The following is a 144,179-nucleotide window of genomic DNA, read 5'->3' as shown; positions in this document are numbered from 1 at the left end:
TTACAGTCTCCTTTAGAGCAAACTAGATGATCAAAAACAACAGAGCTGGAGTCTAACGTTAAAGAAATGTTTTTCCCTCTTCAAGTCTGAACACCAGCACGACAAGTTCCTCTATAGTTACTGTACTTGTTGAGTTTGGTTTTGAATACTCAATAACAGTCTGCCTGTAGATTCAGTGACAATAAAATCAGACCTGCATGTCCTGGTGGCCAAGTGATCTAAGACTTTTGCCGTGAAACAGCAATGTACCTGGCTCAGCTGGGCGTCTAATGTATATCACACGTCATTCCTCTCTACTGATGTGTCCTGCCACTCCAAAGGGTCAAACATCAGGTAAAGGCAAAATACCATAAAAAACAAAAATCTAACAAGACAACATTGTTTGCATCCTCCAAACCCATTGTGTCCCGTTTTAGAGGATAATGAATTGTTTGAAGAAAATTTGATATTTGATGAAGTAACTATACAAACAGCTATCATGGAGACGAGATTTAAGTTTGCTGCTTTCTGGAGTCAGAAATTGTCAGCTGTTATAATGACATAAATTCAGCCTGAAGGATTTTCTCCGCCTGACATAATACACTGTCAATATCAATGTTCGGCATTGTTAGCAAGCACAACTGCACAACTGTGTTGCACAAAATGCCGCTCAGATATCCTTTCACATTGTCTGTTAGTGACAGCAGGAACAATAACATCTTGAGGCTGCTGGGACAAGAAGCATCAAACATGTGCCACTCTAATTACAGCGTTACTTCAAATCCTCAATGGCTTTAAACTTGCAGAAGACGTAAATGGTTTGATTGTTCTGAAAGCCGCAGCACAAAGTTTCTCCAACTTATGGTGTTTGATTTTATTAGAAGTATTGCTGGAAATCACACTGAGTGGATTTGGAGGATGATAAACATATTGATCCGATATGTAATTCGGGCTCAAAGGGTCATTCCACTGCACTTTTCTTTAGCAAGAAGTTTGAATTTCTGACTTTGCAACATTTCTGGAAAGCAGCGTAAGACCAAACCGACGGGGAAATGAAACGACTCACAGAGGAGCTGCCACTGACGCAAACAATTCCACACATCATTCAACCAAACCCTACAACACAGACCTCTTATATTTGATACTATCCTCATAGAACTTCATTCCTTTTAAAATTCATTTCCAGAAATGCATACCTGTAGATATTATATATATTGCACAACATTTATATGTACATTTGAAATAAATATAATTAAATAAAATGTGTCTCTTATTTTTATTTTATTTTTTTGCTATTTTTCCCTATCTCTATCTTGTTCATATTTTCCCCACCCACTGTTTGATGCATGAAAAGAATAAATGGGGCACAAGAATACAAAAATGAAATGTAAAAACATAACAAGGCCAAATGAAAAGGCTCTGATGAATAATGAACAGCGAAACACTTGCAAATACCTGCAATATCCAACAAACGAAACAAAGGTTTGTAGGTTTGATTGTGTGTGTGTCAGAAATGTAACACATCAGTATGGAGCAGATTTCAGCTGGATCACTCCCCCTCATTAACTCCACTGTGGCATTCCTGGTCACCGTATCCGACGCTGACATCTTTTCAAGACATTTGACTGACACGAAACAAAGTACTGTAAACATCGGAAGGATTTAAATGGCACTCTGCGGACGGACGCCGTCAAATCCTTCTTGTAAAACCACACTGAGGAAAAGGGAGACAACAGAAGATGGGTAGGGAGCCTTCAAGAAACTGGGTTGCAGAGAGTCTGAAACACCGGTTTGATTGAACTTGCTTTGGCATCAGACCAACATGCGCACTGATCATAAAATCCTGACACTTTTTAGCTCCTTTAAGAGGAGGAACCAGTAGCAAACACACCTCCAGCACTGTTCCACAGACGGCTCAAAGCGTTTCAGACACTCTTCAACCTGGTTCTTGTGCCCCTCAGCCAATGATCCTTACTAGGTTACAGAGAGAAGCAGGAGAGTGAGTGAGAAGGGTGATGGATTTTGGACCCGAGGCCCCAGGGTCCAACTGAAGGAGGACGAGGAGGAAAAGGGAGGAATTGGGTTTGGGGGAGTTGTAAGCTTTAACATGCACAGTCCTGGTGAGGAGGAGCAGGCTGCTCTGTCAGCTGGGGCCCCTGTTTGGCCCCTGTGACGGCGGGATCTCCGGCGTCCAGGCTCTCAGACATCTTTTCACAGATGATGTCGACCAGGCGCTCAAAGGTCTGCTTCACATTGATGTTGTCCTTGGCGCTGGCCTCAAAGAACTCAAAACCTGGACCGCAAATAGGGTGAGGGAGAGGGTCAGAGAGGTTTTATGAGGACGTGGCGACTGTGTAGTTCAATGGTGAAGGCAAGGCAAATTTATTTATATAGCACCATTCAGACACAAGGCAATTCAAAGTGCTTTACAGGGACATAAAACACTATAAAACAAGACAGAGAAACATTAAAATTGCATGTAAAAGATAACAAAAGCACAAGAAGATAAATAGTTAAAGCACACCTGGTGAAATTACATTTTACATTTTTTCTGTCAGTCCATTGATTTACTTCAGATCAGTGTAGCTAACAATGAGTCATAGATATGAAGTGAGTGTGTGTGTGTGTGTGTGGGCACCACAAACTCACCGAGGTGATCAGACAGCTGCCGGCCTCTATCGCCGCTCACCACTCGCTCATCATCCATGTCGCACTTGTTTCCTACTAGCAGCACCTGGGCGTTGTCCCACGAGTACGTCTTAATCTGAGTCGACCTGGGAACCAGCACAGCCCGCCAGTCAGAGAGGGAGTGGTGGAGGGACAGTGCACAATGAAACGCTACATGGAGTTTTAAAACCAGGGACTGAACATTACAAAATGTGATCCTGAGAAACAAAACCTGTATGTGACTTTTATTTCACATCTAAAATCAGAATAGAACAGCAAGTATTTCCTCATGGTCATTATCTTGGCAGGATTTTGGCATAGTGTTGAGAGCCTCAGACTTAATATGAAATGTGTTTTAACAAACATGATATAACATAAATGATCTGTAAGCGTCAGGGTAATGATTTTTGTTATAATATTGTACAATAAACCTCATTAGGAACTCCCTGATCCTCGCCTCTTCTCCTTCATTGACAAGAGTCCTGCTCAGCCGTAGCAGAAGATCTCAATTGTGAAAATTAACCTTTTCTTAATTGAATCTTGTAAAGACAACTTTTTCTATGACCCATATACCCCACAAGCGTCATTAAAGGATCCCTTTCTGCAGCAAACAAAATTTGGAATTGGACTGGAGATGGAAAGCAAGAGGTGCATCCAGTATGAGGAAAAGAAAAAGGAAAAACCTAAGAAACTTTGAACATTTTTAAGGACAATCAGAGTAACAGAGAAATAACACACCGAGCCAAAGTGCTGGCAGGGGGCAAAAAGGATAAAAGATAATGATCCCTGCAGCATCCGGCTCCTCTTCAGACACAGAGGAGGCGGATGCCGTTAAAACAATACATACAGAAACCTGAGCTGTATCACCTGCTCTGCTCATCCATCTACAGTATCTGTACATCTATTTCCAGAGCGGTGCGGAATATCTAGAGACCAGGTCAAGCTCTGTGGTGACACCCGATCCAATCACGTACCAGTCCTGGACGGCGTTGAAGGACTCCTCATTGGTGATGTCGTACATGAGGATGAAGCCCATGGCTCCTCGGTAGTAGGCTGTGGTGATGGTGCGGTAACGCTCCTGACCCGCCGTGTCCTGGAGAAAAAAACAGCAGCAGTTAGAGCGACCTTTTTATTCATTTCATTTCATTCATTTTTATTCCATTCTAGAGAGAGCTCTGATAGACTTAGTGGAGGATAAACTTTTAGTTCTTTAGACAGTCTAATTGGTCACACTTTTCCCTTATGTATACTTTCCATATATACATTCTGTAGATTTAAAGAGATTCAATTCTTTTCAATCATTTTCTTGTCATATGGATCAAAACTAGGTTCACCGCACAATGAAATTCTTTCAGTGTCCCTTCAGGATAAAAAAAATACATAGACAAATAGATAAATAGAAAAAGAAAGGAGATAAATAAACAGTAGCTATACAGCAGTATAGTAGTTATACAGTATGCACAAGACTAGTACACAAGATTAAAAAATATGTTGAAGAAGAAAAATTATATACAAATTGACAGCTAAAAAGCTAAGTAGGCACTAAAAACAAACAATCATATTCCTCCCATAGAGTAACACCTAGAAACCACAAGTGAGTCTGCTTCAGGTAATGAAAAGAACTATAAGTAGAATCATACATCAGGGTTATATTGTTATAGTAAAGCATTTACCTGTATATGGGGGGTGGTTTTAGCCCAGGAATCTGATTAAAGATGCTCTAACCCCACTGGCAAATAACCAAAAGCCAGATTGTGTTTCACTCAACTATTTATGTCTAATACTTTACTGAAAGTTTTCACTGTATTTGGGTTAACACTTTTAACAGCCACAACATTTTCTACAAGACAGAGAGGCTGAAAACAGCTGGCAGCTAAATGCTATTTCAGTATAATTGGTAAGTTTATCTGTGCCATGAAAAAACACACAGCGCTGCTGGAGAGCTGCTGACCACTGCAGAGGAAATCTATGAGAAAAGTTTGCTCTGCACTCGAAGCTCTGGTGCATCAGCAAATTCATTTAAGCCAACAAACCTAAATGTATCTTGAGCAAAATTACGAATTCCTCTAAGCTGTGAGCGTGGAGTCTTTTCCTCTGAAGAAAGCTTTATGGATTTTACCAGCCGCTTTGGCAGGTAACACACCAGTGACTCAGTGTTTTCACTTAATGAATTTGGCTGGTGAAATGAGAAAATATTATCTACAGGGTGCAGAAATTCAAGCCAAATTCAAGAGTTGTCGAATCTTTTACAATGCTACCAGGAATTGTAGTTAAAGACACAAGAGGAGTGTACACAAATCTTTTATTCTGTGTTAAGGATTTACTATTCTGATGAGACTTTAAGTTCACAAACAAACAAACACAAAATAATGGGTGTAATCTCAAAGTATTTTTATTAGAGCATATAGTTTGCAGATTTTAGTAATAACCAGTTTGTTTTTAGATTTGTGTACCTAAGTAGACAAACTTTTAGAAATCCTTTAAATGGTTAAGACCTGCAGATTCCCCAAAAATGACTTTAGGTTCCCATGTGCTCCAGTAAAGCCAGAACAATAAAAGGCCTCTTGAGGTTTTTTTTAATCTGCCAGCAGGTGACACTTCGGCAACTTGCTGTCCCTTCCTCCTTCGTCATCTCTCCTTGGCCACAAACCCATCTTAGATTGAATTTCAGTTCTAAGCCCTAATGAATGCTCAGGGTATTAAAGCCCAGTGTTTCTGATACCCAGCATCCTCTCTGAGCAGACCAGCTTCTGGTCCAAAAGCATCACTCTGCTGTCAAAGTCTGGTGGAAGTGACCAGTTCACTGCGACTACTGTAAGTAAGAAGTGTACAGTATTTACATACTGTTCACATACTGCTGACAACTACATTATAGTGTGTTATAAAACATTTGTCAAATGTCCATTGCACTGAATATTAAATAGGAGGATGTGAAGTAAGTCTGTTATGATCAGAGACATCATTCTGCATATACAGCCAATACATGCAGTGTTTACCTGTTTATCTGGGGACTTACGTTTACGTTGAAGCATCTAAACAACAGACTCATATCATGAAATGAATTGTAGGTTCTATATACATAAAAACAACTAACTGCACACAGATGCACTTCTGAGCTTTTCTTGGACTCATCAGTGTGTCCGCTCACTCACTCACACAGGATAATTCTCAGGTCACAAGAATACTTCATCACATGTATTTTCAGAGAGCTGGAGTGCCGTTCTCTTCATATTGTTGGTTATAATGTTCTGAAACTGCTGTTTATGCACTGTTCATCCACTCACTGCGCTGCAGGCCGCTCAGGATGAGAGCATCAGCTCTATACCTAAAATGTCAGTGTAGGTAGCACTGAGTGGAGTTACATAATGAACACACTGGAGTACTCATCTTCGTGTTCACTCAAAGCCGTGAAAATTTCAGATGAGCGAGCAGCTTTGATGCAAAATTTAAATGTTCTGTTATAATACTTTAACCACTGACTGACTAAGGATGAGAATCGCCTGCCGTGACCGTTGTGTGATCTTACATCTTCAAATGAACCCTTTAACGTTCACCCTGCCTCCTGGACGTGTGTGCATAGTTTATTTTAATTTAATACAGTTAAACATGAGTCAAAACAAAGACGCAGCAGCCACTATATGGGCAGAGGAGGGACCAAAAAAGAAAGCAAATAAGAAATCAAAGGGCTTCAGAAATAAGAGCTGAAAAATGTGTATGTACATAACAACAATACAAAGCTATATGAATGGGACACACTGTGAAATGAACAAACATACTGTATGTTGACTTCTGTGTTCATGACTCAAAACCATTTTCATTTTCACTCTACTGGAGTATGAACTGCTGAAAGATGGGGGATGGGAAATTTATATGTGCATGTGTGTGTGTGTGTGTGTGTGTTCAGCGGAGGGAGGGGATATCTACTCTGGGGGATGTGTAGTAATGGGGGAGGGGAGAGCAGCACCCAGTCATCCGTTTCTCGTGCTCTGATTGGCCGATCGTGTCTTCCTCACCAGAGGCAAGACCTGGCAAAGGCTGACAACAGACAGACCTTCACACACACACACACACACACACACTCACTCACTCACACTCGCAATATCACTTCACCATGACAACTCTGTGCTGTATAACATCTAGTAAAGCTGTAGATGAACATGATATTGAAACATCAGCTCCTCTGGGAGCCTGTTCTCTCTTTCGCTTTATGTTTCCTTTTTTTTTTTTGCTTTATGATTGTGTTTACTGTTGAGCCTTCAGGAGCAAACATATGTCTGATGCAACAAAACACCATCCTGTTTGCTCCTGGAGGCACATCAGCGGTACTTGCTGTGTTTTCATCTCTTGACGTTACTTCAGTTGTATTTTGTTGTATTCTACTCATTCAAAAGGGTCAGCTGGATGAGCTGGCTGCAGATAAGACGGCACTGTGTGTACATACTGCGTTTACAAGCGTATCATGACTTATCTTATGAAATATAGTCATCAAAAACATGACAACAATTCAGGAGATTCAAGTGAGTATCCTGAGGAAATACCAGCATCTTTCTCTCACTTTCTAACCTGCTTTTTGAAAGAGTCCTGCTGACGTGGGTACACTAGAAACACACTAATTACTTAAATATCTTGTCCGACCACCAAATCCAAAGGTGGTTATTGGTGCTCTGAACTGTCTCAACTGATGGGGTCAGAAGGACAAAATGCAAAACTTGTTCAAACACTGTATGGGAATAATGATGCACGCTTCAGGAAAATCCTTTGTGGAAGGAATTCAAAGCATGGCATTCGGTTTTTCAAGCCAGGCTCTCCAATTGCTATGTGAGTGTTCAGATTCGCAGAGTTACATAAATTGCTGGATGCATTTTAAACATTTTAAAACATCTATCAAACTGTCAAATAAACTCACTTATTTAACTTCAGCCTCAAATTCACAAGATACGTGCATGTAAATGGTACATCGTAGTTTAATTTTCTTCCTTCCAGGAAATTCAACACATCTCCACATGTCTTACCCAGATCTGTAGTTTGATCCTCTTGTCATTCCTATAGATGGTCTTCACTTTGAAGTCGATGCCCACAGTACTGACAAAGGCCGGTGTGAAGGAGTCGTCGGCGTAGCGGAACAAGAAGGAGGTTTTGCCCACACTGCTGTTTCCAATGATGAGGATCTTGAACATATAGTCAAAGTTTTGGTCCGAAGACTCCTTCTGCCCGTAGGTTGCTGTTGCTGAGGCCATCTGTGGACAAAGACGAAGGAGAAAAACAAAACTTTAATCACATGATTGCTGTGTCCTTCACGTGTGGCAGTTATAGCGCAAATGGTGTGCAAGTGGTGCAACTTCACAGAGCTCCAAGTCTCTTATGGGCCTCACAATGCAGAGGGTTTTTTTTTTTTTTATTCAATATACTTCAAAGTAAATTTCCTGTCTGTTTAGAGGAAGTAAAAGTAACATGAAAACAAATTACAATACCAAATCCCAGATGAATGTGCCCAAAATCCAGAGAAAGCCTGCATAATAACTATTTTAACATCACAGTTGATCAGGCTCTCACTGCTCTCTGCACCGATTTTATGCAAATGCAGGAGTTTGACAGCATTTAGCAGTTGCATGAAATAAACATTTTGCGCACCTCAGAGTCTCAGGGCAGACTGTGTGGGCTGTGTGTTGCATCCAGGATGAATTACACAGATGTAACTGCTGAGTTTGCTGACAAGAAAGCGAGAAAATGTGTGATTTGTTAATTTAACCTTTGGTGGATCAATCTCCTTACATTACACAATGTGGCAATGTTTCCCACAGTGCTGCCATAATAAAATGTACGAAGGTGATGGAAAGTGATGAGAGTTGCTATTAGTTTTGTATAATGCTGTTTAAGAGCCACACATTGTGCACAAGTGTGAACAGGTTTAAAAAAAACACTCACACATGCACACAAACACACTTATCATATAGGATTACTGCAATGTTTAATCAACATGTTAAGTACTTATATGAAACACAAATTAAATGCATTTCTATGTCAAATTGTGCTGCACAATTTCACTTCAACTCGAAAGGCTTAATTTGTGCACCGTGCTGTGGTTTGTGTGTGTGCAGGTAACTGATGGTCAGGGCCTTCATGCCACGTTCAAACAGTGTTTCCCATCCCGACCAAAACAGCTCTGGTGGCAGTGCTTTAAAAATAGATGACAGTGACCTTTCCCGAAAGTTCAAATTTGAATTTTCTGTTTGATTCACACTCTTTCAACATGCTTTCAACACTCTTTCAAGCACAGATACAAATCTGTGGTATTTAAAGGCAATTTGAAGGAAAAATACACCACAGTATGGTTTTTTATGAATAAACATAACCATCAATCCCAAAAAGGGATGTAAAGATACAGAAGATATAGAGATATAGATATAAATATAGATATAGATATAACTCAAAAAAAGAAAACAAAAAAAAAACATATCAGCAACTGGAAGTCAGTTAAAAACATGCACAAGTTATCTGTAAATAGAAAGCTGAGAAAGATCAAATTTAAGAAAAAACAATATCTATGATGTGGGTAATGAAAAAAGAGTAGAACAAAGTAAAGCTACAACGACTGATTATTCTTAGTTTGATAGCTGATCGATTATTCTAATAATTATTAAGCCACTGATTGTTTCAGCTTTTCAATTTATTAAGATTTTCTGCTATTCTGTGTCAAATATTTTAGTAAACTGAATATATTTGATTCAACATTTTTCAAAACAGTGACCCTGAGAGGCAGTTTAGGGGATGAAATCAGTTACTGGCATCTCCACATCCTGATGCAGACACAGATAAAACATTAGGGTTTCCTAGTTGTTATCAAAGGCCGCCTGCTCTCTCTGAATTAATGACTGTCCCCTTTAAAGTCATGAGCAAACATCACACTTTAATGAAAATAAAACAGCAGAGATGCTTTTTCATACAGAAAAAATGTAATGAGAGTTTAGAAAAAAGATGAGATTCTGTCAACATCTGTTAGACTCAGAATAACAGATGATGGTGATTAACCAGTCAGGCTTAAACACTGCACATTTGCTGCCTGGTAATTAATCAAAGCAGCATATTGCAATGTCAGGGGAAAACAGAAAACCCATCTGAGTTCCCTAAATTTGGCGAAATGTTGGACACAAATGGTTCAATCAGTCACAATCAGCAGGGGATGTGTGAGGAATAATTCACTGAACAACAGCTGCAGGTCAAGCACCAAATATAAGTTAGCTTGGAGCTTAATATTCACCAGCTGGGGATGTATTTTAACATCAGTCGCTCTCTGTAGAAACCGTCAGTTACCGTCAGTGGAGGGTTATTTCAGCCATCTATGTTTTGCTAAAGAAAGTCACATAATCTGAGATGTTTCTTGGCAAATTAGGGGATGAATAAAAATGGTGGTGCTACCAACTGATGGCGGCGGACCGGTCAGTCTAGCTGCTAGTGCTTGTGAGGGCCACTTGTTCTGTACAGGTCTGACAGATGTTGTTGACGGCTCCCTCAGCTGAAGTTACAGTAGAGGAAAGCTGTAGCCTGACACCAAACAATGACACCCCTAAAAGGTAAGTATATGACAGCGGTAACTTTAGATTTAGCAGCCGACGCACTTACAATCCACTGATGAGGGTTGTTACATCAGCTGGAAAGCTAGATTGGCCAAGACGTGAATCTGCTATTCAAAGCAGTTTCCTAACAGCAGCTACACGAGTTTCCAGGGGACTACTGTCTGTGTTTCCTGTAGATTGGATTCAAAGATTTATTTTTTTGTAGGGCTGTATGTGCCTCATGCTATGTGCCCACATTGGCTTTGTCTTTACTAAAGTTCCTAAATATCTACGACAATTGTGGTGATTAACATGTTATAATGACCAAAAGAAAAATATGCGAGAGCCAGGTTGATAAGAAACCAAATTTAAACTCTCTCAATGTGACATTTCTAGCTTCTCCAGGCTGCACGTAGGCGAACACGAGGCAGTTTGGAGACGTTTGAGTGACAATTTCTTTTATACTTGTATTCACAATTTTTCTCTCTCTCTCTGTTTCAAAACTGCCTCCTGACAGGAATTCAATCAACCAGTCAGCTTGCTTGACGTGCAGCTCTGTCTGACGCATTGTTGAGAGTTGGGAGGCCTGTGTGTTGGTTTCTCTGGAAATCTTTTAACTTTAACTTTTTCTTTTATCTTTCGGTTACCCATAACACCCCTTACTGCACAGAGGTTCGCAGAGACGTTTCTGAGTATCCCCTCTAATGCGTAAGGGTTGGGTTATACTATAGACTGTATAAAAGAAGTAGACGTAGCAATCGCAATGTTGCCATTTTGATTTAGGAGCCAGAAGTGACGGCTGAGTATTTTTTTTTTCCTGCCTCAGATTTGTTAGGCTTAGGCATGACCCACTTCTGATTGGTTAGTCACAAGGTAGTCCCATCCTAAAGCATTCCCTGCGTTATGGTCCTCTAAATGGGACCATCATTTACAAAACGAACATCATTCTGCATTTTAGATGGCTTGAAACTGGTGACTGAGAACATAAACTCATTAGGAAAGTGTTTACTGAGCTAATAAATCAAGTGAGAAGTAGGCTCTTTTTCTCATTGACTTCCATACAATTGGCACGTCTTTTTGGCTGTCATAGACAGCAGGGCGAATGGGGATAACAGTGCACTGTTTCAGACACAGTCCCTCCCGGGAGACATTCACTTGATTATTCACATGAAAAAATACAAATAGTTGTGTAAAGAATGAAACAGAGAGTTTGAGCGAGAGGTTTAATCCCTGACTCTGCATGGCTGGCCAATCACAGCGTCAAGTGGGTATGAAGGTTGGAGCATCGGTAAGTTACAGAAAATGACCACAGCCGTCCTCCCCTTAATATGACATCAGCAGGGTGTGTCTGATAAGCAGTTTACTTTGAGCTTCAGTAGGAAAACCATCAGCCACATGACTGAAACGTACAACATATGCATTTGCACACACTGTAGTCACTGGGCTGCAAGAATTCAGGGCTACAATGATTCAGGGAACCTTGTCGACTCTCAAGAGCACAATGACTTGAGCCCACAGGCCTCAAAGTCCCTGCACCCTGCTCTATATTTAGCCTGTTATCTTGACTCGGCTGCAGCGGAACACGAGAACTCTCAGGGAATAAAGCACAAACAAAACAACTGCACCCTCGTCAGAGCTCCGGCCTATCGGTTTACATGAAGGAACACATAGGCGCTTGCTAAATAATGAAAAAGCAACGACCCTTACTCAACACACTGATGGCTTATTTTCTTCTTCTATTTACCTTTTTTATTGTTTTTTGCAAGGAGGCCGAGCAGGTGATGATAAGATGTGAGTTCATCAACTTAACTGTAAGTGGAGGTCAAACAGGAAGTGAAAAGGGAAACCAAAAAATCACACATTGCTTTTATAATTTCTGGTCTCATTTTTGTGAAAATAAGATTTCTTTTTCAGTTCGTCTGAAAACACAGCAGCATCGTTGTCAATTTCTATTTAGTTGATGATAAATTCTGCCTGTCTGTGATGTCAATTGTTCCTCACTAATAACTGCAGCCTGGAGCTCCGCTGTATAGTTCAAAAGACTGCATGAGTTATAATAAACATTAAGACATTATCTATTAAGAATCAGAATTTTAACCTCATTGTCATCGTCCTAAAATTATGCTACTGAACTTGACTGGCATCCGATCATGTCATGACTGAACATGTGAGTCTGAACTGCAGTGAACTGCAGTGTGACTCACTGCATAATCCACACCAACTACAGGAAATGAGAGCAAACACAGGGGTCGAAGGAGACGTACAGTATGTTGACAACCAAAGAGTGGACTGAGAATTTAAAAAAGTAGGCTCAGTGCTTTCTCATCACCCTTAACAAACACAGGGATCAATTCATTGATCCAAGAGTACACAAAGGACAACACACCTACGAACTAATGTCATGTGATAAGAAAGTTACGTTTTGATTTTGATTCTCTTCTCTGAAAAAGAAGATTTTTTGAGACATAATGCTCATTTTCAGTGATGTATTAATATGTGTTGTCTGATCTAAGCCTTTAAAAAGGAAAAATTTGAGACTGAGCTGATTTATGATTTGTAGTCATGAATACATATGATGCGTTTGCATGTGCATGTGTGTGCTTGATAGTATTCAAGTCAGTAAAATTAAGTTACTAATTGTCCACGTGGGCGCCATTAAACCATTGCAGATGAAGATGATGCAAAGAGATGACAAAAAAAAAAAAAAAAAAAACACCAATGAAACCTCAAACGAACAAAGCATATGCAAAAAACATGATGGAAGGTTGAGGCAAGTTACAGTCACCTCATCTGACTCTGGATCAAATATAACAATGATGACAAGTAGGAAGATTTTAAGTAACATTTCACAAAAATGAATGAATGAATGAAAATATTAACATTAGTTGGATGTGAACCAAAACAAGCCGAATCCAAACACGTGTCAGAGGCCGTTCTTCTGGCTCGGACTGAAACAAACCTCCTGGAAGTGAGCTCACACTTGATCACAGACTGGGTTTGGTGTCCGATTGCGTCTTTGGCCAGCCTTATTAAAAATGTATCTACTCGAGTTACTGTTGCACCAGAGTGTCTACTCAGCTCAGCAGATATTTCAGCCCATGTGCTTTTTATCAACGAGTTTCTGCCAGCTGAGTCAGCAGTGTGGCCGTGCTAGCATATTTAGCAATAAGACAAAAACTTGGAAATAGACATTCAAGCCAAGTTCTTAAAGTCTGTTTAGATTGTCCTCTTCCTCTAACTTTTGTGGATTTATTGAGCTCTGCATCAAAGTGCTGCTTTGCTACCTGAAAATGAAACGTAAGCATGTGACAGTTATTAATAGCAGCGATCAGAGGAGGTTAAAAATTAGCAGCCACTGATGGAAGTCTGGATCTTGTCAAACACGACCACAGACATTTGTTGGCTTTCAGAAGAGGCCGTTGAGAAGGTGCCGTACGTGACGGTGTAGTGAGATTACTGCAGCCTTTCCTCTGCATCTCAGAGATTAGCTGCGGAGAAGAGAGTTGGCTTAACCTTCACTAAACACCAATTTGATACAGAAGCTTACAGACTGAGGCCTGTGTGCTTAATCTCAAAATAATTAACAAATTCTCATCATGCAAATGTCTTTCAGCCTGCAGGACGTTGCTGCTGCTTTCATTTGGCCTCCATAGTAATAAACTGCCTTTGAACAAAATACAAGTCACGTCTGCCAAACTGTGAGAACACATGGGTTTGTTACAAGTTATGATTAAATTGTCAACTGGAGAACGGACTACACATAACAAATTTACACACACTTTTTCATATTAACTGTGCAGACACAATTTAGGTGTCAGTGTATTGCTGGAGAGCACTTAGATATCATGTAAGATTTGAAGTAGCGACCACTGGTTTGCCACAGCAGAGATCAGGACCAGCACTGTAATCCCTGAACTCTTCTTTTGCTTGAAAATAGTGAAAAATGCACATCACCATTTCCTACAGCACAAGGAGATGCTTTCAGATGTCTTGTTTCGTTTCCAAAACCCAAAGATATTCGGTTCACAACTGTATAAAACGCTCACTCTTATTGGAGATGCTTAAAAAGTGACTCAAACAGAAAAATCATTGCCGAGTCAGTTAACTTACTGATTCAGCTCTGCTTGTTACATGAAAAGAAAATGAGCTCATCACAAATGAAAGTACCCGCGGTAACAATTTGATCGACATATGTTGCTGCCACCACGACACATTTATTGTTTAGTGTCATTATTTTCCGCTATGTTATTTCTCATCTCATATTGAATTTGTGAGCTCCACTTGTCCTTTTTGCTGCTCACTGTGCTGAGTCATGACCCTGCTTCCCCACAGAGGTCAATAAAGTCTCATCATCAAAACCATCATCATTATTATCAATTTAACATTTAACAAAAATCCCTCAATAAACCTTTAAAATATAATTTCAACAAGCAAAGTAATTCTAATTTATGCCATTTGCCTCTCAGTGTGAAAACAATTGAGTCTAAATGACAGATTAAGGCCCTGAGTTAACCATAACACCAGTGTTGTGGTGTAATATTGATTAATATTGACTATTTTTTGTCTTGAGATTTCCTGTATTATGTGTTTCCCTCGTGTCAAATTGATTCTGATGGTTTAAAGCTGCAAGAAGAAATTTAAAACTTATTTTTTTGAAAGTGAAAGATAAGACCACATGCACACATTTCACAGAGACACTATTTCAGCCACATTTAAAGGTTGCATCAAATTAGTTTTGAGATTAATATCCTCTCCTGCGGTTTGATGACCAGTAACAGGACACTGAGGCGAGACTGAATGTCAGGAGGGACGTGACGAAGACTGCAAATGGACACCGACACTAGCCGCTGAGGATAACTCAGCTCCTCTGTCATGGAGGAGGAGGGGGGGGGGTGTTTTTGACAGGCCTTGAACATTTGGGCCTTTGTAGACAGAGAGAGAGCTGATAAATCCACATCTCTGTCGCACGTTACCGCCATTACTTTTAGCTGTACATGATGAGATGGGTTGCCTGAATACCTGCGGTCAGTACATTGGATTTTTACATATGCTTTTGGGCCCAGGGTGATTGATAAAGAACAACAATACCACTGAAGAGAAAATAGTGAGGTTTTTATATAACATGAGGCATTAACGATTGCATTCTTAGAAATATTTGGTATATAATGACAGGAAGACCTGAAATTATGGAAAAAAACAAGGGAGTTCAGTTAGCTAACAATGCTCTTGAACTTCAACGAGCAGCTACACAAGCATCCATATTATCTCCACTAATACAACACACCTTCAGTTCGCTCCTCTCTAACTAGAGGAAGTGTTGTTGTTGTTTTTTTAACCAGATTTAATCGTTGTAGAGTTGTGAGTTTCTGTGCTGGACAATGACATCATCAAGCGCTCCTCTAAACCTGTCACCTAAAGAAGATTGACGTCCTACAGGAGCTGGATTGATCCGCATCTTAAGTGCTGCTGCACCCAGCAAATCAGGCTCATTTAATCAGTGGTGGCCGGCTTCATGCAGACTGACGGCTAATCCCCAGCTGATCCCAGATCAGCCAAACACCTTCCTGCTTAAACACAGTTACTGAGAAACCTGCCAAGACGACGACTGACAGATGCGACTTCAGCTCCACGGGGCAACATAAACACTCAGAGAACATAAAGCATATTGGAACTTTCTCTGAGGTGGGGATTATCTCATTAGTTTAAATCAAAAATTAGCTAAATGGAAAGTCTTAAATTGATTGCAGTGATGGGAAGTAATTAAGTTAATTTACTCAAGTCCTGCACGTAGCCATTCTCTGCTACTTCATATTTCAACTAATTTCAGAGGGTAGTTTACTACTTTTTACTCAACTACATTTATCTGACAACTTCAGCTACTATTTACTTTCCAGATTCATCTTAAAAATAAAATATATAATCAACAGATTATGATTTATTATTATATGATAAGACTATTGAAACTCACAAGCTACCCAGCTGTATATAAAGTAACTGAACCATCACCAGCTGCAGCTTACTAATGTTAATGTTAATGTTTATTTATTGGTTATTATTAGCATTATTAGCATCTCCACTATTATTATTATTAGTTGTAGTAGTGGCTTTAACTCGCACACATTATTAACGTGTCTGTTTTAATTGTGTTTACGTCTGTCTGATGTTTTATCCTTTCAGTATCCACATATGTTTGTGGCTGCAGCTTCTGTGGTACCTCACGTGTTGCAGCACATTGTGCTTCCACCTGGAATAAAATGCGATCTATGAATATAAATTAAGTTTTGTTTTAGTGTTGCTACTTTTGCTTGAGTAAAAGATCTGAGTATTTCTACCACCACTGGCTGCTTGAACGAAGAGGATCAGCTCGCCTAACTGGGCGAGTTAAATATCTTGCTGTAAGGGATGATCTATCTCATGTACCAGAAGATCAACAGCAACAAAATCAGAGACGTGTTTACAGCATCCATTGTAGTGGTATTTACACCCAAAAGCATTCAAAAGCACCGTTTATGCCACTTTCCATCAACCAGACTCACGCAACTGACACTACAGGAGCACTCGAATGCAACACAACAAAAAGGAGTCTCAGAGAAAGTCTGCAAACATACAAGCTCACATGAGGGACTAGCTAACAGCAGCGTTAGCGACAGCTAATCTGCTGTATGTCAACAAACAGGTATCCCGAACAAACATCATCAACACTCCAAATCGAGGGATTAATCCCACCATCTCTCTTAGATCGAATGGACATCAGTGAGTGTTGCTACTTCACATCAAAGGTCAACCAGACTGAACTTTGCACAAATTAAATGAGGTGAGATCTGCGTATTTGCAACAGTAAGCAAATTGCCTCATTCTTCTCTTTATTTGAACAAATAGGCACTGGTGGAAAGTAACGACTACTATACAACAGTACTGAGGGACTTTGAGTATTTCCATTTATTCTACTTTACACTTCTACTCCATTTAAGATTAAGATTTTACACACAAAACTCGATCTTTTTATAAACTATAACACATTGTTTTAGATTAAACTACCAATCAGTAGATGATGTAGTTCAAATTAGCTCCACCTCGACCACCTACAATATTAAAGTACATATTATTACATCACAGTAGTAATCCAATAATATAATCATATAACACTGAAAGGAACCATTCAGCATGAACATGACTTCTACTTTTGCTATTTTTTTTTTTTTTCAATTCTACCACCAAATGATTGAAATATTTATTCCACTGCTGCAAATGGGCTGCAAACTCGTGTGTAAATTCACTATTAGAAAGATTAACAATTTGTGAACAGACTGACGGGGGAGAAAAGAGTTTCACAGATATGAAATGTTCTACCAAACATGAAAATTATGTTTTCACACCCAGAATCACAACCAGGACCAGAGCCAGGAAGATAAATCTAAACCAAAATCACAGTTTTATCTACAAAGAGATTCAGACTCTGACGAACTATGTGAGGATGTGGTAGTAAAACGTTTTCCATCATAAACCGCTCGAGCCTGTTCCAGTCCACACTGGCTAAAAAACGTGTAAAACTCAGATCAATTTATATTAATGGGAATGTTGATGTTGTTTCAAAGAGAGGTCAGCAGCAACTTTGACCTCTCACCTCTCTAGTAAACAGCTGTTGTTTGCGTCTGACGGCACTGTTGGCTGTGCTGTTCTCTTCCTTTGCCAAACACGTGTTAATATTCAGTATTTCTGATGCCAAAATGTTAAAAATATTCAGTTATTCATCGAGGTGGAAAAGTGGGACACTCAAACTGCACTGAACACAAACTGGACAAATTCATATACAAACTCATCATTAAAATGAATCTGACGTCCTGTCTTACCCACAGTTCACCTGGCCTGACAGCTAACGCCACAGCAGAGAAGATGTCTCCCAATAACGCAGCAGTGGTTTTATGCAGCTGCTGTCCTGCTCCCAGGTTGCCTGAGACGGCATTTTTCCCTTTTTCCTCCAATCACGTGCCTCCTTTTCTAGGAAGCGTGGGGATGCAGATGAGAGGAGGGGAGGCTAAAAATAGCATTTCTTCTTTCTTTCTGTTTTTTTTTTTTTTCCTCCACAGCAAACAGAGAGCAGAGAGCAGAGCAGCCAGGATGTGGGAGATGTTTGTTGGTACTCGAGTGTGCAGGTGAATCCTTCTGGATTAAAAACAGCCATTACAAATATTTGCCTTTTATTTGACTCATTTCTTCCCTGCTTGCACACACCTAGATGACTATTGATTCTGTTTTCAAAAACATTTTGATATAAGCCTTGTTTGTTGAAGTTTAAACCTTTTTTCTCTCTACATTTTGTCTGTGCATTAAGGCTTTATTTGGTGACCTTCCAATGGTAATGACACTTATCAGTATTCTGTATATGGTGATAACAGGCTTTAATGAGCCTTTTGGGATTCAATGGAGCTTTTTAAGGGCCAATTTGCATAATTAATACGCCGTTGGTTTAAATAATCCTAATAGCTAATGTGTTGTGCTTATATTTGAGCATTTATGCGCTCTAGAACACTCAAGGTTTCCCTTTCAGAGATTTTCCATGTGTGTGTAAAATCAGTTTTAGACAATCACGAGACAGTAAAAGTCTCCACTGAAACCAATTCTTTCAGTGACAGCAGTTCTTTCAGGTAAGAAACGTCTTAATTTAGAAAATAATCTGTTTTTTTTTGCAGCAGCTGTGGTCAGACATGAGTCCCTCAGAGACTCATAACTCTGACCGACTGACTAATATCTGAAATGTAATGAAAGATATCGACCCAGCGAGTGTGTGTGATCCCGGTTGGTGCTGTGGCGGTGTTTGTCACAGGCTACATGGATGTGTGGTTTTCCTGGAGAGACAGCAGATGCGTCATTCCCGCCTTTAGGTCTGACTGCCGGTAACTTCACTCTCAGCAGAGGACATGCAGATGTGGCTAACATTCAAACTCTTACAAACACACAAAATTCTACAGATAAAACGAAAAAAGGGGTTTAAATCCTTCAGTATACAGAGTTTTTTGTACTGTAAAACCAAACTGCTGACTGACGAGGCTGAGTCAACAACTATTATCCCTGTTTTCTGTACTTAATAATACTGTAAAAGCTTTGAAAAGGTGAAGGCAGAAGAAAGCCAGTAGACCCTCTGTCTGTCTCTGTCTTTAACACACACACACATTGGACATCAACATTTGGTTAAAGGCCCACAAATTGTTCCAAATAGCTCACAATTACTGGCTTTTTTTGCGTATTAAGCTGAGATGGTGTGTTGCAGTATGTGATCACACACACACACACACACACACACACACAACACACACACACACCGATTCATAGCTGTGGCCGCTCTGATTGGTTTAGGACTAAATGCTTCACCCTACCACAGTAACACAACAGCCCTCCATATGGATCAATGGTTAATGTATTTAATTCCAATAAAATTCCTGTAATTATCCAAATATTCAGTTGGTGAGTCTGCGGCACTCAGTGGTGACCTCAGGATATTTCACAATAATAATCATTTAAATATCAATCGAGGAGCAGACTGAATGTAAGCGCATCAAAAATAATATCTGATCAATCTGTGGTGTGGGTTGCTCTGTGAAAGGCCATCAGGGGTTGAATTTTATTCTATTGTTCTCCGTCTCAGGCACATTTGGACCAATTTTCCTGATTTAAAGCATCGGACGGTGTGAAACGCCTTTCCCTGCAGGACAGGCCCGAGATCCACTGGACCAGCAGCAGCCCTCACACCCATCCACACACACCACATGAATAAATACAGATTTTATCCAGCCAGCACTGTCTTGTGGTTTTCACGGTGAAAACAGCTGTTCTGAATCCAGCATCTATGTGTCAAAGGTTTAATCTGAAATCCTTTCCTGGATATTCAAACATAAACAATAAATACAGGATGCAGTGCATTCAAATATCATATGTGTGTATGTGTGTGTGCGTGCCAGAGATTAATAAAGACAGAAATCCCACCTTTATATATTTCTATCCGACTGATATCCACCGCGTCCAGCACCCTCAGGAACACCACCACTGTCAAGACACAAAGGCTGAGCCGCACAATATCCGGCTAGGAATTACAAAATAAAAGCCATTTAAAGTGACCTGTGCCTTTTTAAACAGCTCAAAATAGGCTGAAATAAATACGACAGTTGTGATGAAATGATGCTGATCTCCAAAATGTTCTGAAAATGTTTTCCCTATATATTTATGCCCATATACTGGGAGCTGATATGAACCTGATACTTCCCACCAGATCAATGATGATTGCAAATCATAATTGTATTCAGATTCAATGTAAATTCAAATAAAGGAATACAATACAGTTCCCAATTATTACAATTTAAAGAGATGTAACTATCGGATTATATTATTTATATATGTGTATACATTTATATAGTGTATTTTTTAAATGATTTTACCATAGCTATCGTTTTATTTATTTATTTGAACTATCTTATTATGAGCTTGTCGGTCACCTTTAAAACACCGCTACACAAAAAAGTTTGATTGATAGCCTGTATAGACAGTATAGCTCACTGTATAGACCTTAATTGATAAACAAAATATAACTATGTCAACAGTGAACGAAAATAATAAGAAATCGATGTCTTCACCATCTTAACAGGGTGCTATAGAGGTCAAGCATTGCAGTCATATAACTATGTATTTTTTCTTTTTTAAGTAGCAGCAGAAGCAGATATTGAGGGTTAAGTCTCCAGTGATGAGCTCGTGTTCACCACCGGAGCGAGATTTTATTTTGAAAGTATGATCATATTCCGGTCTTTCTGTATTTCCGCCATCTTTACTTAGAAAAAAAAAGTCGGTATTAACTGAATGGCAGGTGGGCGGGACTTTGAGGCGGTGTAGAAGATTGACAGCCTGTTCGGCGAATCATGGGTCGCTACGTAAGAGCTTGTCCTGAAACGCCCCGCCTCAAATACTCAACCTGTCATCTATTATTGATTATCGCTACCGGAGAGACTGAATTATTGATCAGGGGGTCAGCAGTAACCAGTGCTGCCTTTTACACCCAAGAACTGGTCTTATGATGGTTACAGTGAAATCTCACTACAAAAACATTTATGGTACATTAATACAACACAGGGTTAAAAATAAATCACAGTCACCGTAAACTACAGATGACTACATTACTATTTTGTTCACCAGATTGAAAAGATTTTTCTAAAAATACTATTAATACTACTCTAAATGATACTCTAAATCATAAAACATTGGAGGAAAGGCACAATTAATGATAAGATCTGAAATAACATAGAGACAATTAGAATTGAATAATAATCATACAATAGAAATATAAATGTCGATATAGTTTTAGATTTTATTCATAATTGTCAGCAGTTACAGAGAGGGAACATACTGTAGGGAGAAACACCTCCTTCACAAACACACACCTGTACACTGATGCAGGTAAACACACATTTATCGATCAAAGACAATCAATCGATTGACAATCTGTCAGCAGAAACAGGACAAAAGTCAACAGAAGTTGTATTTATTGTTCTGAGGAGTCTGACGCTATGTGACGCTTCTGAGGAACAAATGAAGTAAAAGCAAACTAGTGCTGCGTTCACGGACCCTCCACAGCTTATTCTGACCATTGTGCCTCCGCACCAGCAGGGGGCGCTCACACCGCACATCACATATACTTATTACATCTAAAGCTCCCATCAGGTGGCGTTTCCAAGCAGTAATAACAGTGTTTCTGGGCCGTGGACGTGTTTAAGGGCTCAGGTAAGGTCGTGTTTAGTCTTACCACAGATTACTGGCCCTGGTTCAGGTCCAGGTCCAGGTCCAGGTCCTGGTCCTGGTCCTGGTCCTGGTCCTGGTCCTGGTCCAGTTCCAGTTATCGACCGGCTTACATCTGCCTCTCATCGGTTTGTTGCATGTGGCGTTAAACAGGAAGCAGAGAGATAATTCAAAGTAAAACAGAATATCTAATTTAACAAGTTGATACGTGTGTCGTGCTAAAAAAGAAACAGCACAGTGGCCGGTTGTCTCATACTCACAGAGCAGCCGAGCGGTTTATCCCGGTTTAAATTAACCAGGTAGCCTGACCTCCGGCTAACGGCTAACTGCTAGCTACTGTAGCAAAGTGACTACATGACCTTTGAACTCTAAAACTAAAAGAGAAAAAAAACTCTGTGTCACCTGGTGACGTTAAAACAAACCATAATCTGCGTCAGAAACACAAAAGGCTTTATTCATCAGGCCACAGGCGAGATTAAGAGAATAATGTAGCTGATGAATATGATGAAAGACGCTGCCCATAGAAACAAACCACATAATCACTCATTTATTGATGCTTTTTTTCTTTTACTGCTCTTTATCAGGTCAGTGTGGGACCCAGCAGGTGTGATAGTAAAGTAAACAAAAAAATGTTCTCTGGATTTGCATCCAAAGGGAGTTTTGTATTTATGAACGGTTTTATTCTTATTTTTGTGGAGGTGTTTTATGACTGAGAGATGTTATGTTGTTTGTTTTTAGCTCTGTGTTGGAGGTGTGGCTGTCTGTGTATCTGTCTCCTCTTGGATACCTAATGAATTATAATAATTAATAATAATAATGATAATAATAATAATAATGGCTTGAATTTATATTGCACCTTTCAAGAAACCCAAAGACACTCAAAGATTCAGCCTGTGTGTTTTACACATTTGGTAGATCATCCTGATGGAGCTGTGCAAAAACCTGCTGGTGAAACAAAGAAGAGTTTAGTTTTTTCATATTGGGGTTTTTCCTGCCACAGATGACAGCACTCTCTCTGCGGTCCAAACATCATGCTTCCCCGGGCGGGTAAAGAGTTTCTGGTCCGGATACAGTTCTCCTGGCGGCCGTTATTCCAGGGCCGGTACCTTCTGGTCACAAACATCGTGAGCGGAGGAAGCATGCTGGCGCTGGGAGATATCCTGCAGCAGACCAGGGAGAACCACAGGGAGCCAGGCCGAGTCCGAGACTGGAGGAGGACAGGTGAGACAGACGGGGAGAGGAAGGTGGCGCTCTGGGGACGTTATTACTGCAGTGTGGTGCCCTGCTCCACTTGTGACTGAATGACTGACCTCAGGCTTAATGAAATGAAATATAGAGGCATCATTGTATGTCACTTTGGAGAAAAATGAATGTAGAGGACTGTGTGCTGGATACAGAGGAGAACATGGGCTGTTTCTGCTCCTTGGCAACAGGGAACCACAGCTGTGAAACAGTGAGGTTCTGTTAAAATCACCAATTTCTGCAGAAAAAAATCAAACTTCACTCCTCAGACAATTTGCACAACTCAAGAGTCCTCAATGAAAGCTGACTCTTTTATCTGAATACGGTCTGTTTGCAAGAGCTGTGTCAGGTTGCTTCTCTCCTCTGCAAACATTTTGTTTGTTGTGAATAGATTCAACCTGGTTAACAAAATAATGTAGTGTGATTCAACATTTGCTCAGACCCTTATATATTGGTAAGAAGCTGTGTTTTCTCTTTATATCTATTTGAGCGCTGTTGGAGGGAGCCTGAGTACGGAGAATTTAACGGCTTCACTGCAGTTGATGATAAAGAACTTGAACTTGAAAGTGACTTCTCAGCCTGGTGTTAAGTCACTCTTTGAATCTCATCTGCATAATCCTTTTTACATTGACTTATTGTGCTGTGATCATTTTTCCTGAACACAGTGTACTTGAATCTCCATCTGTTAATAAAGAATAAAACCTGGTGTTTTGAATGACACTGCCATTCATTCTTTATTTTGCTCTTATTTCTGTTCCCCTAAAGGACGCATGTTTGTGGTGGGTTGCTCCTTGGGTCTACCGCTGCACTACTGGTACAAGTGGCTGGACAGAGTGTACGTGGGCACAGCTCTGAACACGGTGGGCAAGAAGGTCCTGGTGGACCAGCTGATCGCCTCTACGGGTTGTGGGTTGTGGTATTTTGTAGGTGAGAAGGATTTCAGAGTTCCTTACGCTACGCAGCCTTTCTCCCTCCTCCCTTAGTACACAAGCAGTTTCTCTTTGACACACACACACGTGCACACACACACACACATACAGGTGTGCCAGAGTCAAAGGTTGTACTTCAAGATGTGGATGAGAGAAGAGAAAATACGTCGTATGTTACTATCAGAGGTGGAATAAGTTCGAAGGTCGACTGTGATAAACTGTTTTGATTTGACCGACGCTTTGTTCGTCATGTTTTACACAAGGTCGACACTCCTCCTTATCTGACGTTGGCTTTGTTGCAGCTGACGCACACCTGACAGACATCTTTGTTTTTATTGCAGGTATGGGTCTCATGGAGGGACAGACTTTATCCAATGCTTTGGGGGAGTTTAGAGACAAGTTCTGGGAATTTTACAAGGTTAGTACTCCTGCCAGGGTCTGAGCTGCAGATCTGAAGCAGCAGATCACGTCATGTTCTTCTTTGTTCTTAACCAGAGATGAGACATTTAGCACGATTGTCTCATCAAGGAGAAAAAGCTGAATGTGAGCATCAGTCCAGACTTCATTTTGTTCTTCTTAGCTCTCCAAGTGTAAAGAACCAAATTTTGTACATTCTACATATTTTGGGTCACATCTGTGCAGTTATCTGCTGAGCTCAAAGGAGAACAAAAAAACCTGCCAATGGACAGTTTGATATGTGTAATTCTACACAACTTAAAAATGCCAAAAGAATCATCTAAAGACGATAGATGTCTGCATCAACCACTAACCCTCCAAGCAGGTTTCACATGCTTATTCATCATGGTAACATTAATATAACTTTGAATGTGTCCTCCAAGCCATTAGATTAATGGAAATACATGGGAATTTAGGAAATGAGAATCAGAAATCACCAGGTTGCTATAACAACTCTCTAAAACATAATCCAGGTCCTTTGTCAGCAGTCTATTCTAAAATGCTGTATGTCTCTGCAGTTAACATTTTTATTATAAAATAGAGTTTAGACTCTTTGGTTATGATGTAAATATATACAAATACAAACCATTTACAATTCATTCCTAGAGACACGTCGGCCTAAAACTGTCTGTGGAAAAGTGCCAAGCATGAAACACTTTGAAATCCTGAGTATTTGTGCCTGCTAGAAGAGCGACTCTAGGGATGCCAGCGTGGGTTCGTCCACCTCTTTAGTCCAGATTTAAATATCTGAACAATCAGGTGTTGCGTGTGTCTCAGTCAGATTTGTAAAAACAGAAATCTTGGCTGGTCGGCAGCTCAAAGTGACTGACACAACCATCCCAGTCAGAGCCAGCGTTCTCAATGTTTGCGCTGGGTAATCTGTCTGGTTTGTTCATGCTAATCTGTGTTGTTCTTGCCCGCAGGCGGACTGGTGTGTTTGGCCTGCCGCTCAGGTGATCAACTTCTACTTCCTCCCGCCTAAATTCCGCGTTGTGTACGTCAACTTTATCACCTTAGGGTGGGACACCTACCTGTCCTACCTCAAACACAGAGTAAGTGTGTGTGTGTCACTGTTTTAACAATATTTCTTTTCATAGTTTTGGATGAATTTGGAGCAAACACACACTTACACTCTCACTCACTGATGTCCACTTCACACTTCATTGTGTGTATCAGAGTTTTCTACTTGCTCAGTAGTTATTAAAGTGAACTGATGTTGATTCTGTTGACGTATTTGTTTCTGCTGTGCTGACAGGATGACCGACAGCTCGCTGAGGTGGTGTCAGACAGCAGTGCTGTGGATGTACAGCAGGAAGCGCTCCCACCGGCCAAACCTCTGGAGGAGAAAGCGTAGAGACGGAGTTCATGCTCAACTGTGAAGTAGTTCGGCAGAGGCAAAAGAACATTTTTCTGTTTTTATCTGTTCAAACTTCTTCTCAGCCTGTGGAAGTTATTGTGAGACTATTGATGGTCTTTTCCCTCCTCTTCGGGGTTTAAAAGGACCCCGTGTCTCAGAGATGCTGGAACACGTTTCCCTTCATGTCTGTGGAGTTTTAATGTGTCCAGTTTGTCTATTTATGTCTGAACGATGTTGCACTCCTATAGGAGCCTTCAGGGATGAAGAGCTGTTTAACTGCCTGTCCTGCGAATACCTGTGATGGTTTTTGTTTAATCACAACCCAAATATGAGTGTAACTGCTGCCGTTAACAGCAACTCAAAGAAATTTAAGCTCCAGTTGCTGAAAGTGTTTGCTTGTAGAAGTAAATTCTACTCTGATGCTCTTGTTGCACGCAGAGATTTAAACTTTGCAATGTGTAATTGCTTTTATTTCTGCGCCGTTTTTCTGCGCCGCTTTGTTTCCGGTTTGACATGAAAGAATCATTATTCATGTGAAACACCTTCATTAATTAGCTGCTGTGTTTTTGTCTCTGTCAAATTAACCTGCATAAACTTTGCCTTAATATCTAGATCATTGCTGCACTCATGACAGATAATCCTGTCTGCAATTCATCCCTTTGAGGTACTTATAGCAATAATTGCACGATTGTGATTAAATATAAGATCTTTTATATTTTTATAATTTCAAACTGAATCCCGAACTGTACGTGTAAACTTGATTCGTGATGGACCGAAGATGTGAAGTTTATTTATTTTCAAACTGCTGTAGTTTTACAGTAGTGACTGTAAATTTGACTCGATGTATCGTACAGCTACTGTATATCTACAGCAGTTTATTTATGAATGAATTACTGATTTTATGTTTGTTATGTTTATGTGCTCATATCAGATTTTATATGTCTCCATTTCAAATGTCTCCACATGAAATGTACCATTAACATGTAAAAAGCATCATAGAAGTCTTTAATGAATTTGCAAAGCTGATGAACCGTTTTTGTTTTATTGCTGAATTTTAGTATCGGTGTTCATTTAAAAAAAAAAAGACTTGGTAATAAAAAAAAAAAAAATGAAATTAGATTAAAAATATAAAGTGAATAGAAATTCTGTATGTGATGTGACTTTCTTCAAGCTCATTTTATCCTAATTATACATTCTGTTTGACGAAAAACTTAGTTATCTCTTTCCGCAAAATAATAAAGTTTGAACAAGCAGAGAATATACGTTTATATTCTAAATTCTAAATACAATTATGAAGCAATAAAGATTTCATCAGGAAAGACGGACACCTTTCAGGATTATAAATCACAATCTGTGATTTATGATCTTAAATAAGAAGGTTCAGTTCTTTGCACTTCATTGCACTCAGCTTGATATTCTAATGTAGAATTGCAGCGGTATCATTTATTGCCCTTGGCTATTCTTTACATCAAACAGGAAAAAGTTGAGACTGTAGCTAAGAATTTGTGTGCTTTCACAGCATAGCTTTGCAAAGTATGTCTGTCCTCCAGTCCTTTAGGGAGTGTTCCCTGAAAGTTGCCTGCTCACAGGGAGAACTCTGTTCTTATTCTTGGGGGTGTTTTGTGACTGGGAGTTGTGTTTCTTTGTTTTTACCTCTGTTTTGGAGGAGTGGCTGTCTATATGTTTCTGTCTCACATTTGGTAGATCATCCAGATGGACCTGTTCCAAAGTCTTATTCCAAACTTGTTTGTTCATGTTGAGTCTTTTCCACAGAGATAGACAGAGAGGTGTTTTCCTGCCACAGATGACAGCACTCTCTCTGCGGTCCAAACATCATGCTTCCCCGGGCGGGTAAAGAGTTTCTGGTCCGGATACAGTTCTCCTGGCGGCCGTTATTCCAGGGCCGGTACCTTCTGGTCACAAACATCGTGAGCGGAGGAAGCATGCTGATGCTGGGAGATATCCTGCAGCAGACCAGGGAGAACCACAGGGAGCCAGGCCGAGTCCGAGACTGGAGGAGGACAGGTGAGACAGACGGGGAGAGGAAGGTGGAGCTCGGGGGACGTTATTACTGCAATGTGTGAAAAGTGTTGGTGCCCTGCTCCACTTGTGACTGAATGACTGACCTCAGGCTTAATGAAATGAAATATAGAGGCATCATTGTATGTCACTTTGGAGAAAAATGAATGTAGAGGACTGTGTGCTGGATACAGAGGAGAACATGGGCTGTTTCTGCTCCTTGGCAACAGGGAACCACAGCTGTGAAACAGTGAGGTTCTGTTAAAATCACCAATTTCTGCAGTAAAACACTTTGTTTCCTCTTAAAGCACCTCAGATAATTTGCACACCTCAACGGTGTTTACCATCTCTGCAAAATGATTTCCTCTGGGAAATTTCCTCGATTAGTTTTCAGCAGGATTTAAACAATGCCTGTGGCTTGTTCTAGGTTTGTCAGGTTTGTCATTTTACATTACAGGATTGCATGATGAAATGCAGATGTAGCTCCCTGCATGCTGCACACGCACAAAATGTATGAAAAGACATTCAAATATTTGAATTAGAATAGAATCTAAACAATAAAATAGGCAATAGGCAGTTTATTTCTTCTTTTGGTGAGATGTTTTTACAATCCCATGTGTTTTTTTAAAAGAGTGACTTAATACCCTGTGAAGATGTTCGACTTTTTTTTGTTTTTCTGACCTCCGGAGGTTTAACATCTCACCTTGGAGCAGTGATGTACAGGTGTGTTCCAGGACGCTGTGACATCACTGAGGTCACAGGTGCATCGGTCCACCTCCAGCCGGTCAGCGGTGACACAGGCCTGAAACTGTCAACCAGAGAGGGCAGCAAAACAAAAGTTCTGTAACTTAAATCTCATTTTTTCAATACAAAATAATACAAATACTTATTTCTCAACTTTCTAAACACAGAATACTTAAATCTCCATGTTCTAGTGAAGAATAAACCCTGGTGTTTTGGAGAAGATCTGTGCAGTGTGTTTGATTTTGAACGATGAACTCTTTATTCCTTTCTTCTGTCCAGTAAAGGTCACAGTGGTCGTGGCGGGCTGCTCTTTGGGCCTACCGCTGCACTAATGATACGATGAGGTCCTGGTTGACCGGCTGCTCACCTCTACGGGGTGTGGATTGTGGGTTTTTTTTAGGTGAGAAGGATTTCAGAGTTTATTTGCGCTAAGCAGCCTGTCTCCCTCCTCCCTTAGTCCACAAGCAGTTTCTCGGTGATACACACATATACGTGTACTTCTATCTTTGTGGGGACACTAATTGACACAAGGCATTCCCCAGCTCCTTACCCTAATTCTACCCTTAACCTTAAAACCAAGTCTTAACCCTCAAACGGCCCTTTGAAGTTGTGAGGACTGGCTAAAATGTCCTCTCTTCCCAAAAACGTCCTCACTCTGCTGGTGGTGTATGTGCTGGTCCTCACTATGTAGCAAGTACAAGAACGCACAAGTGAGCCAGAGTGTCAAAGGTTGTACTTAAAGAGGTGAGAGAAGACAAAAGACGTCATATGTTACTATCAGAGGTGGGTGAAGTTCAAAGGTCAACTGTGATAAACAGTTTTGATTTGACTGAAGTTTTGTTCGTGAGCGTCAGTCATGTTTTACACAAGGTCGACGCTCCTCCTCATCTGACGTTGGCTTTGTTGAGGCTGACGCACACCTGACAGACATCTTTGTTTTTATTGCAGGAGGGACAGACTTTATCCAATGCTTGGGGGGAGTTTAGAGACAAGTTCTGGGAATTTTACGAGGTTAGTTCTCCTGCCAGGGTCTGAGCTGCAGATCAGATCAGATCTTTTTAATGTTTTAAACTCATTTTCTATTGTATCATGTTCAAGCCATTTGATTATCTTCAAACAAAACATCCATATACGTGGGGACGATAGAAACCTTTGTAAATAGGGGTATCATGCACATTAAAGAGATCTAGTGTCTAATTTCTATTTTGAAGTGCTGTATGTGTTGGATTCTTTAAGTCCATTTGCATTTGTGAATGTTCTAAAATAAAGAAGTTCAGAATATTGATGCTGTCAATCAATATCATTCTTATGAAACTATGCCTCTTTTTTTCTAAATGATTAATAGAATCAGTCAAATATTGCATATTTCACTAAAATAATTTAATATAGAGGCATAAGTGGCAGATAGTTACAGTTTCATCATTGCAGAACACACTTTCCATCAATGTCGTCTCTGAATCTTGGAAACACCTGGTTTACAGGACAAATCAAATATACAACTTTAAATACACCTTATCTGGTTTTATATTTATTTAGTATTTCTTATTCAAATTCCAGCCTGATTTCTACTTAATATTTTAAAGTCTAGAGTTCCAAAATAGCACGATGAGAGATGTTGTGACCCCTGACAAAGATGAAATCAGTACTTTTTTACCCTATACCATCTAATATGATGAGGCTACATTTAAACTGCAGATTCACACCCAACAAGCCATGCATTCAATTCAAAAGTCCAGAAAGTGGTGCATCAAACATCTATCCAGATTTATCCAGATCAAATTCTACTTTGTTGGTAACCACAGATGTTCTGCTCATTTTCACGTACACACTTGTCTTTGGGGTCCTACCAGAACATGTTTTCATGGTTTAATGTTCATAAAACACATAATTGTTGTCGTACCAGATGTTGCTGCTGCAGCTGTTTTCAGACTCTGATTCAGGAGAACACGATGGTTTGCTGCTTACTGAAAGATGGAGGAGAGGACAAAGACAGAGGATGGTTTTGTCTTATAGTTTGGGGACATACATTTATACTGAAAAGACGTTAAAAAAATTGCCTCTTGCATAATATGGGATCAGCTTTTGCAGTTATTTTATAACTCGAACTTAAATTGAACATGATTTCATGTCTTCTCTGTGTTCTTTGCTGTTCATATAAAACACAAGGAGAAAATGCCGAATGTGCGCATCAGTCCAGACTTTATTTTGTTCTGCTCAGCCCTCCAGTGTAAAGGACAAAATCTGCCATGTTCTACATATAATCCTTTATATTTTAGGGTCACATCAATGCAGTTATTTCCTCCTAGAGAGTTCAGAGAAGAACTAAATAAAACCAGTAAAAGACAGTATAACTGTTGATTCATTCTTAAAGACCCGACTCATGTTTCCCCCCCAGCTGTTTTTCCTTGTGCTACTACTCACCCTTTGAAATGTGATCAGTATAGTTGGTGTATCGATCACCACAAGCTAACTATGTAATATAATGACTTCTGAGACGGCGTGTTTTCTTAGCTCTTAATCAGCTCATTATCAGCTCACTTCAGTTTGCTCTAAATCACCTGTTTCTCCTCTCAGTCGGATTTGTAAAAACAGAAATCTTGGCTGCTCGCCAGCTGAAGGTGACTCATAAAACTCTCCCAGTCAGAGTCGGTGTTTGGCGTTTGGCCTGTGCCCTGTGTTGATTTCCCAGCCTACTCAGCAGACGGAGCACGCTTCACTCCTCTCTCACAGTTTTAATGATGTTTGCATTTGTTAATCTATCCGCTTGTTAATCTGTCCGAGGTGTTTATGTTTGTCTGTCTGATCTGTGTTGTTCTTGTCAGCAGGCGAACCGTCTGTGTTTGGCCTGCCGCTCAGATGATCAGCTTCTACTTCCTCTCGCCTAATTTCCTCGTGTCAACTTTATACCTTATGGTGGGACACATAGCTGTCCTACCTCAAACACAGATCCCACTCATCTCTTTTGCATTGTATTCAACTACTCCTTTCATTAATCATATCATGTATTGATACTTTTTATTTTGTTATTTTTGTTTTCAATTCACTTTAGTTTCAGTTACTTTCCAGAGTGTTTTTGCTCATTTCAGTTTAGTTTTTATTGTTTAGAAATGTTTAGTTTTTGTATTAGTTGTTTTTTATTACAAGAAGGGGTATTTGTCAGGGGCAGATTAAGAAATTCTGACTTACAGTCATGCGGACATCCCAGTCTCAATAAACATTCACCAGTGTCTCCTCATGCTGGCTGTGTTGGAAAATTTGTCACAAAAGTAACTAAACTAAAGTCTTTTTTGGTTATTTTTATTTTATCTCAGTAAGTTTTTTTAAGTACACAATATTATTTTGGTATTTGTGTTTTTCTAAAGTCTAGTTTTTCTTTTTAAAATGTAATTTCACACCCATTTTTAATTTAATTAACTACAATAACCTTTCTGCCTCCCAGCTGAGGTGGTATCAGACAGCACTCCCATCGGCCAAACCTCTGGGGACAAAGCTCATAAACGTTCATGCTCCACTGTGAAGTCATTCATCTGAGGCAAAAGAATATTTTACTGTCTATAACAGTTTGTATTATTCTGGTGGTCTTTTTTCATTAACAAACCTGCTTCTCTCTCAAGTTTACACACCAAGTGTCAGAGCTCAGAGCGGTTGTGTCACAATGTGCTCCTCGGTCCCTCCCTTCAGCCATGCTCTCTCATCCTCAGCCCTCTGCACTGCTCTCTGTTGCCTTTCTTCTACTCCCCAGACCTGCCTTGGTCGAGCTGTCCAACCGCACACTGTGTAAAACACAACAGAGGCCCTCTGACTTTCCCTCCAGATCACCAGCTCTGGCCTCCGCCGTCTGCATTTGGATCTTATCTACTGTATCCCTGTGTCACTGCTCCCACAGCACCAGTTGTGACAGAGCAAACTGGCTAAAAATGGACTCAGTAGACAGTCACCAGCCCTGCTCGAGTTTTTTCTGGCATGACTTTGGACTGACACAGGATGTTTTTGTAAATGAAGAGCCAGGCTCTTGCTGTTTTCTGGAAGTGGCACCCTAAATCTATCCAGTTCATGGCATTTTACCAGTTGAAGCTTTGTGCAAACACTCCTCCTCATCCTGTTTACCCTCAGCCTGTCACACCTGCCTCCTCTACATCTCAGCTTGCTAGCCTAAACCCAGCTAGCATCCAGCCTGCATGCTAGTATGTTAGCGTCCAACCTGCTAACCTCCATCCTGCACCTCAACCTGCTCACCTCACAAATATGAGACGTGAAACAGAAAAAGGGACCCTTAGATGTTGAGGTTTCACTTGATTCCTAATGAAAAGTTAATTTTTTTTCATACTTCTGTAGTTTTACATTAGTGACTGTAAATTTAATGTATAGTACGTATAAATGTAATGTATAGCTGCTGTAGTTCATTTTTGAATTAAGTACTTTAAGTTACTGAAGGTCAGATGATTATCAATTTACACACATTATTTGGCTTTATTGCTGAATTTTAGTTGCTCCTTTTATCATAATTATCCTTAACCTTAATGCCATCGTACTTGAGTACAACACCACAGTCTTGTCATTACAGCATGCTCCTAAAAATAACAGAGGAATTTACAGAAATAAGTGAAAAAGTAAATGTCCATAACAAATAAAATACATCAAGAGGAGAAGAAAATAAAACAAAGACAAACAAAAAGACAAAAATAGGTAATTGAGAAATATACAAATACATTTAACATATAAAACGCAACAGGAGAATAGCAATTACAATGTAGTACAACATATGAATAATACATGGATGAAGTGAGGATATTTGTGTTGCAAGGTAACATCGTATTATGTGCAGCAGCTACAGTGCTAGTTAGTGAGTATTCACATCTGTCAAAGTGAAAGTTGACATGATGCATTTGATCATTATAGGTTCGAGCACTCAGCAGTAGAAAGCAAGGGAACTGACATTAATGTCACTTTAATGTGTTGGAAGTCAGTTCAGAAATAAACCTGTGAGCTGCAGCTGGGATGGAGCTATAAGCAAACAACGAGCCGTGCGCAAACACTGACTAACCAGCCTGAAGGATTTAATATGCACCAACCCTCCGCTTAGAGCACTCCTCCTCGGGCATTCAGCACATCCTGCTGTCAAGGATGTAGTCTATGTGTGTGTTTGAATGTTGACGATATGACCTCCAGTCATTTCCTCTCTCAACATGCCTGCAGCGATGCACCTCACTGTACTGGTGTCCCTCTTTGCAGTGACAGTCTGTACAGGTAACATTTCATATTTTTACCTTTTGTAGACTGATGTGTTTCATTTGTTTGATAATTTGCCTGAACGTTATGCTGAAGTCTTAAAAAGATGCAAAGTTATGCAAACTGGAAACTTCCTGCAGCGGGAGAGGTTCAGCTGTATTGTGGTGCAGGTGTTTGTGCCGGAAACGTTGTATTTGGTACAGTTTTTATGCCAACAACAGCAGTTTCTGGGCTCAGGATTGCATTAGAAGTTGGACAACATGCATCCTAGTAGAAACACAGAAACATTTATAGTCAAGCAATACAGTATATTCATGTGTTTTGTTGTAAAACACAAGTCAAAGATTGTTTTTCTGCATTTTGTACAATATTATTAGAGTGAGGTATGAACTGCTATTAGTAAATCATAGAGGAAGTTAAAGTAAATGGGAAGGTCACGTCTGGGTGGAAACTGAAGCAAATATTTAATCAGTGAAAGTGATCCTGAGCTAAACCTACTGGCGTCCACTACTTCTGCAAACACTTCTGTGCACACAGACACGAACACAATGCTGGCTGACTGTTTGTCTGCATCACCAGAGGAGATAAATCATTACCTGTCAGACTGTTAATTCTGCTTTATTCAACACGCTGCAGAGTCAACGGGCTCCTCTGAACCTCAAACTGAACTGTGCCTTTATGACCTAAATTTTGAACTCTTGAATCGTTCTCTCTCTTAATTATGAAAAGTGAGATAACATTTGTAGTATATCCAATTCTATTGATATGATTTAATGCTCCAGAGTAGCTGCTAAGGTGCAATCAGGAAGGAGCTGTGTTAAATTACAGCGTATTGCAGGGCTGCAACAGTGCCCATTAAGAAAGACAATATGAAATAGACAAATTTATGAGGTTAATTTTATACAGTATAGCTTCATTTTAAGTAATATCAGATTCTTCAGCATTAAAACCTAACCTGATCGTTGTAAATATCTAATCTTAATTTATTGAGCTTCTTCTAAATTAAGCATTGTGGCTGGTGGAGCACCCACTATTAACTGGCCACCACTGCCTATAGATTTTTCGAAGGTTGCCTGTGTCCTGGATATATTTTTACAAAAATAGGATGGATAGTTTTGTGACAAATGTGATACACGAGAGCAGAAAACTGTGTATGTATATGCATAGGCCACATAATTCCCAGCTATGCCTTAAATATCAGCTAATTATCATTCTTTAAAAAGGCCACCAAACAATCTGGCCTTATCTTGATCAGGTGTGAGTGCAATTTTTCATGCTGTTTCTTTCTTTTTAGATAACACAGCTTCGACTGCACCTACACAGGTAACAAAGATATCCACACATACTGCACACCTCACCAGTTCTTCTGTGACGATCAGTAATACCAGTATATCAACTGTGACAACCACAAAGAACACACAACCGCCTCCAACAACACACCAGGTTACCAGTAAAGTCACTTCAGAAATAGTGTCATCGTCACCACCGCCCTCTACTTCCCCACAAGCCACCAACAGCACAGAGGAAACACACCTCACCACTCCTCTTCAGGCTACAACCAACCAGACGTCCAACAAGACGGTTTCCCATGCGTCGTCGACACTCCCAGCAGTATCAGAATCACCCAAAGTCACTGCAGCCACCACTGTGAACACAACCAGCCCAGGTTAGACTGCTGTCAGAGCCGAGGGCTGAAGGCTTCATCCCGAATCAGAAAACAGTGATTAAATCCGAAGAATCTACACCTCTAAAAACATGAAAAACAGCAGCATTATCACACCAATATGACCCCTTTGCAGTTGTTTTTTTTGTAGTAAACTAGGTCAGTGCGTGTAGTCTCATTCAACACTGAAAAAAACATTACTTTTTATTTACTTTAAAGATGCATTCATCAATGCTTGGCCACTAGGGAGAGAAAATCATTAAAAGAAGCCAACAGACTCCAGAATAAGCAGTTTTTTTCAAAGTACAATCAATGTGTGTTGGTGCACAGCAATGCAGCCATCTAAACATACAGACAGCAGTTGGCCTATGAGGTTTTAGCTGGTAGCAGTTGTGACTGAAACTGAGAATTAAGATTAAGATTAAGATTAAGATTAAGATGCACCTTTATTCAGATCTGGTTGATTAACAAAGCTCACAACAATAAAAGTAAAACAAGTAAAATACACAACAGTAGCCTAACAGTAATTTAACAGTTAGCTAATTAGTATATTGTGTATTATAGCCCGGCGCACTTCCTGGGTGCTTGGTGGGTTAAACAGCCATGAGACATTGCCAGAGCTGGTTGCCATAGCGACAGAATGCTCAGAATTCTACTCATATTGGTTTCAGTAAATTTCACATTGATTTTGATCAATTTCTCTGTTGGCAGTTTGGCAAGTGGTTTGGGTGATAAGATTTGTGTTTTTCACAACCATAGGTCTTTCACATGAACAGGGAAACGGTGACTTGGCAGCGAATCCCGGCCTCATAGCCATCATTTGCATCTTCTGTATCATCGCCGTCCTTGTATTGGTGGTTGCCACCATTAAATGCATCCGATTACCAAGGTCCAACTTCGAGAGGCTAGAAGATGTGCCATTGGTGAGTTAGAGAAAAGGAACCTGTTTCAACTCATTTCAAACTGATTTTCAATTTTTTCATAGACTTTAATTTAGTTGAGTTAAGTTGAGTTCGTAACTCATTTGGAGGAGACTGAAAAAGATTATTCAGTTGTTTTTAGCCATTCTAGTAGCGTAACAAACACCTGGTTGATCCCTTAACTTTTCATTTAAAACCATCATCAGATCAAAACTTTTAAAACAATTTATCCAACAATTTGCTTACAACCAAACACCTATAAAACTAATGACATTCACATCAGCCTCAGCCGTATTATGCTCAGTTAGTTAGTGTTAATGTAAGCAAGCTAACAAACTGTATAAGATGGTGAGAACATGTCAGCATTTAGGTCAAAGAGCTGCTATGTCTGATTACACCCTCTCATAGTTGCTAGCATGTATGTAGACTTGTTTTACATTCAGTGCCATTTTCCTAAAACTTCTGAATTCTTATAGACATGATATTTTGACATGACATTCTGTAACTCTTGAACATTTTGTGCAACACATTTAGATGAAGATCTAAGAAAGATGGACGCTAATAAATAAATTGAAGCGGGACTAAGAACAAAGAATGATACACTGTAAATTCAGATGGTTTGACAACCATCTGTAACCAGCAACTTACTGCTGATTATGTAGCATATTATTAGAATGTGAACAAGGTGTGACTCTAGCAGCAGTTCAGCGTCTTGCACTACAGGGAATTAATGGCTGGCATTTAAAACATTTTTAACTGCCTGTCATTTTCTTCCTTTTCCCCTCAGCAGTGAGCGCAGCACTTTGCTGCTCTCTCATTTACACAAACAGGAAGCCTGACTGGATTATCAGTGTGTGAAAAAGTCTCACAGTGTATGGTGAGCATGTAATGACTAAGCATTTTCCTCTGAAAATCAAGCTTATCATTACACTCCATCGGTGCGTCAGCAGGTATTCAGACACTCTCTGCATCCTGGTGTCTTCAGATGTCGAGAAAAAGTAACGAGACATGAGGTCTCAATTGAATTGAAAAACAGAGATTTCTCTCCAAAAACAAACACTCTATAGATTATAACTACTTTTACCAGCTATCTATAAATCTTTATTGCCATAAAATCGTAGCCACTGTAAAAACCCTCCAGGACGTTGTTGGAGTAGGACAGAGTGTACTCCAGCATATACAGAACATATGGGTGCAAACACAAAACGGCTGATTCTGCAAACAGAGCAGATGATGATGAGCAGATGACTTGCTGGTTTAATAAGTGACAGGACCATGTACTATATTTTAAAAGGCAACTGCCCAAGAGCTAATGAACGTTTTAAGGTCGGGACAACAATTTGTGTTTGTTACCCAGGTCAAGTCCTTGGATTCTGTTCCTGGAAAACAATTAAACTATTACTAAAAAAACTACTACTAAACACCCACTGATGCATTGGGCCAATTATTTATGTTTCAGTGTTGACACTCTTTCTGCTTTGCATCTCCTTGGCAACCTTGATTTTGTCCATTAATCCAGCTCCTTTTAAGTGTTTTCAGCATACTTCGGAGCATTTTTATACTGTGATATGTGGAAAGCATAAAGTGAATAACGTGTGTCCTTCATTAAAATACCTCCTTACAATTTCAAGCTCATCATCTATCCTTTCGAGCTTAGCTTAGAATTTGTGCAACAACACTGCAGAGAGGCAACAAAGCAGAAAATAAACCAGGGAACAGGATGTTGACCTATAAAGGAAAAAACAATCAAATACATCTCTAATGTAAAGCAGCACACAGTTATGAAGCCTTATTGCTGTTTAGGTTTGCAACATCCAATGCACTTTAACACCACACTGGTTGCAGGTTATTATGAATATGTTTTGCTCCCTTTAACCCCTTTACCGTCTCCCTTCATCTCTCTAGGGCAAAATGAGCGAGGAGTCGCCGTTCGCCCAATACTCAAAATAATGGAGGAGACTCCATCGGACACTGAAGTCCAGGAAGTGTCCGGTCTGCTGTGTGACTGATGTTTGTGGACAAAACAAACACAGAACTGTCGTTCACGGCAGCAGTGACAAGAAAAAGACAGACTTTGTGTTTTTCTCTCAGGCTGCTTATTTGGCTGCTTTTAATTCTGCTGATTTTGCCTCTGAAGCTTAAGCAACTGTTGCACTAACTCTTTCTCTTTAGTTTCTTTTGAAACGAGAATCAGCCTAAAATGTACAAAAGTCTAAGTCATGTTTCTCAAATTGATGATGTGTGTTTTCGTAAGCACTTAGAATTCATAACTGCACTTTTAAGTGTAACAGAAGAGACATTATAAGAATACAGCACATTTAATGTTTCTATAATGATTTGGGGATATATTACATACATGTATATGTAGATTTGTGTTGTCACCAGAGCACAGATAGATGTATTTCCAGTATTGAAACTGTGCATAAATGTTAAATGCATGTAAATGCATTTTTGGATAATTGGAGTGTACCAGTGCATATGAAATATATTTGTATAATGTTATTTATTATCACATATTTATCTTTATCTTTATTAGAATCATAACTACAATAACACCATGATGTCAGCTTGTCTCCTTTGGGTCTGACACAGAGATCATACATTTTAATCAACAATTATATGCATTATGTGCATTCGGACAAACATTAGGTGCATTCAGACAACAGATAATATAAATAATGTCCTCCCGGCCTCAGACCTCCAGTGTAGATTGTATTTGAAGCCCCAGAGACAGTTTCCAGATGCAGAAATTCATTGATTGAAATAGTTTATAGCACAAACAGGAAAAAACATTATTTTACAAGCATTAAAGATTGCCAACTACACAAGGGAAGAGATATAAAAAGGGAATGTAACATATGAAGTTGTAGCTAGAAATAATACCAACATTGGCTCCTCTGTTAAACTGTAGTCCTGGCCAGTTAAATTATTAGTACCTTTAATAAACGATAAATCCCAAACTACAAGTCAAAAGTTTTCACTCTGCACACAATGTTGGCACATGTAATACTTAACTGAATGGTTTCTGTGGGGCAAAGCAATATTTCTAATTTTCTTAGCGTGCAGCTCTATCAAGTGATGACTAAAACACACACACACATTAGACTACTTTCTTACTATTTCAACAAAGTCATTTTGCTGCAGTGCAACATGTTTACACTCAGGGATTGCTGTTAATCCATGTTTTCAAATCTGTGTGTTCATCCCAGCTTCTTCTGCTTACTGTCAGACAAATGTAAAGTACAAAGTTGTGTTTTCTCTAAAATAAAATAAGTATTCCCAATACACATTGTTTTTAGATTTGTTTAAACCATTGTTTGGGTGCTGTGATCCCTGACACAGATTGATCAGGAGCCACACAGCCCCCCCCCCCACACACAAACCTTCTGTCTTTTGTCTTGTCACCCACACTTTAACATGTCAAGTTTCCCCTGAGAGATGACTCAGACTGCAGAGATAAAGACGTGCTGTCTGCAGGGTTTGATGATGAGGATTACCCAAGAAGGTCAGGATGAATGCAAGTCTGGATAAGAGTGTGCTCTTGCCGTCTTTGCATTTGAGTGCAACATCACTGCTCAGACCCTTTGATAAATAGAAGCAAAAGTCTGGCACATCGACCCAACGTATTTGTCTAATATCTGTAAATTTGATGACCAGACATCTGAATAACATCTGTGAGTGTGAATGAACCCTTACTTCAGAGTAAGTCCATCAGTTTTAGTGAGACACGAAAGCAGAAGTTAGATGATGGCATCCTGGACAGCTGCACAGTACGTTTTCACATTAGACACGTTTATTTTACTTGTAGACTCACTTGGAAATGCAATAGGAGGTGCAATTATCTGTGACATAAACATGGAAAATATGCATATAATTATACGTGTATATGTCTTGGATAGTTGCAGGATTAAACAGGATTATCACATCACACTTGAAGGCCGACACTTACTCATACATCTAGTTCTCTCTTCTCGACACTTTCAACACCTTCAACTTTATTTATGTTAACTGAGATAAGCCCGTTTGACCTCAATAAATGATAAACAAGTGTGAGTGTGTGTGTGTGTGTGTGTGTGTGTGTGTTTTCATATGTCTGAAAGCCAATTCAGCAGAACTCGTGGTTTGGTAAGTAAAGCTGTTTACGTCCCTCTTCACTTCCTGTCATGTGATCCTGTCGTCGACGTCACAGTGACGGCCGGGCGTGCAGCGGTGCATGTTGCAGAGTTTGAAGTCTAACTTAAGTTACTAACCCGCAGCAATAAATATGGAAAACAGCGATAACTGCGGCAGCATTACTTGACTCACACCGCAAACAGTTTCAGCGGCATTTTCCTGCAAGAAACAACCCGCGAGAGAGGACGGCCGGTCACTTTGGTGAGTGAAAACGATTATTTGAATTTACCTCCAGACTTTAAATCTGGGATATTAGTTCAGATGCTCTCAAAGAGGGAGCCGATGTCTTTAATGTGTCCGTGTTTCCTATTCTAAAAGGAAATACGATAAACTGTATGACAGTTTGCTCCTGTAAAAAGAAAATTCAGAAAAATCACTGATTTTACTATAGGAGACTTGTACTATCCTTTTAGCCCTATATATAGGGGCATAAATCTGTCAGTCACACTTAACACTAGTTTTAGCTAGATATTTTCTTAATTTATGTAACATCTCATCCCAATAATCAACTTTGGACAACTTTTTAATTTGGATTTGATAATGTATTTGTGTTGCTTTAAGTCATGATTTCGTTAATACCTCAGTGGTATTCCTGGAAAAACGTGAAATATGTCTATGGAAGTTTGTTGTAGTATCCATGTATCATTGTAGTACACCCACATGGGCTTGTCTTGCAGTGATCTTTGTATAATATCCTCATACTTTTATATATTTATGTTTTTTACTTTTGTGTTTGAAGTTTATTCTTATTCTTTTGGAGCTGTGTGTAACAAAAAGCAATTTCCCCCTGGGGGTTATTAAAGGAATTCTGATTCTGATTCTGGTAATGTTTATCATAGGATCAGTGCTGCACATGTTAAGCAGTATCAGTCGCGGTAATTTCCAGTCACAGTTGTGTTGCATTGTAATGTAATGTAAGCAGCACTGTGACAGTTGAACTGTTGGAGTAATTCAGCTTCATGAGCGAACCAAAATGGAATGTATTTCCCCAAAATATTTATGCATTCCCTCCTCCTGTCTTTATCTCCTTCCTGCCTTCATATCTGCTTCCTTCATTCTGTCTCTATAACACACACGCACATACACACACACATACACACACACACTCACGCAGACACTGACTGTATGACATAGTTGCATCCTTTTCTTTCTTTCATTGTATCTCTCTCCCCTTTCCCTTACTCAGTGGAAGAGTGAAAGACTAAGCTCTTTTACACAGATACACTCAGAACGGGAAGGGAAAGTGTGAGAAGAAAAACAGGATTGTTTTTTCCCCATTCATCCTCTTTTTTTTTTTAACTGCCATTTAAGTTACATATGTCATTATTTTAATGAAAACATTTCACAATCTTGGTTTTCTTTTAACTGCCATCTTGGATCTATAGGGTCCATTGCTCTTTTTTTTTTTTAGCTCTTTGTTGATCCAAACCAGCAACATGAGGAAAAATAATAATAAAGAAGTTTTTAGAAAATACAGTTGGTCGATAAATCATTGTCATTGTTAATTTTTTGTCACATTATTGTGCGGTTACAATTTTGTTGTGGTTTGTGTCGTTGTTTCTCTGAGGTGGGAAACTTTGTCACAGAAAACCAGGCACGGCCGTCCTGTCTGTGTCCATTAGATGGCGTTCTGCTCTCGCGTTGAGCCAGTGTCTCCTCCTCCTCCTGCTCTTATCATCCATCACCATCTGAAACTGTTTGATCTGCAAACACTTGCAGAGCCAGTATCTAAATCTGCTTTTGTCTTTCTGCGTGACTCACTAGCAATTTGACAGGAAAATGTCATTTGTCTTGTCACTTCCTCAGAAATCACTCGTGAGAAGAAACGGAAGCGGTTTTGAAAAAACACAAACCCTGGGCTTTAATTGACAGGTCAGGTGACTGAAATTCAGACTTTATTTGTCATGGCAGCAGTCATTTTTTCTGTTTAGTGTATTTACTGTTTTTAAGAGCTGGCTGAGGCTCTATGCGTTGGAATGATGTTATTTGTCATAGCTGTTGTGTTTAACAAAATGCAGAGATGAAACTGTACTGAGTCTGCAGCAGCCAGCAAAACGGAAGAGAAAATATAGAAATAGAGGAGAAACACACCTGTACGTAGAGTGACTGACTCGCTCCTGCCCCTCAGTGACTAATATCAGTGAGACTGTTTTAGTTTTGCAGCTCAGTGAGTAACTGAGTGCAGTAACGAGGGCAGAAAATGCAAAGATATTTGGCCACAGTGGAGGTCAGACATTCCTCTCTGTAGTCTAACAACTATTTGAACTTGAAGTTAGCATACGGTGCTACTTTTTCATGGAGTATTTTTGGTACACAGCGACACCATGAGATGAGCATGAAAGAGGTGATGGTGGACATAAAACTGAATTCAGATTAAGTTTGTAGTTAGAAGGGGGTCAGTGCACATCCCAGTTAGTGCATATAAAGAGATGAAATTGTTAAAGCAGTAGTTTGACATTTTGGGAAATCATGGTGCCAACAAGTCTTTTTAGTTAACTTTAGGTAAGAAAAAATATTCTTCAATATCCCAGTGAAAACATACTGTGTAGACGTAAAACATATCTATGATTATGATATAGTAATAATTTCTGGAGGTGTGTGTGTGTGTGTGTTTCGCAGTGAAGGACTTGAACGTTGCACAGAGTCTTTATTAGCTTAACATTTAACAACCCTACCTGCTGTGCGTCATCACAACGACGGCATCATAAGACACCTTGGGTACTCACTTTATGATGGCTGATTGTATAATTTAAGATGAGGACACGGCTGCTCAGACTGTTAATCATTACACACTCTGCTGAGCCGGGGCGGGGGGGGTGGGGTTCAACTCACCATCTAATATATCATGCCGCCAGTCAATGATGGTAAAATGGTTAAATTACTTTTTACTTTTAAATTCACTGCCACTGTTCTAAAATGTGAAATATTTGCACTGAATATTTTTTAGTGAACTCTTTTCAAATTTTGAGGAACTGCTGTTTGAACCTGGAGTTTGCATGTTCTCCCACAGTCTAAAGACATGCAGGTTAATAGGTGACTCTAAATCGCCCATAGGTGTGAGCGTGAATGGTCGTCTGTCTCTATGTGTCAGTCCTGTGATTGACTGACGACCAGTCCAGGGTGTACCCCGCCTCTCGCCCAAAGTCAGCTGGAATTGTCTCCAGCCCCCCCGTGACTCTTAAGGATAAGCAGTATAGATAATGGATGGATTGATGGATGAAAATAATCCAGATACTTATGACTGAACAGCTACAGCATACTGTATATTTGTCTTTCAGCTGAGCACTGTTTGCATGTTTTGTCGTGAAGACTTCGGTGCTTGACCTTCCTAATGCACCTGTCTATTCTGAAGCACTAATTAGGACACTCATTAGTCTCTGAGAGCTTGCAAATTAGGCCCTTGAATAGACTTGTCTCCCAGCCGATGTTGTCACAAGGCTGCACAAATATGACATCTAAATATGACGTTTCTCGAACGGGCCTTTTTCACTGCAGATATTCTGACTTGTCGTTGAGTTGCAAAGTGGGAGGCACTATTTCTCTGATCCCAGGAAGTAAATGACCCATTCGTTTCCCCCACAGACTCTGGCTGTGTTCGAAATCGTATACTAACGTACTGCCCATTAAATAGGGGAGACCGGGGTTTGTGGTCACACTTTTTACTGGCATGTGAACGGCTCATCACCACTCTTCCACTCCTCCAGCTGATTTTAACAGCAAATTAACCATCGAAGACACTTACACATTGTGACAACCAACCCCATCACAGGGTGTGTTGTCCCCATAGTTCTCAATGGGGCTTCATTAAAAATGATTTTAAAAAAACATTTGTAGCTTGTAGGTTTTTGAAACTAGAGACACCTAATCAGTTTTAAAATGAAAAGATCAGCGTCTCTCTAATACTCGTTGTCTTTGCCTAATTGCTTAAACCAGGAATGTGAATCATGATTATTTCTCTGAATTATCCTCTGTAATGAGAAAATGAAGATATTTTCAAAACATTTCTACCTTTTGTTAAAGCGATCGTTCAAGAACAACTCATTACATATTGTTGCATCTAATGGATGCCGTAGGTGTGACCTCTGACCGCTGCTCCATCTGACCTCCTGACAAAAGTTTTATGTCTTCAGCTGGCAACTGAAAAGTAGACCAGAATTAACACAATTACCTTCCTCCTCTTAATAAATGTTGAATGATTATGAAATGCCTGATCCCAGTCCAGTAATTTTTTTTTGTACTAAATGTGGTACTGTGGCATACAAATGGGAGCCATTATTGCAGTCGATTACAAAAATGGGGTAGAACACAGTTGGCACAGGACAAAATGTATAAATGTAGAAACAGGAATTTTAAAAACAGTAAATAGGGCTCTGAGAGGGATCAGACATGGGCCATAATAAATCAGAGATCACACCATATCTGTATAAACCACAGATATCAGGGAGCCAACACAGAACAGAGAGCTAAGGGGGAAACATGACGCAGAGGCCATCATGCACCACGAGCTCCAAATTCCACATAAAGAAATTTTTTTTTTTAAATGAACAGACAGAAGAATTTTGGATTACAGCATCACACTCATATTAAAATCCTCATTTAGACCTATAGGCTGAAGTGCATCTAAAGTGGAAATCTAAAACAGCTCCCTTTGGCAGATCTTTCTGTCCATATCTCCTTGTTCAGTACCCAGAAATCGAAGAGAGACTATAAAGTGTGAAATTTCATTAAAATGGCGACAGGATCATTCACACCATTGCGTGTGATGAGGCTCTAATGCTCGCTAATCCTTTGTTTCAGCATACATGCAGTTTTACCTACATAGATCTTATCACATGAGCGTTCTAGTAAATAAATAACATTTTCTGTGCTGCATGTAATAACAGTTATGATTAAAAGGCTGTTTTGACCTGGATGCAGTTTAGTTTTCTGTACTTTCCCACCATTTTACTTTGTAAGTTTGTGCACACGAGCACTGCATCCTTGTCACATTTCATGGGTAATTTCACATTTCAAATGTGAATAAATGTTGAATGTGCAGGCTTGTATCTGCTTCCATCATGTGAACAGCAGGTCCTGTTTACGGTTTGGTTTGGTGAGCTGCACTGGCTGCTTTTCCATGGAGACACGCATGTTTGGATAAAGCAGCAGCAGGAAAGTGATTAGCAGCAAAGACAAAAAGCTATGTACTACAGGACTGTTTAAGGAACCAACAAACACACCGTCACACAAAACTGATAGATCTGACTGTATAACTGAGACTGAAGGGCACAGTGTGTCTCCTGGAAGACATTCATAGTATTGCACTTGGTTGATTGTGTAAAAAGTGTCAGAAATAGTTACATATGAAAGGAAAAAAGAGATTAAAAGAGAATCTCAAACCCTGATTCCTCTCAGGTGTGTGTGTGTGTGTGTGTGTGCGTGTGTGTGGGGGGTGTTTCTGAAGCTATTTGACTATGTGACAAGCAGATCTGATGAGGCATGACTGGCAGCTTAAAAGACGGCAGGGAGTAGAAAATAGCAGGAGATCTAGGTAAACAGCTCATCTGAGGATATCACAAGTCTGAGAGCAGAGGTCAGAAACATCTGGAGGTTCAAGACAAATATGTGTATGAACTCTTTATACCAGATTCTTAAACTTGCACTAATATTTGGATCTGTTTTATAAATTAGATAAAGTGCACAGGAACACAGGCCTCCGTTCTGTTCCCACAGTTTGCTCTAAAATACTGTCTCCTGACTTTGTTTATTGCTCCTGACATAATCCCGATGGTGAATGTAAACTGTCTGTTTGAACAGTCTCAGGTTTGTGTGATCTGTACGTCCTTTATACACTTTGTTTGAGATTTTGTGTCATTATCAGGAACAACAGTGAGTTGTATTTTTGGAGACCATACAGTAGCAGAGAAAGAGGCAGATATTATGATTGATATTATAAGTTAGCAACAGATGTCTGGTAGACATGAATCAATGATTCGATGATTTAGAACATTGTCTTGTTTTCGTCATTTTTTTAATGTTAAACATTTGCTGGTTTCACCATGTGAAGATGTTATGCTTTTCTTTGTCGTACATGATCGTCAGCTAAATATCTTTAGGCGCTGCAATGTGGTCTAATTGATACAATAATCAGCAGATTGATCGATAAAGAAAGTAATAGTTGCTGCCCTAATGCTGAGGGATGAGAGTGGAAAGTAAAGGTGTGAAAATCCTAACCTTTGAAAACATGAAGACAATTGAAGGCAGCACAGAGAGCAGAGGTGTAAATCTGAAGATGTCTTATAGCTTAATGTAGTTGACAGTTAGGGGTGCTAAGCATGAATAAAACATTCGCTGTCAAGGTTTCCACGTTGTGTTTTATTATATTTGTGCCAAAACAAATTTAATGGAATATTATTGCCAAAGGGAAGTTTAATAATCCATGACCTTCACTGACTCTTTTTGACAACCAGCAGGATTTAGAGCTGATAAAACCAACTCCTCGCACACAAATCTGTGGTTCAGCTCTTTATACCATGTCCCCTTGAGCTACTAATGGCTGTAATTGACAGACATAAAGTCAGATTTGGACTGCAGAGTGGAGTAACCACATGAGAGCTGTAACACAACACAAATATCCAGTGTTAAGTGTTAATATATCAACACAACAAATACTGGAGCAGAAGATGTTGTTGGCTGTGTGCATTAAAGGAGCAGTCCGTCTTACACACTGGAGTACCTCTGTAACCTCAGTTCAAACCGCAGCTCCTCCTGCGTGTTCAATTTTCCTTAAGCACAACGCTGAACCCTCAAACCCTTTTGAGAGTGTTTGAACATCGTCAAGGTCCGTCCTCCACACAAAAAGCTGACCAACAACACCAACAATTATGTCCCACTTAAGTTATATTGTCTGTATACTACATTTTACAACCTTAGGGTCTCTGTGCTGTACAAAAAAAATGTATTTCCAAAGTGTCTGAAACCCCAGTCCTGCTTTCAGCCTATTTCATTGGATTTTTTGACGGTTTGTTTGATGGTCCGTTTATCTGAAAAATTCACCACTTTGAAGATACACAGTTTTAACTCGCCTCTGCAGACTGCCTGGAATAAAATCATGGTGATGAAATAGGGAATTGTTTATTTATTTATTGTCCTAAAATTACCCAAAATTTAACACATTGAGTTCTGTTATCAGCCTAAAATATTCACCAATGTCGAATGTAAACTCCCGCCAGGTTCCTCGGTGTCCTCAATGGCAGCTAAGATCCTGAATGTAAGATATTGTGAATCAGATTAAAAGCTCTGCATTTACCATTTTATTTACAGTTGTTCTCCCCAATTCTTCAGGTTTTCTATGTCCTCCAATTGAATTTGAAGACGAGACAACACATTTTGTCCCTGCTGTCGAGTTTCTGTAATAATTTCAGTTTTATTGTATCGAATTTTGTTTCTACTGCTGCCTCCCGTGTTTGGTGAGCATTCCGTGTGCGTGACTAGAAAATAAACAAGTCACGCACACAGTTCATCAAAGTAATAGAAGTGCTTCATCATGTAGTTTTCTGGCTAAAAGAACAAACTTTTTAGCCTCTGTGGTGCCTCTGGCATGCTGATAGATCACTGAGTACATGGTAATGCCAGGTGGTGTCGATGATTCATATGAATACTTTTTAGCCCTCATTAATGTTCAGTTTTTATTTGTCACCCTATCGGACTTTTTCCTCTTCTTACTCTCTATTCTACTTATTTTGTATTTTCTCTTATGTTCAACGTGATTGTTTTTTTTTAGCACAAACTATAAAGTAAAGGTTTAATGTGATTCTGGTTTGGGCAGGAAAATGCCAGAAATCTCTGCAGATAGTGAAGTGATGGATGATTCATTTGTCAGTGAGCAATAACAGAAAGTTTCTATTCAGACTCTGTTCATCTTGTCATATGAGACGGTACCAGTCCTTCTCATTTTCCCTTAATGCGGAACATTTTCTGTCAGTGCACCTCATAATAACTGACTCGTAGTAATGTCTTCTGATGGAAGTGTGATGGATGTCATTTTAAAACCACCTCTTTTGTGTCTTTTTTTCAGCTGCTGCGGCAAATAATCAGCATCGATGTCTTGGCTTGAGGTAAATAAGGTTCATGACTCCCCTCTTACACACACACACACACGCATGCAAGTGCACATACCCACACACACACAACCCTTCTTATCAAGTCTGTCGTCTACTGTCATGTCTCTCAGTCCGACAATGATTGCATTTAGACTTGGATTACCTTATGGCCATCTTACTTCTTATCTTTATTTACTTACTTACTTATCTTTACTTCAGGGCTTTGTTCTCAGCTAATGACGACACAAGGGGCACACACAGACGCACACACACACATGCATACACACAGTAACAATGAGTGACTGATCTCGAACAAGTCAGAGTCACGTCAGGTGAAGCATTTTAAAAAGTCTCAATCACTGTTTTGGTAAAGACAGACAACGCATTTTGAAGGGCATATTGGTGACTGAAAGTTATTAGGTAATTTCATCATTAAATGATGGCTGTCATAAAAATGTATAACTTTACAAAATGAAAGCTGACTGAAGTGACAATTCTTTTTACTCACTCAAGAAAATGAGGAGATTCAGATCCAGTCACTAACATGATGATAATATTTGTAAACCCCTCACACTGCAGGATCATTTAGGCAGGCAATCTGTTTGGACCAGCCTCGAATGTGGAGAAGTGAATCAGACTCAATTATCCTCTGGTGTGTGGCCAGCATAAGGAACACCATAGGTTACTTTAGAAAGTAGGTGTAAAATTAGGTGCTTCAATCACATTACTGCCAGTAATGATTAAACTATAAAGGTTAAGCAGAACTTTATTACTTAGTATAAAAAAGTCCCTCTATTCCCCACAGTTTTACCCCTGGCTGCTCTACAAGTAAACTTTTTGAGTGCACTTTGGAAAATTCAGCTTTCATGGAAACCTTCTGTTTCCGTCTGCATGCAGAGTTAATCATGGCGCACACACACCTGCAGAGAGACGGAGAGCGGGAGCGAGGGGGGGGGCTGTGGGAGTGCAATTGGAGACTGACTCTATTTATGGAACAGTGCTAATCATGCTCTTCGCACCCCCGGGTGTCATTATACATACAGGTGAATGTTTTCAGCTTTACATCAGAAGAGCAGCTTTCTCCCGTCTGTCTGCTGTGAAACACTCACACAAATCACACACCGCTGGCACAGTGTGAAGGTTTATCCATCGCCACTCCTCTCACCATTATGATGAATTGATATTCATTTTTCCAATTAGGAAAACAGCGGTGGCTTTGATTGCTCTCATGAGTCCATTTAGGATCTTCGTGTCCTAATGCAATACTCTTATCATCTCTGATTACATCATCACACTGTTGGAGCCTGTGTGTGTGTATTAGAGCAATACTGTGCTGTGCGTGTTCAATGTCTTTATGTATAGGCCTATGCATACCTGTGTTTTATTCATGGGAGTAGACTGCATAGTGCATACATGCTGTGCAGGGCAGATTGGAGCCCAGTGGATTGTGGGATACCTGTGGGGTTAAACATAGGATGCATGTTGGGCTGTGTACGGAGCAACAAGATTTCTGAGCTGCACTGAACACACACACACTGATATACTCTGTAGTGATGTTAGTCTCTTTAATGACACAAGAGCGTTGATTAACAACTGCCACATGTACACACAGGCTAAACAGACAGACAGACAGACAGACAGAGACAGAGAGGGAGGGTAGAGAGAGACAGACAGACAGACGAAGAGAGAGAGAGAGAAACGGACAGAGAGACACAGAGACACAGAGAGAGATCATAAATCCAAAAAGTAAACAAGTTGCTGTAATGGAAATAAAATTAAGATTGAGATTTGCTGATCTGAAAGTGTATTGGCTGCAACAGATTGTAGAGCTTCTGTTGAATCTGTTGAATTGATTTGCCAACCACATGGAGCACAGACAAAAAAATGTTACTTAGAGGGTCTTGGTATCTTCATTTCAAATGTATATTACGTTGGGATAAGTGGCATCACTGTTGGATGTGGTTACAGGAATAAAGATTCATCAAGATTCGCACATTGGAGGTTTGAAGTTTGTCCATAACAACTTGTCTCTCGTCTAGTTGTATAACCAGTTTGCTTTTGGCTGAATCTCCTTGTCTTTCCTTGCAATTTAAAAGTCCCTCTAGCTATTTGAAACACATGTGCCAACTGCAACATACTGAAAATGTCAAAATCTAAATGTTTGAAAATATGTTGGGTAAAGAATTAGCAGGTGGTTGCAAAACTTGCTGACTAAATTGACACTTTTTGGAGCTACTTTAGTAAAATCCTTACAGTGTTTTTTTTGTTCAAAAACTTAACAACTTGATGTTACATTCACACCAGGAATTTCCAGATGGATTTTATTTATTAGTTCTTTTGTACAGACAGTTTATTAATACAAGTTTATAGCCATGCTTACACAGTAGTTCATTGAGTTAAATGCTTAAGTCAGCATGCTAACACGCTGGTGCTAAGCAGGTTTTTACCTTTTTTACCATCTTAGCATGTTAACACTTGCTAATTAGCATTAGACAGAAAGTGCAGCTAAGGTTGATGGGAATCTCATTAGTTTTGCAAGCACGTCAGAAAACTTGATTGAAATTTTGAGGTCTACAAAAAGATGTCAGATTGTATGATTGGATGAGAACCCTTTTTCTCACTTGATTTATTATATAAGTAAACACTTTCCGAATGGGTTTATGGTCTCAATTGTTGGTTTCAAGCCTTCAAGCCAGCATAATGTTCATTTGGTAAATTATGGTCCAATTTTCAGTAAAATAGAGGAGAAAGCAGGATATATTTTAGGGTGGGACGACCTTCTGACTGACCAGTCATTGTTGGGTTGGGTCTTGCCTAAACCTAACCCATCAGAGGTATTCGTCTCCAAAACCAAGATGCCGATTGCCAAACTGCAAGACGAGAGGCTTCAAAACGGCTGTCCACAAACCATTTGGTTAACTGACTACATTTACCTCTTTTTTGCAGTCTAGTTGTGAAATGCACTGGTCACGCTCAGATTTGCGTATTATAAACGTCTGAACTAATGAATTAAGTCGATATAGTCATAGCTGCTGTGCGCTTGAGTATCTGTTGTAATATTATTACATTGCTCAGCTCATCACTCTGGAAGATTCGTGAACTTACGTGAACATAGATCTGTTTGAAGTGTGATAGTTGAAAATGATTTGTCAATCTAAAATGTCAGTGGTAAATATCAGCTTTTGGTGCTTCAGTATTAAAAATAAAAGGGCTTATTTATAGGACTGACATTTTACACCAGAGCCCAATAATCACTGAGGGAGAAATCAATCACAGAAGAGGCACAGAGGCTATCTTTACTCACCTAGTGCCAGAAAAATACACCAGAATCAAAAGCTGCTTTGAGTTTGACTCCCACTGTGCCCTGTCACGCTGTGCTGAACATATGACAAGCACTTTGGGAGAGAGTGTGAGTCATAAGCATTGATACAGTGCTGTACTCTTGATTAATGGAGAAGCGTGGCGAGGACGAGTCCCATCAGCTCATTGGTTTATGGTGGCCAAGCCCCCGTCGTCCCAACAGATCACACGCCATCCTTACTGCCTCCATCTCATTCTCACCCTGTGTGTGGCATGGTGGGAGATAAGCCAGGTGATAACACAGACAGCAGCTTCCTCTCTAATGCTGATTGGCTGGAGGAAAATGTGTCATTCAGCTTAAATCAGATAAATAGATAAAAACCATGTTGAGTCAAACCAGTGCAGTGCTGCTATAAATGAAATTATTAGGCTGTTGTCAGGTGTAGATGTCAACTTTGAAGGAAAAATATATAAACAGCAGTGTGTGGAAATGCAGAGAAAAGTGACTAATTATCAAGTAGTGGTATTACTGGGTTTGTTTTGACACAAATATTCAGTCTATGAGGTGGCAATAAAAACAGAAATGAGAGATCTTTTTTTGTCCAGTTTAGTATGAAATAGTAAATAAATTACTTCATCCAGGTTGTTTATATGTGTTAACCCAAATCCAGTAGTGTATTTACATACACAAAAATAACCAGGCCACTACAGAAACCTGATTTTGTAGAATGTCACTTAAACAAAAAGCCTGGTTTCTGTTATTTTGGGTTAGAGAATTAGAGATTTCTTGTACACTGTGTATAAATAGCCGACTGTATATGTTTCTAATGGTCATGCTCATGGGAAAAAAGATCATAACATATAGCAAAACATCCTAGTATTCAAACTAAACAGGTTATAATAATCACTCGCTTATCGTAATCCATTTGATCCAGACAGACGTAATCACTATAAAAAGTTTCCCCTGTAATTAAATTTCCACTGCTGACCATTTGGCTGCTTGTTAATTTCAGCCCCATTCAGGGTGTGGGTGTGTGTGTGTGTGTGTGTGTGTGTGAACGTACTGCAACGTAGGAAGTGAACTATGTGGACACTCACAAGACTCATCAGAACATTTCACATACAAATAACATTATAGTCATTATAGCAGCAGAAAGATAGTTAAGCAAGGAACAAGCCTCTCTTCAACTTGATTGAAGATGCTTGCTTGATTCTTAGCCACAACTCAAGGTCCATTTGTTGTGGATCTTTTGTCGTTATCACATGGACCATTTTCCTGAGTATGTTCTTGTCCGTGTGCTCTTAAAAGATAAGCTTCACTTTTGAAACTGCGGCTGACAAAACAAACTCAGCTCAAGGTCCATTCACAGAGTTGTTCAACAAGCACAGGAATAAATCCTGCTGAACCGAGGTCAGATACATAGTATATTTGTACACTCAGCTCTTGGAGAGCACAATTTTGAATCTGCGCTAGGTCCAGAGGCAGGAATGTTTAACCTGGCAATGTGTTTAATCAGAGGTGCTTGTGACCTCCCCCAACGCCGCACACACACCTTTTCTGATGTCGTATTGGAGGTTAGGTGGCTGTGTGCAATATGTGTGACATTACCCACTTCACATCCTGATTGTTCAGCTGTGTGGGGGTGAGAAAGTAAGCAGGATTTGAACTTCTCTCTCTACCTGTCTTTTTACATTCAATCATTCAATCAACCTTTACTTAAAGCTCCAGTAATCACTGAGGACATAAAAGAGAATGAACAACAGCAACAGAACAAAGCTAAAGAGCCGAGTAGTCATGACAATATCGCAGCCTCTACCTGCACTTTATCACCACTCATTTCTGTTTTTGTTTTCTTACTACAGTACGACACTCGCAATATCCTGTGCAATACACACGTATATATTTTATATATATTTATATTTTTTCTCTCATACTTTTATATTTTGCTATATACCTTGTTTTTGCACTAATTCTGTTACTGACACTTTATTTCTGCACCTTTTCTGTCTCCTCTGTTGTTTAGTCTGTAATCATGTTTGACCTAAAGGCACAATTGGATAAAGCAGTTTTCCCAAATGTTGTGTTTGCTTGCAGGACTTTGAGCATAAGACAATCACTTGAACGAGTGGAGTTGTAAATATAGGACCAGTTTGATAAGGAGGTGATACACGATGATAACTTGCCATTAAAGGCTTCATAAATAAATAGAAACATTCGTACACAACTATTTCTGTCTCTCATTTAAACACCAAAGGGCCACTCTATGAATGTCTTACCATGTCTCCAGGAGAGATTGTTTAAGTGTCTTCCATCTCTCTATGATGGCAGATTTTCACCCCACTGGCAGTTGTGGCCGTTTAGATCAAGCAGGAACATTTTTGATCTCCTGCTCCGTGTTTTCTAGCATAATCGAACCCTCAGATGCAACAATTCCAAGTCAACAAGGCAAAAGTTTCCGGAGCTTTTTTATCCATTACACAGGTCTAGTCCTTTGTTTTCACAGACTTGTTGAAAAGTGGAGAAAGACTCAGATCTTTCAAAATCTCTAGATCCACAGGAAAAATGTCAATATCCAATAGCTTCAGATGACAGGTGTGAATTGTTGCCTGAGGAGGACGACGGGCCTGTCAGTCGCGTTTGGTTTTTTATGTTTGACAGCTCCAAGCAGGGAAATGGGATTTGCTGTTGCAGCGTCTAGGATGGCCGATCAATATCCATCATATTCATCTCTCCCTCACCACCAGGTGACAACGACCAAAATGGGCATGGATTTTCAGGTTTACGTGTTTTCTTGGCTACCTAAATCTCATCTGACACTTTTTACTGGGGAGAAGTCAGGGTTTTAAACTTTTTACACACACACACACACACACATCACTCATTGGTGTAATGCGTTCCCCAGCCCTTTACCCTCACCTTAACCTTAACCTTATCGTAACTGTAACCTTAACCTTAAAACTAAGTGTTAACGTTCAATTGTTCTGATTTGTGAGGACCAGGCAAATTGCCGTCACAAAGGAGGAATGTCCTCACAACGATGGTTTAAAATCAAACTATGTTCTCATAACCATACAAAGACATGTGCACACTCATACACACATACACACAAACAGAGCTGCTGTCTCTCCGTCTTCCACTGCTGCAATCTATTACAATGTATGAGAGGATATTAACTGGATTAACAGGGAGAACATGCGAGACAATTTGATGGTCGGGGAAGAAGACAAACAAACTACTTACTTCTAGTGTCACATGAGAAAAGTGTTTGTGTTTCGCCTGCAGTACCCACAGGGCAGGTTGGACAGATGTCCGTGGACTGACGCGTGCAGATTCATCACTGATTCACTAATTGATTTGTTGTACAATTTCTAACTGAGACAGCAAAATGATTGCAGGTTTTAGTTTGTTATGGCAGCACTCTTAGGATTCTCATTTGGGAGATTAAATTATATATTTATATATTCAATAATATATTCATGCACTGACGGTGATGTTTTGCAAACATATGGTAAGTTTAACTGAGTAGGTGATATTTCATAATTTCTGTGGGACATTAGAGTCTCATCTCTAATGTTTTATTCATGGAGTTTTGAGCTATTTGTGTTATTGTTCACTTAATTGAATTCATAGAGTGCAAAATATACTTGGTGGGGACATTGTGCATCCACAGTGCATGAAATATATCTAGAATGTTATGCAGTATGTAGTGAAATGTACTTTTATATACATTGTACATCTTTTAATACCTTAAATGGTATTTTCAAACTGCCCTGAAGGAAACATGTTGCTGTTTTAAATACCTTCAACCTGAGATGAACTGTGTTATGGATACTGACGTTATGGTCTGTATGCTTCTCTGGTTTTACTTTCCTTTGTCTCTATGTGTGAAATTGTTTTTTTGTTTTATGTGAAAACTCCTCTTTTTCCTTTGTGTAGCTTTTCTGTATTTTATATTAAACATTATAAAGAACTCAATGGGACCTTCCTGGCTAAATAAATGATAAACAAAAAAAATTATAATAAAAAGAGCATTGCTTATGTGGAAATTTTGAGCTCATGGTGGCACTAGAGTAAAAGTCAGGGGATTACCACAGTCATAAGGACTGACTGGAAAAAAACAATTAAATTGAATATTGTGCCAATTCAGTGACGGAGAGACTTGGAGCCATTCTGCTGCAGTTTTTGTAGTGCTGTTGAATTGCATTTCATTATAGTGAGAGGTGTTTCTAATATTTAGTGCACCACAGTGATATAAGGGTGGCATTAGAAACGCCTCTCTCCCTCTTGTGTTGCCACAATTCAACTGCAGCCTCCAAAATGATCATAATGTTGAATCAGTACCTCTCTAAAACAGTTTCATCAAAAGCTGAACATTATAAAGTTCATGGAGGGAGTCAACTGAATGTATATTCTGTATCCACTGACCTCCACTGTTTTATTACAGCTATATCGTGTCCACACTCTTACTCACACACTGGAGACACTCTTGGACGCTCATGATCTTCCTCCCCCTCTCTCGGGCTGCAGGGTCGTCGGGAGTCTGCTGTCCACCAGGTGGTGCGGCGACGTTTCTCCGGGCCACTGCTTCTGCCTCCTCTGTGGAGGAGACACTCCAGCCAGGAGCACTCAAGTGACACCCGGTTGGGGTCTGCAGCAGCTGGTGTGCCACTGGACCGACTGGAAGTGCTGTATCGCCGAGCAGTGGCCGATCACAATGATCACCGGTCAGTGACACACATCCACACTCTTTCTTTCTTTCTTTCTTTCTTCTCATTCACCTTCTCACTCAATGATTTTTCTTTATCTTTTATTATTTTCTACATCATAGTTTAATATTGAAAACATCAAAACTATGAAGGAACACATATGGAATTGTGTCATAAACAAAAAAGTGTTAAACAAACCAGAATATGTTTTATAATTTGGATTCTTCAAAGTAGCTTTTGCTTTGATGACATCGTCACCTGGATGGTTTTCCTACAGTCTTGAAGGAGTTCCCAGAGGTGCTGAGCACTTGTTGGCTGCTTTTCCTTCACTGTGTGGAGGCCACTCTCCCTCTTGGTCAGATACCCTGGAGGTGTGTTTGGGCTCATTGTCCTTTTGGGAAACAAATGATGGTCCCACTAAGCTCAAACCAGATGGGATGGCATGTCGCTGCAGATTGCTCTGGTGGTCATGACTGTCGTTTCTCTTTACTTAGTTAAGCGGTTCTTGCCATAATATGGATTAGAACAGCAGTCGAATAGGGCCGATCACTGTATAGAACTGTGCCACATAAAGACGGCAAGAAATTCCACAAATTACCTTTTGACAAAGCAGACGTGTCAGTTGAAAACTATTCCAGGTGACAACCTCATGAAGCTGAGTGAGAGAACAACAAGAGTGTGCAAAACAAAACTGGTTTGTTTAACACTCTTTTGTTTACTACATCATTCCGTATGTGTTCCTTCATAGTTTTGATGTCGTCAATATTAATCTACAATGTAGAAAATGATACAAAAAAAAACAACAATGAATGAGCAGGTGAGTCCAAACTTATGACTGGTACTGGACATATTGTGCATGATAAGGAGTTTTCTGTTGGTTCTTGTGCTTTTTTAAATGCTGGTGACAGTCGTGACAGTGCTGGTGACAGACATGCTGCATGACAATTCATGCAGCATGTTTCCTCTGAAAAAGGATGAACGTTTTTGTTGTTGATGTAATTCATCTTGGGAGTTGTTGTTTTGATGTATTTTGGTTTTGATTCGGAGCATCTGTTGCCTTTTGTGGCACAATGATGCGTATCCAGCTCAAGCTGACACATTGTCCAGGATGTTTGGCTGATTAATCAGTGTGATGGAAAATAGGTGGAAAATTTGGTTGAAAATCTGTGATAATCCAATAATTACACTTTGTTCGTGAGCACAGAAGCCCTCTTTGTGTCTCGGTTTTCTTGTTTGTTTGGCTCTCCCTTCCTCTCTCTGAGGTCAGCGGGCAGCTCATTAGCTCTGAGTCGCTTTCTTGTATCTGAGCGGTTTGTTGGGTCCAGGTGGACAGAGAGGAAACAGCAGGGTGTCCGTCTGAACAACTGAAGCCCACTGAGTGACAGCGAGGTTAACACACACAGGCGCACACACACACACACAGGCGCACACACACACACACACACACACACACACACACACACACACACACACACAGGAAGAACGGAGAAAGGTGTTTTGTGGTTTGAGGTAATAATGAAAGCCCTCTTAGCTCTATAATATGTCTAGTAATTGCAGCAACAGGAAGAGGCCTGTCACTGAAAGGTCATAGGTGTGTGTGTGTGTGTGTGTGTGTGTCTTTATCTCTGTGGCACCTACATTACTGCAGCTTTTCTTTCTCGGTTTACAGTCTTCATTCTTCAACATTTAGCAACACAGTGCATGTGTGTGGATATTAATGATGGAGGGTGGAAACACTGTTTGGGTAAACATCTTGTTAGCTAATGATAGAGCCCATATTTTTCGTCCTGGCTGAAGAGCACAATTGGATTTAGTGACATCCATTAATTTGAAGTAGCATATGTTGCTTTCCTGTCGTGCCGATAACTCTGAATTTATTTGTATTTATGGCTAGGCTGCCAATTAAATAAAACTTACTGTAGCCTATTAAAGCAGTACTGGACCTTAAACTGCGCCTAATGATGATTAAATGTTAGTATAATCACCTAAATGAATAATTGCTAAACATAACTTAATTTTTTCCCCTTAAGTTAGATGCCAATTTGACATTTTTTAGAGAAGCTGTCAAAATAAAAAGCAGAGCCTAATCAAATTTACACAGTTTGTGCGCATTTGTTACAGTTGCGGCTGTGACTAACAATTATTTTCATTTTTGAGTAATTTTCTGATTAATGAAATGGTCATTGACAAGGCTGCCTTTCAATGCGTGATAGAAATATCAATTATTATGCAGCCAGAAGTGCCTCCAGCATCATATAATGACTTTATCTGAGACAGCCGGACAGTCACTACTGTTTGATATAGTTTAATAATATGTTTTTAGTGTATTTACTCTTGACTCACTGGAAATCCCTTGATAATATGTGGATTATATATAAGATTATATATAAGATTTACCCTAAAAACTGACTGGAGAGATCAGAAGATTGTCAAGATCGTCCATTATCTGTGTGTCAATTGACCGATTGATTAATGAAGAGAGAGAGAGAGAGAGAGAGAGACAGAGAGACAGGGAGAGAGGGAGAGACAGAGAGAGAGAGAGAGAGAGACAGAGAAAGGGAGACAGAGAGGGAGGGTAGAGAGAGAGAGACAGACAGACGAAGAGAGAGAGAGAAACGGACAGAGAGAGACAGACAGACAGAGAGAGGGAGAGAGACAGAGAGAGAGAGGGGGGAGAGAGAGAGAGAGAGATAAGGGGGGGGGGGGTGTTATTAACTGAGAGGCTGTGACCGGTTTCAGCACTCCGGCTCGCGGACAGCAGCGCCCCGCGCGCAGCTCTCTGTCAGTTAACGGTCTGAAGCTCAGCGCTTTGTTTATCTCTGGTTTCCAACCTGGTAAAATCTCTAAAGTAGACATAAAAAAAACCCAAAACAAAACAAGAAAAGCCGCCCAAGTAGAAAATGGAGTGTGCCACGCTGAGCAGAGAAGGAGCAGGACTCGCCAAACCGCCCAAACATCTGTGGCGGCAGCCCAGGACTCACATACGGATCAAACAGCGCTTCAACTCGGACACCGAGCGCTACCTGTGCCGCAACCGGACCCTGGAGAAGCTGCGGCCCGGCCTGAAGAAACCCCGCATGTCCTGGCCCACCCCGCTGAAACGGTAACCTCCTTCCCCTCTCAAGTGTCTAAACTCACCGCTGGTTAAATCGGCTTACTTGTCCACTTAGGAGAAGCTAGCTTTTTAAAGATAAATGGAGAAAAAGTCCCAAACTAAATAGCGGACCGACTGGAGCTGTATTTGATGGTTTAGCTAGTACCTCACATTGGCCGTTTATCTCTCCTTATTGACACGTTGGGCATGAAGGAAGAGTGACTTAATTTGATAATTTAAAAGACTGGTAACTTCAACCAAAGCTATGGCAAAGTCTGATAACACTGACAAGATGTATTCTGTTAAGTCTGCTTCATTACAAGAGATAAACCACAGAAGCTTGTTAAAAAATGTTTTGTTTATAGCTTTGACAATTGTTTGTACCTAGTTTCCACCAACCCCCACACAGAAACTGTATAAATTAAATTTCCAATCTACCTCCATACACCATGTTATGCTGTCATGACTCCCAGGAGACACCATCAAGTGACAAATGACTGTCTAGATGTTGTTATTTTTATAGTTACAAGATGCAGCTTGAGTCATCAGTCTTTGCTGGCTGTTAGGGTAATGACGAGGCGAAAAAGTCTGCTTCCTCTGTGGCCATCAAAACCTCTGACTCTGCCGACATAAATAAATAGATGATGAATGTCTGGAGGATAGTGAAGCACCGACTATTAAGATAGGCTCTATCAACTGAGTCGTATAATTATCTCCTAAATCTCATAATGTGTGGATACCGAATCACTAAAACATCAGTCAAGTTCATTAATCTTTCATCAATACCTGCTAGACAATTTTAAAGCTTTCCGGGTTCCTCTGCTTTTCCTCTATCTGGATAGAGCACAAGATGAAGAATAAAGATGATTCAGATGCTTAGGAATCTGTTTTCTTATGCTCACCTGTAACAATGGAGTGAATTTACCAACCAGTGTCTTATCATGTCAACCCTCATGTTTCCAGTATTCCCATTTAAGTGTTAGTTTAAGTAGTCACAGCAAACTTGTCGACATCATTAAAGCCTATATATGCAGTATCCTCCTCTGCTACTGCATGTCACAGTTATGGTGAATGCATTGTTCATTATTTTTTTGTGCGTATCCCTGTTTGGAGTCTGGAAACATTAGGATATTTACAAGATTTCTGACAAGTTCTTCAATATATATGAAGAGCTCTTGTCTGCTCAATAGAGTTTCCATTAATGGACCTTCAAAAGTGTCAAGTGTTGAAAAGCCATTTATTTTAATTGACATCTTGGAGCCCGTCACCTCAGTCAGTATGCCCACACCCCAATTAAATCAGCCCTTAGCGGACATTGAAAAGCATTGAGATCTTTTTTTTTTTTTTTTCAAATTGCATAAATTGCAGCCAGTAACCTGTATCCTTGGGAGCATCCCATCACTATGTGCTATGTCAACAGGGCAGAAGGCTGTATGAGTGGTCAGGTTCACATGACTTTTAATTAAGTAGATTATGTAATTTCGTGCAGGCACCTGTTATTGCCAGCTCAGAAAACATGCAATAACAGAATAATTTGTTCTCTTAGGTGTTTTGTATTAAAAGCCCATAAAATAACACATTTTGATTGAGTGGGTGTCTCCTACTGTACCGAGGCTGCCTACCTGTTCCCCAGGCAGGGCTTTGTGTTGTGCTCCACGCGGTCTGAGGGATGATGAAGTTGTGAGTGATGGTTTAGCTAACATTAAACTGCTCTGTAAATCTCTTCAGTTGGGCTGATGAAGGGCTCTGTCTTACTCTGCTTCAGTGTCTCATTCCTCACTTGTTTGTATTGGAGCACTTCCAGGGAGGAGACTGATGGTCGGTGTTTGTGCTTCATCTCTTTTTATCTTATTTTGCACTATTTACTTTGACAGAAACAGCCTTGCTGTTGTGATTGATTATTTTGAAAATATGGAAAAGAGAAAGTAATAGAGAAAAGGAGATAGCAGTAAAATTGTGTTTTATTACTGTGACCTAAGTCTTGGTTAAAAATGTAACATTATTCAACATGGGTTTTCTGAAAACTAATTTTGTGGGACATAATTATCTCGGTTTCTGCGTAGAGATTTAGTGCCATGGTAGTTTTAACTCTGATTCAGTCTCTTTAAATCTTTACAACATTGTAGGGAAACACTGCCCAGTGTATGCGTGTTTCCTATAAGCAAGAAAGAAAAATCCTTGAATATAAAAGACATTTAAACAATCTCGGTGACCAGCTCCAACTGAGTTGAACAGGCATGAAAAACAGTGTCATTTCATCTCGGCTCCCCAGACACTGCTTGCTGTCAACAAGCAAGCTCGTCTCACCTCAGAGGTTTTTCGCACACAAGCTGAAGTGCTGTTTTTGTCCCCTGACAATGCACTGAGAAGATAATCACCAAAAAACTATTTCACGTAAAGTTTTCTTTCACACTGCAGAAGGGAAAAGAGTTTATTGAGTCTTGACACTAGTGAAGGGCTCTGTAATGTGGTGCGGATCAGTATTAAGACCCTGGCAGTGATATGAGTTTTGTACATTCTCTGGTTTGTGTAATCAGGATGGACACAGATTATGTTTACACCAGACAGTTCATGTTATACACCGTGAATTTTCTCCTCCTCTCGTAATTTATACATGCTTAGGGATGCAATGATCAGTCCATTAATGGATTAGTTGTCAACTAGTGAATTAATCCTCAATTTTTATTTATATTTATTTATATATATATTATATTTATTTTTATAATTTTATAATCTTAAGAAAAAAATATCCAAAATTATCTGATTTCAGCCTCTCAAATGTTAATATTTTATGTTTTCATTAGTGCTCTATGACAATAAACATATTATTTTTGAGCTGTGGACAAAACAAGACATTTTAAGACGTCATCCTGGACTGATCAACATCTTTCACCACTTTATGGCACTTTACAGACCAAGCAACTAATCAACTAACTGATAATGTAAAATCATCGTTAGTTGCAGCTTTATTTAAAAAGACACTGTAAGCATCCCTGAAATATCCTGATAGTCTTGATATGTTCTGTCAATCTTATCTGAGCTTCCAGCTTCAATCCTCTAGTGGAAGTTCATTTCCATTTAAATGGTTTCTACAAGTGGATTTTGTTGTCCAATGTGTGCTTACCTTCCCCCTCTTGTGACTGGTTTGGCTTGTTATGGTTCACACGTTCTATAAAGAGCTTTTTTTCTTTTTTTTGGCAGTTTTACCTTTTATTTTAGACACTTATAAGTGTGTACATTTGACATTTGTGTGACGTTCTTAGTTTTGTGAAAGGTTAAAAGAGAATGGCTCTTGATATAACCCTGCTCTACCATGTGTCTGTTCTTGGCATTTAACCTCCTGTGAGAGGGACAAATGTTTGATGCATTTCCGTTTCATGCAACTGCAGTCAGAATCTTTTTTTCTTGTCTCATAACATGGATTTGGCTCTTCTGCACATGTTACATTTCTGCACTGAAGTGTCAGGATACGTCACTTGCTTTTGCCCCCTTGTCACCTCTCACCCTCCACGGCTGCACAATTGTCATCAGCTCCAGTGAATAATTAGCAGTGAATGATCATTAGCGCTTGCACTGCTATTTCATTAATTTCTGTGACTGAATCTGTTCCAATAAAGAGTTTAGTTTTCTGTGGCTGAATGTCTGCACGCATAAATTTAGCATTTTCTGTTGCTTTAAAGATCAATTCAGGGTTAAGGCTGTTTCACACATTACATGTGGGTCACTCCGCAACGTGAAGGTAAACAGCCGAGATAAAAACATGAAATCAAAGCAATTTCTGTAAATGGGGCTTTAAAGTCTGAAGTTTAAAGTCTTCTCAAAAATGAGAAGGTAGACATAGAATTTGTTATTTAGTCTGAAATTACCGCTATAGATGCAATCTGCATGGATTAGACAAAGATATTTCTCATGCTGTGTTCACACTAGGAGCGGTAAAGCCACGTCGTACAAGTCAGTTTCAAAGAAGGCCGGCAACATAAAGCTACAAACTACACCAAACTGATCCTTTTCACTGTAGGACGGGCTCCAAATAAAGCTGAGCTGGACTCCGCTCCCTAACTCTCTCCCCACAAGTGTGTTATTTAGCCAGCTGATGCCATGCAAGCTAGCGTTAGCTTCTAGCACACAGGGATGCAAAATGGTGGCGAAATGTGTTGTTCATAAATAAAAGATATATAATACTATCGCACGACGACCCAACCACGTCAATGAGTGACTCTTGCATTAATGTAGCTGGCTTGGTCGTTTTTTAGCTTTGACGCTTGTAGTGTGAACACATCATTAGGGTCTTACCTGCTCCATAAAAATTCAATAGAAAGACCATTATAAATTCTACAAACTGTTCTCAATGCAGCCACATCAATTTGATGTGTATGAAACCTCAGATTTCATGAATAAAATGCGTGAAATCAATAATAAGAGTAAAGAATATACGCACACTGACCGGGAAGGTGAAATTGTGGCCTTATGATGATGCAGTATGTGCGTGTGGAGGCGTGTGTGTGTGTGTATGTCTCTGTGTTTGTGAAACCAAATTATAAATAGGAGTACTAAACATCAGTGCCTGTAGAGTGGAAACTTTGGCTGTCAAGCGAGGGCTTTCCTTCACCCTCACTGTCAGCGTGCTGCCATGACTATATCACATCAGTTATTTCCCGACACTGTGTAGAGTTAGTCCTGCCAGTGTGAACGGCGTCTGCACAGACTGCTCAAAAGTGAAAGATGATGGTGTAAATGCATACAGGTTTAACTGTAGGTAGGAGTAAGAGCAATGAGTCAGCTAGCTTCATAGCCACCAACACTGGCACTGCTTTTATTCTTCACTGAATACATCTTTCCTTTTTTTTTTGTCCCAGAATATCTCTGATTGTGTATCACTCCAGATGACTCAAATATGAGGCACCATCAGTACAGGTGGAATGAAAATTTATGTAAGACATGATTTAAAAAAATGAATGGTTATGAAGCCATTTCTGTTTCATATGAGCACATTTTTATTAAGATCCTGTATGACTTGATTTGTTACAAATGGTTTCCTTATTCAATGTGGAGTAAGTAAGTTATTTTCTCAAACTTACTAGTGATTACTGCTGAAAATTAGCAAAAATGTTGACATTTACTTCTAAATTGTGATGATTCGGGAAGCAAAAGGTTTGAACTATAATTACATTTTTAAAAGATATTTTGTGAAATTAATCTGTTGACTACAGTGTGTTTAATTCAGTTTTTAAGGATTAATGGTGCAAATGATTTAGAGCATCATGATATTTGTGGCTAAAACATTACAAATATAAACAACTATTTTGAACTTAAACCCTAATTCTAATGTCCTCATTGCTCTACTGTGCTCGACTACTTGCTCTATGCCGATATAAATTCTCCTGTTGCTGATTTCCTCTTTGCTTTATCTGCATCCATATCTGCATGTTAATATGTGTAAACAGGCGCCTGCTGACAGGCTCGTAAATGTCACCGAATACGCTGGTGAAGCCAACAGGGCAGATGAACACTAGAAAATAAATTGCCTTGTGGGCATGGGTAAAGGCTGAAGGCTGCTCCCCAGGCTAAATTATAAAGAATTATCAAGTCAAAATCACTGTCTTGCTCAATGACACTACAACACATGTCACAGTTATGGGAAGCATGTCGGCTCTTAAGGGAATGTCCTGGTGGCCTTTCGGCTGCAGGATGCTCTCATGCTGTTCGGTCTGCAGAGTGCTCATGCATTCCAAGTGGCTGCACTCCCAGGCCACAAGTAGTGTGAGAGGAAGCTGTGATCTGGACCAACGGTCAACTAGAAGCAGGCCTGCACTTCTTACGCTGAGGTGGTGGAAAATTGCATTGGTTGCTATGGAGCCCATCTGTTTTCCAGGGATAAAATGGCATAAAGGGTTCCCTACCAGGTTTTCAGAGGGGGGGAGGGCAGCCATCGTGACAGAAAAATGTAATGTTATCTAATGAATCTCATGTTAACAAAAGACACAAAAGCATGTCTGGACTGTCAGTTTGCTGAGGGAGGATTAGTGAAAGCTAATGTAGCAATGTTTAATGCTTAAACCTGCACGAGTTCTTAATGGATGATTCGTATCTCAAGATAAAAGTTTCTATATAAAGAGGGGAAGTCAGTTATTGTAGGTCTTTATGGATTTAGTTTTATTAACACAGAGCCTCAGGAGATGATTATTCTCCCACTTTTTATATCTCTTATCAAAACCCTGGTTAAAAAGTCAGTACAGTGAGATTTATAGAAGCTATAAGTATATGGCTTTCCCCACCTACAGTTTCCTGTCTGCCTTTCTAGATTAGATGTTCATTTTCCTTCAGTTCCTAAGAAGACTTCATCCTGCCCTTATGACCGATTGTATAGTCAGTTTGCTGAGAGTTCAAGTCATCCTCCCTTTGAGAGGTCTGAATAAGAGCTGTGTTTCTGAAAGGTGAAAATGAGCTTCCAGTGGCAGGGACATTGATTTATTATCACTTTGGTTTATTGAAAAGTTGACAGAAGAAACACAAAGCAGTCTGCACCTTTCCTCCACACTGTCAGCCAAAGACAGTCTCAGTGGTCCAGGCTGTAAGCCAGTAACAATTAGTCAGAATGCTACTCTGACAAATGACAGGTTGAAGAAAACCTAAAAAAAACAACTCTTTACGCATTAATACTTTTTGAAAATGGCTCATACTGTTGTAGCAAGTAGCTTCGATAATCAGTTGTTAGTTAAAGTTTTGCGTGGTAGGTCAGAACATGTGGGTTCATAAGCACTCATCCACAGGTTCATACTTGTATTTTGGGGTCCTACTATAATATCTTTGTTCTATCTATCTATCTTTGTAATATCGTTAAAATTTCCATAAAACACATAATTTTTCTCATAATGCGCATACTGCATACGGTTCTTCAAGTCTCTTTTTGAACGTTCCTGTCTCTTTAATGCCCCTCCACCTCAAAAAGCCCTGCCTGCACTGATTGGTCTGCTCCCACCAGCCTGAGCAGGAACCGCCCAACAAGTTCTACATCAGGTCTGCCACCACGCAGCATGCTACCTCTAAGTTCACCAGACTAACCTGCCAAATAAACAGCAAAACCACGAAATACACGGCAAACTTTCAGCTTCCTCTTTAAGAAAGCAGCACCAAGTAAAACAATGTTTTACACACACACACACACACACACACACACACACACACACACAAACAACAACACCTGTGTGTGTGTGTGTGTGTGCCTTCGCTGTGAGGACATATCTCTCACAAGTTCACCCACCGTTAAGTAAATCCTCTGCTTTTCACTCCCTCAGATTGTGGGAGGACATGAAGTCCTATTAACATCCTATTAACAGAGCTAGCGTTAGCGAGATAACAACAACGGAGGACAGCGAGCTGGATTCAGGTTTTCAGTCGGTCACACAGTCAGTCTGCTGAAGGGTTGAAAGAGGTCACATGTTCAGCAGATCCCTGTGTGTGATGTCATAAACGGGGCAAAATCTAAACAGAGCGTTTTCACACACATTTACAGAAAGATGGAGCAGGATTAAAAGAGAAAGGACGGTCTTTTCTCATAGTTTGTGGACACTGTGGACACACATTTATTTTGAAAAGACATTAAAAGGTGCATTTTGCATAATATATTCCCTTTAAAGTTGACTATTACTATTAAATTATTTTTTCCTTTGTGGCATAAGTGTTTACATATTCATAATATTTCATTGTGTTTAATTGCACTAAGCTGTTATCCAGTTATACATACAGTTGATATGTGTACGGTTCTGTCAAGAATACCAGCAGTACTCTGAATCACCAGGTCCAGATTTCAGATTTCTCTGCATATGGCAATGACGATTTACTTAAAATTGTGCTGTTCCATTACAATGTCTGAAAAGGTCAAAATGCAGCTCTTGTTGTTGCAATAAAATTAATAATATTAATTATTGAAATATAATTAATATAGACCATTAAGTTCCCTCAAACACACTCATCATGTGTAACTTATCCTCACTGCACGACAGAGACTTTCTCCTCCCCACGATTGGTCTCTGCTGACGACAGAGCAACACAATCAAAATGTAAATCAGATGAGGTTTCATTTTCTTCCTAGAAAACATCCAGGTAAAACAACTCATTGAAAACCACTGGGTTGTTTGTTTGCTGACATCTAAGAGCAGAATTATATGACAGATACAGATGAAATCCTTGAAAAGTTTGTTTGTTGTTTGTCTCAACACTATTATTCTTTCAGCTTGCTCCACTAATCAGAGGCGACATTTTAACAGAAGAGTCTCTGCTCAGCTGGCTTTGGCCAAGATGGCGACTTAACTATAGAGGCCCATTTTAAATCAATAGATTCATTGGTCAGGAAAAAAAAATCAAAATTAATTAATTCTCTTGTTTTCAAAATTAAAATGAATATTTCTGGCTATTATGCTTTTAGCAGTATTACATTTATGTTCCTCTGCTGCTGTCTGCATGCCAATCATTAGCTACCTATTTTGATAAACCAGGCTTCCTTTTTACTCTGGACATTCACTCTTTTGAGTCATAATTGTGCACCTACTTTCAGACCAGACACAAAAACAGCAACTTTACTACTTTATAAGGATGTTTTTTTAAGGAATAGTTAAATGTTTTAGGGAATATGCTTGATTTGATTTGATTTGATTCATTAGACAATTTCACTTAAAGGAAAACACCACTTCTGCCGCAGCTAAGAGTGTTAACACTTTCTTTCCCAGAGTTAGATGACAGGTGGCAATTAGCCTAGCTTAACATAAAGATTAGAAGCAACAAACATGCAAATGTTACAAACAATTTAGGGAGTTTTTAGGCAGAGCTTTGTGCTGTAACTATATATTGAAGCCAAGAGCAGCAAGTCTTGTCATCACAGTGAGGCTGCCAGGTAAACTACAGAAGAATACCGGTACCAACCTCCTCATTTGACTTTTGTAAACAAAAGTGAATAAGTGCATTTCCCAAAAAGTTGAACTTTTGAAACGCGTTTTGAATTTCCTCCATTCACGTTCACACATTATTCTAAACTGAACCCAGGATCAACGCATTTCTTGTTCAGGCCAGCGGTCACTGCAGAGTGGAGTAAACACAAATGCTTTGGTTTAAAAAAAACAAACTTTTTGGTTTTTCAACTTTTACTCAACTCACCAGGATTTCACTGCAAATGTAATGTGACAAATTATTACAAACGCTGTGGACGTCTCTCACTGAGCCTTCTGCGATTTTATTTGATGTTGAACAAACTATCTGCCTGACATGCATAATAAAATTGTTTGTTTGAAACTAGACTAAAGGCACATCCATTTAAAAAATCTTTGCCGCCTTCTTGCTCTCAGTACATTTGCCTCTGGCTGGTAGTAAGACTCACGCAGAGTTGACAGTGTTTACTCATTTCCCAGACAGACCAGTCGCCCGTAGCAGAAACAGGTCAGGCGTTCCTTGGAAACTGCTGTTGCTGCCTGCTTGATTAACTTGTTTGTGGATTTCACCCAGGATGTGATGGTTAATGGTGCTCTCGTGCCCTGTGAAGAAGAAATTTGTCACTGCCTTCTTTCCTGCATAAGAACAATAAATGATGCTGTCAAACGTCAACATTGGCGTGGTATAGCTTTGGTATAAATCATCAAAAAGATTTGAAAATTAAAACACTGAAAATGTAATTACCTTAAAGTTATATGTTGTATAAGTGTGAAGAAACATGACTCGCTGTGCCCTTACTTTCTAATCTAAAGAGAGGCATTTAATTAGGGAAATTGATTTGAAAAAAAAACTTCGAATTATAGCACACAACCAAACTTGGCCTAATTTCTATTTGTTTCATTTTTTCCCCTTTGATGGGACTATTTTCCGAAATTACTATGGAACATGTAGAATTCCTTAAACAAGACGACTGAAGGAAACTAAATTCTGAAATTGTAGTCATCATAGCTCTTGGGAATAAACATGAGCGTTGGGCTTTACATTTGCTCATTTTGTTCCTTGTATTTTGTCAGAATTTAAACTCGCCTAGTTTAGCAAATTCTACTAGATTTTTCTATACTTTTATCCATGTGTAAATCTGTGTTAGGGATCAAACTTTGACTTTGTTAGTTCAGTCTATGCATTGTCAGTCTGGCTTAAACATCATGGTGCAGCTTTCAAAATTGAAATGCATAATGTAAACAAAGGAAAATTGGTACTTACAGGCCCACACTGGAATGGCTCCAATTCAGCCGGCAACAATTAATTATAAATGCAAGATAAACAGGAAATGAAAAATATTAATGCGCTAACAGACACTATCTGTGATGAAAATCAGCCAAAAAGCATCAAGGTTTATCGTTTATTCACTTATTGTGCAGAGACTTGTACTGAACTGTGTTTGACCTCAGTATGTATGTCTTCAAAAACTCAGTTTGTCACGTTGTTGCTGTATGTATTAGATATTTTTGATGGAAAAACGTTGTCTTGTGATCAGCTCTTGAACTGATCACAAGACAAGCAACCATAAGGCGCTTTTTATCATAAGGGGTCCTTTGTTTGATGGAGATTGAAAAGATAAAAGATGATTAATGTATGTCTTCAGTGAGAGAGAGGATTCTCCTCTGACTTCAGGCTCCTTCTGTCCTATTATTGTAAAATGATATCTTTAATTTTCAACCTATTTGTATTTTGTGCATTATGTCACGTGTTGAGTCCTTTGCAGACAGTTTTACATCACCTGTCAACAGTTTCTTTTATTACCCCTCAAGTGGCACCCTACTCACAAGAGTGAAGGTAAATTACATCCAAATGCCACAAATAGGCGGCTCAATCTTAGCAGCCAGCTCTGTCGCTTCGCAGCAAAGTTACTGTGGAGTTTACACACTCGCCCTGCCCCATTTCATACCAAAAGGCGCACATGTTTGGTCAAGGCCAAAGACAGGAATATTCCTAAAACCCAAGTCTTCTAAGAGGAGCTGGTCCTTGGGCGCTGCTCTGTGGCATTCACTGCTTCTGAATCAAAAGGATTCAGAAGGAGGAGGTCTAATGATTATAAGGGATTAAGGAATATAATTAGACCAATTAAAATTAGTTTTACAGTTGAGAAACTAGTGAGTCCTTAAGCAGCTTCTGGTAGAAATATAAATGTTTGTGTAATGGACACCAGATGATTTAAAGAAGGGAAAGCCTCTAATCTTAACTGAGCTCATAGTTATTATTTAGAAAAAAGTCTATTTTTCCCTTTGCCTGCAGTAGCGTGGGTTGTGGGCTGATGTGCCACGCATTTCTGATTAGTAAGTAATCACAATAGCAAATAGAAATTGAAATTGAAATAGAAAACACACTCTGATCCATTTGGCAGTAACACAGCTATAGCTTGGTGAGCACTACAGGAAATGAGTAAAGCACTTCTTGTCCATGTGTAAACAATGCCCACTGATTCAGTCAAGGGACTACAGATGAGAAAAAAATGAATGTAGTTGCTCTTGATAAACCGTGATGAATTACCAAACAGTACTCTGAATAGGATAGAGATCTGTATCTCTGTAACCTCACTCCTGTCAGAGACTGAAGCACGAGTCCTATTTCATTTGTTATACGGCTTTTTGTGTGTGGTAGGATAGGAAGAACATTACACTTTGCCTGGTTAATATTTTTATTTTGTTATATATAGAGAGTTATCAGACGGTGCACACATTTACCAAAACCCAGCAGCTCCCAAACTCATCATTATCAATGACATTTCAGGGTGAAATAGATATTGTAATGCAATAAACAAATCACTTGAATTTTATATCAGGTCTATGTATCTCATTTTGTAGCTGTGGCTACATACTGAGTATCCCTAAAACTATGTACAATACATACAGAAATTTTCAATAGAGACAACAGTGTTGTAAATTCAAAAGATAATTTATCCAATGTTACGTTTTTATCTGTGACACTTCTGGCTGGGTGGTTCCAGTCATGGGTTAGCTATAAAAGCACCGTGTCTGGCTGTCACACCAAAGCGCCGTAAATAAAGGAATGTATATACAAGTTTCTCTTGTACGTAAAATGACAGTAATGTAATGTTTATTTAATTAATCCCAAAGCTAACTATGGTTAGTGTTAGCATAGCCTTAGACACCGTAGCCAGAAAATAGTGCTTGTATTATTGTTTTTCATAAGTCAGAAAAGAACCTTGAAATCAACCAGAAGCAGTCAATGTGACGTCCGTGTATATACATGTCTGTGGTGTACACTGACTGCAGCATGTGGTGCTGTGAGCCACATCAATAAGTGCAACTTTTTTTTGGAGATACTTGCCATTTGACAATTGCTTGTTGGGGACTGCTTTTTACTGACAATTGCTTGTTGGGGACTGCTTACTCACTTTCACCCCTCCCTGTGCCCTCGTCCCTGCCAACGTGCACAGAAACAATAAATCTGTGAAATCTGTAATTGCTTTAGGTTGACCGGTAATATGAGAAGCAAGGACAACAGATCCATTCTAGGAGCAAACAGGAGGCGGTAGGCATAATGACTCTGATTCATCACATTGGTGCAGATCTGCTGGTGTGTTGAGTCAAGGGGTATCTCTGTGCCGATTACTCACAAACAAGCAGAGAATGGGATTCATCTTCCAGGAAGGACTGGCGATCTCACAGAGATAAATTTGCAAACAAATGTCTCCCTGTTGCTGTAATAAACCCGATACTGTTACAGCATGTTAATCATCATCATCATCATAGTGTTATTTCCAAATAAATTTTGATACATCAGATTATTTGTCAGAGACAAAAGAGATCATGGTGAAGACAAAAAATAGGTTACAACTCATCTCTTTGTTGTCGTGAAAACAAAATATTTTGATGTAAAATGGGTAAATTAACCAAAACGTTGAAAACTCATGTTTAATTTTGTCTAATAATGAAAGTGGTCAAGGGGCCATGAATAAGTCCTTGTGCAATACTATTAGTAACTTGAGACTTTGTATTATAAGGTGTTATGGCTATACTATAGACTTTATACAGTATAAACTGACAAAACCAGGTAATGCGTTGTTACACTTGTACTTGTTAGTCCATTGTGAATATGTTACTGCTGCAAACTACTGCTACTGCTGCACCTTATGCAAACCATAAGACAAAAACTAAATGGATGTTGCTCCTCGATCTTTTCTTCAGGTTTAATTCTGCCCATAAAAGAAAAAATGTGGTTTGGAACAATTTATCAAGTTGCAATAATATAACATGTTGAAACACAAAGACTCAAAGCAATAATGGATTGGTTTTAAAATACTTAACGTAGCACAACTAAAGGCCATGCTACATATTACACACTGTACAGCCAAAATCTGTGTTGTATTCACAAGTTCACCTCACAGTAGACCTGTGATGTTTGCTTTGCACTAACAGCAATCAAATTGGCACCCTGTGCCTCAAGAGATTGTTATAATTTGATTAAAGTAATAATTTGTATTTTCATTTATTCCTAACAGAATTAAAGATGCATTAGGTAAGATTTGTATGTTAACATACACCCACATAAACAGCCTAAATCACAAACTGGTGCTGTAAGACGGCAGGGCGATGTCGCCTGGTTAAGATGCTGTTTATCAGATCTAATTAGCTTCTGCTATGACACATCGGAGACCAGTGGGAAATCTCCAAGTACACACAGAAAGATACTTTGAAACTTAAGAGCAAAGTAGCGACAGCAACATACCCAGCATGAATGAAATGCCAAATAAATTATGCAACCTGTTCCCCTAATCAGCTAATCAGGGAAAGCTGGAGTCACCAAAGATGGCTGGGCTTGTTGCACAGTCTCCAACCTTGTTTGCCACTCTAAGGAAGAGACGTAGGACTCAGATAATGGTTTTCAAGCTTACAGAATTACAGAGTGCAATACCACAGACAAACATGGTAGTGTGAGCAGTTTTAGAGGAAATTTTTGTTTTTGTGTATTAACTACAAATGCATTTCTATTTATTACTTTCAATAATTTCTCAAATGATATAGAATCCTAACATTTGATAGCATATGATTCTCATTTTTTGCTTCTTATCTATCTTCTGGGTATGATTTCTCAGCAGCATAGCTCTTGAATGCAAAGCTTAGTTCTAGGAGGCGATCAGTAGACATCCTCGGTTCAACATATCACTTTCTCCTCCAACTGCATGCTCTGCCATCATTGATATACTCCCCCCACTGTAATGAGAATGGTAGTAATGATAATAATGTTTTTCCGTGCCAATATCAGATGGTACATTTTACAACGATTACAAGTATTTGCAATGGCAAGTATACTTTGCTGACCTTACAGATGACACATTTCCCTCTCTGCTCTGTCCCTAATCCCAGAGACAGCTGAACTTGAGAGTCGGAGTCACCGGCTTTGAAACAAACAGCCTGAACATTTCAAGTGAGCTCAGGCTCAAGCTAACGGGATTTCTAACCCTTTAGGTAATGGCTGTGTCTCATGGCATTTCTCAGTCAGAGGCCTCTTGAGGGAAGTCTGTCACTTTTCTTTCTCTTATTTACACATTTAGGTTTTCAGGTGTCACACACACACACACACACACACACACACACACACACACATTTGACTGAAATCCCCATGGCAGACCATCACTCTCAGACATTATGTGGATCTGGTCTCTGAGCCGTAAAGTAGGAAGATCTTAATTCCTGAATCCTCCTTTTTTGTGAAATCTGACAATCGGTTAAATCACAAATCCTGAAAATCTGAAATTTGAATGTGTTCCATTTGTCCATGCCAGCATGCAACATGTTCACTCGTGGCAAAGGCGTGGAAAACTGCTTAACATGAGTGCCAACAGCTGGTATGTTTAATCCGTGGATGAATATCTTTCACATGATGAGCAAACAGTGGCAGGTGGTGTGGTGGAAGCTGTAGTTATGCTCCTTGTTAAGGATGAGTTGTTCCAAAGAGTGCTTGGAAATAGTAAATATTAGGTAGCACATCAGCAGCCGTGAAGTCAAAAATTATGGAGTTCTTACTGAATATTTGTTAATTGCATTGGTGGGCTCGTCTCCAGCTCCTAAAAACACCACCAAAACCTGTAAAATGTTTCCTTGTTCTGTTTTTTTATTCCTTTTTTCCTTTTCTTTTTTCCTTTTCTTAGGAAACTAATTGTGACTTGGCAGTGATATCACAGCCGTTACCTGCACACACTTTACTGTTAAACAGTTCGCTGATATTGTTTGTTGTTGGGTTGAATGTGGCAAGTCGCCTCTGCTGTTTTCACTCAAACATTTAGTGGCCACAGGACTCCTCTATTTACTATATAGTGCACCACATTTTCTGTCTGAAGTGTCCAGATTCTGTGTGTGAAAATGTATTCACTCAATGCCCTTCAAATATTCCACAATCATACGAAGAATCTATAAAATTATAGTCTTAGAATGTCGACAATACAGTCTTTTATGAGTTTTCGATTCTCTAATATTGTTTATACAAATGGCATTTTGTTTTCTCGAGTGAGGCCAGCATTTGTGTTTTGGAAGTACAGCATGAACAGATACGTCACTGGGTGGGTTCACGGTGAGGTTGCAAGAAAGTTCATTTGAGTTTGAGCATTCAATACAGATAAAGATCTGTATTATGGCTGTGATTACCTTGCTATATACCCGCAGAATCATTTATGTTCCCTATTAAGTGAAGTTTATTGATTTAATAACAATTCAAATCATTTGGACTGTGTGCTGTTTTGTTTGTGTGCAGATTTTGTGATGACAATGCGTTACCTGAACTGAACAAAGTGGACCTCATGAACAGCATATTTTGGCATTTAAAACAACTTTGGTTAGTTAACTAGTATGGTTTACTTAAATATATGTTAATTAAGTTTTGGTAATTTTTTACTTAGAAGTAAAACTTTCCACCTCTCTCAGAAGAAACCTTTAATCAGTTGGGAACTGTGATGAAAAACAGTCCCTTGGCTGCAACGCTTCCAATGCCTTTGCAAAGGTTTGAATATGGAATACAATTAGCACTAATAAACTAGTTTTGTCAAGTGAAGAAAAATGGCACAACCCTGTAAATGTCATGGTATTTCTTTACTTCCAAGGGAGAGAAAAATGCCAATGGAGTAAAAATTGTCCTCCCAAAAGGCTGAGAACCCCCTAATGTTTTGACCTTTTAGTGACAGTGAGCCTCACAGTCTCACCCAGGGTCTTCATTCAGAATGGGAAACAAAAGTGTGACCTTCTGGGTGAAACATTATCAATGAACCACCACCCTTGGGACTGTCAAAAGGTTTACCCATCCATGAGTTTTCCCCTTTGTTTGCGATTAGCTCATCCTCCTGCAGTGTCTTGTAAAAGGATGCTTAACCTTTACTGCAGTTTTATTTGCTGGGAATATTACAGATATTACTGTTCACTAAAGACAGGGTTGGCACTGAAAATAATGAAATAGATAATGAAATAATAAATGTTGAAATTTGATAGATGGGGAAACCTCACACATGACTGAGTTTGATATACAAGATACCAGCACAGCTCACTCAAGTCAGAAATGTTTTGATGCACCTGTTGTTGGATACAGACAGCTCAGATGACACAGTTTTGGGTTACATGTTTTCTTATTCACTTTCTCTACATGCAGTTTTTTCCATGTTCCCCTGGATTTAGGCCAATCCTAACTTCTGTTTTGAAGGATGATTGGAGAAGCTCAGATAAACTGTAATTTTGAGAAAGAGGTATTTTTTATGACATTTTATTCTGCCATTTTTTTAAGATATATGCCCCAATGAAATCCTTTGAAAAACTTTAATTTGAAAGTTGACCACCTGTCAGTGCCTGTGATTAGCTAACATGTAGTGTAAATGAAGCAGTAACAGAAGCAGATTGGACATGTGTAAACACTGCTCAGTTTTAGTAACACATTCTGCTGCTACTTTCCTCGCTATGCGGTGTTGAAATCTTCCACCCCACAGCATGAACATATGCAGATTCTAAATAAAGCTAACAAAGCTAACACGTCTCAAATCTACAATAAATATATGTTTCTGAGAGTTTTACCCCTTTACAAGGAATTTTTATCCCCATTTAAAAACAGTTTAACCCTCTAAATTATGCAAACAACCTAGGGCTACAAAAAATCTGCTATTGTTACAGAGAACAGTCATTGTTTCTCTATTATTTTCTCTGACAACTTTAGGCAGTGCAGTACATGATAGGTGGATAGACAACACAAACGAGATGGGTGGAATCAGTCATACTGTAAAATAACATTTATATGACATATAAATATAAAATAACATATATTTTATCACCCCATCCTCTACAATAGGATGGGGTGATATGTTGGTATATAGGTGCCAGACAAAGGTACTACACAAATAAAGATCATTATCTTTATTATGCTATGCATTATTATATGCATTATTGCTTTTGAAGCAAAGATACTATTTGATAGTCACTGTGAAGATTCTTCAAATATCGCACATCTCCTTTGCCGGATTCAGCAGCCGTAGCTTTTTCAAACTTTGCTTACTTGTGGCAGAATTAAGTGTTCATATCAAAGCAGACCTTGAGTCAATCACTGCCATTGACATCTTCCCTCTACCTGGAACAAGTGCCGCAGCAGGTGGATGAAATGGGACTAAAGTTACCCAAACAACGAAAAATCAGACTGTTTGTGCCCACATCTACAGAGACCACCCCCGATCAATCTATGTAACACCTATTTGAATATTTGAAAGTTATGTCCCATCCTTAAATATTTCCACCGTAAAAGTGATTCTCACATGATCTGACGAATTCAGCTGCTTGGCAAAGTAACGTTATTTTGGCAGACATGGAGGAGGAGAGTGAAACTGTAAACACAGAAACACAGGAAGAGGCATCCCTCTGACTGATGTCAGGCTGGTATTTATTTGCACATATTAACCTTAAGACCTGTAACATTTGAAATCATTGTTCTTATTTGGGACCTCATAGCTTCCATTTTGAAAGATTATTTTGAAACATTTCTTCAGTGAATTTACAGAACAAATACTGTATTGTTATATATACTGTTACTGTGATATAAAATGACGTATACCATGACAGAAGTTTTTAGCTATATCAGCCAGAAATGGCCCCAAAATGATCAAAATCCACCTGCTGTTCCTCTGAATCTGTTTCTCTGCCAAGCTGAGGGTTGAGGTAATCAAAACCTTGTGAACATTATCGACGTTTTTCGGTGCAGGCCGTCCTTGTTCTTTTGGAGCCCTGCCTGTCTTTTTTTTTCTCACCAGGTGATGTGTTTTTGTGGAGCCGCCTGTTGCTCGTCAGCTGAGTAGAGCTGTGAAGCTGCCCGAGGGCTTTTAAGATTCTGGTAGCGGGAAGTCAATTTCCTGTCAGTAATTCACAGATGGATATCTTGACTGCCATGAAAAACGGGGGAGCAGCATTGAGAATTTGTGGTTTAAAATGAGACCGGTTGGGAAACTGATAGATAAGAGGAAAGACACCAACCGATCCGCTTCCTAAGGTGACAGAACATCACATTTATAAGTCGTAAAGCTTTGCAGAAAAAACATTTATTTCATCTTCACTCTAGAACATGTATTGCAATGCTAAATATGGTGTAACAGACTGGAATCCCTCCCATGCTAACTCGTGTTAGTATATTCTGAACATTTTCTCCTTCCTTTATGTTTCAGTACAACTTTTTTTTCCACCCGTTTTCAGATCTGCAGTGTTTAACTACACAAGCTCTGTGACTGCAGCCCCAGTTGCATTTGAGGTCACCAAGCGGAGGAAGAGCCTAAGTGGACGTCCTGCTTGAATAACAACATACTGTTTGTCATTGAGGAGCTCCCAGTTGCCTAGGAGATGCAGCAGACCCTGACAGACAGTTAGATCTGATGCTGTGTGATGAAAGATGTGATGGCTGAGTCTTTTTCTAGCTGACAGTCTGGCCTGGCCATTCATCGTCAGAGTCACCTTATTTTACCCAACAGTTCAGATACACAGGTCAGCTGTAGAAGAGCAAGACACATTTACCCAGGAGTGAACTGAGACTATAAGTTAGGCTGGGAATTTGGCTCCATCCCAGGCCATCCTGGTCACACAAACCACCAGACTGCTAATTTTTCTAAGCTAATTTGTTGATGTAATTTCTACCACACTAGTTATAAATTTGGTCACTATGTTCACGTGGAAACACTGTATTTTTATATTGTGCTGTGGTTATAGGTGCACCCTGAAAAACTCACAGTGAATACACCACTCATAGCACATACAAAAGTACAAGTCTAGCCACACAAAACATTAGCATACACTATTTAAAAAGAGAATGAGTTACAGAGTTAGCTCAAATGTTCAAATGATTATATTTAAGCATCAAGCATATCAAAAGTATCAAGAAACCTTGAACATAAGCTACAACAATGAAAGCAAGTATAATACAAAAGTTCACAAAGAGCTCCACTAGAAGCAAGTTTTTAGATTGCAATTTTCACTCACTGTTCACTCAATTCGATTCATTGTTCACCCTAATATAAGGGATGGACTTGTAAAATGACCCATCAGGATTGTTTTGTTTGACTTTTTTTGTTCAATATAGTCATGATTTTCATGAACTAATTGCATTTGTCGAACCTTGTTCGAGTATATAAGATAAGTGCTCGACCTGAACAGCACTGAGACTGAGACCAACGCTGAGCTGCTGCCAGCAGCGTTGGCATTTCATAAGACATATGGGCAGCAGCTCATTATGACATTCTGTGAGTGAAAATGAGTTATTTTCTTTGATTAACCAAATAATTGTTTCGTATAAAATATATTAAAGAGTAGCAGAAAAATCACAACTTTCCAATGCTTTTTTTGGGAAATATATTCAATTTACAGTTATATAGAAAGCAAACCCCTGTACTGTATTTAAAAATATTTCACTAAAGAATTTTTTTCCTGAGATATTACTTAAACAATCAATTGCTCAGAAAAATTGTTGTTGAATCATTTTCTGTTGATTGCATGGTCTATATGTGCAGGCGTGTAAAACTTTACTTTATTTGACAAGTTTCATACTTGGACCACGTTTCCTACGTGTTTTGCATGATATTGTCATGAGCTGTTCTCTTTAACATAGAGTATATATTATAGTTATAGTTTTTTTTTCTTTGCATTTTCAGTTTGGACACACCGGGATTGTCCTATTTGGATTTCGGTCTCATGTTGCTTTGAAAACTCACGTAATAATGCTGCCAGAGACTTATTGTAGTAGCATTGTAGTGTAATATTATGTCAACTTGTTTTTTTATATTACCTCATAGATCATAGAGTGCATTCAATGTTCATTAGGAAATATTGCAAGGCAGTAGCAGGTTTTCATTTAGATCATTACTGTACTGACAATAGATATTCAGTGTTGTGTTTTTTTGTTGGTATTTCATTATCTTTAGCATCATAATTGCCTGTCAGCACTGAACGCAGACTGCAAAACATGACAACTGAGTCATTTTGAATAAACAGCAACCTTAAGCAGCAAGTGTCCTACATTAATGAATGACTAATCCTTGATTTACATGTATTTAGCACGGTCTGTATGCTCAACAAACAACATTAATCTAAAAATAATAGTGCTCAGATTGAAGATATGAAAGACTAAAAAACATAGGTCTGCAGTAAGGATAGATTTTTTTTATTTATAATTTTGAGATAATTCAATGTTTTATGTTAGATTGGTGGTGTGGTGTCACACATGCTGTCAATTAGAGACCAAGACTTAGTTGTTGCTCTGCAGCCAGCCATTAAAGCAAATATGTGACATTTGAACGTAGACACTGTCACATCTAAATGGGAGGATGTGATCTGTGGTCATCTGATCAGCAGGAGTGTGTTGAAAGCCTGGTGAGAGTCTCTACAACATAGGCTGCTGGCTTTGATCCCAGCCCTCAGCCTTTTCTAGAGGAAGTTGTCCAGAATGAGCCTCTTCATGTTTCTGGCTCTTCTTCCTCAGGAACCGGCCGGGACTCGATGAATCCATCTGGACAAGCTTAGCACCGTTCACTCTGTGCGTCTCTCTTCCCTCTGCACCCTCGCCGTATCTGTTTTTTCCGCTTTTACATTTTCACTACATTGTATGCATGTAACAGGCATATTTAAGAGTATCTTAATAGCAGTTTATCACCAGATTAATCTTAAATCCTTTGAACACAAACAGTGCAATAATTACACACTGTAGATGGAACAAATTATGTTTTCTCTGTATTGAACAAACAAATGACAAAAAAATGAAAAAGAAAAGTATTTTCTGTGCAGCCAAAGCCTGACAGCAATTATTCCTTTGTGCTATAGAGCACCATTGTTGTCCAAACTACAACAAATCAATGAGCCACTGCGGTCGGTGTGTTGGCACTGCTTTACTGCTCATAATGACGTTATATTGGTAATATTTAGTTTAATATAACATATTATAATCTAATTTGTAAATTTTATGTTTGTTTTTATCACACATTAGTACTGCAAGTGGAAATTACCGTTCTATGTGGTTATGGAAGGCATGTTTGTTTTTTAGAAATTTTTGCAAATGTATTAAAAATAAAAAACTGAAATATCACATGTACATAAGTATTCACACCCTTTATTCAGTACTTTGTTGAGGCACCTTTGGCAGCGATTACAGCCTCAAGTCTTCTTGGGTATGATGCTACAAGCTTGGCACACCTGCATTTGGGGTATTCTTCCCATTCTTCTCTGCAGATCCTCTCAAGCTCTGTCAGGTTAGATGGGGAGCGTCGCTGCACAGCTATTTTCAGGTCTTTCCAGAGATGTTCAATGGGGTTCAAGTCTGGGCTCTGGCTGGGCCACTCAAGGACATTCACAGACTTGTCCCGAAGCCACTCCTTCGTTATCTTGGCTGTGTGCTTCGGGTCGTTGTCCTGTTGGAAGGTGAACCGTCGCCCCAGTCTGAGATCCTGAGCGCTCTGGAGCAGGTTTTCATCCAGGATGTCTCTGTACTTTGCTGCATTCATCTTTCCCTCTATCCTGACTAGTCTCCCAGTTCCTGCCGCTGAAAAACATCCCCACAGCATGATGCTGCCACCACCATGCTTCACCGTAGGGATGGTATTTGCCAGGTGATTAGCGGTGCCTGGTTTCCTCCAGACGTGACGCTTGGCATTCAGGCCAAATAGTTCTATCTTGGTTTCATCAGACCAGAGAATCTTGTTTCTCATGGTCTGAGAGTCGTTTAGGTGCCTTTTGGCAAACTCCAAGCGGGCTGTCATGTGCCTTTTACTGAGGAGAGGCTTCCGTCTGGCCACTCTACCATAAAGGCCTGATTGGTGGGGTGCTGCAGAGATGGTTGTCTTTCTGGAAGGTTCTCCCATTTCCTCAGAGTAACGCTGGAGCTCTGTCAGAGTGACCATCGGGTTCTTGGTCACCTCCCCGACCAAGGCCCTTCTCCCCCGATTGCTCAGTTTGGACAAGCGGCCAGCTCTAGGAAGAGTCCTGGTGGTTCTGAACTTCTTCCATTTACGAAAGATGGAGGCCACTGTGCTCTTTGGGACCTTCAATGCTGCAGAAATTTTTCTGTACCCTTCCCCAGATCTGTGCCTCGATACAATCCTGTCTCGGAGGTCTACAGACAATTCCTTTGACTTCATGGCTTGGTTTCTGCTCTGACATGCACTGTCAGCTGTGGGACCTTATATAGACAGGTGTGTGCCTTTCCAAATCAAGTCCAATCAATTGAATTTACCACAGGTGGACTCCAGTCAAGTTGTAGAAACATCTCAAGGACGATCAGTGGAAACAGGATGCACCTGAGCTCAGTTTTGAGTGTCATAGCAAAGGGTGTGAATACTTATGTACATGTGATATTTCAGTTTTTTATTTTTAATACATTTGCAAAACTTTCTAAAAAAATGTTTTCACTTTGTCATTATGGGGTATTGTGTATAGATTGATGAGGAAAAAAAAGAATTTAATCCATTTTGGAATAAAGCTGTAACATAACAAAATGTGGAAAAAGTGTATGTGTGTGTTCAAATGGATGTAGTGTTCCAACTTTTAGGGGTGCCCTTCTCTTAAATTGAGCCACAGGCTCTCAAAATGTTTGCATGTGTCCTTGCCTTTCAGAAACACGCTCACTAATGAAAGTTCAGATGTTGAGATTTTTTAAATGCCACCAGTAATGAAATTCTGCCCAGGAGGAAACATTAATAAGTCATCCTGGAAATAAATCCTCACAGTGAAAAGGCTGGATTTGATGGTGTGGCTGAAAAATCACTTTGTCTCAGCGACTGCAGGAAGCTGAAATAAAGTTGTTCTTCTGCACAAGTTACAATATGCAATTTTTTCTCCTTGATGGAGTGAAAGTATTGGTTGTTGGGCCCTCCTTCCCTTTCAATTTGTCAGGTTCCCACTCCAACACTTGTCAGTCACCTTGATGAACTATCATCAGTCATAAGACTGCCTACTCACAAAGTACTGTATTTAGTCGGAGCTGCACGTCTCCTCTGTTGAGCACAGAATCAATGCAAATCGTTCAGCTCAATGGTGATACTGTATGTTATGATATGTATTTTATGCAAGAGCTGCTTTAAAGATGTGATAGTCTCTATAATCTTACAGTAAAAATTCATGATCTATGTTTGCACTTCTATGCACTTTGAAAGGCAGTAAGCATGGTTAATGTATAAATAGTTTAATTTCTGTTTAAATTTAAACCCTGAACATAGTAAAGACGTGTAAAAACCATGGTGGCGCTGCCATAACAACATTGCCCTTTTCTTTGGAAAATCTCCCTGGTGATTCGCCTAAAGCGGCTGAAACGATAACGAACACCAGCTGACGCAACGCTGCATCAGTTGCTGTCTGCCATGTTGATGCCTGTATCACACTGACCTTATAGACAGAAGCAACAGTCGTCTTGATAACCACACCCTCACTGCAGACCACTCCCATAAGCTTCCCACATTCAAAATGATCTGCATCTCACTGAACAGCTCAAAGAAAAATTTGATTTTACATACTGCAAGTCTGGTCCTCCATCTTTTTTTGTTATGTCATGTCTGCGTCAGATAAAGTTTTGTCTTTTGGCTGTGTCTATGTTGAACCATTGCCTACTTTAAGATCCTTTTACATCGAAATATCTCCTGGCACCTACTGTGAAAGCGTGGGTCTCAGTCATCTCCTTCACCGCACCACCACAGAGCACCTGAAGGATCATTCATAATGAAAGTTTAACTGCTGAAAATGCACATAGTTTAGAGGGAAATCTCCTTTTTATTAAAGTCCTGAGAGAGAAGCTTCAATAGGAGCTATTGCTGTCTCAGTAAGAGACAAGTGTGTTGATGAAATGAATAAATTTTAAAATGAATTGTATTTATGTAATTAGATTTCCATCTCTTTATATTAAAAGTTCTTGGTTGAGTATGTGAGTTGTAGTATGATGCAGTTACTCCTACATAAACTGGAGCTTAATGGATAAATCAGTGTGCGCACTGTTAGCTTCGAAGGCTTTCAAGTATCCAATGCAAGTATTTAAGTGTTTTTAAATGAATTAGTGTGTGTGTCAGTTCACCCAGCCTTGGTTGTGTGCTTGTGTGTGTCTGAGCTGTTGTTGATGGTGGGAGGAGGGTGGGTATGTGACTCAGTCGAATGAAGACTTCCACATATCCCGGCATTAGTCACTTTAAGAAAGAAACATGGGATTCAGCTCCTCGTCTTTTCTCCCCGTTGACTCATAATGGCAACCGTTTGATTGACTGGGCCCACGCTGTCTACAGTTTTTAATTATTGTCTCCCACTCAGCCAACCCCTCATTCAGTCACAGGCATGATAGACTGTGTTAGCAGATGATGTGGTCTGTTTCAGGGTTAGAGGTTCAAATTGCACTGGGGCTTCCTATGCTGGACATTGAGTTAAGATGCTCTGAGGTGCCTTTGATAAATGTCTCCCCAAGTGCCAGAAAACACTGAGTAAGTTTAACTTCTCCAAGGCAAAATCCCACAGGATTATTTGACATTTCATAATCCTGAGTCTATGTTATGTGGGTAATTTCATGTTAGTATACTTGGCTGTGTTCGCTGTGTATTTATGTGTGGGCACCATCTGCTGGTCACATTTGGCAGGACTTCATACAACAGCTGTGTTTTTGCTGGTGAGCTCATTGCAGTGACCCCTCCTGACCCTTCTTATGCTAAATCAGTACTTTGGCAGTCTGCTCCTCAGGCTCAAGAGCCCTTCTATCTCATAACTTTAATACTTTGTTAAAATGGGTGCTGAGTGACAAGGAGGCACAATGACAAAGTGAATAATAAATGCTGGACTCATTTTCTGACTTGCCATAAAAAGGATAAGGCTCCTCAGATACTTAACAGACATGACTAAAAGGCAGGCATAGTATTTGGTTCTAAGTATTAATCACTATCATTACTCAGCCTGCCATGGCACATTGCTATTGATAACAGTGAGTTAACATATAGGTAGTCAACAAGAGCTTTAGCATTTGCTGCTCTGAACACTTGGTGTGTGCAGCTCTCATGTTGCTATGATTGAACAAACAAAGGAGTGAGCACCACCCACAGAAACTCAGACTTCATCAACATAAAACGTGAGCATAAAGGCATTGTTGTCACTATTTTTGATTGACAAGCGATCTATGATAATTACAGTGAAGAGATGGTACCGCAATGAACATCTTGATAACCAAGAAGTGTAAAAAGTGGTTAGAAAGAAGAGAAGATCTTGCATAGTATCATCTTGTAGTTGAAACAGGTGAATAGTGGATGAAATGCAGCGTATGATTCACAGTTCCATTATCTTGATCTATTTTCTGATGTGGGAGTTGTAAAACCGGGAGAGAAATGTGTTGATTTTAACCAGCTCTTACATGAGCATGCGTTCTCAGATCACAGTTACAATCAAAATATTCCAGTGTAAGGGTCATATTTGCTTATGTCTGCTGTCAGTGATAAGCATCAAGACAAATACTCCCGTCACCCATATGCAGCTGAACCCTGACACACAGCCTACCATCGACAACCTTTACGACCTCCCTGAAAATTCTTTTGAAGATTTTGAAGATTGAACATGTTGTGAACCCGGCTGTTTAATGTGCACTGCAAGTTACATATAAGGTGAGCTGACTGAGTCGTGACTCGCTGAACTGAACCCTGATGTACAGTATGGAGCAACATGTATTTCCAGCATGGTGCTCATCAAGAGAAATGTTTAGATACAAGCAGATTTAAGACTTTGCTTTGTGTATTTTGGCTGAATTCACAAGGTTGTGTTTTGGGTAGAGGAGGTTTGGGTCACTGACTGTCTGCGGGTCAAAGATGAAACTCTGCTCCATCTCTGTTTTTCCATCACCCCTCAGCCCCATTGGGAAAGCACTATTCACTTGAGATACAACTAAAAGTTTAAGCGACATTTCCAGGGTTCCTTTATCTTTTATCTCAAGCGGGCTCTGTTTTTAGACTGAGAGGGCCCCCCGCTGACCAGCATCATGAAAATCTATCCAGGCTGCTGCCTTTCAATGCAGCACAGCTCTGGCATGTGTCTACAGAGACAGAGCAGTAATCACTGGTTAATGTTTTCGCACTGATGGGCTGAGGAAGGAAACGGATGCAAATTGGTGCACTTAGGATCTACCGGTTTACTCGTGCATGAAGGGAGTCGTGGACACTGCTAGTTCACCCGTGGTACGAGCTAACAACGCTATAATTCAGGCCTGGCCATATTTAGGCAGGGCTCAGTGCTATGTAAACAGAGCTTACTGGTGAGGGGTGGGCTCAGTCCTGCACTCGTGTCCATGTCCATCAACAGTGCCTGCAGATAGCTCTGTTGAGAAAGGTAACAAGCTGTGAAGTAACAGTGGATCTGAAGAGTTTAAAGTGTCTCTGAGGATGAAGTACATCACTGCGAGGGAGATTTGAGGGAGGTTTTTGTGATTCCCTTTGAAGAATGCTGCTTTGAGATGGACAAGCAGGACTACCTGTCAGGACTTCGAGGGCTGCACAAGAGATCAGCGTAACTGATCACACGGCAGCATGAGCGAGGCCTTCAGGGAAAGCTCGGGGGAGGCTGGTTCCTTCCCACTCAGCAGCCCTCAGCCCATCCAGCTGAAACCACAGTCAACGTCTGGCTCGCCCTTTGGATCCCCAAGGATGTCTCCCTGTGACTCGCCTCGAAGCTCCCCCCGCCACTCTCCTCTACTGTTCCGCAAGCTCCTCATGAACCGTAGCATCGCCCTGCAGCGGCGCTTCACCTTGTCGCACACACCCAGGTAGTGTTAATAATAAGAAGCCTTTCGTGGTCAGAAATTACAGGACTCTCTAGAGAGGTTGTAGATGTAGATGTATACGATAGATTAACTTTGATGGTTAGTCTTTTTGACAGTGTGACCCTTCTGAACTTAAATAGACTCACTTACATGCGTTTGATTCAGGGGCTGATTCATGGGGCATGTCTCAGTATTAGGAAAACTTTTTCACGTCATCAAATTGTGTGTCATGGGTTTGCTGTGGCAAGAAAAAGCCCCATTGTCTGATTAGAAGGTAACTGTGGAAAACCATGATTTTGTTGACGTCGGGACCGGTGTCATCTCAATGGACCCCGTTGTTCTTGCAATGAAAGAGAGCGTCTTGCTTTGTGCCTAAGGTGTTCAGCGCTGTGCTCAGCAGGCCTGGCACAGGTCAGATAGTACGGAGAAAGGGTCCCACCGCAGATGGACTGCTTGTCTCTGACCTGAGGTTTCTATTTAGCGGAGACAAAGCCAAGTTCAGAGGGATTAGAGCCGCCTCTCCACAGTAAACACTTAATGCCGTACCTTCATTTAGTCACTCATTTCTCATGGCTGAAAATAGGCTGCATGTGTTTGTTTTACGTCAGAACAGATCAAGCTGATTAAATGTTATATGCAACCTAAATTAGACATACATGTTTCAAATAACATTCATGTTTCTAAAATATGATGATGTGTGGAGATTATTAGTCATTTCAGGACATTTTTTAAGTGTAGGTACCAGAGTCATTTATGAAGTAATTTTTTAAAACGGAAACTAAAAATGCCAGTGCGAGAAGAGTGCTGGTGGGTAGTGACGTAGGAAATAGATTTTCCATGTACACAACCGTGACCTGTGGGTCATTTGAGGAAGCTTGGGGAAAGCTGCATGGAAGGAAAATCTTGCTGTTGTCTAAAGCTCTCATGTTTCAGTCTTGTCTGTAAGACTGAAATTAATTTTAGGGTCATGAACACCAGAGTCTGCAAGTGTAGAGAGGGCATCGTAAACAACAGTTAAATTCACTTACTTCTAGAAACTTACCTCATGAACATGAACAATGATTTTGTCTTTTTCATAAAAGCACTATCAATGTTGCATTATGGGTCTGAGTAACTGCTGCTCTTATAGACAGCTGCTTCACCTGAAGAGGACTTCATAATGTGAAAGTTTCTCAAAGCTTTCTCAACAATGTTGTCCTAAGTCATTTGATATCATTAACATGCTGTCATCATGAGGCTGAAAAGATCTCTTTAATGTGGTAGCAAGCTCTTTGCAACAGCAATGTTGGTGTTTTTCCTGTGGTTTTAATTTGAACTCTCCTTAGTTTCATCACAATCATACACACAAGATTAAAGCTGAAGGAACAAAGAAAACAAAATAACTTTTGATGACCGTTTAAAAAAAACCCAGAGGAATACTGTTAAGGTAATATGATGTAGTGTGACATTAGTATTATAATTATTTTTGGTTGCATGCATACAGTATACCACTGACACCTTACACTCCTTTGCTTCCACTCATTACTCTTCATTAGTCCGGTTAATGCCCACGCCCTTTCAACCAAGACATTTCTCATTAAAATCTGATGAGAAAGGCCCCCTTGCCAATCTAACTCACAGTTAGTTTTCAGAGAAGTTAACCAAATTTCACCAAGTGTGTCAAAGAGTAAAATCAAGCAATTATTTTATAACTGGAGAGGCTGTAATGGCCTTGTATAGTTCACTAAACAGAGCAAAGGTTAAATAACATCGCCATGGTTAGGAGTTCAGTCCCTTAAGTAGATTACCTATCATATATTAGTGCACTATAATAAATATAATTCATTATATTGCTGATACAATTTTAGGATAAGTCATCATGGCTAAAAAAAGCAGGATACCGCTTATCCTTCAGGGTGACGGCTACACTGGAGCCTATCCCAGCTGACATTGGGCGAGAGGCAAGGTACACCCTGGACTGGTCGCCAGTCGATCACAGAGCCGACACACAGAGACAGACGACCATTCACGCTCACACTCACACCTACAGGCAATTTAGAGTCACCAATTAACCTGCATGAAAAAACCCACGCAAACACAGGGAGAACATGCACACTGCACACAGAAAGACCCCTGGTTCAAACCTGGAACCTTCTTGTTGTGTGGCAACAGTGCTAAGAGGCTAATTTAAATGACCAGAATTAACAGTAAGTAATAATTAGACTCTAAATAAGTATGCATACACATTCTGTAACTGTGTGGAAGATGGAACATGATGTGTGTTATAATGTCATCCATCCTTACATTTTGGTGGTGTCTTCTCCAGTCTGACTGTGTAACGTTTGAACTTCTCCATCTATTCAGTCAGCTGCTTTGGACACAGTCCACCATCGCCTCACCTCCCAGAAATGCTCTCACACAACTGTCAATCCAGCCCAAATCAAACCAAAGACAAGATCCCATGTTTACCTTCACTTTATGATTACCTGTGTCTTGCTCCAGCTTGCTGTTTTAATACGTTTCGATTTGCAGATATTCTGCTGATGGAGCCATCTGTGCTTACCTGTGGTGATTACAGTGATGTTTTGATGTTGTGTGTAGGTTTTACTTGAAGTCAATTCCTTCATCTGCTTCATTATTATCATTATTATTATTAACAGGGGTTAAAGTGGCATTTTTAATGTAGGAGAAAGTGTCAGCCAGGATTTAATGATAAATGTACTTTTCTACACATCAGCCGGATAAACTGTAACACAGATTACAAGTTTATCCTGTCAGATCTTTTGGAATAAGGCAGCAGAGTCCGGGGCTCCATCAAATCTGTTGAGACTGTTGGTAAAAGCCTAAACTCTGCGTATGACATGTATGACAACTTCTTACATAAATCAGTGAAAACAAATATGCTGACTGTGGCTATTGGTGTGAAACATTACTAATATGATCAGCTAGCACGCGCACAACCAGGCACAGCCCCAGACTGCCTGGGACCACTGTCACATTAATTTGCCAGAACGGAACAAATCCAGATCACTGTGGTCCTCTTTAACCCCTGCTTACTATTATTAATATTATTATAGAGTACTTTGGATGAAATTGGTGGTTAATTTCCCTGCATAATCAAATGGTTGCACTATCAGACAAACTCTTTCTTGGTAATTTACCCTGTATTTGATAAACAGTAGTGAGGTGACAGGAAACAAGGGTAGTGAGACTAGATCCAGGAATATTATATGGGTTATATGTGTTGTAGACCCCTATTCCACTATGAAATCAGGGTCTTGCATCTTTTAATATACTTAAGTGTTGTTTAATCCTGTTTATAAATACCTTAAGTATTACAAAAGTCAAATAAAACAAGTTAAAACAATGGATACAGTGAAACAGTTGAGCTGGTGTTTCAGTTTAGATGGTTTGATTAATAAAATGTAAGAAAAAACTATAGAAATAGAGTAATACAAACATAAAAGGGGTTCATTTATCTGTAAAGCTTTGGTAGAACAAGGGTAGGAGACTGTGCTGGGACCATTCATTAGGCTTCTATAGGCTGCTATATCAAACTCTTAAGTCAAGTTTATTTATCCTACTGTTACTCGTATCATTATTATTATTATTATTATTATGAGGAATGTCACATAAATGCAACAACCACACAAACAACTTCTACTACATTTTCAGATAATTGTGTACATCTACAGCATCCTCTTTTTACTTTGCCGTCTTCACATAGAATTTAGGGAAGTGGCCATGGTGGCCTTGACTATTGCCGGGCGACAAGCGTCCCCCTATCTGAAACTGAAATGTTCACAGCTTTATTTGTTCGCAGCTAGAAACACAAGCGATACCCTCACTGCTGTCAATGTCCAATCCTCTCTGCTGAAAACAGTGGGATGGCAAAAAAGATGCTAACATTGAAGACATGAAAGGCAGAAAACATTTCACACACATCATTAAGCAGGTCTGTATTGGTGAGATCTCACTTCTGCCTCCTGTACGTTAAAACACAATTGTTGGTTTCAGATGGAGGATGCGAGTGTGTGCATAGTTAGGGTGTAATCTCACTGCTGAGGCAGTAGCGTATCGGCTAAAGCACCAACCCATGCTTTACCTTGTGCTTATTATCATATAATGTGTGAAAAGTTAATGAGCGAAGAGAAGTTGTGAAATTTGTCTTCACACTCCTCTTGTACCATCTTCCTCACTGTGGCAGGCTCTCAAAGTTATAATTAGGTTTCCTTCCTGATTTCTGTTTTTGGTGTTAGTGAGGAAAAGACAGTGGCAGACAGTGAGGTGGATTCAGGAGGTTTTCAGTGAGCGGGGACAGTCAGCCTGCTGAAGAGTTGGAGGAGATCACATGATCAACAGATCCCCTCATGAAATCAGAAAGGGAGCCAAATCTAAACGGAGCGTTTTCACGCACATTTAGTGCAAGTATGGCATCTACAGGCACACTAGGGACACATTTATGTTGGTAAAACATTAAAAAGTGCATTTTGTATAATATGGGACCTTTAAAGGTGTCACACTAGGAAGTTGTGATGGGCAATTTTTTAATTATTATTTGAGCAATTGAAAAGAATAATCTGATGAGTAAAAATAGTTGAGTTGCAGCCCTAATTTATAAGATTATGTCAAACTAAAACTATCAAAAAAACTGATAATTATCAGTCTGCATGTATACTTTTTGAGTAAGATTGTGCTTGTCATCTTTTTCTGTGCATCCTTAACGCCCTTCATCTCCCCTCCATACTCCCGTTACCACCCTGCCCAGCACCAACTCTAACAATATCCCCCCTGTAATTATGTAGCTGCGGGGCAGCAGAAGGAGGGTGTCGGGTCAGGCGGCCCATTGATCTCACGTGTCAATGAAGGCTGAGCCAAGCCAGCTCTGCCAGACACAAAAACACCCGCCAGCCACACAGTGGAGTCAGATCTCTTATTGGCAAGTTGGGACACACCAACCTCTGTAACTGTCTAAATGTAGGAGTATATTCAGTCTCTCAAAGCACAAGAAAGCTCAGCACTCGCTGCTTTGCCTTTGGAATATCTGAAAATGTTGCTGAAAAGACGATCACTCTGTAACTTGATACCAAAACTTTTAAGTTAAACTCCTGCATGTTCCCCTTGACATTGGATATCCTGTGCAGAACCGACTCCTTGACAGCTCCTTTACAAGACTTGGTGGGCGGTCCTCACCGACCTCAAGGGACTCCGCAAGCTCTCACATGGCTGGAGGAAGAGGTCAACCCATGCTGACGCTACCCTGCAGTGTCATCGCTCTCAGCAACAAGTCAACCCTTCCCCTTTTCTGCAAAAGGAGTGTGTGACTGAGACGTTGAGTAACAAAGCTACTTCAAACGTTTTTAGCCTTCTCTCCAGATCTTCTGCTTTACCCTGGACAGTTTGGAGCTCTGTGTGACTTACAGGAATGTGGTCATGTCGAGGATTAGTGTGGGTATTTACAACAAAAACAGACCAGTGAGGGAGGAGAGACAACTGTGGAAAATCCTTCAGTACAGCTGAGTCCTCAGTTACAACAGCCGTCTTCCTTCTGCAGAGACTAATTGAATATCACACTCCAATTAGCCTTGTTGAGGCTTGCCTGGGACCTCAGTGAAAGAACTCCGCAGCATTCCTCAATGGTTTTTCCTGCATCCTGAGGCACTGAGGATTGATCAGATCTGTCCTCCATTTGACTGTATTAGTGTTGTTTTTTGTCTCTCACCTGGAATCTCCTTGTGTTTTGGTTAATCGCTGTACAAAACCTCATGGAGTCGATCCTGAACCACCCAGTGGTTCATGGGAGAGAAATTACAGACTGAGTCATAAAGTTCAAGGATCTCTTCAGGAGTCTTGGTTCAGATGTGCAGGTTATTTTTTGTACAGTCCAGAGTGTCTCATATGAGTCAGGAACTCAAAGAAAAATGAACAAAGACTTCCGATTGGCAAGGAAAGGGGCACCGACTGGTTTCGGACACGGTCGGAGACACTCGTGCTTGGGGTATGTTCCTACACTTTGCATCCTGCATCTTTTTGGCGCTCACATTCATATTCATACAAGCTGCAGAGTACAGCTACACCTGTGGCTCACACACCTGGAGTGATAGTTTCACGGTCAGCAATAGACAAAGTTATTTTGAAAGGTATCACAGTGTACATTAGATGATCCATGGACCTGTCATTTCTTTTCAGATGTTAATTTTATGAGATAAAAGAGAAAAGAGAAATGGCATGGAAAGACACTGTAAATTCTCACTGTGACCATGACAGGAGTAAGAAAATGAGAAAGATGGATAATAAACACCCCAGCTGCAATGTGTGCACAGACTATAATTCCCTAATAATGTTATGTTTAAAAATATAGATACAGTGTAGTTTAGTGTGTGGTTCAAAGGGCCTGTGCTTTAGCCTAAAGGTGCTCTGGAGTTTACAAAGAAATCCACTGAGGCACATAAAGTGATTCCCAGAAAATGAACCAGAATATAGTGGAGCAGCAGGACAAGTTGCCTCTGCAATGAAGGTTGTGAGACTCACTCAGAAATGTTTGTTGTCTTGATCTGAGTAGCTTTATTGTTTTCATGCTCTCCATCGGCTCAGCCGTCAGTGGAAGCCACTGTTGCCATGTTCACGTCATATGGGATGGATGATAGAGATAGGAAATGTTCACATGTTTATAACTCGCAAACATTCACGTCATCAGGCGCGTCGACAGCAGTTGTATGATTGCAGAGTTGGTCTGCTGAGGTTTAAAAATACAGCACATCGATGATGCTTTAAATTTTCGTCTAATTACCTTCATTGAGGGGATAGAAACCATTCATGTTTGTTTGGTTTCCAGGCACTTTCGTTTTATTATTAAAGGCCAAGTTGGACATAATGGAGCTTTCAGAAAAATCTTAGTTTCTCAGTTGTGATTATTGTTTGTTCTGTCTCTAGCATGTGTTCATTACATCAGAGGTAATAAAGAATTCTGTTTATCAATGTGTTAATGAACTGGAATGATGAAAGAGCAGGCTAGCAGTAGAGCTGGTGGGGAAATGATCCACACAGGAACTTTCACAACACTTCTTTTATAGATTATGTCGGTGCATCTCTGTGAACTGTAGAAAGGGTTGGACGGGTTCATAGAGATGTGTAATGCTCAGCACCCTGAGCGTCGAGGCCAATGTGTGACTTGATGGCTCTTCAGCTGCACTGTGTTTCTCTTTGCTGGCATTTCACCCAACTTCTTCTGAGAGGAAGCAAGTTTTGTTTGTGGCAAGTTTCATTCAACAGACTTCCTGTTTTCGCTAACAGTCTCCCAGAGACATTTTTCAGCTCGATGACCTTGAAACAAATGCTGCAGACTGAACACGGAGCACTTAAGCGAGTGCTGAACCATCTGGAGATGTTTGTGTTCAAGCGGTTTAAAGGCAGATGTCCAGACGTCCAGCACAGTTTACATTTTTATAAGTGCATGTGCCTCAATTTGTGAATAATGCATTTTTCTCTGACACTGTGTGTATGTGTATGAGTGTTGTCAGTGTGTTGGTGGATACATAGCCCCGCCTGTTGTTGCTCATCTACAATGAGGGACAGAGTCACGTTACACTCAAACACACACTACTTTTTTTGTGTATGTGCATGTGTGTACATAAGCACATACGTGTTTCCATTGTGTGTATATCTGAATGTGTTTATATGTGTCCTAGTGTGTTGTGTTTTGAGTGTGTAGTCTCTTGTGTGTTCATGCCTGTTCCTGTCCTCAGTCCTGGTAGGAATTAAACTGGGCTGGGATTGGTGGGGATCGGTGGGCGCTGCCCAGCTCTCTACTCTGCTGCTGGGTCAGTGGTTGACTCAGCCTCCCATACTATATCCCAGCATGACCACAAACATATGCCACACCTTCTCTGCCATCTCTCGCTGCCAAAACCGTACAGTTAAAGATGAGGGAAACAAAGAGAAGCTTAATTGACAAACCTGTCCTTTGTACAGAAGTAGACTTTACTGTATGTGTTGCTAGTAGCTCATGTGGTTGTAGCTTTTGTGAATTGAAATATAAACTGAAGAAATGTGACATAAAGAATAAAAAATAATTCCTGCCACTTGCAGTTGTACAGTAGAATATTCTGCCTGACAAAGACAAAACACTGTAAGTAGGAATTTAAAAGGTCACCTAGTTCACCTTTGAACAATAGAGCTCATTTGGTTTGCTTTAATCACTCAGGATTGTATAGAAAGTAATATCTATATATATGTACATATATAATTTACATTCTATATACATATCTGGTACTTTTGCTGCTCTCATTCAAACTCAGACAAAAAACGATGCAGTTAAAATGTTAAACACTTGTGCTCAGTGCTGTAGGTGCTGGTGGATTACCATGTAACAAGTAGTATCTTTGTTTTTGCTGTCAAAGAGGAAAGGTTTACTTCACAGCTACAAGCAGACTCTATTCTTTCAAGTACACTCTCTGGACTCTTGTGACTTGCAACAATAACCACCTGACCACGGCTCACACCATGTGAGCAGCTTCTGGGTTTCCAGGTTGTATTTATAAGATTGTGTGATGTTTAACAATCTGATCTGGCAACTTTGCTTTTCTGACAATCGTGAAGAGAAGGATGATCTGTTGGTGTTGGATTTCTTAATTGACTCAAGGTGAAGGATGGAGATTTGAAAATGTCACTACAGTAAATTTGGCACGTTGTCAGAGAGACTTCTCTGGGTTGCTCATTCTCCTGTTAACAGGTGACAGGAACATGTAAAATATCCAGATCACTTACAGATTAAAGCTGTGTGAAACTGGCTTAGGGCCCTCCGATCACCTTAACAGTCCCATATTGTTTCCAGTTTATCATTCAGTGTATTCACAGTAAGAGACGTGTTTCTGACCCAGTGCAGCCACAGCTGAGTCCAAGCAGAGGAGGAGCGATGGGGAGGTTGACAATAACATAACAGACCCCCAAAATAAAACCCCTGAGCCTGGAATAGTTCCCCAGCCCAGCCAGCCTGGCTGCACACAACACGTGAATGTGACATGTGTTTCTCGTTTGTCATGTACACACGCACACACACACACACACACACACACACACACACACACACGCCCTACACTAACAACAGCCACTGCTCCCAAAATCCATATCGATTGTTCCACCAGAGAATCGCTGCTGGTACTTTAGGGTCATATTATCAAAATAGATGTGTTTTACCAGCCGTGGAAAATCAGTTGAGAGAGATTTAGCCATGGGTTCATTTTTTGGTTAAATTTTATAATTCAGTTTTCAACTATCCCCGTCTGACTTTTTCTAATACCCCTTTTGTCAGTGTTGGAAGTAAAAAACTTGCAGTTGCAGTTTGTTTTGTAAACTGTGGTATTTGTGCCTTGACCTCTTGCCTGGCCTTGTTTCAGTGGTTTTGCTTTAAGTTTGTGTGTATTTGTTTTGTGCCTTTGTTCAACACACTGTAGTTTGAAGGCACAGAGCGACCTCTGCTGGATAGTCACTCCACTGTCGACAAGCTGAATCAGCATCACTCTGACTTAACTCACTGGGTAAATATCAACATCGTATTTATCTGTTCTAGATAAAAAAAAAAGTTGGTGTGAACTCAGTGGATGTGAATTTGGGTGTTGCTGAAAAATTCTGAAGCATGCATAGTCAAACTAACCTCGGACAAATAAAGATTAAAGCGAAAAAACAGCAAAATGAGACACTACCCTCTGAAATAACACATTCTGGTCAACTGCAGGTTGTGTGTTTTGTGGGAGGCGCAGGAGAAGCAGCATGACTTTAGTCCTGCAAGAGGATGTAAACATGAGCAACTATAGATGAATTATGTCCACTTATGGTCACTTATGCTGGCTCGTAAAGACTCTTAGCACAGTGAGCCTTAATCAATGAAATGTTGCATTGGAAAAATAAAATAAGATAAAATAAAGTTTTCACAATGGATCAGACTGAGCACTGCATGTACAAGCAGCAGAAATAGGAAAAGTCTGATTCGGTGTGATTGTTTCTGTTCACACTGTGATGTCAGTGGTGACCTCACAGACGCTGCGGCCATGGTGTCGAACGATCTGTGGCATGAATGTGGATTTTCATTCTGACCAAACTCTGCAGGAGCTTTCTGATGAGCTCCTCCGGTCTAAATGAATGGATGATAACCATTGAGATCAGCCACAGTAACAATCAACTAAAACCCGCAGACTGCATGGTTGGAAGTCACTGCTCTGTCACACACTGTCATTGGAAAGGTTTCTCCACAAGGTGGTGCAAGTCTGTCTCTGCTCTGCTGTCAGTAAATATGCAGCCACAACCAGCATACCTGTTCAGAGTACCATGACACATTACTGTCTTTGAATGAAGAATTACTATTTGCTCGCTGCTTGCTATCATTTATAGTTTTGCATAGAGCTCTATGATTGACTGCCGATCTGTCTAGGTTGTATCCCGCTGGGATTTTCTCTATCGCCCTGCAACCTTGGTCACAAGCAGTGCTTACTGTTGAGTTTTATTGGTGGTATTTTGCAGATGAGTGTGGCTCTTAAGTGGACCTGCTGTTCATTAGCCAGGGGAAATAACAGCAAGAAAGCCTGACACAAAGCATAGTCAGTCTTTGAGAGGAATGGATAAACTCATCAGACTTTACTACTGTATGAGCGTCCTGTTTTCAAACAGAAGATCTATTATCCCTTTTGAAGTCCAGAGCCTGAAGCCCAGAGCCTGAAGCCTCTGTTGCCTCCTTAGACTGAGAAACTGCAACAGAAAAATAGATTTATCAACACGGAAGCTATCTGTGAAGCTGTGTAAAGCTAAAGTCTTCTGAAAAGAATAAGGTCTTCTGAAAATCAGTAAGCGTGTCTATTGAATAAATGAATAAAAAATGAGATTTTCCTTCTGTCATATCATCAGCAGACTGACTGCTATCTGATATTTTCATAAAAGGTCAGTGTAACTTGACTCTGTTTATCAGTATAAACTTGGTACAGATGCACACAAACACTTACTTGTGCACTTTCTCACACTCCCAAACACACTCGGCACATAGATACATGAAACTCTCCCGCTGCAGCTTATTCTCATTACTAGAGGTGATGTTGTCATAGGAGCCAGCAGCCAGCTGGACTGTAGAAGTCATTTGGCTGGTGGATTTGGTTACACAGCGGCCTCACAAACACCTCATTCTCAGCAAACCTCCACCCCTGCATCTGTTTCAAGGTCCAACATGTTTCACAAGCACGTTGCACAAGGAGGGAGGAGAGCAGTAGTGGGAGTGGTGTGGAGTTTTAGTTTAGTTTAACTCAGACAAAAATCAAAACATGGTAAACATCTCAATGTGATATTGGAAATCACTGCATCAAAAACTTAGTAATACTTGTTCCTGCTGTGGTTCTTGGCATTAAATATGAACACAAAGAAAATATTGTGGAAGAAAGCAGGAGTAGGGAGGAGTGACAGCACATAAGTGTGTTTTTAGATGAGAATGAACTACTTTAAGTCCAGGCTTTGTCTGTCTGTCTGTGTTCAGTCCTGTGAAAGGTAAATTAACCTATACCTTTCTAGTCTTTTTGACAACTCAAACCCCTTTAACACCACATTCACATTCACCCACCGTTCATACACTGATGGCATGTTGCCAGTCAGCCATCAGATGGAAACAAATCATTCATACACAAAAGCACAGCTTTGGGAGGGGTTCAGTGTTTTTCACAAGGACACTTTGCCATGCGGACTGAAGGAGGGGATCAAACTACAGATCTTATTGGTGGACGACCTGCTCTACCTCTGACCTGTGTAGATTGTTCAACCAATGGTTCAAATATAAATGTAGCTATTATTCCTTTGCATGATTCTGAAGTCACAGTCAGCACTTTTTTGTACTAAAAATGGATCCAGGAAAGTTTACAAGAAGCAAGGTGAGACTTGCATAAGCCACCACTTTGCATGCACTACCTAGCATCTCCAAGTGGTCCCATGCAGTGAGGAAAGCCACTTTATAGAGAGTTGGGAAACCACTGTGTGCATCCACCACGTGAAAGGACATAAATATGAGGTACATATTCATACAGGTGGTAGGTGAAGAAAGAGATCTTGGTCTGGAGGGTTTGTTCCAACTATTGGGGTACTGCTGAGCCTCCATGGGAAAGCTGCCATGCCAGGCTACTGGAAAACCATGCTGGCTCTGTCATGGTTGTAGAAGGGCTTAGCTCTTTACTCTTGCTAGACGTTAGAAGGGAACAGGGGTTTGCCCACCTATTATCAATGCGTGTTGTGGATTTGCTTTGTTATCATGCCTTTCTCACTTTTGCACAGTGAATCACGGTATGAAGTGGGCGTGAATGCTATTCAACCATCTGACTAGCAGTGCTGATGGAGCATGCTGGCCCCTAATTCCATTTGAGCTAGACAGTGAGCTTCTTTGGTCACCACAGATGCATGGGAATCTTCGCCTGATGGCTATGAATTGTTTTCATATTTCTGAGCAACTGAGCCATCTGTGTAGTATAGAACACAACCTCACTTAGTGTGGAAATTAAATAAAATGAGCCCACAGTTATCATCTGATATGTATAAAAATCAGTTGCAGTGGCAGATTACAGTTGCAATATCACAATCAAATTGAATCACGTCTATACAAGCATTGATGGGTAAAATCCTAAATGATGTACTGATGAAATTTAACCAAAACCTTCAACAATTTCTCTTTATCAGTGAGTTTGGTATGTACAACTATGTACAAATTGGTAAGAGTACACCTCTTGTCGAGCCTAAATCACGACAGCCAGAACTGGAGTGGAGAAAGAGTTCAGACAGCATTGGTCTGAAGTTACCACTTCTGTTAAGTTTTTAGCCAACTCGTCAATGTCTCCTCAATATCTGACATTTTAAAGCCTCCACCTCTTCTCTCATGTGCCTGCCAGCACGTCCAACTTGGCCGTCTGCCCCGTGTCTCAAAAGGCAAATATTTGCCAGCGATGTCGACAGCAGCGAGCCGGTCAGTTGGTGAAGTCATCAGGTGTAGTTAAGTCCATCACTCGCTGTAGTGAGACTGACAGGTGCTCCTCTGCTGGAGTATGAGAACGTTAAAATTTGGTCCAGGATTTGGTTTTGTTGGTGTGGATTTTTAAAAAAAAGATAATTAAGAATCTAACTTTAACATTTGCACTGGCATTACAAGAGTTTCCTGAGTTCAGTGTGCACATGTGTGTGTTGGTGTGTTTGGTGAGCCTGTAAACAGTTAAAATACCCACAGGATGAACGCTGCCTCAGAGAGCTTCCCTGTTCAGAGTGCTGGCCTCTCAAACACACACTGCACACATTTGCCACATATGGCGCATATACATTACCACACACACACACACACACACACACACACGTGATGCAACTACTACAGCCACAGATCCCCCTCTATCTATCTCTCACACACACACACACACACACACACACACACACACACACACACACACACACACACACACACACACATACTGAGCATACACATGCACATAGTTCATGTCTTTTTTAAAGCCTCCATGTGCTGGAGGAGACAGACAGAGAGAGCCTTAGAGGGAGGGAGGGAGGGAGGGAGGAGTGTATCTCCAGAGAAGAGAGAGAGCTCAGCCCTGAACTCCTCAATGTGGATTTGAAACCAACAGCTTTAGCTCTCCGCGCTCAGCTCTCCAAACCGCATGAAACTGGACTGTCGTTGAGGAAATGACTCCTTAAAAGCCACACAGCTTTGATCCCCCTTCCTTTTCTTCACCCTCTGCTTGTTTCGGACTGGAGACATGATGCTGAAACACACTGAGGAGGACTTTCCTCCGTCTGTCTGCGCGTCAGTGGAAACCTGGTGTGGTGTGAAGAGAGAGGAGAGAGCACACAAGAGCCGAGGAGTAGAGGAGCCCCTGGAGGAGGAGGAGGAGGAAGATTAGTGGAGAACAAAGCCAAAGGGAGACAAAGACAACCACAAACATGAGTTTACCGACTAACTGTGTGTATCTGGCCCCCTCGGTCCAGGACCGCTACTTCAAAGTGAGGAATGGGAATATCTGTGGGTCGCCATGTGCTGTCAACCGGCCCATCGACATCGTGCAGAAACGCAGGCGGTAGGACAGATGTGGTTTTAATCCAGATGTTGTAGTTGCACAACACACTGCAGTCTATTCTTTTCTCTTTTTAAACAAAGTTTCAGAATTCTTCTACCGACAAACACTTATATAATATACTATATAGTAACTTTTCTGTACTATTAATGATATTTATTTTGTGTCATTCACTAGTGAGTTATAATGTTTTTAATGATAATTTGTAGATTATCTCCTATGGTAATATTTCTTTAATCTGGGTGGTCACATCTTCAATGTATCGTCATCTAATCCAATGACCCTGCTGCAAGTAAAAACTGCAGGGTTTAAAAAAAAATATAGTATTTTTAGTGTTACTTCAGGGGTTTGTATTGTGTCAGGGCTACTCAGTACTGCACTTATATACTGAACTTAGCTGTTAGCTAATTAACAATATAATTACTAATTTGTTATTCAAAAGAAATATCTTCTGAAGTGTGATTGCGCTGTAATATTATTGTAGTGACCCTCAATCCAGGTGCGACTGGAGAGAGATTGTTATAACTTCTAATCCTAGACCTAATATGATTTATAAATATTCCTGTAACATTCCTAATGTAATTTATAGATGTTCGCTGCTGCTCATTATGTAATTTACAGTGACCTTGCATTTGTATCTCCATATGATATTCCTATCATCCATTCTTGACTCACAGTACACTAAGTCTGTGCTACTCAGAGTTTAAAGTGACCTCCGTGTACTTAATGGTATTTAATGATTTTTCTATTTAATTTCCTAAAATATCATTGTAATATCACAGTCATCTCGTGTGTGTGCCAGCAGTAGTGGGCCTGTGGGGACCTCTTGTGATATTTTTACCTTATGGTAGGATTATTTCATCAGACAAGTCACAAGCATGTAGAATTAATTTACACAACTAAAATTAATTTGCAGTATTGGGATCAGAGAGACGAGTAAACCTCCTCTCCTTTATTGCCCAAATTACACACAGTCAGGTGTAAGAAAGTTGAGGGTCAGAATCTGCGACTTGCAGGTAATAGACTGAATAAAATCTCTTTCTGAAGTAAATTCACATTATTCTCAATCTTCTTGTGTTTTCTAAAGATGAATTACAACCAGTTTTATGCGGCAGCAACAATCTCTACTTGTCATCTTTCTACTTGAACTTATTGTGTCACGGGTAACCCTCATGGACAAATGCTTTGGTGACACATATGTGACACAACTTAGTCCCCTCACCCCTCCCAGTATATGGTGCAAAGTTTTAGCTGCACACACAGTCAGAGGACTGACGATCAAGAGTGAGAATACACATTAGTGTTGTTATGATAGCAGAAATGAAATGAACATGAAATAAAAGTTGTAGATGTTAAAATATTCTCCTTTTTAAAATAGAAACAACGGTAATATTTGCTTTATAATGCTGTTTTATCAATTAAAGAATGCTCACTCTTGGTTAAAATGATTACAGCCCATACAAATATCCCTCTTGGTTGTTTTTTCCATTTTTTAAAGCAGAGTGGAACTGATTTAGGCTACCCACAGCACACACACACACACACACACACACACACACACCTCCCACCAGATGAGTATACCTGAAAGAGTAAGAGTCACAGAAGGAAATATGACTAATTTTGCAGCCAGCCTTTAAGAAAATCCTGACGACATCAGCCTTGTCGGGTGGGGAGGGGGATCAAAGTGTTTTTATAATGTCAACCCACCAATAAAAAAACCTTCAAAGGGAGAGGGCTAATGAACGCCGAGTCTGACATATTTATAGGCCTGATGGATGAACCACATGTGTGTAATAACACAGTCAACTATATGCACTGTAATCGTCCAAATCCCTTCAGCCCTGCACCGTGTGTAGTTTCCATTAATTCCTAGACGGAAACAGACTGCTTCCATCGTCATCGCTTTACCTCGTAAAGTCTGAGGTTTTACAGTTAGTTTTGGCAGAAAGATATTCATGTTCGTCACTGCAGACTTTTATCCTCAGCTTTTAGGTTTACGTTCAGCCTCCTCCCTTCTGCCTACTTTGTGATACAGTTATCTCCTACAAGCTCAATTATCTCACACTGCTCAGTTACTCATAGTAACGTATTCTGTCTTGTCTTTTCACTTTCTTTCTTGTCTTGTGACATCCAATCCCCAGATGCCATCACGTCCAGTCATATCCCCCACCACCATCATAATGTCATTTCATATATTGTCCTCTCTTGTCCCATCCTGGCCTGTTCTGTAATTAGATTTAGGCAGTAAGATATACATTTGTCAGTGCTCAGAGATTTTGCTGTAAGGTTTATACTGTTGTAGCTCCCACTTTAATATCTCTGGGTGTATGAGGCCACAGTGTTGCTTGTGCTGGGAGCAGCACCGCAGAGGTAAGAAATAACCATTTTCATGATCGGTTCATTGTTCGGGTGGTTTAATTCTTCAAAAAGTCAAAACATTCACGAGCTACAGTTTCTTCAATGTGAGGATTTTCTGCTTTTCTCCATTTTATATTTTAAATAGTAAATTGAATATTTTTGTCATCTTGGAATCTGGCAAAATTTTTCACCTTTTTGTGACATTTCATAGATTTAGCATTAATTGAAAATGAATAAACAATGAAAACAGTGAAAATATACATCTTTACTTACAGCCCTACACTACTGCTTTACCACAATGTCACATATCTTAATTTTGTCAGGTAATCTGCTGTATTAAACAAAAACAGACAAATCGTTTCAGGTCTTCTAAATTACATGCAGGATTTTATCCATATCAGCCACTTCTGTCTTGTCCTCTTGCCCTCCTCATTATTGCTCTTTTCATCAGTAGACCTGTAACTTCAGTGATGATAGTGATGGAGATGATGATGGCTATGGTGATGATGATGATGATGATGATGATGGCTGATATCAGAGTCTGACTCATAATGTTTAACCTCCCAGCCGGGATCATTGATGTCAGCCAGACACTGACTCACACAGAAAAAAGAGGAGCTCACAGCTCAACATTCTTGTAATAAAAATAACAGTGAGAATGATGCTGTTTATATTTATTCTCATAAGAAGCCATAACACATAATAGAGTGATGAGTTAAAGGCGTAATAGTATTCTCCAAACATTCACCTACAGAAATATATATTCAATAAAACATATTTTGTATCTATTTGAAGGATGCCTGCCATCTGTTTATGCACTGACTTTTGACTCCATGTATAGCTTTTCTTCAGTGTGTTTGAAGTACCTGTGTGCACCTTAACATAACACTAATAAATGAGCGCTCTGATGTGATATTTCTTGAAGGTGCTGGCAGACAGGACGTAGTTGCTGAGGCCAGAGACGTTTTGCTCTTTGCATGTTGGTTGGTGGCAGTCGTGACGAAATGTGACGTGTATGTGCAGCGTTGGGCTCTTCGCTGCTTGTGAAGCAACACGCTTAACATGTTGCAGCTCATAGTACTTCAACAGGACTACACAGAGTCTCCACTCAGCTATTTGATATCTTCACATTTGACAATTTTGTATTCAGTGACTCAGATTTGTCTTTGCTTTCGTTCGCATGTCGTCACACTTATTTATTTCGTGTATGTGTATCAACAAGGATTTGAGGAAGACCAGCTTTTGCTGCACTGGTTTTTCTTATTTTGAAGCTACACTTTTGGTAAAAAGAAGGCTCAGGGAACAGCTTTCCTGTTTGTTGGAGGTCTGAGGTTTGGCCACACTGAAATAACGGCCTGCAGCCCTTCATCCAGTCTATTTGTGTAAAACTGATCCACTGACAAATCAAACAAAGCAAAAAATTTCAAACTGTAGACCAACTTTTAACCCAAGCCAAAGCTTAACTAACCCATTTTCTGCAACTGCTTTATGATTCTTCATTGAAAGCAAGTGGTGAGCAGGAAAAAGCAGGACACCAGCACTGCAAACATGGAAGTGTTAATGTAAATGCTCTCTGCTGACAACTGCAGTCAGCTACTCTTGACTCTTTAGCAGCTCGATTTCATGATGCATTGTGCTCATTTTTTAGACTTAGATATGCAGGGAGGCTCTTGTTGAGACAATAATATTCTCACTGGCTTAAACCACAAAAAACTCATAGAAAATCATACTGGAATTATTATAGCAGCTTTTTTTTTATTCAGAATAACTTGGGGATGAATATCTGCTTTCAAATTAAGAATGTATTTACCAAAACATTTTGCAGCAATTTACGCGAATAAAGTGAATAAAAAGTAATAACGATGTTCTATCAGCATTCCTTCGTCAGATCAGGAAAGCGGTGACTGGATGATATCTGATGTTTGATTCAAGGCCAGCATTTAAGCCAAATATCAGTTTAACTCATAGTCTCCACGCAGCCTGTCTCTCTCTGTCTAAACAGTTCAGAAATAAGATCTGGTGGTGTGACAGCAGGTTGGCAGCCCTCCGGGACTCAGCCCATGTCAGCACACTGCGACGTGACGCACCGCTCACCCTACATGAAGTCAAAGTTCACCACAAGCTGCCTGCAGGTTGCGACATAATGTAAATGAAGAGTTGCGTTAGTTCGGGCACGGCACTGAAGGTCTCATTATGGCCCTGCAGCTGGTTAGGCTTTACTCACCCGCACTGACGGTGCTGATGGATTTCTCCCTCCACTGACTCCATCTGTTTTACTTTTTTTTCCATACTTGTCACAGGCATCTCTTACCTTGTGTTTCCCATATCTCAGTGATCTGTGGTGAAGCCAGCTGTTGCTCTCCACACTGAACTTTACATTCTGCCAAAACAAATGCAATAAATTGGGTTATATCATTTGATTTAAGTGTTACGCGTCAGCACTTGGAGATGAAGAGGCTGACTAATAGAGTGTGCTAGAAGCAGCGAAGGGATTTCTGGCACAACTTCACTTACTTCCACTCAGGGTTGTGACGATAACTGCATTACTGCAATACCCCAATCATGTGATGACTACAGAGGGGTTGAGCTCATTAATGTCATCACTGCCATATATTGATATAATTATAATTATTATATAATTAATATGTATGGTACCTTTTTTAGGTTGCACTTCAAAAAAGCTAAACTAGGTTAAAGTTTAATTATTATCATAGCTGCAACTATGCCTAAATAATATAATTTGCAGTTTAAAGAATAATTATCATTTATTTTAGACTGTTTTACTACTTCATAATTTACAAGCTGCATGCTGTCAAACATTATTTTAGGCACTTGGAATAGATTAAATTTAGTCTTTTCTGTTTCCTGAATAAGTTCCTGCCGTTCTGTATGACGTGTATGTTAGTAGGTCAGTGTGTGTAACTTCTCTGAACTCCTCGTCCAGGAAGATAGCGGATTGAACCATTGATTGAACCTGCAGCTTTTGTCTATATTTGTTGTAATCATATAAAACTTTTCTCTGAGATTTCATGACTGCTGTAAACTCTCTCTGGGCTGCACAGTGAAATGCTCTTCATAACCACATGTATACTTCAGAACTTAAGTGAAGATTCTTTTATTCTTTCTGGGACCTGAGAGAAGTTTTCTTTGATAAAAGTTTCTTCCACAATGCATTCTTTACTGTTAGTTTTTAAAGGTCCCATTTTCTGCTCATTTTCAGGTTCTTACTTGTATTTGGACATCTTACCAGAACAGGTTTATATGGTTTATTGTTCAAAAAACACATTATTTTTCTAGCTTTTTCTATTTATGTAGCGTTTTTGAGTATGCGGCAACAGGCGAGAAAAAGCGTTGCTCCTAACGTCTCTTTTCTGAGCACTCCGGTAAACCGCTAAACTGTAGAGATATGCTGCTTTTTCACCGTGGTAAGAAAAAAATCCATACAGCCACAGCCCTACTTTCTGAGTAGCAGTCAGAGGAGGTTGAAACTCCTTGGAGTTTCTCCTCTTTCACTGGTGGCAGGAAGAACTGAAATGAATTGGATTATAAAAATAGTAGAATTAAGTCATTCAGTGGTTCGTGTTATTTAGAACAGATGAAAGTCAGAAATTAACGTTATCTTTTTTCAAAGTTTTTATCTTAAATTTCAGCCACATCTCACAGACAGCGTATTGAGTTTACTCAGTTGTCATGGAGATGGCTCAGTTGAACCTCGGTCATGTGTTAACAGATGGTCGTATACGAAGGGGAGATTATATCCTGTCTCTTCTCAAAGATAGTTTCTGGCGTCAGATGTAAATGGCCTCTGTGATCTTTCTCCAGCCGTGGTCGATGACTTTCACCTCGTCTCAGTCGAGTGCTGTGACTGGTTTTGGTTCGATGTTCACGGACAGCTGTTGTTTCTGGTTTTCATTCAGTCTCTTCTTGTCCAGGATCCATTTCACAGATTGTTGCATGTAATGCCATGATGATGTCATGGTGACATCATACATCCCTCTAGTTTTCCTCTTTATTAAACAGTTTATATCTTTTCAGAAAACATCCTTCACCCTGCTTTTGAATGCTTAAAAGATTATATATTACTGATAGATTCAGCCAATGTAATCTAGCACATTGGCGTCATTAAATGATTCACAACAAATTTTACTGGAATCTGGACTTATGTGACCCCAGATGAGGACTGACAGGAAATATTGACCTGACCGTGGCTGTTCACTGGACTTGATCCCAAATCGTTGCCAATTTACGGCTGACGCCTCCACCCGCTGAACCACAGGACGCCTCTGCTCCGGGTCTCTGGAGTCACTCTTCTCCGTTCCTACAACAAACACGCCTCAGCAGAAATCCCACTACGTCCACAAGCTAAGCCAGCTGGTTTCCGGCCTGTATCTTTTTAGCATATTTCATAGCATCCTTTGTGTTCTAGTCTCTTATTTGGTGGAAAAATTGGAATTGCAGCGAGCTGAGCGTTGGGCCGGGAATAATTGCAGGCCTTGGAGCTGGTCGATGAACAGCACTGGAGTGACAGCCATGAAACCACAACTGACGTCAGCACAAGTGTGACTGTGTTTGTGTGACTGTGTGTGTACTTGTGTAGAATATCAGTGCTTGAATAGTGGACTGAGTGTTATCCTGACATCTCTGTAACTCCAGGACTGATGGTCAACTCCGGGACAGATGAACACTTCACAAAGAGACTCTGTCCCTTGTTTTCTTGCAGGGTTAGACAATAGTGTGGTTGATGGACCTACGTAATCCAAGCGAGTGAGGACATACGGCATCCACATGCATTCTGCTCCTGCGCTGTTTGTCACAGGTGAACTTGATCACCTGCATAGAATTCAGGGCGCTGCCTGGCTCGTCACAGTGGGATGCCAGGTATGGAAAGGCTGGAAGTTCAAGGGGACTTTTTCAGCAACTTTATTTTGTTACAGATTATAAAGACTGCTATATATATATAAATTAGGACATAGAAAAACTCAGGGTCATTCTTGCATTATGTTTAGGTAGACGATATTAGAAAAATGTATACTATTGCAAGTATCTGCAAGTTTGCAAGTATCATCGCTATGAATATCAGGACACCTGATACTGTCTATTTATAAAACTTACCACCTTTATAAAACTCAGCTCAGGGTATCTGCTGATACCGACTACTGATCCGATATCAGTGCTCTTTTCACCAGGTGTACAAATGTATTTGTATTCCCTCATTGGGATCACTTATGTAAAAGAACAGGAACTCTGTGGCACTGAAAACTGAGTTGGTTGTTCACAGTGACAGACTGAGTTTAACTGAGAGGAGAAACTATTTTAAACTAATTTCATAATAACATTGAAAAAGAGCCTGTAGGGTGAGACCTGATCCGGCCAGAGTAAGGTCAGTTTGATCATTTCAGTGTGTCTTATCGGTGATTCCAAGGTAAAATGAACATGGAGAATAGATTTTACTCTTTAATGTAATTTTTTTCATTCAATCATCTTACTGTTGTTAATGATGATAATAAGTAACACAGATTTAGAGTGATTTACATGACGTAAGAATCTAAAAACAATCAAGACAAGAAAAGCCAGGAGAAAACACTTTCTCCCTGTTGTCTCCATCTTGTTTTGTCCTGCTGATCAGCGATGTGATTGGCTGCTCCTGAGTCGCACTCCGCTAATTAGAGGAGGAAGTGGTACACTCCTGTCTTACCGTTGGATTCAATCACTGTATACCGAAAGGCGCCAATTAGTGCCGTATGAACATGATTAGAGGAGCACTCGGCATTGGCCTGTTGCTGGGCAAAGACTGTGTGTGTCTGTGTGTGTGTGTCCGTGTGTGTGTGTGTGCCTGTGGTCGTGGTCGTGGTCGTGCCCTGAACCAGCCAGTGCACCAGTTGCGCACCAGGGTGATGCAAGGTTGTTCGATTTTCAGGTCGATTCTGGAGCCAAATCCAGACCTCGACTGCTGGGGCTATAATAACACACGACCTGTGTGTGTGTGTGTGTGTGTGTGTGTGTGGATCTGGGTGGTTCTGGCTCTGTGTGTAACCCTCCTAACCAGTTTCTAATGATGTTAATGCTGATCAGCCACTGTATAGATTTGTCCTCGGCTGGACGGACAGAGATAATCACTGCACATGGACTCTAGGATCAATACCCGTCCGGAGGAGTGAATCAACATTTGAGGCGCCCTTCACTCCAAAAATGTAACCACTTCAGCACTACCCCAGTTACATTCAAATTTAAAGGGCCAGTCTGCTACAAAGATTAATGTTATTACACTGGCAGACTTTCCTTTAACTGCAGCACCAAAGTTCAAATGCCTGAAACAGCAAAACTGTCCTGCGTAGTTTGTATCTTTGACCAGTTTGGAATACTTGTCCTTCACAATCTAAGCGCAAGGGATTCTTTTGAAACTTGAAATGTTGCACCAAACCAGTCTCCTTTGACCTCTGCCATCAACAAATTTTCGCCCAGAGAAGTGCTGCTCACCGGATACTTTCTCTTTTTTCCGACCATTCTCTGTAAACCCTAGAGATGGCTGTGTGTGAAAATCTCAGTAGATCAGCAGTTTCTGAAATACTCAAACCGTCCAGCCATGAAACATTCAAAGTCACTTAAATCACCATAAATCCTCCCCATTCTGATACTTGGTTTGAACTTCAGCAGATGATCTTGACCATGTCTACATTCCTAGTCATTACGTTGCTGCCATGTGATAACTGCATATTTGTATTAAGAAGCAGTTGAAGCTGCCTAAAGAAGTGGCTGGTGAGTGTATCCACTCTACTCAGCTGCAGCACATATAAAATTAAAAGCAAAAAGTTCAGCATTTTAATAATTAAACGGAATATCTTTGGGTTACAAAATGAGCAATGTAAATACGTCAAACTGGAAATGTAATTGTCATCTCCCACTGTTTTCTAATGTTTCATAGATTAAACAAGTTCTAGATTAAGTGAAACATTATTACTGATGATCACATCACGCACTCATTCAACTACTGCTGATGTGATGAAGGCTCTTAACCATATGTCATTTACGTACTGTAGTTGTGTCAAAGGTTTATAGTTCATTTGATAAGATTATATCTTAAAATGTAAGGTATAGAAGCCTTGACGTGGAGAATAGCTGCACAACTGCAGTACTGTAGAAACACAAATACAGTAGACACACAGTAGTCACAACTTCTGCAATCTTCAGTCTGTAATAATACGTACGTACTTGTTGCACATAGTATCTGATATGAATCAAGGCCTGTAACTTTTAGCCCCCTGCTATTTTTTTCTCGCGTTCTTTCTTCCTTTCTCCCTTGAGACAGAGCTCTGCTGTTTTCAAAGGCAAAAGTCCTTCCTCCCCCTGTAGGTCAAAGGTCACACAGAAAAATAATAAACACAGCAGCTGGCTTGACTCGATGCAACCTTCCCCTCCCCTTGGCTATATTTAGAGAGACATGAGCTGCTCTGAGATCAGATGTTGATGTTGGACGCAGAGTGTGTGCCCGGCAATCCACAGTGGCTGGTCAGGTGGATGGAAAGAGCAACTGGCTCTTCATGGAGGTGTGGCACTCACTTTCAATCCAGTACAGTTGCATAAAACAGTGGAAATTATTTTATAAGAGGAAGAAGAGTGATATTTCATGATATTTGCATTTAAGACGACAGTAATTTAGATCCAGGGTGATAAATCAAATGAACCAACCACGATGTGAGCTGAAATGCACCAAACTCCTCGTCTCAGTAACAAGCCTTTGAAAAACACATCAAATACAGAAAGATATATTAAAGAGTAAAGAAAAAAATTTAGATATACTACACAAAGATGCTGTTTTTTAGCATTCTACAAATGTAAATGTGTGACAAGTTTTGCATCAGTGTCACGCAATAAGCCCCTTTAAGACACTGTCCTTTGTGTTTGTCGTTTGCTGTCTTTTCTCTTTTTTTTTAAATTAACATCACGAGGTGAGAGGTGCAGTGAGAGGATTCTTTGATTAATATGCTGAAACAAGCAGCTTTTCTTCAGTTTTCTCCCAGGAGTCAAGAAGTGTGTAGTCTGAAACTGTGTCTGTCTTCTCAAGCGTTATCTACAGCGTCTTGAGGTTTCGAGATATTTGCTGTGTCTAACAGTTTCTCTGAGTGTTATTTCCTGTATTATTGTGTTCAGTGTTAGATTATTCAGGCTGATCTAAGCTCGCCTCATCTTTGTTCATCCAGTGATGTTTTGCTGAACTCCCACAGTGTATTTCCACAGAGTCTGCCACTTGTGGTCACGTTTTGTCCAGCCAATCAGCTGTAGACCATGATAAAGCACCTGGTTGCCTTTTTCAAAAGTGCCCTGCACAAGAGAAATTTTTTGTTGTTTTTAAACTGGGTGGCAATTTAAAAAAAAAAAAGATCTAGTGAAGTGAAGTCGGTTTCTTAACCCTGAAGCCAAGAGGGCGTCCTCAGCATAGACTGTGTATAAAGATGGGCATCCCATCTCCAATGCACCGAAGCCAAAATATCCTGGATATGCCCACATCAGACAATCATGACAATCACAGTTCTAAACACTTAGCGTTATATCTCCTCTCAACTTTCTTACTCTACGTACAGTTCTCAAACAAGCTTCAGCAGGTGCCTCTGTGACTACTTCACTCAGAGCAGCCGTCAAACATGAAGCCACACCACTTTCTATTTGTTTTTATAAACCAGATTTATTAGAACAATTAACACTTGAGCATACATTAGCAAGATAAGAACTACTACAAGCAACTATGAGCAGTATTTCTCTTGTACTTAAATGTTTTTTGTTTGATTTTTAGCGCTAACATGCAGGGGGTGGGGAGCCACCAGGGGGCGATCCAGATGTTTTGGCTTCACTTTCTATGAGCCATCATGTTGTCCATCTATATGTACACAGTCTAGTCTAACTTGTGTCTATAACAGTTTTTAAAGAGGGCAAAGTTGGTGATTAAGTCTAAACTTTGAGCCAAGTGAGCTGGTCTTTTCTTCTTTCTTTGATATGTACAAATCAGATTCTTTCTAAATACATTTACTGCTTGTTTTTCTTTTGCCCTGCTGCCCAACATCTCTGTGTGCTGTCATGACTTTATAAACATTATAAACACACACACACAAACACACAGTGACAGTGAAAGGAAAGATCTGTTTGGCAGGGGGCTGAATGAGGGGGGAGCAGGCTGTTTTTCTGCTGCTTTCAGATCAAATGTACAATAGGCTTGAGGTGTAAAGCAAACAAACCCTCTCTACTCCCTGGACTCTCTCACTCCCACACACACACACTCTCACACACACACAGACACAGACACAACCCTTACTAAAGGTTCCTCTGTGACTTTGGTGCTGTTCTCTCTCATTTCAAATGTAAAATCATTTGTACATTTTAGCCACTTTTGTTTCCTTTCTCCCCATCTCACACCCTGTCACACACACACACACACACACACAATGTGTTGTGGTCTGTTTTCCTCCTCTCCTGCTCACCTCTTGCCTCCTTCCTGGTGTGATGTTTTAGGCCCCTCGGACAATTCCCACGCTATGAGGGAAGAAAACAGGAGGGAGCACTGTGTGTGTGTATGTGTATGTGTGTGGGATGACCTTTGACCCTGGGCCTGTGTCATCCCCCATCAAATAACATCTGGCCATGACGGTTGTTCTCTGTTTCACTCTCACATACATAACAGAAAGTTCCTTAAATCCCTCTGCCCTGGTTCCCATGAGCACATCACAAACATGTCTCAGTTATTCCCATCCGAAGGTTTAATGGAGTTACAGCGGCTAACTTTAAGACCAGGCTTTATGGGGATATTATGAATTCTGCCTTGGATGAAAAATGAAGATGGCTCCGGGCATGGCTTAACATCAAAGTTACTGTAACTCAGATTCTGTCACATCAACATGGTTCAAATTAACACAGTGTCCTTGTTGTAAAAGTTCATTGAGGTGTGACTATTAATCTCAGTAACTGTGATACAGTAGGCTGCAACATGAACTCATGGGTTATTTTCTCCATTAATCAATTCAGACAAACTCGAAACACTTCCAGAGTGGAGATAAAATGGAAGCTTAGTTGATTATCACTTTTAAACCGCAGTCTTTTTTATTTAGTTTAAAGGAAAAGGATTCTTCCTCTTCGATATGTTGATTAGTTTCAAACTAAACATCCTGGAAACAAAAGCAGAGGTTAGGATGTGGGTGTTAAGGGATGTGAGTCTGAGAAAAGTTTTAGTAAAACAGAGTTAAAGAGGGAAAAGGGAGCTGTCCTTTACGTCAGAGACATGGAGAACAATGCTGGAGGCAGGAGACGGACCAAGGTCAACTTGTTATGTGTGCTGCACCCCAACAAGACGCCTGCCTGCCTGCCTGCCTGCCTGCCTGCCTGCATGTCTGTATGTTTGAAGGGAAGCAAGTAGTACTAATCTGTATTTGTCGTAGTAATAGAAAAAAATATTTTGCTGAAGAAGATCTAGTGCAAGTTAGTAGTTAGCAGCAGACAAAGAGGCAGTTGTAAAAGTCTGATCTCTGCACCTTCACTGTCTCATGATAGTCTAAATGTTACATGACAAGATGAAACACAGACATAATACTGTCTTCCTAAAGAATATGAGCTTCAATCTGGAAATATTAGTATTGGCCTCATTCTTCCAAACTGGTTGGGCTCTGCCTACAGTATAGTATAGTATAGTTTAGTTTCTGTTTCACTCCAACAGCCTGTAAATTGATTTGAGAATTTTCCTTCCTGCTGCAGAAAATATGCCCTCCAGGAGCCATATTATCCACAGCTGTCCATTGTCTGTCCAGTACAACTCTATTTTAGTCGTGATGGGGGGGAAATAAAATCACGCCATGCACTTGCATTACAGAAAAATAATGGAAAGTATTTTTCCAACTTATTTACATATTTATAGCACTGGCTGGTTTGCAGGCCTTCTGAAGTGGAAAGTAAAATCACAAACACGATGTTGTGAGGAATAACTAAAGAGAGCTCACATAGATATAAACACAATTAAAGTAGATCAGGATACAGAAGGCAGATATGAGCAGAGCCTTGTTTATGAGAAGTGGCAAGTCTTTTAATTTAAAATGTTTTAGAGAAAAGTAGAAATCTGATTTTATCACATTTGGTTCACCGCACATGTCTGGAGATTAGTTGTGGTTTAGGTGAATTATCTTGTGCATCTCATAAGCAGGACCCATTCATTCATGACAGGTGTTGCAGTATCATATTGTCCTCAGTAGTGGGCGCTGTCGCCCTATCAGTTGGCTTCTGCCACTATGAATGGGGATCAATGCCATTCACAAGTAGTAAGCTGTGGTGAACTGCAGCTGCTAAAAAGCTTAATTGTGATAAAGAATCTCTGAAATTTAAACTGTTATGAGTTTGTGAAAATTTTCTTCCATTAAAAATAAAAAAACATTAAAAATCTCAACAAGTGAACAGAAGCACTCGAATGCCATTCATATAATTATTTTACCTGCTTTACTCAGTGTCATTCATGCCAGTACATTTTCATATTATGTGCTGACTAATCTATCGTGCATCATCTTCATATGAATTACTAACCCTAACTTATAGAGCAGAGAAAATCCAATGTAATGATTTAATGTTTGATTAAATATCAGTATCCGCCAGTCAGTGTCGTCCACCTCTGATAAGAAGGAGACTGTGGTGAAAACAACACTGCGGCTTGAAACCTAATTTTATTAAACGATGATATATTTGTAGGTTAATTCTTCATTTTAAGCTGATAATGGGTCCCAGTGAATAGAGGTGTTCGGCCATTTTGCCTCAAAAAGATGCTGGCGTCCCATGATGGTCTACATAGTCATGTTTTGTCATGTAAATCCAATGATCGTCTTTAAGCACATATCTCATTACCAGTAAAGACCAACTGAGCGTGTTCAGCCTTTGCAGCGGCCATGCACACTGTCAAAGTATCCTTGAGCAACATGTTTCAACACCTCGGAGATTCGGCTGAATAAAAGATAAAAAAGATATGGATGAAGATATGGGAAAGGAGGGAAAATACTGTATTTCTACTTGGAGTCATTTAGAAGCTCTTAAGCATCAACCAGTCAAATTGAAACAGAAATTCATGTATGTATTCATGAGGAGGGGCTAAGTCATCTGCACCCTGTCTGGGGGGAAATCTACGTAAGCTCCGTCACAAGTCTCCCAGTTCCCCTCTTTCCTGGCAGGCAGATCTATTTATAGCTCCTGACGTCACTGGTCTCCTCTGATGGAGCCTCGTCACGGCCGACTACACCGAGCCAGGGGGGAGGGTGGGGTGTAAAATGGGGTTGGGTGAGGTGTAGCGGTGGTGGGGGGTGGGGGTATCATCACTGAGGTAAGCCCTGCTGCAGCCCTGCCCCCTCTCTGCCTTGTCACACCAATCAGGTGTGAGATGCTGAAGCACATCACTGTGCTGGATACAACCTTCCTGATCACCCCCACCTCCCTCTCCTCCTCTTCCTCCTCTCCCTCCCCCCTCCTCCTCATCTCTGTGTCTGTCTCTCTGTAAACTGGGCCTTTCATTCAGCATCAGTTGCATAATAGCCATCTTTCATTTATCAGCCGCTGCTATTGCTGTAGCGCTGGAGGCATGTTGAGCTAATAATAGACACAGACACAACCTTCATTGCTCTGTTGGGGCTCTGTTTGCTATTGTTATGACTGGAAGGGAGGAGAGGTAACAGATAACAATGGATCTAATTGGTATAAATGCCTTTAAAATTACCACTCAAGTATCCACACGGTGCTTTAAAATATGATTTCAATCATGGAACATTCATTTTTAATCTTATAATGTAGATGAGTTTTTTGTGGTAGAATTTAGGTCAGAGAAGGCATTAATTGTTTAATGGTTTCAAAGTGTGACTTCAGAGTCACTGTGTCCTTGAGCAAGGCACAGCCCCACTGAGGGAACCTGGACTGTGGAGATCTGAATAAATGTCATGTTGATAAGCTGTAAGCCTCCACTACTGTATCACCACATCTGTGTGCTCAGACTAAAGTCAAAGTCAAAGTTTTCGTCTGTTCCCCTTTTTGTTCATCCTCCTGTGTTTTAGCGCTTTGCTCTTTTGTGGTTTCTTAGAGTATCAAAACAAATCTAGTCTAATTTCAATGGAAATTTGGGGTAAAAGGACATTTGTTGAGTGAATGTAACCGTGCAGACTGACCCCATCGTGACTGGACTGTGATACTGTTTGCTTACAGGAGCTGGACTGAACCCAGATGGCAAAAAGGCAGATTTTTGAATATACAATACAGACCATTGTGATCCCACCAATGAAATTTAATAATCATGCTCACAGACATTAAGTACTTTGTTTAGCATGGTGGCTGCGATGGGGTGATAGTGGGAGTGGTGGGGGGCTTTATAGTTAAGTAGCTCCACTGACGTACCATGTATGAAGTCAGTGTTGACGTCATACGGAGATAGCGGATGGAAAGATGCGTGTGAGTGTGCGTTTGCAAAAAGCGAGTAATCACAAGGTCGCCTATTTAAAAAGACGCTCACAGGCGGGGTAGAAAATGTGAGTGTAACCTTTTGATATCAAGTAGACATTTTGTGCTCATTTTTATGATGATTTTGTTTCACACTGTCACATGAAAAGTACCATTTACTTTCTTGGGTTTGTCATCACTGACTTCACTGTAGTTTTTTTGGGATATTTTGCTTTGGTATTTGAAAAAACATTTGATATTTGCCTTCTGCATGCTGCAGTTCCACTCAGTCTGCAGAGGCTTTATCACACATACGTAGTTAATCTTAACCTTGTCTTATCCTTATCTCAGCTTTCTCTTTACTGTCTCCATGTGTACATATGTACATCAGATTATATGGGTGTCACAGGGTGTCGATTGAAGAAAAAAACATGGTTGTTTAGACAAATAATAACCGCTGACTCTCAACAATATTTTTAGAAGTTTTTTATTATTATTGGCAGCAGTTGTAGCAGTAGTTCTGGTAGTAGTAGTATTAGTAGTAGTAGCAGTAGTAGTGGAAGTAGTAGTAGCAAAAGTTCGATTAGTAGTAGTAGTAATACCAGCAAGTAGCATTACTTGTGGTACTGTTAAAAACAACAGTGGTATTAGCTGGTCACTTGGTTCTAGATCCCTGAAATAATGAAATCAAAACAACAATGAAGTGAAAAAAAGCCTATAAATTCAGTCTGACTGTCTGACTAATATATACAGAACAGACACAACAGAAACTGTATCAGTAGTATTTATGTATGTCTTTTCTGTCTCTCCGCAGTTTTGACGTGGAGAATGGCCTGTCGGTGGGTCGCAGTCCACTGGACTCTCAGACTAGCCCAAGTTCTGGTCTGGTACTTCAGGCCAACTTCCCCCACAGTCAGCGCCGTGAGTCCTTCCTCTACCGCTCCGACTCAGACTTCGACCTGTCGCCCAAAACCATGTCCCGCAACTCGTCCACTGCCAGCGACCTGTGAGTATTGTAACGATGCTCTCTGTAGTGTTTGAACCAACCAGCCTGGAGCCTTTGGGTCCTCTGCATTGTGGGGTGCTGATTTGAAATTTGAAGCGAAATGCTTTTGGTTTTGTTAATTTGACTCGTTGATGTTTACAGATTTCTGTTTCTGTAAGATTAATTTTTTGGTTTTTGTCCAGAATCCAGACTGCTGATTAGTCGATTAATCTGCAACTATTTTGAAAAAAAACAGATAATCATTTGATTCACTTTTCTGACAGAAAAGAAAAAAAGAGGTTCCAGTTCTTTAAATGTGAGGATTTGCTGCTTTTCTCTGTTTTATATCTTTGTGAATTGAATCTCTTTAGGATCTGGACTGTTGATCAAAGAAAACAAGACATTCGGAGACGTCACCTTGAGCCCAGGGAAACTGAGACAGACATTTTATAAACCAAATGAGTGACTGATAATGGAAATAACCTTCAGTTATAGCCTTTCTGTACAGTATATAGCATGAAAAGACATTATATCACTACTGTTAACACTGGAATTAATTGTCAATATATTAATTTATGTAAACCTATCCAAGGTCCCATTTACACACATTACGAAAGGTGCATTTTTAAAATCTGGCTTTAATGAGGGATTTAGTAGCAGAGGTCATCACGTTTAGCTCAGATTTCCATCCATATTCTGCCTGTTTATACAGCTAAAGATTTCTCTGTGCAGCTAGCACACTCTTTGAAGCCAGAGTGTAAATGGGGACCACCAATAGCTGTCGCTCCTTTGTTTTGAAGGGAGGAGGGATTGAAGCATTGGGAAGTCAATTGGCTACCTCGGTGAGACAAAGTGTGAAGACTGCTGTGATTTTTCTACCTCTCTGGGCTGTTCCATGTTGTCATCAGTCCCACATCTTCCACCGTCCCACCCCACCCCAGACCAAACCCCCCTCAGCCCGTTGATCATGACCTGAAGAACCCTCCTTGGATACTCAAGATGATCAGCCCTGCAAAGTTTTTAAAACAGTCCCAGCAAGCATTTGACAGATGGTGATCTGGAATCACCCACGCTTGAACTGAACCCAAGGGAGGACAAACATTTGCCAATTTGTTAACAAGACACAGTAAAAGTCCCATGAAAATGGCTTTTAGATATTTAGCCTTTGATTTTACAAAACGGAGCAAGACAATACGATCCTTGGTCATTCAGCGTTAAAATGTTTGCTGGACGGGGACGTGCAGGCTGACTCTGACACTGTGCTTTCCACTGGCAGCATGGATTTACCCTGACGTCTGATCGGTTATGAGGTGCATGTTGTGACTCCCAGAAAGCTCCACCTCTCCAAAAGTTGGCTTTCCCATCACCCGATGCATGAACACTGCTCCTCACCTGCACACAGTTATAGTTATACAAATATAGATATTGGAGGCATACCTGCAAATCTGCATTAAGTCATTTTTGACCATAATAAACGCAGGCCCGACATAAAGTTTCTAGCTACTCAGTGAAGGTAATTTCAATGTTCACTTCCTTTTCTGGGCCTTTAACTGCTGGTTAAACCTCAGTGGGCAGATGCAGTATTGATAAATGCTTCCTCGCCACGATTTGTTGTCCTCCTTTTTTACCTGTTTTCGTTTCCACTTATTTGAAGCACTTGTTCTTCACTGGGGTTTAACTTTAACCTGAACCTTTGCCTCTAAGACGTATTTGTATAACTGAAACACTCTCCTCTCCTCTCCTTGTATCCAGTGTGGTTCGTTCCGAAACACTCCTCACATTAAGATGATGACAACAGACATTTGTTGTCATTATTTCTGTGTTTGTGTGTTGAGGTTTGTAAGAACACATGGTTTTTCCCACGGCTTCTTACATGGCTTTTTCACCAGATGTCTGTTTGTGTTTGTCTCTGGTTTTTGCAGACATGGAGAAGACATGATAGTGACTCCGTTTGCACAGGTTAGTAGCATTGTGTTTTGCTGGTTCTGTAAGAGCAAGAGTTTTCCAGAAATTTACTTGCCACTTTCATTCAATTTCGAGAAGTCAAGCATATATACAGAATTTCAACTCAGTGGCTATTTGATGGTGTTGGTTTGGTGTCAAATCCAAATAAAAATCTGAAAGTAGTTTTTCCAACACAGTCTTACAGATGTCACTGCAGCATGTGATTGTCTTTTTGGGTGTGTTTTTCTGTGTGTGTGTGAACACTTATTTGTGAATGAAATGGATTTTAAAATTGTTTATAAAAGTGGTTTGAACTCTTCTCGACAGTGAAGCTTCAGTGGAATCCTGGCTGGGAAAGTAGCTCATTGTAGACGTAGCTGCTACAACATGCAAAACAAAGATTTCCCTACTTCTGATGAAAATGATTCACTTTATTAAGACATTAGCAGAAAGGTTAATCTAGGGAACAATAAATGTCAGCAACCCCTGAATACGGACATCTCTTAAATGCATGGAAATGGAGTAACATTATTTCAGCTCCGTGTGCTGGTATGCAAGCTCCTCCCAACGTGGGGCATATGGATTCATTAATAGTAATATTAAGTCATTTTTACAAGGATTTACTGAATATGGACTTTATTTAAATTGTAATATTGCCCCCCTTGAGCACTAATTATGTCCATTGAAGATTTATTGAAATGTAACCACAGAAGTGTTATTGTAGCCAAAAGATGGTGGAGAACCAGATTTGTCTTATGTAATGTTACTTGCTGTTTCATTTCCATTCAAACTAATACTGTCTGTCCAGACAATCCACATGGCTCCTCACTGGCCCTTACTCACTGGTTTGAGGAATAAGTGATGGTTCATTTTTCACAGAAAACACCCACACACATTCTCTTTGTACTGAACAGCATGTCCTGACTCTTTGTGTGTGTGTCCCATTAACACAATCTGTGTACTTGTTACATTCCCAAACTAATATCTAAAATGTACTTTTGGTCCACCTGCAATTGGATATTAAACTAATTTACCTCATAAAGTTTACCCGCCATTTTGTCAGGAATACTATAGAAAATTATGTTACTCAACATATTTTTAATTCCATATTACAAGAAAGCATCAAAATGCCTCAAAAGTGACCGTACAGAAGAGCTTTGACTCACACAGGTTTATCTGCAAAAGCGACGCAAGCTGAGGGGGGAATCCCAAACCAGAAGAACACACATCAAGTCTGAGGGAGTTTTCTGTTTTAATGTTGTGCCTAACATTCATGCTTATTCAGGGAGTGTAAAAGGCTTGTTTGGTCCAAACTCATGTTTCTCTGTCAGATCATTAGATTTAAAGCAGCTATTAAATTTTTTTTTATTTATATTACCTGGGGGAATGGCTCCCTATTTTTAAGGCAAAAGTAAATTTCAAAATGTGCTCCAGTAAAACTGAAGAGTTATTTTAAAGGGTGAGCTGAGGAAAAGAACAACTTGTTTGAACCAGAAATAATTAAGGTGTGATGATATTAAGGCGGACATGTCTCAGGTTCATACAACTCTCCCCTCTCTTGTTGCCTTTGTAGGTTCTTGCCAGTCTTCGAACTGTGAGAAGTAACTTTGCTGCTCTGACACATCTGCAAGATCGCGTGGGAAACAAGTAAGAACAAGAAAACAGACTGGGTGACCACCTGTCTTATTTTGTTCTTATTCTAATAACTCCCACTCTACTCCTTGGTCCAGGCGGCAGCCAAGCAGCAACCAGCCGCCCATGTGTAAGCCATGTCTTACAGGTCAGTGTTTATGTCCTTGTATGGTGGGACACTGAGATTTATCTCTAAAAAACTGTAAAAGCTAGCAATATGTTATTGGTTTTAAATGAAAATACTCTAATCAGCCAGTTCTAAACATAAATGACCCGTGAAAGAGTGTGAAATCTTCATGGATTTATGTTTTTTGAGTTTGATGCATGAAAATGCCTCATCAGCATTTCTTAGTTGTGTCTCCTAGGAAACAGCCACTCTCACACCTCTGAATCGCTTTACAAAAGTTTGACACGAGGATGCTTTCCCAACAATCCACGACTGACCCGTAACATGTGTTTGTGTGACCTTCCAGAGGAGCCCTACCAGAAGCTGGCGGTGGAGACGCTGGAAGAGCTGGACTGGTGTCTGGACCAGCTGGAGACGCTACAGACAAGACATTCAGTCAGCGAGATGGCATCCAATAAGGTGAGATAGACTCAACCTGACTCAGCTTCACACAGGCTTTTGAAAAAAATGGGTCAGTGAAGTCGTCTCCAAACATTTTGCCACGTTTTTGAGAAAATAGACTTCAGTACGTACATCAGCTGTACACAACAAGCTTTAATGTTTCAACAGCACAGGATGAAATCAGTGGGTCATGCTTTGAGAATAAAAATACACTTATTTTCTCGTGACTTTTTCATGAGCTGAGATTAGAAATGTTTGTCAACAATGGCGAATTTTAATTTTAGCTTTCAAATGTGAATCATAAGCAGGTCACATGCCTCAGGATCTGACTTTTGTAGCTTCCGTCCTTGTGTGCAGAGCAGCTTTAACAAATTTTAAGTCCTCTTAGCTTTCGCTTGTTCGAAAACATCCAATCTGAATCACACATGAGGGGAAGAAATCTAATGTTATGATACATGCAGCTGCAGTGTGAACAGGGCCAAAGACACTCGGGTTCATAATTGCCGTTTCCCTCCAGTGAAAGAGTTAATCAGCAGCTCCTCACTTCCCTCCTTCCTGCTCTTCTCCATCGTCTGGCGGCTACACTCAGACCTCCTCCACCTCCCAGTCAGCCAATCAGATCGCTCTCCTCCACCCAGCCCCTGAAGCCAGTCGGGTCTGATTGGACAGAGGAGAGGGGAGCTGCGTGCAGGGCGGGGGAGGGGTTCCTCACAGCTTCTCGCTCTCCCTCTTTATGTGTCTCATTGATGGTGTGTGACAGTAGTTGGATGAGCGACTGCAGTCACACCCCCTGTCCCCCGATGGTAGACCACAACCCCAGCCTCCCCCACCTCACCCCACCCCACCCCACCCTTCCTATCCAAACCCCTCTCCTCCTCCCCCCTCACCCCCAGGGCAGCACATGGTACTGTGGGAACTTTTATATCCAAACGGACCTCTTTTCATGTTCAAGCCGTCCCTACTGAGCGCGGAGCAGAACTGAGTGAGCGGATTACAGCCCGTCACTAAGCCAGCAAACTTGCCTGCTTGTCGTTTTGGATTTTAGCGACCTCCAACATCGACATGCGTGGGCTAACATGCCTGCGTCTGCTCTCTGCGTTTGTCTGTGCAGGACACTCAGACAGGTGAGCGTCGCCGGCTTGCCTTGTTTACATCGGGATCTACTGATCAGCAGTGCAGGCTTTGCAGGGGGCTGAATGCTGAGTGAGCCTGCCCGTCAGATCCGACTCAGGACTGGATCTGTGTGTGTGTGTGTGTGTCTTTGTGTGACTGTGTGTGAGTGTGTATGAATGAGAAACAGAGACAGAGGAAAAACATGCACATTAGAGGGAGCAGCTGTCATGATTTTATAATGTAAAACAGACTCTTAGGAGCTGCGTCTTGGTGTTCAGCAGCAGAAATATGCCGCATGTCATTTGTAAACATATGTGTGATTGTGTGTGTGTGTGTGTGTGTGAGAGAGAGACATGATGTGCAGAAAACCTGATGAAAAGCACGTGAGAGGGAGAAGCTACATGAGAAATAAACCAAATGATGAACAGACACATTTTGTTGAAAGCTACAGGATCATATTTCATGTCAGTGTGTATGTTTGTTTTTTTTTTGAGCCAGTATGTGTGTCACATAGTACCACTGCAGCATCACTTTCTCACCCAGATCCCCTCCCTCCTCCCTCAGCCATCACATGTTACATAATCAGTATGGAAGCTGCCGCTGTGATGAAACTCAGGGGGAACACTGATCATTTTTACATTTAAAAAACTTTTTGCCATGAATATACAACTAGTGGTTTTATTTAAACAGTGCAGATTTCTTCCTGGAGTCTGCAAACAGGAATTGTAGTAAGACATATTTCAGCTTGTATTATTGTATTTTAACAGTTTAAAAAGTACATAGTTAAAAAAATAAAACATTTCAAAGGAAAAAACGTTGCCTGTATGCTATATAAACAGAAATAAATTTGCTATCTGAGCATCGGACTACGCATGCTGCCGTGCCGAAGCTCCCCTGCATGTTTAACTTTCAAACCGCAACAATGATGATGGAGCATCTTGCGTTTTTATAAGTTGGTGCTGTGAACATTTAATCAATCAACCAAGTGACGTGAATGTAAATACATGGCTTACCAATTTATCTAAGTGAGGTAAAGTGCAGCCTGACCAACATGATCAACATGTTTATGTGGAGTATTTTTAACAAATATACAGCGAAATGTGTTTTTACCATGGTTTCCTACATCGGTACTTCCATTCGTTGTTACATCTAAACTCTGCACCTTTCTTCCATAGAGTCTGCATTTATGTATATCGCTTTTTAAAAGTGCTTTTCACTGGAATAAAAACATTTTAGAGATTAACAACAGAAGGAATCAAATCAGCTCAGAAGAGTAAAAGCAAAGTAATGACGTAATAAAGAAGTGAGTTGTAATTGTTGTTCATCTGAGGGCAGGGGGTGAAATGAGTGAAATGGAAAAATTCATGAACATAATTACGTTTTCAAGGAGATGAAGGTGGACAGGAAGAACAGAGGGATTGTGGGAAATGTGGTTGTTGAAACAACACCTCCACCATGGTCTCATGTGCTTCTTTAAAGGTTTCACAATTCAGCTGACCACGCACCATGTCTGTGTACGTATTTTGTAATGTTTGTTTGCAGTCTCCCTGGACTAACCACACTTTTTATCTATGGTCTCCACAGTTTAAGAGGATGCTGAACCGCGAGCTGACGCAACTATCAGAGACAAGCCGCTCAGGGAATCAGGTGTCAGAGTTCATCGCCAACACCTTCCTCGGTGAGTTTTAATGCCTGATGTAAACAAAAGAAAGGACATTCACTTTGTGAGAACGGAGAGCTGTTGCCCACTTAGCCTCAGCATTAAAATAAAAAAACTATTGGGACCGCCTTGGTGGGCAAGCGGTTACAGCGTATGACACATGACCACATGGTCTTGATACCCTTGGACCTTTCAATTAGATAAATAAGTAAGTCAGGTCCATTTGACCTCTGTTACATTTACTCCTCTCTCTCCCATTTTCCTGTTTACCCTCACCGTCTCTGTCCAATAAATGTAAAAACCACAAAAAAAAAATGTGTTTTTTATGGAAACATACACTTAGTTGCCAATTTATCAGGCTGGCTTAGCTAAAACTGATGCAGAACAGGTTTAAATAATTCTACATTCATAAAAGTTAAAATGTTCAGTTTTCTTGAAACAGTTTTGAGAGATGTTGATTAAACTTTGTAGTTTATATTATATTATATTATTTAGTCTACTGTTATTGATATAAATGGGATCGATGACAAAATATCTTGTGTAAATTACATTCTGTGCGAACCCAAACATGTTGGTGAGGTCTGCGTCTGTGATGCTGCATAGCTCTTGTAACATGAAGAAAACCATTTGCATAATTGCATCACCTGCCTTTACTGACTGTTCTGCCGTCAGCTGGAGGTTATATGACCATTATGTGACCGCTGCTCATCATGTGTGAATAGTAGTATTTCCTCCAGCATGCTGTACATGAGATTGGCTTTTAAAGGATGAGGCATAGTTTAATTGGGTTTTATAGAAGCAAAGAGTTAAGAGTGTTTTTTTAGCAGAGAAATTTTAAAAAGGGCATGAAAGAGGAAGACAGATCTTTTAGAGGTAATCCAAGAAGGAGAGAAGGAATTTAAAGGGTTATAGGATGGAAGAGGAAATTGAAAGGAGATAAAGAAAAAAGAAGTAGATATTGAAGAAAGGAGGAAAAGGAAAAGATATAAAAGAGGGAGAGGGGAGAGATTGTTTTTGAAGGTAAATAAGTGAAACAGGAGGATTTATAAAGAAATAGGGTAAAGGATGGAGGAATAATTCAGGGAAGATTTTTTTAATTACAAAATATGAAGAGAGCTTGTTTCTAAAATAGAGGAAGAAGGGGAGGACTGTTTCTTATAAAAGGGAAGGATGGGGAAGGTGAGGATTTTTCCTTCCCTAAAAGAGAAGGAGGCGCGGCGTCAGACAGCATTCCCGGACACATTGTGTGGCGTTGTCGTAGCAACAGGGTGCAATATTATTAGACGGCGTGTTGCATCAATAGGAGGCTCAGTCTTCAGCAGCCCTGCCGGCAGGATGGAGGTCCAGCCGAACGAGGATGGAGCTGTCAGTCGGATGCCGTTTTGATATGGGCGCCTCGGCATTTAGCCCGGCTGTGTTTGGAAATGAACACCATGGTTTTGGGTGTGAGGAAGAGGAGGCACTGTGAGAGAGGTGAGAGAGGCCAGAGAGCGTCTTGTGTGACGCTGCCACTCAGGTCGCTCTGCATCCTTATGGTGGCGTGTGCTTGAATCTGGGCTGAGATGTGGATGTTGTTCAAGCAGTCGCTCCTGCTGTGCTAAATGAAAAGCGTGGATGTAAAATACTGAGGATGAAATGTGGACGTGAGGTAAAGCAGGCTGTCTGTGATGTCAAACTGGGATCATGATTTCCCTGGTTTGTACAAATACGGATGAGTCATTTTCAACACTGTCATGTCTGCTGGGACAGCACCTCTGTGTCAACAAAGCATTTGGAGATTACGTTGATACTGTCGGTGGAAACCCGTGGTTTTGCGTAAAGGATTAAAAACTCCACTGTGAAAAAAATCTCCAACCTGTAGACATGATGAAGCCTTTTCAAACCCGCATTTGGAAAAACGAGGAGCACTTTGTCATCAAGCTCAAGACAATGCTGAGCTCCTGAGAATCTGACAGCTTTTACCCATCATCCTTAGCTTTCTACTCGTGGTATTCTGCACCTACTGACGTATAGTCCATCCATATACATCGTTGTTGTGCTCTGACATTGTAGCTATATCCTGCAGGTGTACTTAATTATGCTTATATGCATTCCTGTTTGTCAGTGACCTTCTAACCTTGGTCTACATACAGTATCTACTGCATACACAAATAAATCTACTGACTGTGATCTACAGGAGCAAAGTAGAGTCAAGTCATTCACAAGGTCATCAACACAGATTCTGACTGTGTTTTGCAGAAAAAGTACCACAAATGCATGCTTACCCAAAGTAGACACAGTGTTGTGTTGATGTCGGGAAAATGACTCGATTATCTACATGTGTGTATGTGTAATATTCATGTTTGGTAGACAATGACTGTGTGCAACACCATATCTACTTGTGAGCTGAAATGCTGTACAAACAGACTGATGGGTTCAGGTGATCACTTGGTGTGAAATGAGTCCAGTTCCTCATTGATCGCATTTGACTTTATCCATACCGGCTTCCTTATTGTGCCAGTGCTTTTGGAGGTGACAGGGTCATGTGATATATGTGCAGTAATGTGTTTATGAGCTGCATATCTAACTACTTGAAATTTGTTGGTAGTAGTTGGAGGAGTTGGAAAGTACTAATTGTTTTTGTACCCGTAGGAGCAGTTGTAGACTGTCGACACACCGCATGACTTGTTTTGAACAGGCGTCCGACTACAAACATGGTCGTAGATCACATGCACCATTGCATTTTAGGCCATTAACCTGCAGCTACTGCCACTTGTCTTTCAAAACACACATTTCCTCAAATTACACACATTGTTGAAGTCAATTAGCTATTCTATATCATACTTTGATTATGCAGCGTGTGTCAACAGTTCACTGTTCTTAATTTATTTATTTACATCAACATTGTAGGTGTAATTTATTTGTGTCAGTTGTTGCTTATCTTCATGTGGTTTACGATGTCTCGGTCTCAAGATACAGATACGGCTGTCATCAAAACAACTTCATCAATCATACGAAACACCATATCATATTGTTTATGTACATGACATGAGCAGTATTTTAGGAATAACACAATCATAAGTCAATACACCATCAACTCATAATCATTTAGAGCAGATTCTCAGGATATGCAGCATGTCCAGATACCGTCTGTACATAAAATAAAAATGTGAACTGGTAAAGGACTTTGAAATATGTAGAGAAACAGCTCAGCGTTTAAACCTCCCCAGCTGTTAAACACATAGACAGTCTTCTGAAATGCCCTCACTTATGTGCAAATACATGTCCTGTATGTGTGAGTGAGTGTGGTGTGGTGTTGCTCATGGGGACGTCACTCTTGGATGGGTGTGTGCGCGGGGGAGGGTCATCTCAGTGTCACCATCAAACTAGATAATAAACTAGATTACACCACTGTGCTTGTAGTAACCTCTGTAACACCACTGGAGAATGTACAGCTTGTGGTTGTAGTTCAGGCTGTTGTGTTGTTAGCGTAGAGTAGCAGCCGCTGTATCAGTGAAGTATCAGTAATAGTAGTGGTAGTATTAGTAGTAGGATTTGTATTAGTGCTGTGGTTCTCAGTACTTCCACCAGCACTAGTAAATGCTATGAAAGAGAGACTCTTTGCAGGTCCAGTGTACAGCTGGTTAGTCTCAGACACTCAAAGTTTAGTTTTGTTCTGTTTTCAGAAATAAGCATTGATGGTTTGATTTGTGTTATCAATAGGGTTACAGTCTAGAATATATTTCATCGCTAAGAGTCTTATTCCGCATAGAAGCAGAATCTCATAATGATTATATCTCATAACATATGAGCAACATGTGCAAATTCTGTCGACGTATGTTTTGACTCTAACTCTAACTTTGCTGTATTTATCTCAGTTATTGAATGCGTGTGGAAACCAGCTTGATTCTGACAAAGAATGGTTGAAGAATTACTTGAAGATAGACGTGTATGTTTAACAGTGTGCCTCTGTGTGTGTTTGTCCACGCTGCAGAGAAACAACATGACGTGGAGATCCTGTCTCCACCTCCTAAGGAGAAGGAGAAGAAGAAGAGGCCGATGTCACAGATCAGTGGTGTGAAAAAGGCCACTCAGAGCCCGAGCTTAGCATCCGCCTGCATCCCTCGCTTTGGAGTCAGCACACCACACGAGATCCTCCTGGCCAAAGTGGGTCCACACACACACACACACACAGAAACACATGCACTGAGACACTGAGTCCTATAGCTTTTATGTTTTACTCCTCCAGGAGATCGAGGACATTAATCGTTGGGGTTTGGATATATTCAAGATAGCCGAATTTTCTGGAAACCGCCCTCTGACGGTGGTCATGTACTCCGTCTTCCAGGTACGAGGATGCTTCACTTCATAGAAGACACTTAAAAGTTATGAGCTCAGTTTGTTACATTTTAAAGGTGCAAGTTGTCTCATTTCAATGTAAATCATAAATAATTAAAAAAAAATATAGGGATAAAAATTAGTTATGTATTTTATTTATTATTTGTTTGACAGAGATGCTACATGTTAGCACTGTCCCATTTAAATAAAATGAAACTGAAGTAGTGTATTGTATGTAGGACTTCTAGCCATAGCTACATTTTTAGCCCTTATGTCTGGTAAGGCTTTCCAAGGATAAAACATATAATACGACACTCTAATACAGGCATGGAGACAGATAACATGACCAAAACCAACAGATGTGAGAGTGAAAATAATGATTAAGAACACCAAAAGGATCTGCTGGTTTCAGGCAGACTTTAAAAAACTGTTACTTGTGGTTGATGTGACTCTGATTCCCTCCTCTTCCTCCTCACCCTGGCAGGAGCGAGACCTTCTTAAAACCTTTAAAATCCCAATCGACACCTTCATCACCTTAATGATGACCTTGGAGGACCACTACCATGCAGACGTGGCTTATCACAACAACATTCATGCAGCTGATGTGGTGCAGTCCACCCACGTCCTCCTGTCCACTCCTGCTTTAGAGGTGAGCTGAGGAAATTCCTCTGGTTACTTTGAAAATTATACTTTTCATACATTTTGGGATGCAGCTAGTCAGTAATCGTGAACAGCTCCAGGGCTCTTGTTCTGGTCAGGACATACAGTTTTTTGTTCAGGATGAATCACAGTTACAATATAACACCAGCGTCCGCTGTGTTTTCTGTTCTTTGTTGATCGCAGGCGGTGTTCACGGACCTGGAGATCATGGCTGTTCTGTTTGCCAGTGCCATCCATGACGTCGACCACCCCGGAGTCACCAACCAGTTCCTTATAAACACCAGTAGGTTCCTCTTTATTTCTAAACTAAGAAAAATGCAGATTCATTATTGTATTGAAATAAATATTATAAATTACAGATTATCTCAGTACATTTTAAGGATCTAAAAATGTAAACTTGACAGTTTGAAGCAGTTTTCAAACTGTAGAAACAGAGAACTTCCAGGACATTTTTCAGATACTAGAAAATAATTAAAAACAGTCAGATTTTCTGTGTGCCTCAGTGATCAGGAGCATGTCTGTCTCTTTTTACTGAAGCTGCACCTGAGTTGGGTCCAGTGCTGCCAACGAATTTTCAGGGGACGTTGGTACAAGCAGGTTGATTTGTTGCTAAAAGCTGCTAAATGATGCTGTGATGCGATTATGTAAAGACGAAACTGCGTCATTACGTAGAATCCACAATGATGCTACTCAAGTTGCCTGTCTCAGTGAAAAATACGATTTGTTAGTTTAGATTTGATTGTTTATTATGACATGTTTTGTTGTAAAAGTTTTTTTCAAAAGTTGTCAGAGGTTTCCCAATAAATTTAGCTACAAATATTTGCCAGACTAGTCTGAAATGATGCTAAATCCATCCAATATGGCTAAACCAGACAGTATGAGACAGGGTCGTACGTATTCACACTGGGCTACCTTTTGTACTGATTCAGAACACTGTATTATGTTTGAGGTGTTCTGTTATACGATTTCAACAATTTCAACCTACATCTCTGCAGGTTCAGAGCTAGCGTTGATGTACAACGATGCCTCTGTGCTGGAGAATCACCACCTCGCCGTCGGCTTCAAACTGCTCCAAGAGGACAACTGTGACATCTTCCAAAACCTCAGCAAGAAACAGAGAGACTCCCTCCGCAAGATGGTGATCGACATGGTGAGACCGCTGCACTTTTTACATGGCATGGTGATATCATCTTCAGCTGTTATGTACCTGCATCACAGTGTGTTTTGTTTCATCATGCTTTGTTCATGGTTCACTGGAGTTTGTGTACAGTAAAAGCCTGCTGGTACAGCAGCTTCATGTATCTGGACACAACCTGCTTTGAAAAGGCTGCTGGAAAAATATAATCACAAAACAGACAGTTATAGCTGATGTTCAGTTACAGCTTCTTTTTTCGTCTTCAGCTGAATCGAACGAATAAAAGGGGAAAGTCAGAGACTGTTGAGAAAGAGGCAACTCACACAAAACAGCAGAAACGTGTATACAAGTGTTTATCACATCAATTGGCCAGATCATGCAACCTGCATCTATAGTAATAAAAAAAGGTCCATAAGAGTTTTTGTTTTGTTTGTGTGGAGTGTGTTTTAAAATGCTGTAATTTAAAAAGAAAGTTACTGAATGACCTCAGACCAGTAAAAGAGATGATGTAGACCGGGGTGTCGTAGTTCAGCTGTTGCTGGTGTTTCACATGTGAGTTATGGTCAGTTAGAATAAAAAACCTGAGGACAGTGATCCCGTGCCAAACCGCACTCAGACTGCTGCAGTGAAGCTGAAAGATGATACCGGAGTGCGTCTTCTTTTCAGAATCAGATTTGGCAACTCAAACTCTTTGCTGTGGTATTTTAACTACACTGCACATGTAAAAGACCAACTAGGGACAAGAGCTGAAAATTAGTAATAGCACATTAGTTTCATGCTCTGTATTGGAGCAATGTTAAGTTGCATCGGCCCTATCAAATGAAAATAAAGTAAGTAAGTTGATAAATTGTGATGAAAAGACGACAGAGTGTCTCACTCACAACATTTCGAAGATACTAAAATATACCTTTAGCAGTACAGGAAACAAGAAACATCATTTCATTAAAATGTGTTCAATCTCTGTTTGTGCGGCTGTCGTCTTCATCAGGTGCTCGCCACAGATATGTCCAAACACATGAACTTCTTGGCGGATATGAAGACGATGGTGGAGACCAAGAAGGTGACCAGTCTGGGTGTCCTGCTGCTAGACAACTACTCCGACCGCATTCAGGTGAAGAACGTCCGAACGTCAGAATATTACGGGTGTCCTCAACTAAGAGTTTACATTGTCGAATCTGATTAGCCAAGTCTTTACCATCATTGTTCTTTTTGTTGTTTTGCTCATCAAAATGCCTCCACAAATGGTTTGTTTGGGTATTTTTGGATGCATTTTAAATATATAATATGATATCAGGTCATGCAATAATGTCTGAAGCGTGTGTAGGTACAGCATTGTCAGTAGTAGTGAAACAGAACAGAGGAGATCGACAGACAGACAGACAGACAGACAGACAGACAGACAGACAGACAGACAGACAGACGCATGTCCAGCAAAGAGTTTTTTTCCCAGCTGAAAACACCAGGAGCTTCTTTGACAAATACACAACTAGGAGCATTTGTCCAGCTTAGACGCTCTGATTACAATGATACTAAATACACGTGGAAGTAAAAATGTGGGCACATTTTTCATGTTGATAATGTTGTAGTCTGGAGACCAGCAGCGTTAATATCTCCAACAACTCTCTGTTAATCAGACATTCAGCAAACCCGTTCTGTCCATGCCACTGTGACGATTTGACAGTCGAATCAGGCTCCTTAGATCAAATCGTGGACTATTCAGAGTCACCCCTACAGAATACTGAAAAACTTGCAGTACTTAAAAGTACAGAATACTAGAATTTATTTATACTGCACAATAATTATAAATCTTGTAGCTCCTGCTAACACTTGACAATGATTATTAACATTATTCCTCCATATATTGCACATTTCTCTAAAGTCTCTTATATTTAGTATGACAAAGAGCAGATATTCATATTCATTCGTCAGTCAGAAACATTAAATTGGTTTAGGCTAAAACACTCAAGAGTGAGCAGTAAATAAAAAGTAGTTCACACTGGCAGCAGCATGTTTCCACACTGATCTGTTGCTTCATAATAAACTGAACAGCTGTTTTTTGTGTTCATTCAGTGTGAAAGTGCTGCAGCCTGCTGGACACGTAGCAGTCATTACACCTGCACAGAGCTGAGCTGTCTGTTGGTCTGTTACAGGCAGAATCAGGAGTGGCAGTTTAGTTTTTTCTAATTGTTGGGGAGGTTTTGAAAGTGTGGGTCTGACTGAGCGTCTCCTCCAGGTTCTGCAGAACATGGTCCACTGTGCCGACCTGAGTAACCCAACCAAACCGCTGGAGCTTTATCGGCAGTGGACGGACCGCATCATGGTGGAGTTCTTCACCCAGGGAGACCGAGAGCGGGACAAGGGCATGGAGATCAGCCCCATGTGTGACAAACACAACGCCTCCATAGAGAAAAACCAGGTAACGCAGACTGACTGAGAAAACCTCAAGGAGTTTAAAGATGCTTTTCAACATCCAGGTTAACATTAAAGAGCACGAAGGCTGCTAGTTTGTCCAGTGCCATGTTGCTACTTAATATATCAAGCATTTAATTTAGAGAACACACACAGCTCATGTGTTGTATATTAGGCAGATTATCATTTTGTAATGCAAAGACAGCAAACAGACATGAATTAATGTTTCTAAATCAGATGTAAAACTCTCAAAAATCTGATTCCAAACTCAAATGCGTCTCAATGTGAAATTCAGCATCAGTTTTGACTTGTTGCCTGTTTGTGACTTCAGCAGCAAACATGGCTCCCTATATCAGTGTTTTTTTTTTATCAGTAATCTGGGTTTGACATCTGCTGCCTGTTTGGGTTTCATGGCAGCGTACATGTGCATACCAACGTCACGTTAACACACACACATCCTACCTGAAGCTGTCACTGCAGATGTGATTTATGATCCAGGTCACCTCATCTGTTTGCGCCTTTTGTTTAGTTTTACATATCTTACTTACTACGTTTATATTTTCGTCACGATTAATGTTATTTCTGTACCCAGGTGGGGTTTATCGACTACATTGTCCACCCTCTGTGGGAGACGTGGGCGGACTTGGTGCACCCTGACGCCCAGGACATCCTGGACACGCTGGAGGACAACAGGGAGTGGTACCAGAGCATGATCCCCCGCAGCCCGTCGCCCTCCAGCCCCGAGGAGCACCATGCAGAGGTGGGGCCAGGAGGGGAGGCTGTGGGAGCAGGAGGGGTTGTCCCTTCAGGAGGAGGAGGAGGAGGAGGAGGAGCAGACAAGTTCCAGTTTGAACTCACTCTGGAGGAAGAGGAGGAGGATGAGGAGGAGTTGGAGTCTGACCTGGAGAGCCCCCTAGAGGAGGAGTCCCAGTTGGGCGGAGAGCGGCACCAGGACTCTTCCTCCTCCCCCTCTTTGTCCCCAGACCCCCGCAGCAGCAGGTACCGCCCCCCATCGCCACACCCGTCTCGGACCCTGAGTCTGGCTGCCATGTCGGTGCGGAGCCCCCTCCCCCACAGGACGCTGGCCTCCCCGGGACGGGAGGGCGCCGACAGGGACAGAGAACTGAGCCAGGAGGGCGACGGCGTGGCCTGCGTGCGTGTGGGCACGTAACAACCAGCACAACCTGCCCCGCCTGCCCCGCCCTGAGAGACACGAGTGCTGGATGTACAGAGACGGAGGCAGGGCAGGCCTTTACCAATAAAGTCTGTAAAATCACTACAGTCCCTTTACACTGGAGACACCCTCTCTGGAGAACAGAGGGACGTTCCCCCTCTGCTTTATTTTATATTTTAACAAGAAGAATCATTTCAGCCTCTTTGGTGGGTGCCTGATTGGCCCTCGTGTCCCGTCCTGCTTTGTTGTAGCTTCAGCTCGGAGAGTCCCAGACAAAGACTGCTGCATTTCACCTGGGAAGAAGAGTGGAGCCAATGGGTGTAAGCTAACAAGAACAAACGATAAAGGAAATGTCTTCCTCCAAAATAACTGTTTGTGACATTCAGACATGAGCAGCGAATGAGGATCGCTGTGGTTCGACAGGGTCTTGGAAATTATTTTGCACCATAGTTTTAATTTAGGAAATGAAATTACCGCATTTCAGTCGGAATAAGTGAGTATGACTTCTTTGTTTAAGAATGGTGTGAGAGTTGAATCATTTTACCAAATACAGGATGTAGATTAGCAGCGAGAAAATCGATGGACCTAAACCTCAGGGTATGAAGAGAAACATAAATCTAATGTAGCACGGATGTAGTGGGTCCCCATGTCCCGACCCCCAACCCCAAACTGTCTTTCCTGTTTGATTTACCTCCAAACCGGAGACGACTGAGACTTTCTTTAACCTGCGTGTCTCTACAGTCAATTAAAACCCTTTAATAGAAAATTTGGCAACTGAAGCAATCAAATATGTATTTAAACCAGCTTGTAGCATCACAGAGATTGAACACTGAAGGAGACTGTACCGCAGTCTCGCCTGTTTGAAAATACAAAAGACACCACCTGTATAATTAGTTTATTTTTTTACCTGAGATGATTTTAAACGGTGTCATTGTTTTAGGCTTTGATTCTTTTTTTAACTTACCAAGTTCTGTCGGTGTACATTTGCTGGTCTTGTCTGTGTTTATGTGCTTGAAAAGCATTTTTTATCAGGGTGCCTCCGGTCCGCAGTAGCACTTTACCGTCTCTGCCCTTCAGCTCTTCTATCCAGTCTCACAAAGGGCTTCACCCACTGTAGGCCTACTGCTCACACAGGCACAGTGCAGGACGTCTGGCTCGACGTACCAGAAAGCTGGGCAGGAAACTAACAAGTTGGTTGATTCATAAAACAAACTCCTCAACAGATGATTTGATGGCCAACAGCAAAATTCACACCCTCCTGGTGGTCAGATAATGTTGGATTTATAAGACTCCCTCTGTTTGGTGAGAAAAGTATTTGCACCTCAGTTTCTTGACTTTTGAGTTCAAAGTTTTTATTTGTTGATCAGTAAAAAAAAAAAAAAAGCTAATAGTTTGGGTCACAAATAATATCTGGAAAAGAGCTCTGTGCAAAGCGATGACCCCTTCAGTACCAGATACAGGCACAACAAATGCACCTGGGCTGCACCTCCCTCTTCAAGGCAAATTTATAACTGCCATGTTTTCTCTAATAATAATAATAATAATAATAATGATGAACTGTATATATCTGATATAGCACCTTTCTAAAACAAAGTGCTTTACAAATAGATTACAAATAATTAGCACAAGTAACTAGATCCAAAACGTTCAATATAAACAAGATAAAATACAGTTAAGCCACAAGCTAAAAGTGAGTCTTTAGAGGAAGATGCTGAGCTGAGAGACTCAAACACTTTAATTGGTCGTAGACTGGGTCTGAAAATGTTGTTCATCCTCACAGCTGCATTCAGCAGCTTTTCTTAAAGTCTTTCTCTGAGTCCTGATGCCTCTGTTTGAACTCTTTTATCCACAGTTTAACATTAGGGAACTGATGCTGTGAATGGATAAAGTGATCCCAGCTATGACTTGCTCAGCCTCGCCTACAAATCAATATGATGTTGGTAACTTTCAGCGTATTTGTGCCCACAGACTGACAGGAGCACAGCACTGATAAACAGATGTAGAAGCTTTTTACAGGAGTTCAGCCACAGGTAAAAGCCTGTTTCTTATTTTAAACATACTGTATTTAAAACGACCCACAGTGAGGGCCTTATAAATCCACTGTGTTATTTTCCCGCCCACGTAGAGATCACAAAGAGCACAGTTGAAGGAGTCCCTGACAGAAATGAATGGCCTGTAGTTCAAACTAAACAGATTGTGTCCCATCAGGTTATCAGTCTTATTTAGTAGATAGTGCTCGACTGGGATAACTGTGTGCCATAAGTGTTTGAAAACACACAAACACCTGCCAGCCTACGATGCTGTACATTTTTACACTAGAGATTTTAACCTGATGATTGTATCGAAGTCATTGACTTTATAGTGTTAGTTTTTACGGATGATACATGTTAACAGTATTTAAAGCAGACAATTTATTAGATTTTGTGCGACTTATTATCAGTCTGTTCTGCCCTTTTCTAACCAGATAGCTGAGACTTGAGAATGTGTGTAGTTTCAGGAGTTCATGACTCTTTCTGTACCGAGTACACGTCCAGTCTAGATCAGTGTTTGTCGCCGTCACCGAGGTAGAACGACCAGGAAGCCGACAAGCACTACACAAGATATGATGCACTTCCTGGTCAGTCGTAGAAAACACTAGTCTATCAGTATTTAATTAACTCAGCTAGTAAGCTTTATTGATCAGCTGTACATGTGATATGACTGGTCGGAGCCTATTGGTAAAGGACCATTCTGCTGTTTTTAACATGCTGAGCCTCAGAGTGTCGTTTGATCTACAGTTTGGGAAAAGTGAGGAAGTTTCTAATTTCCAGAGAGCCACAGGAGCAATACTCTGGTGCTGTCCTCAAGCACTTAATATATGTGCAGTCATTTTCACAGAGTAAATATTACTTTCTTGTGAAAATGATAAATGAGAGTATTCTAGATGTATAAAAGACACATTTTCAAGTGTCAAAGTCCGTCAGAACTCCACAATGAAAATGCCATCTAACCCTCATCAGCAGCATAACATGTAGGTTATTCTGAGAGGTTATCTCTAAGGCCATGAAAGGTTAACACTTGCCTAAAGGAAACATCAGAGCCAAGTGACATCAAACTACTGAAAACAGCTGATCTGTCATTGAGTTATTCGAGTAAAGGAAATTGCAGACTAGCAGGGATTTAAACTTTTAGTCTCTTTAATCTGTAACTACATAATTAGCTTCCTCTTTTCCAAGCTTTGTGTCTTGGTACCAAATATCTCATAGTGTATGCAGTAGAAACTTATTTTCCACCCATATCACTTTGGTGTTGGCCCAATAATTTAGATTACTGGTGCGCAGTTACAGTGAACGCTGGTTAAAGAGCACATCTCCCCAAGTTAGTTAAGATTTTTACTGCAATAGGTAACAAAGCTCAGACGGGTCGATGTGATGGATGTATAACGCTTAAAAATATTAAGATGTCTAAGATTTGTTTGAACCACCCACTATGTTTTCAGAAAAATAAAATAATCCTCAAACTTTAAGAAAGAAAACATCACTTTCCGTGTTCAGCATGGCATTTTCATCATGTGGGATTAATGTGGATTTAAAACATTTAACGACTGATTTCAAAAGTACCGACAGTTTTCAGTTTGTCGCTCACTGATCTAAACGACGTATCGGCATGTTAAACGCAGCCCTGTGGCTCTTTACAGGAAGACATCAGTGCCATACAGTGTTAAATGTACTGACGAGCAGCAGACTCCCTGCTCCCGCTCTGTTATTGTGTTGCGCTGATACCGCCACCATTAATGTTCACGCCCTCTCGTCTTCTCAGCCTCTGTGTCGTGCAAACTTCTATAAAAGATATTTATTCTTCAAATGTGTCTGTGGAGACAAAGTACTGTAACATAGGACATTTGATTTTATGTTCTGGAGCCTAAAAATCGAGTATACTTTACAAGTACGTATACATCTGCCACTCCAATGTTTTTGTCAAAGAAAATAACTATATTTTTGTTTCTCATTTTAAGCCAAAAGAGTCTCGGGAGTTCAGGGTGTTTTAAGTGGAAAATGCCAATAAATTATATGGAGATTTATCAGACTGAGTGTTTTTTTTATTAGATCGACTCTATAAAACACAGATGGAATTAACATCAATCAAGAGCTACTTGTAAGGTTTATTCCATTTCTAATTTCACGTCCTCATCGACTACAACGACTCTCAGACAAACATGTCAGTGTTATTTGGTACATTATGTATGTTGCTGTATGATTAACTGTTTTCCTGCAGGTAGCGAACGGTGTACAGTTGTTTTTGTTGTGTTCAGCAGAAGCTTCGGTCCAGTTTGACTGGGGCTCCGGTGCAGGCTGGAGGCTTCACCCCCTGCAAGACAACACCACAACACAAATATAGATTTAGTCACATCCCAGAAAAGCAAGAAACAATCACTTCACTCACAGATGCAACCGACAGACAAGACACACCTCTGCTTTTTAGTTCTGCACTGTACAAATGGACTAATATGTAGAATAAACAATCTTTTTCTAAGTATTATGTCAAGATGTTTGTGAAGATTTGAAATAAGTTCTCACCTTGTATAGTTGGCAGACCAAATGTAAGAGGGACGACATCGCCTTGTCCTCGTTCTCTTCTGTGTATTCCTGAAAAAACAGTTTGTGATCGTCAGTCAGCGTTGCAGAACTTCACCACCAGCAACATATCAACTTCATTCTTTGACCTCTTGATGCTATACATGAAACTACACGCAGGACATTTATATAGTGAGTCAAGTTCCTTCTTTGCTTTTCAAATTTGTCCCCCTTTTCACCTGCACTCAGGACAGTTTAATCATTTAAGTTTCAGGCTCACAAATGTGAAGCCGTCACTTTTAGCTCTGCTCAATTTAGACACATTACTCAATATTTTTAGATTTTTACAAACCAATCGATTAAAAGGAGAATATAATCAGCAGATAGTAACTTAATTAGTTGAAAATCAGATACAGATCCTAACAGTTTACTTAACATTTGTTTTTGGTTTTTTATTTTACTGGCACTTTTACTCGAAACGATTCGAATAATTCCTCCACCACTATAATTTGAACAAAAGCCAAAACAGAGTGTGCAGAAGTACAAACCTTCTGTCAAATGGTTGTAATTGTTTCAGATAAAATTCTGTAATTTTAGTTAAGAAAAGCAGAAGACAGGTCTGAAACAGAACGCTCCATGCCACCCGAGTTTTACCCCGTTGAAGGTGACCCAGGGGACGTGTGTGTGGGCGGGGCTCAGAGCTCTGGTCATGACAGCGTTGGCGTGCATCAGCTGGTATCCCAGACCTCCGTTCACGCAGGAGTCGACAGTGGACCAGGAGACCGAGGGCGCATGCAGCTGGAGACACTGAGACAACAGGACAGAGCATCAACAAAGCCAGAGTCTTGGGGGATTTTATCCATTTCTAAATCCTGAAACACGACAGGTCTTATCACTGTTAATTCTTTCCAATTCAAATATAAAAAAGGCATCTGAGGTTTATAAGTTTTACACTCTGGCCCCGAAGAAACATTTGACTTGAAAATAAACTTTAAAAAAGGCCTGAAAACTTATTTTCAGCAGCATCTGATGACAGCTGGTGGGTTGTTTGTTCACTCAAATCTGATTAAAACCACGCAGCTTCTAATTAAGTCAATTAAATCATATCGATGACAGAGAAATACTAAAGATAATAAGAGCTGAAGCTTTAATTCATCTCCACACCAGAATATTTGATGGTTTGTCGAGCCATTTCCTGGATTATTAACTCCAGATTACAAAATAAAATTCCACTTCACCCAAACCAGAAAGCGTATTTACCAAAACTGTGGTCTAAACTGTGCGCTGCTGTACTCACAGGCTGGGCAGCGTTGAGGACATCTGCAGCCGACTCCATGCAGTGGATGATGTGAAATGCTGAGTGCCCCGTCAAATGGATGATGCAGGCCTGAGGAACAGATCAATCAGGATAAAGTCGGCGTGTTTCTCCATTAACTGACTGACAGAGCTGCAGTGCAGGTATGAAGCACACAAACCTCGATCATGTTCCCTCGGCATTCAGGAACTCCGTGCTGGCAGGCAAAGGGAGAATTGGGCAACGGGAGCTCCTACAAGAGAACGATGAGGGTCAGAAATCTGTCATGAAATCTTCTCCGTTAATGCAGAGGAGGAGGAGGAGGAGGAGGATCAGCGTACCTTGGCGTTCCCGTAGGGGACCAGAGTGACGGTCATGATGTCCTGCAGTATGGTCCAGGTGGGGAAGAGCTGCTGGGTGATGAAGACTCTGCAGGCTGGACACAGGCTCTCATAGTACAGAGTGACGGACACTGGAGGGACCGACTGGTTTGGTCTGGTAGCATTCAGCTCCATACACTGCTTCTGAACCTACACGGCAAACAAAAAGCTTTCTGTAACTTTTGTTTTCGCTCTCTGAATTATCAGTTTAAAGAAGAGTTAAAAAGGTCCTTGTGGTAAACTGACACATATGAACCCTGTTTGGGCATTTTATACACTACAATTGAACAGAGTAAAAACTTTAACTTGCAGTATTACACCTGATTAAAGTCAATAAAAGCATCATTATAAACCTTGTAGCTCAGTATTTAAAGTACAACCAACTGTACGCTTTATTTTCCAGCTCCACTCATCTTTAAACTGATCAAATGTTTGTGTGATTTGGCCCGAAGCTGCTGCTCCGTCACATGAAGAACCACTGGTGTTCAATTTCTGAAGCATGACTCCAATTTAAACCCAGACAGGGGAAGACATTGAACTCCACTGAACTCAGATTTTCCTGTTTGGAACAAAGATGCTCAATAAGAATAAGAATAAGAATAATAACAAAAAGGTGGTTCTCATTATTTCTACTTGATAGAAATCATCATTCCCTTCTGGCCTTCTTGAAGAAAATTTACTTTTGCATGAAAAAAAATTAACAGACAACGAAATGAAAAGTGTTCTCACTAGAAAGAAATCTCAAAACGCCTGCAGAGGGACCAGAAATAAAGAAGACCACAATGGAAGTCAGAAATGGAACAAAACTCTTAGTATTTGGCAGATTTTTCCTCTTTTACAACAGAATTCATCAGTATAAAACACTTTACATGTCTACTATATCATCAATATTACTTACTCTCTTTTCAGCTTTTATTTAGCCTCCACATTATTATAAAATACCAAAAAAAAAAAAGGTTCTAATCTTTTGAGGCCTTTCATCTTTGTTTCTGTCCAATTGTTTCTGCTGTGACCCCATGTAGTCCACCGGGCCTGTGGACTCCAGTGAGTTATTTCTACTCACCTTGCAGGCTATAGCTATCTCCAGGGACCGGCACCACTGAGACGGAGGGTACCGGCAGGAGGGTTTGGGGTGAGACATCCCGGAGCTCCTCTGCCCAGCGCAGAGGAATAAAAACACAGCCAGCAGTCCGGACAGCTTCATGTCTGCTGAGAGGAAAGAGGAGAGGAGAGAGGAGAAGAGCTGCTCCTCCTCATCAGTCCGCTCATTAACACCAGGTGTGACCGACTGCTGCCGCCTTCAGGGATCCTCGGACACTCCAGCTTCCAGCAGTAAAAATAAATAAATAAATAAATAAAAACCCACCGCGGCGAAGTTAGTTTAAGTTGGATATTCGACAGATATCCACTCCGGAGTTAAATAGAATATTGCTGCGCAAAATGTGGGTTTTATAGAGCAGTTTAGTGGTGGAGAATAAGGTTTTAGTATATGTGTCAAATATGAATGATTCACAAGAAAAGAAACTCCACCTGAATTACATAATATAATTGTGATTGCCCTCCCTCTGGTTGGAGCACAACAGGCTGTACAAACATCTAAGCTAATGTCTAATGAAATTAGAAATATTCATTAGGGTCAGAGACTCACAGATGTTTCTGAAATTGAGATTGATTGTGTACATAATGTTTCTTTGTGTATATAGGTTTTTCCTCTGTATATATTATGTTTATTTAATTTTCTATTTCTTTAACTGTGTGCTTTTGTCTGTCCCCTTGAGCTGCTGTAACAGCAAACTTTCCCCACTGAGGGATCAATAAACAATATCTATCTATCAAAGCCTTATGGGAACTGTAGTTTTTAAACGTTAACAAGAAATAACTTTTTTTCTGTTAAAATGATGAGATGCTTAAAAATTACAAACCAGTAGAATATTATAAATTTATTTCACTAAGAGTGAGGACACAAAACCCCGGGATCATGGTTCAAGGTTTCAGAAAAACTGATGAAATACAACATTTGTGAGGAAAACCGTTGAGGAGAGCCAGGAAGAAATGCTGCGCCATTTTGAATTTTGGGTGTCTCTGTTGGGATTAAGTCGATGTACCTGCAAATTGGGATTTCGTTACTTTTCTTTCTACTTATTTACTTTAACTGACCTGCTCTGCCGCTTGTTAGCCGAATAAGCAGCTTTACTAACACAGAAATGTCTGACGGTTAGTTAACTAAGTACCGTCAACATTAGCTTAGTTAACCTAGTTAGCTAACGTTTCAACACCGGAGCTGGAAATGAAGATTTCAGCTAATTCAGGTGAAAACACTGGGACAGGGACGACCTCCGGTGGCCAGCAGCTGTGTGCAGGAGTGGGAGTCGGCTACAGACAAGCTATCACCACCGGGCGGTGCTGACGGTTCTCGGCGGGCCAGGAGGCCGTGAAGAAGCGCGGTGAGCAGCAGCTCCACGCTACCATGAAAATGGCGAATGACAACTCCTCAATTTCATCCCGGCTTTCAACATCAGGGTGAGGAGCAGCTGTGGACTCTTACTGTAGTCCTGCCACATCTGGAATAAAACTACATCAGAGGAAAGGAGTATTTCCCATTACCAGCCAGGGTACACTACTCTACCTACATGGAGCCATCTCAGGTAAAAGCTGAGGAACTTTTTTCTATGACTCTGAACTGTGTGATTGTCTAATGACCTGCTGAGTTCTTCTTTTATCACAGTTTGCACTGAAGAAGCTCCTATGAAGGTAAGACTCTGCTGACTCTGTGCTGTTTGTACATGTTGCAGGTAGTTTTCTGTTTGGTAGCCGGTTGCTAACTAACTTATTGCTGTAAACTGGAGCAGCGGCTGTTCTAGGTGCTGAATTAGTGGTGGGCTGCAGCCATCAGTAGGCATCATCTCATTGTTGTTTCTCTAGGTTTGACACTTAGGCCAGTGGTGTGCCTATGGATGTCCATCCATCCACAGTGTGACCCACAGTGCTTCTTGTATTCACAGTACTACTAACTACACGTTGTTGATAGAATACACAGTAATCTGCTGTGTTTAAACCATACTCTTGGCAGTATTATTTTTATATTATTATATAAATCCCATTGAGGTTTTGTAAGGGAGTCCTTACTACTGCATGCATACATTAAATCTATGTGCAGTAAATGCTTTGAATCTGTTACATCCTGTTAAAAACTATGCATACTGTGGTACAGTACGTGGTGTCTTCAGTATTTGGTAGTGCATTAATGCATAATGAAGTTCTGTGGTGTTTTAACACCAACAAAAATGTGTTAAACCATTGATTTTCCTCTGGTATGACTCCTAAAGGAAACATAAGCTATTTCTTGTCTTTTTTTTTTTTAATTGGTGAAATAATGTGACACACACAAAAAAAGGACATAGGAGA

The 144,179-nt window shown here is 40.3% G+C and overlaps 5 protein-coding genes across 9 annotated transcripts; 3 read left to right on the top strand and 2 right to left on the bottom strand.

Annotated features, from left to right (window-relative positions):
- Nucleotides 1-2,081: 2,081 nt before the first annotated feature.
- On the bottom strand, nucleotides 2,082-20,235 carry rab3ab (RAB3A, member RAS oncogene family, b). The gene is made up of 5 exons (XM_070831721.1): nucleotides 20,181-20,235; nucleotides 7,659-7,883; nucleotides 3,621-3,739; nucleotides 2,629-2,753; nucleotides 2,082-2,272 (listed from the first exon to the last, which is right to left on the bottom strand). Exons 2-5 carry the CDS (start codon nucleotides 7,881-7,883, stop codon nucleotides 2,082-2,084), a joined length of 660 nt encoding a protein of 219 aa, XP_070687822.1. The 5' UTR covers nucleotides 20,181-20,235.
- Nucleotides 20,236-21,860: 1,625 nt separating this feature from the next.
- Nucleotides 21,861-26,440, top strand: mpv17l2 (MPV17 mitochondrial inner membrane protein like 2). 2 transcript variants are annotated; one of them, XM_070832274.1, is made up of 6 exons: nucleotides 21,861-21,962; nucleotides 22,978-23,198; nucleotides 23,985-24,146; nucleotides 24,490-24,566; nucleotides 25,528-25,656; nucleotides 25,860-26,440. In XM_070832274.1, the coding sequence occupies exons 2-6, from the start codon at nucleotides 23,009-23,011 to the stop codon at nucleotides 25,956-25,958; spliced, it is 657 nt and encodes a 218-aa protein (XP_070688375.1). In that variant the 5' UTR covers nucleotides 21,861-21,962; nucleotides 22,978-23,008; the 3' UTR covers nucleotides 25,959-26,440. The 2 variants fall into 2 exon arrangements, with proteins under 2 accessions (XP_070688375.1, XP_070688376.1); XM_070832275.1 differs by having other exon boundaries at nucleotides 21,861-21,967; nucleotides 22,985-23,198.
- A 7,394-nt stretch (nucleotides 26,441-33,834) lies between these two features.
- On the top strand, nucleotides 33,835-39,812 carry cist1 (colon, intestine and stomach enriched 1). The gene is made up of 4 exons (XM_070832550.1): nucleotides 33,835-33,971; nucleotides 35,248-35,619; nucleotides 36,376-36,539; nucleotides 38,442-39,812. The coding sequence occupies exons 1-4, from the start codon at nucleotides 33,911-33,913 to the stop codon at nucleotides 38,484-38,486; spliced, it is 642 nt and encodes a 213-aa protein (XP_070688651.1). The 5' UTR covers nucleotides 33,835-33,910; the 3' UTR covers nucleotides 38,487-39,812.
- A 2,743-nt stretch (nucleotides 39,813-42,555) lies between these two features.
- LOC139203207 (3',5'-cyclic-AMP phosphodiesterase 4C-like) lies at nucleotides 42,556-138,710 on the top strand. 4 transcript variants are annotated; one of them, XM_070832889.1, is made up of 17 exons: nucleotides 42,556-42,581; nucleotides 48,766-48,805; nucleotides 56,619-56,815; nucleotides 117,765-117,956; nucleotides 119,858-119,894; nucleotides 121,453-121,526; nucleotides 121,610-121,659; nucleotides 121,985-122,097; nucleotides 124,777-124,870; nucleotides 128,826-128,998; nucleotides 129,081-129,179; nucleotides 129,654-129,818; nucleotides 130,013-130,112; nucleotides 130,825-130,979; nucleotides 131,953-132,075; nucleotides 133,198-133,380; nucleotides 133,966-138,710. In XM_070832889.1, the coding sequence occupies exons 2-17, from the start codon at nucleotides 48,791-48,793 to the stop codon at nucleotides 134,542-134,544; spliced, it is 2,349 nt and encodes a 782-aa protein (XP_070688990.1). In that variant the 5' UTR covers nucleotides 42,556-42,581; nucleotides 48,766-48,790; the 3' UTR covers nucleotides 134,545-138,710. The 4 variants fall into 4 exon arrangements, with proteins under 4 accessions (XP_070688990.1, XP_070688994.1, XP_070688992.1 ...); XM_070832893.1 differs by lacking the exons at nucleotides 42,556-42,581; nucleotides 48,766-48,805; nucleotides 56,619-56,815 and adding an exon at nucleotides 59,831-59,900; XM_070832891.1 differs by lacking the exons at nucleotides 42,556-42,581; nucleotides 48,766-48,805; nucleotides 56,619-56,815 and adding an exon at nucleotides 92,985-93,069.
- Nucleotides 138,711-138,741: 31 nt separating this feature from the next.
- Nucleotides 138,742-142,011, bottom strand: ifi30b (IFI30 lysosomal thiol reductase b). The gene is made up of 7 exons (XM_070832888.1): nucleotides 141,838-142,011; nucleotides 140,736-140,924; nucleotides 140,576-140,647; nucleotides 140,398-140,487; nucleotides 139,755-139,907; nucleotides 139,104-139,172; nucleotides 138,742-138,894 (listed from the first exon to the last, which is right to left on the bottom strand). The coding sequence occupies exons 1-7, from the start codon at nucleotides 141,976-141,978 to the stop codon at nucleotides 138,835-138,837; spliced, it is 774 nt and encodes a 257-aa protein (XP_070688989.1). The 5' UTR covers nucleotides 141,979-142,011; the 3' UTR covers nucleotides 138,742-138,834.
- Between the last annotated feature and the right edge of the window lie 2,168 nt (nucleotides 142,012-144,179).

The sequence above is a fragment of the Pempheris klunzingeri genome, chromosome 6 (genome assembly GCF_042242105.1).
Source record: "Pempheris klunzingeri isolate RE-2024b chromosome 6, fPemKlu1.hap1, whole genome shotgun sequence".
In the NCBI taxonomy this organism is placed as follows: domain Eukaryota; kingdom Metazoa; phylum Chordata; class Actinopteri; order Acropomatiformes; family Pempheridae; genus Pempheris; species Pempheris klunzingeri.
The sequence above is the reverse complement of the archived record's forward strand: the minus strand, read 5'-3'. Positions and strand labels throughout refer to the sequence as shown.

What these genes read in the sequence shown, in the direction of transcription:
- LOC139203207 (XM_070832889.1), top strand. An exon ending in TAGTGACTCCGTTTGCACAG is followed by an intron (nt 119,895 to 121,452) that starts GTTAGTAGCATT and finishes TTGCCTTTGTAG; the next exon opens with GTTCTTGCCAGTCTTCGAAC. An exon ending in GTGTAAGCCATGTCTTACAG is followed by an intron (nt 121,660 to 121,984) that starts GTCAGTGTTTAT and finishes GTGACCTTCCAG; the next exon opens with AGGAGCCCTACCAGAAGCTG.
- mpv17l2 (XM_070832274.1), top strand. Translation starts at nt 23,009, where the DNA reads ATGCTTCCCCGGGCGGGTAAAGAGTTTCTGGTCCGGATACAGTTCTCC. An exon ending in TGGGTTGTGGTATTTTGTAG is followed by an intron (nt 24,147 to 24,489) that starts GTGAGAAGGATT and finishes TTTTTATTGCAG; the next exon opens with GTATGGGTCTCATGGAGGGA. An exon ending in AGTTCTGGGAATTTTACAAG is followed by an intron (nt 24,567 to 25,527) that starts GTTAGTACTCCT and finishes TCTTGCCCGCAG; the next exon opens with GCGGACTGGTGTGTTTGGCC.
- ifi30b (XM_070832888.1), bottom strand. Translation starts at nt 141,978, where the DNA reads ATGAAGCTGTCCGGACTGCTGGCTGTGTTTTTATTCCTCTGCGCTGGG. An exon ending in AGATAGCTATAGCCTGCAAG is followed by an intron (nt 140,925 to 141,837) that starts GTGAGTAGAAAT and finishes TTTGCCGTGTAG; the next exon opens with GTTCAGAAGCAGTGTATGGA. An exon ending in TCCTCAACGCTGCCCAGCCT is followed by an intron (nt 139,908 to 140,397) that starts GTGAGTACAGCA and finishes CTGTTGTCTCAG; the next exon opens with TGTCTCCAGCTGCATGCGCC.
- cist1 (XM_070832550.1), top strand. Translation starts at nt 33,911, where the DNA reads ATGCCTGCAGCGATGCACCTCACTGTACTGGTGTCCCTCTTTGCAGTG. An exon ending in TGCAGTGACAGTCTGTACAG is followed by an intron (nt 33,972 to 35,247) that starts GTAACATTTCAT and finishes CTTTCTTTTTAG; the next exon opens with ATAACACAGCTTCGACTGCA. An exon ending in GGCTAGAAGATGTGCCATTG is followed by an intron (nt 36,540 to 38,441) that starts GTGAGTTAGAGA and finishes TCATCTCTCTAG; the next exon opens with GGCAAAATGAGCGAGGAGTC.
- rab3ab (XM_070831721.1), bottom strand. Translation starts at nt 7,883, where the DNA reads ATGGCCTCAGCAACAGCAACCTACGGGCAGAAGGAGTCTTCGGACCAA. An exon ending in TTCAACGCCGTCCAGGACTG is followed by an intron (nt 2,754 to 3,620) that starts GTACGTGATTGG and finishes GCTGGTTCCCAG; the next exon opens with GTCGACTCAGATTAAGACGT. An exon ending in GCAGCTGTCTGATCACCTCG is followed by an intron (nt 2,273 to 2,628) that starts GTGAGTTTGTGG and finishes TTTGCGGTCCAG; the next exon opens with GTTTTGAGTTCTTTGAGGCC.